This window comes from Hevea brasiliensis, chromosome 13, assembly GCF_030052815.1.
Source record: "Hevea brasiliensis isolate MT/VB/25A 57/8 chromosome 13, ASM3005281v1, whole genome shotgun sequence".
Classification (NCBI taxonomy): Eukaryota; Viridiplantae; Streptophyta; class Magnoliopsida; order Malpighiales; family Euphorbiaceae; genus Hevea; species Hevea brasiliensis.
Genome location: NC_079505.1, coordinates 65,663,484 through 65,807,662, shown reverse-complemented (window position 1 = coordinate 65,807,662; position 144,179 = coordinate 65,663,484). Strand labels below are relative to the sequence as shown.

Below are 144,179 nucleotides of genomic sequence, written 5' to 3'. Positions count from 1 at the left end.
ATTTATGTATGTATGTTTTATTTAATTGTTAAATAGTGATATGCATGATGGATGATCATGGACTATAAAAGACCAATGTGATTGAATTTATTTCTTTTATGTTTCTTTGGGTTGTAATTTAAATTAATTTATTTTTGGGCATGTATTATTAAGGTTGTAATAATTTTTGGGTTGTAATTTCATTTATTTAGTTCTTGTAAATTTGCCTTGGTATGCCAAGGATTACTATGTAATTGGATTGCAAGAAGATCAAGGAGGTCAAGAGTATTGGTGGGACCAGTGGGAGGAATTCAAGATCAAGTGTTGATTATGTACTCTTTCAGCAACTCTTGTAATATGAATGAATGAAATGCACCTAGGAATGCCCTGATTCAATTCTTGGTGGCTCAGAATTGAATCCCTTAGAAAGTCCATGATTATACCATATTTATTATCCGTGAATGCATGAGATGTATGGGAATGTATGCTAGTATATGATATATGCATGCTAATTGGATAATGTGCAAAGTGAGACCTTAATAGTAATTAGGATGACCATAAAATCTTCCAAACAAATGATTAAGTTGGAAATGGTATAATTAAAGTAATTATAACATGGGCTCTCCATTGAGGTAATTATTTTAAGAAATTTTAAATACTTGCATAAGATGCAATTAATTTAAGAGATTTTCTTAAGAATAATTGTTAAGCATGAGATGTTGTAAATATGTAAATGGTTTGGTGGCTAATATTGGATGTTCCTGAGGACATTAAAATTATTTGCATAATTACTGGCTCAATGAGATCAACTTAACTAATGCAAGATAAGTCAATAATGGATGTACCTGAGATTTTGAGCATTAGGGGCTAGGTAAAGGATTGAACCTCACATGAGATGTGATGGGCAAGAAGTTGCTCACTTATAGTTTATTGTAATTCCAATAATGGATGTACCTGAGGATGATCAATAGAACTATAAGAATTCAATCACCCACTAGAAATCCATCCAACTAGGATTTACGTTTTCTACTTTGGAAGTGTAGGATTCGCTAAGTCAGTGGGAGGACCAATTTTATTAAAAGACCATAATCATTTTGGTTATTTACATGATACATTTACTAATTAATCTGGTTATTTTCTGCAGTTAATTTTCTGATAATAATGAGCACACAACAACCACCACCATCCAATATCCTTGCAAGCATACTTGATCGCAATAGGTTGACAGGACCTAATCTATCTGATTGGCTAAGAAATTTGAAACTTGTCCTGAACCTTGAACATATAGGATATGTTCTAGACTTAAATGTTCCTGGTCCCTTACCTCCAGAGGCCACACAAGAGGAACATGAAACTTTGGACAAGTGAAAGGAGCATGATATAAGAGCCAAGTGTTACATGCTTGCTTCTATGAGTAATGAGTTACAGAAGCAGCATGAGAACATGCAGAGTGCGAGTGAGATCCTCCTTCACCTACAAGAGTTGTATAGTGAGCACAGCAGGAATGCTAGGTATGAGATATCTAGACAGCTGTTCCGCATGAGGATGTCTAAGGGACAGAATGTTGGGGATCATGTCCACAAGATGATTCGGCTGATTGAGCAGCTGGAACATCTTGGATTTAACATGGATTTTCAACTGCAGACGGATTTGATCCTTCAGTCCCTTCCTGAGTCTTTTGGGAATTTTGTGACAAATTTCCATATGACTAAACGGGAATGCACCTTGGCTGGTTTACTCAACATGCTGGTTATTGCCCAAAAGAATATGCCGGGTAATAAAGGAAAAAAAAAAGAGGTAGCTTTAATTGCATCTTCTTCTGCTGGAAAGTCCAACAAGCTTTCTAGCAGAAGAAGGGCAACAAGAAAAAGAAACCTCAAGTTCCAAGATCTTCCAAGAAGATAGCCAAACAGAAAAACAAAGATCAAAGCTGACAAAGGCAAAGGAAAGTGTTTCCACTGCCAACAGGAAAGTGTTTCCACTGCCAGTAGGAAAGTGTTTCCACTGCCCAGAGTATAGCAATCTAAAAGAATGCAATGCCATGATGAAAATTAACTCAAGTTCAAAATATATTTGGCACTTAAGATTAGGTCATGTTGCAGAAGATAGGATTGCAAAATTGGAGAAAATGGAGATTTTATTCTCATTGGGCTCTGAGCCTACTCCAACTTGTTAATCCTGCCTTCAGGGCAAAATGACTAGATCACTCTTTATTGGACAAGGGCTAAGAGCTGAAAATATTTTTAAGCTAATACATAGTGATGTATGTGGTCTATTTAAAGAAATGGCTAGAGGCAGTTTTTCATTATTTTATTACCTTTACTAATGATAAATCAAGGTTTGGGTATTTGTATTTGATGAAATACAAACATGAATCTTTTGAAAAGTTCAAAGAATTTAAATCTGAAGTAGAAAATCAAACAGGAAAAAGTATTAAAGCTCTTCAATCAGATCGTGGAGGTGAATACTTGAGTATTGAATTTGATGAATACTTGAGAGAGCACGACATTGTTTCTCAACTGACTCCTCCAGGAACACCACAGCTGAATGGTGTATCTGAAAGGAGAAATCGTACCCTACTGGATATGGTACATAGTATGATAAGCTATACTGATATGCCAATCTCCTTTTGGGGATTTGCATTAGAATCAGCTTTGTATATTCTGAATAGGATTTCATCAAAATCAATATCTTCCACACCTTATGAGATATAACATGGAAGAAAACCAAGTCTTAAGCATGTTAAGATTTTGGGTTGTCTAGCTTATATCAAAAAAAGCTGAACACTGATAAATTGGAAACCAGATCAGAAAAGGGTCGATTTGTTGTATATCCAAAAGATAGTTTTAGATATTATTTTATTTGCCTACATCACAAAAGGTTGTGATAAGTAGAAATGCTACATTTCTTGAACAACAGTTTGTTCAAGAAGGAGGCAAAGGAAGGCAAATAGAGTTGGAATTGGAGAATTCTGACCAACCAACAGATCAGATGGATATAGATCCATCTAGTCAACCTACACCTATTGATGAAACATCTACAGATGTTCCTTGTAGAACAACTAAGGTATCTCACCCACCAGTGAGATATGGTTTCCTTTATGAAGAAGAACCAGAGTTGTCTACTCATGAAGAAGTAAATCATGGAGATGATCCACTTACCTATAAAGAAGCTATATCAGATATAGACTCTTCAAAATGGATTGATGCTACGAAATCTGAAATTGATTTCATGTATAAGAATCAAGTTTGGGATCTTGTTGACCCACTGAAGGTATTGTACCTATAGGAAATAAATGGATTTTCAAGAAGAAATTTGGTTCTGATGGAAAGGTAGAGACCTATAAGGCAAGGCTAATAGCAAAAGGGTTTTGCCAAAGGCAAGGAATCGACAATGAGGAGACTTTCTCACATGTTGCCATGCTTAAATCAATTAGGATTCTATTAGCAATAGCTGTATACTATGATTATGAGATTTGACAGATGGATGTCAAAACAGCTTTTCTCAATGGATACATTGAAGAAAACATTTTCATGGAACAACCTAAGGGGTTTTGATTCCCAAGATGGTTTCAAAGTGCGCAAGCTAAAGCGATCTATTTATGGGTTCAAACAAGCTTCGAGGAGTTGGAACATCCGTTTTGATGAAGCCATTAAGTCATTTGGTTTTATCAAAAAATGAGGATGAGCCATGTGTATATAAGAAGGTTAGTGATAGTGTTATCACTTTCCTTGTCTTATATGTGGATAATATTCTGTTGATAGGTAATGACACAGATATGTTGATAACCATATGGTTGTCAAATACATTCTCCATGAAAGACTTAGGGAAGGTAACCTATATTCTTGGGATTCATATCTATAAAGATAGAGCGAAAAGAATAATTGGTTTATCCCAAAGTCTATACTTGGAAAAGGTGTTAAAGAGGTTTAACATGCTTGATTCCAAGAGAGGATTGTTATCAGTAAGACATGGTATCCACCTTTCTAAAGAGATGTCTCCAAAGACACCTGAAGAAAGAGATAAAATGGCCAAGATTCCATATGCTTTGGCTATTGGAAGTTTAATGTATGCAATATTGTGTACTAGGCCGGATATCACATATGCTGTTAGTTTGACTAGCAGGTATCAATCCAATCTAGGTTTGGAATACTGGATAGCTGTCAAGAATATCCTTAAGTACTTGAGAAGAACTAAAATTTATTCTTGATATATGGAGGTGGTGACTTGCAATTGGATGGTTATACTGATTCTGATTTCCAATCAGATATCGATGATAGAAAGTCTACCTCTAGGTTTGTGTTCATTTGTAAAGGAAATGCAGTTAGTTAGAAGAGTTCCAAATAGAGTACGACTGCTAGTTCCACTACAGAGGCCAAGTATATTGCTGCATCAGATGCTGTAAAAGAAGCTATTTGCATATAAGGAACCCCGGTCTCACTAGAAATCCAAACACATAAAATGGCGCTACCACATTATCAGAGAGATAGTTGGGCAAGGCGATACAGCCATGCAGAAAATAGCATCAGCTGAAAAATCCAGCTGATTCATTCACTAAGCCTTTATCACAAGCTCAGTTAGACCGACATCTTGAGAAGATGGGTCTAAGATATTGTAATGAATGGCTCTAGTGCTAGTGGGAGATTGTTAGTAGTATGCCCTAGAGCATATCATTTAGTATGTATCTTGTACATTATTTATTAATAAAAGGCATCTTTACTTTTTCGTTTACATAATATATTTATGTGTAATAGAAAAGGTCCATTGATATTTTGTTAGAAATTCTATTCTTAAGTTGTTAAGAATATGAGTGACAGTATTTCTAGCACAAAGTATCATAAATTGGTTAACAATCGAGGATACTTCACAATAAGGACATGACTTATCCAGAAAGATTGTAATCATGTTTGTTCCCAAGTTATTTGTATGAGATGTAAATAAGATGGAATGGTGAGTCTCATGCCATATAACAAACATGATAGGCACTTATACATGATAAGTAGGCGAAACCAGTGACATTTATGATAAGCACATGGAGTTTACTCTTGTCAATGCATTGTCATAAATCATATCAGTGCATATAATCTTTAGACCTGAGATAGCACAGTTATCTTGTATATAGGTGGTTTGAGTTTGATACTGCTTTCATACTTGTACTGTGTATGGGTATATGGGCATGTGTTGGCTATTACTAGTTATATATAGAGGTAGGTGTTGATCAAGATGGAATCTGTTCCTCTAAGTAAATAGGAATAAAATCCTATGTTCATTTAATTGTTCTTGATGTTTCAAGTTCCTGGCCAGGACAGATAGATTTAATCAAAAAAGAGTTTCTGATGAAAAAATCTTTTTAATCAAGAACTGAAATTAAAAGAGAACATAATATTCATAGCAAATGGGGTTTGACACAAACCATGACTCCAGCTCGGATTGGAATTTTGTAACAGAGAGATTCTAGTGCATGGTAACATATGATTATAGGTTCATTTAAGGTAAATCTTATTACTAATTGGGTGGCCATGGCTGTAACACCTCCGTTTGTATAGCCTGGTAGATCTCACTGTTCCGGTGACCCGTATCGGTCCGGACAATTAAGGGAATTAGAACCACATCTAAGACAACTAGATAACCTATAAAAACAAATAATTAGTAATGTCCAATTAGTTAAGTATAAATAAGAAAAACAGAACATAAGAAGTTAAACGAGCCGAGAGTCACAGCGATGGGTGACCTTCTCGGGAAGGACTGCGAAGTCGTTTTAAACTCAAATTTCGAACCGTAAAATGTGACGCTGCGGTCCTTAGGACCCTTATAAACACAGTGAAAAAAGAAACTCACGAAAAAGAACTGTTAAGCCAGTCAAATAATTAGGTCAGGGAGCCGGAAGAAATATGGAATTAATTGCAAACCGGGATGAACCGGCGAGGGGCAATTTGGTCAATTAACCTCGAGAGCTAACTCCTGACCTAACTGTCAAATAAAATAGGAGCAAAGAAAATTTCGGAGTCGGAAATTAAATTAAAGAACTAATAGAAAAATAAAAAGAAAAAAAAAAGAAAAATGAAAAAGTTAAAAAGGTAATGACATCATGTGGTGACACACGCATGATGCCATAAGTATTTTAATTAAAAATTTATTTAATTTGAATTATGGTCTTCCTAAGACATAAAATAACAAAAAGAAAAGAACAAAAAAATTGGTTTCTTCTCCCATTCCCGTCACCTCTCATCTCTCTCTCAAAATCCACCATTGAAGATTGATTTCAAGCTCCATAAACCCTAAAAATCTCCCATAAATTCCCTAATTTTATTGATTAAACCTTGTTTGGGCAACTAGAAAAGAAGATTGATCAAGAAATTTTGAAAGAAAAGTGAAGGTTTTGGGTGGTTGAATTTCAAAGAGAAAGGTTAGTCAAGAATCCTCTCAATTCTCCTTATATTCATGAATTTGCACTTGAAGTGAACTAGTATTGATGAAAATAAAATAAAAACAACATATTTAGGAATCTAATGAAATTCAGCCAGCTTAGAGGTAACTTGAAATTGATGGATTTTGATACAATTAAAAGGGTAGGCAAGCTTGATTGAAGGTGTAGTTGAGGTTTATATAGTTTAATTGCATGAAATGAGCTAAACATGGAAATTAGGGTTTTGGACATTAGGGTTAGGGACCAAAAATGTGAAGAAGTGCTAAATGATGTCTTTGACATAGTTTAAGGAAAGAAATGGCCATTTGTGACCTAATTAAGTGTGTTAGAAGTGTTTGAACCAAAGCCAAATTCGGATTGGGTATGCAGCATGACCAAAAGTCAACTTTGAGGGACCAAAAATGAAATTTTACAAGTCCAATTGCAATGGGACCAATTGGGAATGAAAATAGGCACTAAATGACACAATTTTCATTTAGGAAGCATGCCCAAAAAGTGACCAAAACCTAGTGAACAAATTGACCAAAGTTGGAAAATTGCAGGCTGCCCTATATAAACTGACTAAATGAACAGTGTTTGTTCATTTGGTCATAACTCGAGCTAGGCAGGTCAAAATGACCTGAAATTTACCAGTGGTTAGATGAGATATAGACCTAAAACTTTCATGAAGAAAACAAACCCAAATTATGCCATTAACCCAATCAAATTATTGAGCAAAGTTAAGTCACTGAATCTGCAGAACTGCAGATTTGCCATATGAACAGTAAAGTTTCAATGGCTATAACTCTCTCTAGAAAACTCCGATTTAGGTGATTCTTGAACCGATGGAAATCTAAGACATAGTAGAACATTTCATATGAAGAAAATTAGACCAAATTATGGACTTAACTTGATCAAATTGCTGAACGAAGTTGGAGCAATAAATCTACAGAACTAAATTCTGCATCATGAACAGTAACTATATTTTGGCTATAACTTGAGATACAAAACTCCAATTGGAGTGATTCAAAAAGGAGAATAAACTTAAGACAATATGGAACATTTTCTATGAAGGAAGTTTTGCTAAATTCCAACAATAAAAGGACTAATGAAATAGTGCAACCTAGGACTCCAAAATTGAAAATTTGGCAATTTTGCCTAAAAGACCTAAGTTTTGAGAAAATGACCAAAACCAACAAGTTTAGTGACCAAAATGTGGTATGTGGGTGAAGTTGAAATTCCCATACCTATTAAGCCTTAGAAAGTCAACAATTTGACTTGAATAGTATAGTGAATAGTAACTCGAAACATAAAATTTCAAGAACGTCGAGTCTAACACGTTAGAGTTAGGTAAAAGTGAAGTTAAATTTATTTTTGGATTTATGCTAAGTTGTAGTGCTGAAAAACTATAAAATTGTGTGTTTCAGTTGAAAAGAATACTGGAAAAGAACCCAAGGAACCGAGTCAAGGCCAAGAGGCGACTCGCTTGAGGTTTGTGCACAACATCACTATGCTTTAAAATTCATTGATAAAGTGAATGAAATATGTATTTTACATTTGCTTTAAACTGTTGAAAATTTATTTGTGACATTATTTATGATGTTTTGACTTAAATTGTTGAAAGTTATTGTGTATATTTGAAATGACAATGTTTAGCAAATTGTTAAGATAAGTTTTGAAACCACAGTGTCATGATCATATATTTGAACACCTCACTAGCACGACTATTGGGGTAATTAGTTTCGAATTTTGATTCCTTCTCTGGAGAAGTGTTGAGGTGCGCCAGTAGAAGAGGATGTGAATAGATATCCATATATTTGAGCTAGCTAGCCTTGTGATGTGACTTCTCTTTAGCCTCTAGCTATTGAGATTCTATTTGTTTTGAATGGCATGATCTAACTGTGGGTTTTATGAAATGTGATTTGATACTTCAAAATGAAATTGTTTGGGATTAAAATCTCATAATGCATGATTTGTATTTAATACTCATGTTCAGTCAAATTTTTGAATAAATGTGATTTAAATTCTGCATAAAGATTCTTTTAGTATGTTGTGCACCACTGAGTCCTAGTACTCAGCGATAGCTTTTATTGCTGTCGCAGATTTAGAGACTAGAGGAGCAGCATACTGAGCTGCTGAGGTGTGAGGATCTATCAGTTTGAAGTTATCGGGTATAATTTATACCCTGCCTGTAAATATTTCTTTTGATGTATGTATTGCACATAAATGTATGGATATGTAATTGGTCTTGAGCAGTCTGTACAAAGTTTGTATTAAGTTGTAATAAAATTTAGTTTGAATTTCCTAATTTAGATTTTTGTATGTTGTATATATAGATTGTTTGTCTTTAATGAAATAATGAATGGAAATGTTTTATTTTAATTTGAATGAAATGGATTGCTAGTATTTTGATGATCATTAAATAATGGATCTGAAATTTGAAAGTTGATAAATGTGTTGAGAAATTGGTTGAGATTGAGTATGATTTTGAAGCAGTGGTTGAAAAATTATTGGAAGTGCTTTTTTTTCAGGTATTTGAAGAACTATTTTCTCAAAATACAGACGGAACTCTGTCAAAATTTTTATAAAATTTGCAGAAAAGATAAAATGGGCCAAAAGTTTTAACTAGTTTTAATTTTAACTAAATGTTTTAAATACTTATTAGAAAATGCTCACCACTTATAAAAAATAAGAAAATCGTTTTAAAATCCCTTGTAGGGTACTTAATGAGTTATCGATAGGTGAAGTTCGATAGTTCATTAGGTATTCTACGGGATCATGTTATGCCTTATAGAGGGGTAAGGTGTGACAATGGCATGCTATGCTAGGTGTTAACCATGGTCTATGAGGTGCATAAAATGATTTAGAGAAATCATTTATAGTAAGAAAGAGTTCCGATGATATTAAGAGTTGATATCATGTCTCATTGCCAATTAGTGATGAGCCTAGTAAGTCACACACATACACAAGTAATCACCAAATTAAATATGATTTAATTAATTAATTAAAGAGTTTAATTAATTAATTAAATAGGTTTGGTTTGCAATTAGATTGTAAAGTCCCTAGCATGGCTTAAAACCAAATCTAAGTTATTAGATGTATAATATAAGTTAAATTTATATTTAAAGTGTTTAAATATGAATTTAATTAATGAGAAATTAATTAATAGAGATTAATTAATTAATTTATATTTGATATAAATTGATTAGAAGAAAAGAAATAATTATTTTGAGTTAAGAACTCAAAATTAAGACACAGGGGTATTTTGGTCATTTCACAGGGTGACATGTGGCACCATGAGATGGTGACACATGGCACTATACATAAGTTTTCCATATGTCTTTTAATCATGTAAGATGATCAAAGTCAAGATTAAATATAGGTTTGACACTTGACACAATGTGATTGGGTCAATTAAACCTAGAGTTAATCAAAAGGTGATATGTGGCAAGGGTTTTAAGTGATGACCTAGCTATATAAGTGTTGTTATGAAAGAGTAAAACGTGTGGGCTACTGTTCTTCTTTGGTGCCGCCACCCAAAGAACATCTCCCCTCTCTTCTTCTTCATCTCTCATCAATTCAAAGAGATTAGCCATCAATCTCTTGAATTAAAAATACTAAAAATTGTTTCTAGTGTCCTGTTTACATCTGTAATCTCTCAAAAGGCAAAACTTGATTTTCTCATAGAAAAAGCTTTAGAAGCTGTTCAAGGGCTGCCATAGGTGATCTTGGTGTAGACAAGCTAGAGGGACAACATCTGGTGTCCTAAAGACGCATCCCAAAGGTGCCAAACACACTGCAATACATCAAGAGGTTAGTGCACTTGATCTTGTTCTAATCTAGGGTTCTTAAAATTAATCTGATTAATTCTAAAATCTTAAATGGCAAATGTAGATCCAAAAACATATTAAAAGAGTTTTAATATGCTATTTATCATTGAAATCAAATAGATAAAAATAAATCTTGCATGATGCATGTGACCTTAGGTGAAAAATTTTTGAATTCAAAGATATAAACTTATGTTTTTCATGCTTCCGCTCCTTCACTGAAACCAAGTGTGACAATTACAAAAACAACATGATAGAATCATTCAATAACTAGATTGGTAAGTTGAGGGGATTGCCAATTATAAACAGCATTGAGTCTATTAGGCAAAAATGCATGGTTAGGCTGCATAAAAGGTTTGTGAAAGCAGGCACTTAGGAAGGATTAGTTACACCTAAAACAAAGAAGGTTTTAAATAAAATCATTGCAAGTAGTAGGTTTATAAAGTTACTTCCTACTAGAAATGGTGAATATGAGATTCATGAGGGTCCATGTCAGTTTGCTATGTCTTTAGAAAAGAGGACTTATAGTTGTGGATGGTGGAATATTAGTGGTCTTCCTTGCAAACATGCTGTTAGAGCCATTAGGTCTATAAGGGACAGTATTGAGGAACATTGTGATGACTATTATAGTATAGCATACCATTTAAGGGTATATGCAGGGACATCACATCCTGTCCCACAAAAAGATATTGAACCTGATGATGAATATCCACCAATGCTTCCACCACCCTTGAGAAGGCAACCAGGCAGGCCTAGGAAAGTTAGAAGGGATGAAAGTGAATCACCAGCCAAATCAATGAGATCAACAACTGTCACATGTGCTAAGTGCAACTAGACAGGCCATAATAGAAGGACTTGTCAGTATGCACCAGTTGGGGTATGTTTATAGACATGTTATCATGATTATATTAAGTTATAGATGTATTATTTTCTAAATTAATTTTTTTTTTCCATTTTAGGGAAGTAGAGCTATTAGGCAGAGGGAGAAGAAACAAGCTCCTACTCAACCTCATCCAAAAAATACCCCCATTCCTAGATAGCTTGTGCAATCAATGTCATTGATGGCAGTCATGTTGGAGATGTTAGAAGCCAAATGGATTCAAGTGGAAGACATATCACTAATGGAGGACAAGAACAAACCTAGTTATTTATATATGTGAACTAAACATTTTGAGGTGCATGGAAATTTTGTGTATATGTTTTTGATGCAGTAGTAATTTGGGCATACACTTTTTGGGAGGATATTGAATTTTGTGTGCATACCACTTTTGGGTAGAAAACTTGGAAACGGGCTATTGATTTTGTTTAATGTCATATGGGTCAAATTTGTAACTTGAACAATTGAATGGTAGGGTTGAACATTTAATGACAATTTATATATGAAAGAAACTTCCTTTATATGATCTTCATATGGTTAATTATCTTTACATTTTCTTATATATAATTGGTTATTTATCATTCACTTGAGTTAAATAACAGTGCATTTCAATCATTTTTAGGCAAGCATCACAGTTTTTGTGAGAATTCCTTTTTACATCTATTTCTAGAAAATAACTCTTTCGTCCTTATATTTTCATTTGCATAACTATTAAGTCCTTATATTTAATTTTTTACCATTTTTATAGTCCCTGACTTTTCATTTTATCAATTATTGAGTCCTTATATTTTATTATTAACGAATTTATTTGTCTCTCGCACTTGTATTTATTAGACAATAAATTTAGGCTACTCAAACATATTTATCTAGAAAACAAACTTCAATTAGTCATAACACATAACACAAAAAGCATTAAGAACAAGCAAGAACATTTTGGATACCTCAACCCATTACATACACCTTGTCTTCATTACATATTTATAATACTTTAATACCATCAAGCACCAAAATCACAATGAGAAGTTTAACAGTGGTCTTCAAATTCCCCAATAGTATCTCAATCTTTTCCAGCTTTGCATGCAACATTTTGTTGTCTTCTTTTAACTTCATAATCTCATCCTTCATCTCATCAAGCACCCTTGCAATGCCTATCATCCATCTGTCATTGTTGTGCCCTTGACAGAAGCATTGAATTGGCACATGTCAGAATGCCCCACCCAATAAAGGTTTCACATTTGTTATCTCTGCAATAATAGTACAACTTGTTTGGATTTCCTTGAGACTCAGAAATTTGAACCCCTGCTCTTTTCCCGCATCTGCAGTTTGCATTCAAGTATGTACCATCCCAGCTTCCCATTGTTCCACTACTAGCAGACATGGCTTCAAGGGGGCAAAGAGTTGAGAAATATTACTGATGGGAGCATGATGGAGTATTTCTTGTTTCTGTCGAATGTGTTGGATGCATTTGGGAGATTTAATGACTTAGGGCTTCTTTTTCTTATGAATCATTAAGGGCAAAATGGGGTTTTAAAAGTCTTCTCTCCCCTCTTAAACGAAAAAGAGAATGGAAAATATACGGAAGGACCATTTAGTTAGTGAAGGCAAAGCATAGGGACTTTTTCATGAGTTTTTAAAAATACAAGGACTGACTTGTAAATAAGGGCATAGTATAGGGATTAAATTATAAATCTCCCCATTTTTTTAATTACGTTAACATAGTTTTGGGTTTTTTTTTTAAAATAATATTTGTGAAATAATCAAAATTAAAATATTTCACAAATTAATTTTGAACTGTTTCGAGAAGAATATGGAATCATTCAGATGTTTAACCATGATCTAAAGCTCAAATCACATGGTACACCATTGTAAGATTTTGTCTGGTAATTAATATTACTATATGGGCCAAAATCAATTCCTTTAATGTGACCCAATATTAATTGATATTTACTTTAATTAATAAAAATCCTAATTATACAAGAATTACTTTAATTTGAAGTAAATCATAATTCTAATTGTATAAGGATACTTGATGGACGTACCAGATTAACTCTTGGATATATATATATATATATATATATATATATATATATATATATATATATATATATATATGAGCTGGTCCTCTCTCTACCCATAAGGTTACACACATTCTCTTTCATAAAGTCAAAGATATTAGGGTCATCTCAAGAAAGTCTTCCATCACTAAAGTCTTGTGTGTAAATCAAGAAGGGTCAAGAGGGAAAAATTAGTTTGTTGAATCAAAGGGTCTCTCTCAATTACTGCCATGACTCAAGTAAAACTCCACATCAGGTACGCTTTCTAGATTTGTAATAATTTATTTGTTCAAGATCCATTATTAAGGTGATAGTTGAATCTTACGTTTATGATTCACATTATGTTTATGATTGTTATGATCTATTAAGATTTATTTTACATGTGGTATCAGAGCCCTAGATTTTGAACAATTAAATTTCTCCATTAAATTTATGGTGATGAACATAATATTAAAGATCTTACTTGTTATTAGATATGGGTAGGATTAAAGTGTAGATCGTGAAAGTTTTATGATTAATGTTAATGATTAAAATAATTAAAATAATATTATTAAAATTTGACCCAATTAAATTTTGAGCATGAAGATTATTAACACGACAAAAAATCATGTTATTAAAGGATTTAAGTTTAAGATCATATTTTCTCAAAAGAAATAAATTAAAAGAAACAAAAAAAAATTATGTTTTCTACCAAATCTAATTAAGATTTATAATTAAACCTAATGAATGAATAAATATTAGGTTTATTAAGATACATAATTTATATGCATGCCTTATGATATTTGTTTTAATTTGTTAGTCACCAAAGTGGCTAAATTAAAATAAAATAAAAATAATAGTTTGTTAGTCACCAAAGTGGCCGAACTATGAATGATGTTTACATGCATATAAAAATTATCAATTATCCATACTAATAGATGCCTATGATGAAAAATGGATTAATGGATACCCATTAGTCATCAAAACTTAAGGATTTTACCCAAAGATAAATCAATTATTCTATGATAGTGAGAATTACGAGGACAATAATATTTTATCAAATATATATTGGATATCCAAAGACAACATGTATATTTAATGTAAGTTAATTATTGTCCAATGAAGTTTAAAGGCATTTAATTTAGGACAGTATATTATAGTATCTACCCAAAGGAAAACTATAATATACTCTAATTATTAAAGTCATCTGAATCTATTTTGAGCATATAAACATAATATTGCAGCTTTTCTCTTCATTCGCAAGCTTAATATGTTATTGTTTGGATGGGTTAAACTTCTTTGAATAGTGTGAGCAAGTCAAGTTCCATTTAGGTGTCTTGGACCTTGACTTCACATTATTGGAAAGTTAACTCGCTACTATTATGGATACAAGTAGTGAGGAAGAAAAGTTATAACATAAGCAATAGGAATTGGTAAACAAATTGAGCCTTATGTTTTTGCGAATAACTATTGCCAATGACATTAAGACTACAATTTCACAAACTGAAAATGCAAAAGAATACCTTAAACTTATGAAAGATATGTTCTATTCTGAAGCTAAGTCACTCACTGGTACTCTAATGGCATAACATATGACCATAAAGTATGATGGATCAAAGAGTATGCAAGAGCACATTATTGAAATGAGTGAGATTGCAGTAAGGCTAAAGACTTTAAGGATGACGGTTGATGATTCCCTCTTGGTGTAGTTCATTATAAATTCATTATCTCTTGAATATGGGCCATTTCAAATTAACTATAACATTATTGAAGATAAGTAGAATGGTAATGAATTGGCCAATAAGCTAGTTTAGGAGGAAATAAGGTTGAAAAATCAAGGGACTCATTCTGTCAACATTATGGATCAAGAAGCTAATAAGGGACTTAAGTTAAAGCTTACAAGTTTAAGAAGAAAAAAAAAGGATCTTCAAATGTTACTTAAGCTAAGGAAAGGAATAAATTGTAGTATGACACTATCAAAAAGATTGCCTAAAAAATAAAGCTTGATTTGAAAATAAAGGTAATCTTTATGCTTATGTATATTTCAAATCAAACTTATTTGAAGTTCCTAATAATACTTTATGGCTTGATTTTGATGCTACTATTTATGTCTCCAATGTGATGAAAGAATTCCTTATGGTCCAAACAGAAAATCTAACTAAGACTTCCTATTTATGGAGAACCATATGAAGGCTCTAATTGAAGGCATAGAGACTTACCATTTAGTCTAAGATAATGGTTATCAACTAGACCTATTAAAAACCTTTTATGTACTTTTAATTTCTAGGAATGTCATTTTTGTTTTAAAACTTGATGAATTTGGGTTCAACGTTAAGTTTGGGCATGGATGTTTCAATTTATTTAATAATAATGATAATTCCATTATTGTTTTTGGAATTCTTACTGACGATCTATATATACTGAAACTTGGTGATAATTTTGTTGAATCCTTGCTTGTCACTTTTAGCAATATTGGAATTAAGCCTAGCAGATTGAATGAGAATTCTATTTTCTTGTGGCATAAGCGTTTGGGTCACATATCCAAAGAAAGATTAGAAAGGTCAATAAAGAATGAGATTCTACCGAGTTTAGATATTATTGATCTTGATGTGTGTGGATTGCATTAAGAGAAAGCAAATCAAACACAATAAGAAAGAAGCCACAAGAAGCAGTAAGCTTCTTGAAATTATACATACTGATATATGTAGGCCTTTTGATACTCCATCTTTTGGTAGAGAAAAATATTTTATTATCTTTATTGATGATTTTTTATGTTATGAACATATTTATTTGCTTAATGAAAAATCTCAATCAATAAATGCACTTGAAGTGTACATAAAAGAGGTTGAGAGGCAATTAGATAGAAAAATGAAAATAGTAAGGTCAGATAGAGGTAGTGAATACTATGGAAAACACACTGAAATGGGACAATGTCATGATCTATTTGTAAAGTTCTTAGAAAGTTATGGCATATGTGCACAATATACTATGCCAAGTACTCCTTAATAAATGAGGTGGCGGAAAGGCAAAATCGGACTTTAATGAATATGGTTAGGAGTTTGATGAGTAACTCTTCTTTAACTATATCTTTGTGGATATATACACTTAAAACCGCTATATACTTGTTAAATAGGATTGCTAGTAAGGAAGTCTCAAAAATACCTTATAAATTATGGACTGAAAGGAAACCTAGTTTAAGGTACCTGCATGTTTGGGGTTGTCAAGCGGAAGCAAGAATTTATAATCCACATGAAAGAAATTAAATTCTCGAACGATAAGTGGATACTTTATTGGTTATCCAGAGAAATCTAAAGGATAAAGGTTTTATGTTCCAAACCATAGTCCAAGAATTGTGGAAACTGGTAATGCAAAATTCCTTGAGAATGGTGAAGTTAGTGGGAGTGTTGAGAGACAGGATGTGGATATACAAGAAAATAAAGTTGATTTTCATGTGCCTATTAAAGTTCCAATATCTATTCCTGCTCCACACATTATTCCAGCAGTTGTTGAAGGACTTAACAATGCTACACAACATAATGATGAAACACATCCTGAAGAAGCTAACCCACAAAGAGCTAATAAAGGTGAACCACAAGAAATGCCATTAAGAAGATCTCAAAGAGAAAGGAGATCGGCAATTGCTAATGATTACGTAGTTTACTTTTAAAAGTTAGATTTTGACATAGGAATTAATAAAAATTCCTTTTCACAAGCTATAGAAAGTAATGAGTCTGATAAGTGGTTAGATGCCATCAAAGATGAGTTAAAATCTAGGGAAGAAAACAAAGTATGGGATCTTGTCGAATTGCCTAGAGGATCTAAACGAGTTGGGTGTAAATGGGTCTTTAAGACCAAGTGCGACTCGAATGGCAAAATCAAACGATATAAAGCAAGACTTATTACCAAGGGTTATACTCAGAAGGATGGTGTTGACTATAAAGAAATATTTTCACCAGTCTCAAAGAAAGACTCATTAAGAATTATTATAGCATTGGTGGCTCATTATGACTTAGAGTTGCACCAAATAGATGTGAAAACAGCCTTTCTAAATGAAGAACTTGAAGAGGAAGTTTATATGGACCAACCTAAAGGTTTCTCAGTTGAAGGAAAATGCCATTTGTTGTGTAAACTTAAGAAATCAATATACATACTTAAGTAAGCTTCCCACCAGTGGTATATTAAGTTTAATGATACCATAAGTCTTTTGATTTTTTTAAAAAAAGTCATTAATCAATGTATATATATCTTAAGATCAGTGGAGTATGTTTATTTTCTTAATTCTGTATGTTGATGATATTTTGTTTACTGCAAATGATTTGGGCATATTACATAAGACTAAAGATTTTCTCTCAATGAATTTTGAAATGAAAGATATAGGAGAGGCATCATTTGTGATTAGAATAGAAATATTCCGTAATAGATCACAAGGACTGTTGGAATTGTCTCAGAAAGCCTATATTGATAGAATTCTAGAGAGATTTAATATGCATAAATATTTAGCAGGAATTGTTCCCATACAAAAAGGGGACAAATTCAGTCTCAATCAATGTCTAAAGAATGATGTGGAACGTAAAGAAATAGAATTAATTCCTTATGCTTTAATTGTGGACAATTTGATGTATGTTTAAACCTATACAATTCTTTATCCTGGAATTGATAACTAGAAAACTACAAAGAAAGTTTTATGATATCTGCAATGAACTAAAGATTTCATGCTCACTTACAGGATATTTATTCATTTAGAAGTGATTGGATATTCAGATTCAGATTTAGCTGGATGTATGGACAATAAAAGTTTATTTTGGCTACTTGTTCTTATTAACTGAATGAACAATATTATGAAAAAATGCCGAAAAATAGTCTGTCATTATTTCATCCATTATGAAAGCAAAATTTATGGCAGGTTTTTTAGTTATAATTCATGCATATGGATGCAAATTTATCTCAAGACTTGAGGTAGTTAACACCATTAGCAAGCCACTGAGAATTCATTCTGATAATTCCATAATAGTATTTTCTCCATAAATGACAACTTTGCCAAAGGTACCAAGCATATGGAATTTAAGTATTTTGTTGTTAAGGAGAAAGTTCAGAAATAAAGAGTGTCTATTGAGCATAATAGTATTGATCTTCTGATAGCAGATCCGTTAATTAAGGGTTCACAAACTAAGATATTTAAAAAATATTTTCTTATAATGGGTCTTGATTGTATTAATGTATAATGTATTGGCTTTGACACTCTGAGCTCATTGATGTATTTCTGATACACATTGAAGTATTTTTTGTTTCTCATAATTGTGTACACATAATATTTTGAGTGAATGATAACAGAAAAAGTCTTTTGAGACATTATTGTGGACCATGATGTGATAAACATATATCCATTATGTACCTACTATGGTAAGTTGCTAGTATTGTGGTATATGGAAGCAAGTATGTGATTAAACAATGTACAACCGCCATAACCCATACTTAGTAATTTATTATAAGAAGGTAATTATGAAGTACATTATGGAAAGGATTTGTTTATTTTATGTGCGCCTAATGTTTATGTTATTAAAGTTTATATCATCTAATTATTGTGCCAAGTGGGAGAATGTAAGATTTTGTCCGATAATTAATATTATTATATGGGCCAAAATCAATTTCTTTAATGGTTTTCTTTAATTTCTCTCAAAATTAAAGTAGCGACTCCTCACTCTTTCCCACTTCGGTGAGGGTTCGTTCAGGCGACCGCAAAACACCTTGCGACACCCAATATTAATTGGTATTTACTTTAATTAATACAAATCCTAATTATACAAGGATTACTTTAATTTGAAGTAAATCCTAATTCTAATTGTATAAAGATACTTGATGAACGTACCAGATTAAATCTTGGATAAATATATATATATGAGCTGGTCCTCTCTCTACCCATAAAGTTACACACATTCTCTTTCATAAAGTCAGAGATATTAGGGTCATCTCAAGAAAGTCTTTCATCGCTAAAGTCTTATGTGTAAATCAAGAAGGGTCAAGAGGGAGAAATCAGTTTGTTGAATCAAATATTCTCTCTCAATTACTACCATGACTCAAGTAAAACTCCGCATCAGGTACACTTTCTAAATCTGTGAGAATTTATTTATTCAAGATCCATTATTAGAGTGATAGTTGAATCTTACATTTATGATTCACATTATGTTTATGATTGTTATGATCTATTAAGATTTATTTTACAACCATCACCCAAAATGTGCGTCTCATCACAACTAAATTATGTAAATTCTACTTCGACTTAAAAAATTTTTTCTATTTTGGAAATTATAAGATCAAATCTTTGAAATTTGTTTGGTTATGGGTAAATGGGTTAGGAAACTTCAATTTCCCAATAAATATAAAAATTAATTTATTTAGTTAAGGGTCAGTGTTTATTTTTTTAAAAGTAAAAGATCATTCTTTCTTCATTTTGCCTAAGTTACTTACCTTAAATAAGGTAACTTAATTTTTAAAAAATAGAGTTTTCACAAAGTGATTTATTTAAATCAAACAAGGCCTGAATATTTTATATATAAATAATTTCTTAATTTAAATAGACTTTGTATTAATTACTAACTATATGTAGAATATTATTTAGGAATGTAAAATAAAATATTTTCTTATTCTTGAATATTTTATTTTCTTAATTTTAAGGATATATTTAGTAGAAGGTTAAAAAATAAGGATTAAATGTTACTTTCTTAAGTTTTAATTTTTAAATAGGGCAATTATTAATTTACGCCTCTAAAATTAATATTTAACTCTTAAAAGATATAAATATTAACGAGTTGAAAAAGTTAACCCAATCTCTTTAAATATCCAAACAAAAGTTATAAGAGTAATAATAATCCCTTACTAATTTCGTAATAAACATAACCTGAAAATTATTTTATTATATATACACTCGATTAATAATGAAATTTTAAATAAATTAAATTTTTATAATTTATTTATTTATAATAAATTTATTGTTATTATATCACTACCATATTAATTAAACATATACGATTTAAGGAAGTTTTTCTATAATATTTTAGATTTTACGAAATAAATTGTTTTTATATCAGGAAAATAAATCTTTTTTACTTTTCTATTGTTTCTAATAACAAAGTTTCTATGCAATTTAGGTTTTTCCATGCAAGAAATAAATTATTTCTATCCCATAAAAGCATATAAAATTCTTTCTATTTATTATATTATAAAATTTTAATACATTAAATTTTATTTTTATTCATCTAATTAAATTTATTATTATAAAAAAATTATTTTTAAATACTTTCTATTATATAATATTATTATTATTTCAAATTTAAAATTTCTAAGAAAAAATTTAAATTGTTTCTTAATAATTATTCATATATTAATATTATAATTATTTATAATATTAGGTAATTTAACGTGATATAATAATTAGAATATTTAATTAAAATAAAGTTTAACTAAAAATAATTATAAATTAATTGATTTAATATATTTATAATTAGAAATTAAAAAAATTAAGGAAAATAACAAATGTTATAGAGACTAAATAGATTTATCATAAATTATACATGAATTATTTTTATAATTGAATAATTAATTTATTTTTTTTATTTAAAAAATTAAATATGAGTTAAATAATAAATTCATATTTAAAATTTTATTCCAAGTATTAATTTTATGACAATTTAATGACAATCTTCAAAAAAAATATATTTAAAAAATACCTTTTTTTAATTTAAATAAAAATCTAATCAAATGTGGCCGTATTTTTTAATGCTGAGATGCAATCTCAAATGGGTCTTTTCTGTTTTTATAACCAATAATAATAAGCTTTCAATCTATATAAACTCATTTTGTGAAATAGTTCTATGTTTTCCTATGTATCTTGCAATTTTTTTAGTTTTTAACTGTTCTAGTAGCCATTTGTTATTTTATTAGTTAATAGCGGTCAGATATTAGTTATTAGTGATTAGCTATTTATATAGTAATTTAAAATATAAATATTCCAATAAAATAGTCGTTGAATTAGATGTTAAATGTAAAAATAGTTGTTGACTCTGATCAAAATGTTCCCTCAATCTCTAAAAACTGAAAAGGGTAACCTTCCATGAATCACTCCTTAAATCTCTAAATATTAATATAAATATTATGCTATTAAATAATATAATTAAGAGAGATAGTGTTTTGACTATAATCAAAATAATATATATTATTGTTGGTGAAATTATAATAAATTAAAATATACAAAATATTTTAAATAATAATTAAAATATAAAGAATAAAATGACAAGATTGATCAAAGTGATGCACGAATAACTTGCTCTCTTTAAGGAGATTCAAGACTTCTATGGTAAGTAATACCTATAAACCAATATAGCAGATATTATATATTGACTTGTTCCCTCCAGAATACAACAGCCCAATAATTTTGTTACGTGATTCAAACTAATTTTGCACTGATGGTTGAATCCAAAGTTTTAGACTCTTTTTAAACTTATTTTTGTTTTAGTATTTTATATTGTTATGTTATGAGAAAGAAAAAAATACACTCTTATTTATAAAAAAAATTTTAGTTCATAACTTAAGTTTAATAAATAACTTGAGTTAAATTTAATTTATAACTTAAAGTTACTCTAATTAATAATTAAATTTAATAAACTTAAGTTATCTTAATTAATTATATTTTATTAATTATAGGAATTAACAGAATTTATTTTCTTGAATTTATTAGTGTTGACATGAATAACACAGTATAGTATGAAAATTTTACTTATAATAAATTATTTCTCAACATTCAAAATGTTATTTGGATCCATAGATTTTATTTTAATGATATTAATATTATTTTTAAAATAATAAATTTTTTTTGACACAATTGAAAATGATATTTTAATTTTTTTTAATTCTGAAAGATAAGAATATAATAATATTATTATTATTATTTTATATTAATAGAATACATTTTAAAATTATAATAAATTATTATTTTTTGTGTAACCCAATTATTGTGTTGAAGTGATATTAAATTATGATTAGTTTTGAAAGTTTGATCTGAACGAGGAAAGATTCCCTGTTTGAATGAGTTCGAGCAGTGTGCCTTTCTCTTGTTGTAACCCATTCATCTAATTATTACTATTTCTGATTCTATTTTTTTAATTTCAATGATTTAACGCCAATAATACCTTATTGTAATATTAAAGCTTATTGAAATTCAGCCTCCTAAATTAAATTTATGTCTCTCTTGTAATATTTGTACTACTCTCTCCATTACATTAAAATATATTTACTTTTTGTGTTAATTAAAAAAATATAATTAATATATTAATAAATTTTAATTTAATGAAATTATAGTAATTTTTAGGACCATGAGGTCTTAATTTAAATCTCAGTTAGAATTAATTATAAAAAAAATAACTAATATATTTTTCTAAAAGCATATGATTAATAGAGTTAAATGAATAAATTTTGTTTAGTTTTCTTTTAATACACCGTTTACTCATATTGTTTCATTAAAAATTAAGTAATTTATGTCATTAAATTATTCTTAAAAACTAATTAATAGATTTTGTTTTTTCAATTCATATTAATTAGGGACACATTAATATGTTAACAAATAAATTATTATTTCAAAAAGAAACGTGGCCTAAAATTTGAGATAGATGAAATTAAGTAAACCTATTTTTATGAGACTGAGGCAATACATTATTTGTTTTTCGTGTGTTTATTTAATTATGTATTGTATAATAACTACTAATTTGCAGATTGAAATTATTAAAAAATAAGTTTTAAGTATTATATAATTATTTTTTATTAATTGAAATATTTTTTCTTATATATATTTATTTATTTTTAATTTACTGAATTAGCATTAAAATTGAAATTTTAAGAATTTTACTATTTTCAGTTTTATAATTTTTTAATAATTATATAAATTTTAATGAATATTTATCAAGAAGTCTTTTATAAGGAAACAAATCAAATAAACAAAACATAATATTTATATGGTTCACCCTTAGAGATGGCAATAAGTCGAGTTTTTGTTGATACCCAATATGACCGAACCCTAATATGATGAATTTGAGTAGTATATAATCAGATTTTGGGTTTAAAAAATAATACTTGTGATGGGTTCGGATCGAATTCGAATTTCAAATGTTGAGTATCCATTACCTAAATTCGTTTATATAAATACTTAATTAAATATAAAATATAGATTTCTATAATTATATTTATAAATTTTATATTTTTATTTTAAATAAAATAGAATTTAAATATCTATGAAATTATTAAATTTTTAAAATATAAATGATTAATAAAAAAATAAATTTTTATGTAAATTATTAATTAAAATATATAAAATTAAAACAGATTCAGCATTATTTAGATAATGATAATTGAATTTGGAATGGGTTTAAATTTTAAAAATATTAATCAGATTTAAGTTTGAATATTTGCAAGTATCCTACCCATTGCTATTTTTGACTATCAACGGCTAAAAAGTTTATTTAGATCTTTAAAATTATGTTAAATAGTCACAAAAATTTTTAAAGTATTTCGAAATCTAATTTAACCCTTTAAGTTTTAAAAAAGATTGAATAAATCCTTCAAATTCTAAAAATAGATCAAATAAGTCTTTTTACTATTTTAGGGATACATAAATCATTTAACTTTTAAAAATAAATTAAAAAGAGGCAGAACTATAATTTGCTTCTAATATAAATCTAACTAAAGCCGTGTATGAATATCTCTAGTCCAGGGATTCTCATTAATAATTTTGTGTATCTAATTTATAATATTTCGGTAAATACCTATTGTATTCTGGAGCAAATTGATAAGTAATTTTCTCATTGAATGATTTAAAAAACTTCTATATGGGTTCATCATCTTTGTCATAATTTCTGTAGATAAAGTTTTTGAACCATTTTATAAATAACAACTTATTAATCTGCTCTAAGATGCAGTAAATTTTCACTAAAATATTACAAATCATATATGCAGGATTACTGATAAAGACCTGTGCACTAAAAGATTTTCGTGCATGGCTTTGACTAGATTTATATTAAAAGCAAATTATAATTTAGTTTTTTTAATCTATTTTTAAAAGTTAAAGGGTTTATTTGTCTACAAAATAGTAAAAAGACTTTTTTGATCTATTTATAAATTTTAAAAGACTTATTTGATATTTTTTAAAACTTACAAGATTTATTTAGATCACGAAAATACTTTAAGAACTTATATGACTATTAGTCCATACTTCAAGGGTCAAAATAAGCCTTTTACCCTACTATTCTCTTTTAGACATGACTAAACTAAATACTATAATAACTTCAAATAATAAGCAATAGCCCTCTCTCTTCATAAGTTGTAATGGGTAATAGGTAATAAAGTTACTTTTGTTCTTAAAGTGTTAATAAAGTTCATATCCTCAATTGCAATAAAATAGTTGTTTGAAAATAGTGGTTTTATTATTTTGATGTTCTTATAATTAAATTATACTAAATTTAATTATAAATAAATTTTCAAGACTTCAGTTAATATATTTAAGAAAATATTTTTCTTAATAATAGCTCTAACAATAATGCTAATTAAATTCTATATATAAAAGTGTATTTAAAAAGTATAAAAAAAAATTCAATTAATTGAATTTTTTTTTATTAATATTCATATATGGAAAGTTTAAAATTACTAGAATTTAATTCTTTTATTTAAAAAAATTAAAGAAATAAATTCATATCAAAGTGATATGATTTTATAAGAATTTAAATTATTTAACAAAATTTTATTTTAAACACTCAAAACTTCCCTACTTAAATTATGTTTTTTTTTATATAAATAAAAGCAAATATGAAAATGAATTCATTCACGAAATTCAAATGAATTTTATTATTTTAAAAAAATATACACATAAATTTTCTTATAAATTCATTTGAATTAAATTATTTTAATAGAATTGAACTAAATTGTATATCATAAGAAATATTTGAAAGGGGAAGTAAAAGAAAACAAGAAAAAAGGTGTAGGTTTTCACTTTTATATAATGAAAAGGGCTTGAGCGATTCTTATGAAACAAGAAAACTACTCCACTTGTGTAATTCTTATTATCCACCGTTGATTTGTCCTCCACAAAAATAAAAAAAAAATAAAAAAAAAAAGGGAAAAGGGCTTGAGGGACAAGGGAACGCGTGATGATTTCAACGATAGAAGTGTTGATATGTAAGATATATATATATATATATATATATATATATATATATATATATATATATATATATATATATATATATTTTACACTTAAACAGAAAACATGAGAAGAGAAACGGTAAGAGTGCAACCACTAGCTTTGATGCTTATATTTCTGGTCATCTAATCTGCAGATATCCCAAGGTAAGGAATAACCAGTTACACCAAAAGATGCGGTCAATACAGCAAGAACCACGCCCGTAACTCAAGTCAATTCACGAGGTTTTTTAAAGCCATCAGTGAGATATACATGAAATACGTGCAGAATCATCATTAAAACCATCATACTTGCCGACCATTGATACACTGAGCGGATTAACTAACCAAAGTTAGCCTCAGTCATTATGTATTGAACAGAAGCAAAAGTCTCAGTAACAGTCGAACGATAGTAAAAAGTCATAGCAAACCCCATCTCGCCCCGTCAAACTCTAATAAAATAAATTTAAGTAATGTATAATTAAATTTAAAATAAATTTATATTTAAAAATAATAGTCATAATTAGTTTAAATTTTATATTTAAATTTATTTATATAAATATTTAATTAAATAAAATATATATATTTTTTTATAATAATATTTATAAATTTTTATATATTATATTTAGATAAATAAAATTTAAATATTTTTTTTATAATATTATTTTTTTAAAATATAAATTATTAATGAAAAATATTTAAATAATTAAAGATAAATTTTAATTAAATTTAAATAAATTTAAATATTAAAAATATTAATTAAAATTAAATTAAGATATAATAATTTTTGATAATACTCTACTTATTGTCATTTTTAATTATAACATTCATCACAAGTTATGATGATTCACAATCACTCCATCACTCCTATTCATCACTATGACTGCATAGACATTGTAGTACGTAGACTTATTCAACAGAGTTAGCCCAATTGATATGGGACTTCTCCATCATTATTAATCATGATTTGACACTGCTAGAAAGTACTTAAGATTATTTACCTAAATTAAAGAAAATACAGCCTTAAAATTGTCTAGAAGCCTTAATTCTGATGTGCTAAGGCTAGCCGAAAAGTACCCTTAAACCAAAAATACCGCTAACCATAAGCATCCAACAGAACAAAAAAAAAAAAGTAGAAAGACTCGAATGTCAAACTTTGAGTGACTTGTAATCCATTTTAATTCTATAAAATTTAAGATGATTAGAAAAATTAAGATTAATTTAATAATTCATGTGATTCTATTCAAAACCCACATATTTGAATTCATCAGATAAATTCAAATTTTTTTGCTTAACAAATTAAATAAATATAACTATTTAAAAAAATTAACATTTTAACTCGAATTAATGCATGATTTATTAAGTAATATAAAATCTCTTCTGTACGGTAATTCAATGAGTGATCTACATGCAACTACTTATCTATAATAATAATAATAATGATAATAATAAATCTATGCCAGCAATTATTCTTCCATAATCTTTATCCCAAAATCTCTAACTCCTGATCTCCCTCATATTTCATTCCTCCCCTTCCAATAAATTGAATAAAAAATTACAAAACTTGTTAACAACATAGCAAGAGTTGCTACCTACAATTTTGACAGCATGTCGACAAATCATGTTGCTTCACATTGACACCAACGACTTCATATCCTGAATGGGTTGTTTCCAGAGCTAGATTGGTCCTTCTTCGCCTTCTTAAATTGTGTTTTTTTGCTGACAATTTCTTGGAAAGGATTTGGCCCACCAAAGTTTTGCTTATTTTGCCTCAACTTCTTTCTCTTACCTCGATCATATTCTTCATCGCTGCAGATGATTATAGCAGCAATGCAGATTAAAACAATGTCAATTCCATCAGAAGGGCAAACTGTTCAAAGTTCCATTATTTTTTCAAGGGGATAGAGATCATGAATCATAGTAATTTGTTCCATACTTGCATTTAACAGGCTTCCACACTTAAATCTTTAGGAAGAAAAGTGATTAATAAATGGTGTCTCATAAACCCTCATTAATGTAGAATATCAAAAGCAGGAAGTAAGACGATCGTTCGAAATTAGGATAAGAGTTTGTGTTGGATTCACAAAATTATGGCTAAAACAATATTGCAGGTTTGATTTACACTGTATTTTGCAGAGTAAGAAATGGAGGTTAAATATAAATATTATCCTTATACTAGTTCTCATTCTTATTAAGAAAGCCTCTTAATATTATTGTTGCCTCACACAACTCCAAAAGCAGCACCGCTTCATTGAATAATTGATCCACTGATTCTATGGCTTAAATGCAATATCCTACATTTTTCTAAACAAAAGGATCCCACCTTCCCCAGACGAGAATTCTAAATAATTACACAAGAACAAAATCTACATAATCTTTTTATTATTTGCATCACTAATATGACTATCCAGTCATTACTAAAAACTCGAGTATATTCATCTACAGTTGCTAAATCCCATTAATGTCGCTAAAATTCAATTTATCACTTAAAAATTACTAAACCTTGATTTATGTAACAAAACCATAGTAATCAAAAGCCAGCCAAATTCAAAATATAACGTGACAACCATATGTAACCTTTTTAGTATATTTTGCATGCTTAATAGAACACTCGAGGCATTTCTCTCCCTCCTCTTTTTCTTCCCCTTTTCCTACAGGACAAACAGACATTCACAAATTGCACGCAACACACATGCTGACACAGAGAGAGAGAGAGAGAGAGAGAGAGAGAGAGAGAGAGAGAGAGTCAGAGAGATAAATTCTAACTCACCACTCATCTGGCACATAACCAATGCAGAGATTTGATTCCACAATCTGGGACTCAGGCAACTCTATCCCATCCCAAGATGCAACTGCAACAAATAAGATATGGCACAAAAACAATATTCAGCACGCTAAGCTGATAATAAGAAGCACAACATTCTATTTTTTATTGTCTTGCTATTTCTCCAGTTTCGTAGAAAAAGGTTGCATAGGGACTGCATTTGCAAAATAGCTCCGTCTAATGATTTTCTGACCTCTGAAAGAAGACGCTACCCAGGACCACGGGGAAATAAACAAGCACCTTGCGTTTCAATTGCATGAAAACATGCCAGGGACATATGTTATAAACATCTGAAATAATATTTCTTTTTAAGTTGTTCCAAACAATAAATTTTCCTTCAGTCCCTCCCCGAAGAGTAGGCTCACACCCCACCATCACCAAGACCAAAACCAAAACCTGAGTAGGTCATTTGGTGCATGAGGCCACAAGATCCAAGAATTCATTGGCCTAGGGTAAAAATTTGCGCCTAAAGTGGAAAAGGCAGCCAATCTATTTATCTGGAATTAGTTCCACCATGATACACGAGAGGGGGAGGAAACATACACACACTAGCACTAGACAAGCATGAAATGAAACCAACAGATAAGAAGCATTACATTTATAACTTCTGAGAGCATAAATATGAATAGTGGGAAAATATTTGGATGACTATTCAAGATAAGTACTCACCAGTTGTCTCTCGCAGACCTCGAGTAAGCGCACACATCATCCCATTCTCTGATGCATCTTTTCTGCTACCTTCTGTGCAATCAAGAACACTTGCATCCTGTTGGTTCGCTTTAGACATTGATAATGAGCCCTTCTTTAACTGTGTATGCAATGTAGTTCCATTCTGGTTATCACTCTTCTCAAATGCTTCATCCACAGTATCCATCAGGGAATCGCCTCTACAGTTTGAATGAGATTTAGCCCTCTTCCTTTGAGAATTTGTTGAACCCAATGAAACTGACATGGATATCTTTGATGTAGATGGCCCAACATCTGACAAAAAACAATTACTCTCCAACTGTACTTTAATGAGATTATGGGTCTCTGAAGAGCGGTGCTTGCTCTTTTTATGTTTCTTCTTTTTCTGAAGGTCTAACGATGCTCTGATTCTGAATAATTTTGGGCCAAGATACATATTTGGCATCCTACACTTCAAAAGCTTCCTTCTTAACTTTTTTGGAGATGAACAATCAGGAGCTTTGCTCTGTAGACATTCACTTGTCATAACTGATGGGATTGATGATACAACCAACTCATTTGCAATTCGTTGACTACTATCCCCATTGTCATCACCAAGAGAATTGAAAGCAGCACCTTCATCAGTAAAACCTCCAACCTAAGAAAGAAAGATAAGCTAGTCAAAACTTGACCTAACGGTTAAAAAAAAGAAAGAAAAAGGAAAAAAGGATAAGAGGTCACCTTACTGCTTTTACAGCTAGGTTCATTTGGTGATTTTCCACTATCTATTTTGTTCAATGCTTTCTCACTAGAATCCACAGATTGAGAAAGTCTTGGAATCTTCTTCTCTGTGTCAACTCCCGCATTAAAGACATGATTAATCTGGATGGACCAAGGAATTCACAAGTTAGAGCAAGGGTGGAAACAAGAACAAAGTTCATGCTGGGTGTGAAACATACAGTTACCTTTTCTGAGGTCTCATTTGTGCCAAGCTTTGCAATAGGTGAGTTTTGGGGCTCATTGCTATTAGAAAATGTCTCATTACAATCACTTTTGACCCCAATAGTGACGGTTGCATTTTCAACTTTAGCAGTGTCGCTTTTGCTATTAATGGATGAGGCTGCAGATAGAAAACAATGTTCCAGATCAGGGTTTGGATAAACTTCTTTTGACAGGTTCTTAGGTAAGGGTGAACCTGAAGGTTCTGCACTAGGATCTGATTTTGTAACTAAGCATTCTGAAATCACTGGGCGATTCAATCCTTCTTTCTGAAGGATATCTTTTAATGCACCAAAATTTAGTGGATCTTTTCTATTAACAGTAGCAGCAGAGCCTGCAGCCAGTGATCTATTCCCAACTGAACCATTATCTGCCGGTTCCTTTGACGACTGCTTAAAAACCAAATTTGCAATGTCACTTCCAGCAGTTGCTTTCATATTTTCTTTCTGAACTACATCAACAGGCTTTCTTGAAGCCATATTTTTTCTATCACGGACATAAAAAAGCATATATGCCTTCTGGTCTAGAACAGTCTTCTCACTAACTGGGCGAACCTGTTACATTAAAGAAATTTAAACTCATTGAATTTGTTAACAAAGAAGGAAGAGAAAGCAGTGGGAGCTGCTTTTAGAAGCCCTTACCTCATTGTCATTCAGGAGATACCATATACCACTCGATGTGCGTACAAAACAGACATAATGACCAGAATGGGTACTATGACCAAAGTGTACCAGAACACCATAGAGACTGTACATCAAATCTCCTTCCTGCCAACCACAACAAACTCGATAAATAACACAAGCACATTTGAAAAAGATACATCATATCTAGGAAAATATGAAAGGATAAACATAAAAAATAAATATCAGAGTCAAAAACTCCATTTGAGGCCTAGGGAAATATGAACGGATAAGCCTGATAACTTGGTTATAAGATCTTTCAAAACCAAGAAAATCATTCGACTCAACTGTTGACAACACAGGGTGGCAGACTGTCACAAAATACCATCAGAATACTCGAGCCACATATCAGGCATTTGAAACAATATGAAACCCTTTTTTTTTCAATTTTATTGCAAGAGTGGAATTTCCTTCCATATTTAGAATCATTTATGGCGCATCAACTTCGAGTAAATTTGTAATTTAAGTTAATGACCTTTTGTATCAACCAGGGATATTAACACACAAAAGATAATACGAGGAAAATAAAAGATAGTAATGCACATAAGACTTTCCAGAAATGTCCAAGGTTGATATTTTGGTGTCAACTAGAAACACAGGAGAAGAAATAGGAATACACTTTAACTGCGTCCCTTGGCTTTTTCTAATTGAGTACTTACTGAATAAGTTTTTCCAAGTTTCAAGCAATCATTATGCATAACATCCTTCAAGCAATAATTTTGTTAAGAGATTAAATGCCATTCTTAGGCCATTGCACACTATAAATAAACAAATTAATTTATTGAAAAAAAAAATGTGTTCAGTGGTAATATTATCAAACATATAAATAAATAATAAACCAACAAAAAAGAAAGATGACTTGAAATTTTTTGCACATGCCATGGCATCTTACAATCTCATTAAGTTCAACACTGACTTAGATATAAATGAACGTAAGAATCCAGGAAAATTTAAGAATAATGGATTAAACAATAACAAGTTTACTCACATAGGAACCACTGACAAATGGTTTCATGTCCAATGAGCGATCAAATAAGACTTTCTTGTCAACTTTCCGTCCAGGATCATATGAATGAAAGCGCTTTAGATGGATGGTAAGTACATTTGGAGCCTTGTGGACTGTAAGCCGTTTCTTAGCTCTAACTTTCTGCTTGCACTGCTGGCATTGATAATGCTTCTCTCCTCCATCTAACAGCTCTGCGGCAGTAAAGTTTCGAAGTGCAACAGGCAAAGAATCTGCCTTAACTATTTCCAGGCTTACATCTAAAAATGGATCAAACTTGTTGGAGCAGTACAAGCACCGTTGGCATTCAACCTGAAGGCGTATCAAAATGAACATTAGGCTCAAGAACTTAACATATAATTTAGCAATCTTCCAAGTTTAACATCTCAAGAACCCCAAAAATCACTTTTCCGAAAAGGAAATATCTAAAGAAAAGTAAAATTAGTATGAGTATATACTTCGGAACAGTTGTACATAAACCGATCATTAGCATGTGTAATTTACTCTCAATTGCCAATGTTTTCTCTGGATGAAATTCAACATCTTAAACAAATGTGGCACATTCATGCATACACACATAAACTCAACAAGAGGAAGAAATATTTTACGTAATACCATCCCCCTCCCTCCCGGACGACAAAGCAGATGTCCTTTAGTATTAATTGCCAACCAAAACTTTGGATTCTGGTCAACATCTTAAAAAACACATGGCATATAAAAGCATCTATTCATGAACTCAACAAATTGTTGCCCATGAAACTGTGACAGCAAATTCACCAAGAAGCAAGAAACATTACCTGACTACGGAGGCGACCACCAAAGATTTTGTGCACCAAACTCCTTTCGTAAGCAGCAGGTGATTCACTTGGAACTCCTAAAGGCAAGCAGCACTTGTGCATTGATTCCAGCAAGTTTACCATGTACTCGTGAGCATCCTCCTGTCTAGCATTTCTGAAGTTCTGTGATATGCCTAAATATGTGGTCAGGAATTACAAATATGAAGGCAAGTTAACTAGAAGAGAAAGCTTTATCAGGTAATTAAGTACTTGTACTTCTCCAACAAAACAGCGCTGAAGGCACAAATGTACTTGAGCAGTCCAACTACTGAATTTCACATTGTAACCAGGAACTCTGATAGCTAAAATGTTTGTACATTTAGACATAGAATCAAATAATGAAGGAAAATTGCTTAGCAACAGCTCTAGAAATCAACCAGAAAAGAAATAAGAAAGAAGAAAGGAAGGGGTGTAATAAAAGTAGTAGTAATAGTAGCATAGAATTTGTTTCTACACTAAATGCCAAATGGCTACTAGAAATTTAGATGAACAAGAAAACAGCCATACACAAGATATCAAGTAAAGCATAGAAAATGCCACAAGGATACATCGCAAGTTTGATACAAGATCCTTGGGTACTAGTGACCTCCCAGTTGATTGTAGAGCACGACTAACATGCTTCTGGATGGCACACAAGGCACAAAAACCAGCAATATGGCCTTCATAAATCAATCAAACAAAAAGATTAGGAACAAAACCAACCACATTTAGAGGCGAGAGCAGATATATAACAGATGCACAATCACGCTTGTATAGGCATATGCACTAAGAAAAATAGGAGCATGGATGTAAACAAAATCATTCTAGGTTACAAAATGATACAAACAGAATCAGTGGAATAAGCATAATTTCCCACCTTCAAAATGTTAAAATTTGTCGCAAATAAAAGATGACCCATATGGTAATCACAATCTGTAAATTCCCCCTTCCTTAAGACACATCCTATATATATTGTGATATGCACTAGAAAGGATCTAATAGATAAAAATTGTTCATTTTATCTCTGAGATCACTTGTTCCTAAAAGAACATTTTTGCAAGGAATAAGATAGGTCATGAGTATTTTTGAGATAGGAGCAACAACAGTGTACAGCAACTACAGCATCCCAACACAAGTCAGACACGAATAAAACAACACAAATTACATATAAGCCCAAAAATAAACAACACAAATTAATTAGCAAATGTGCCCAAAAATAAGCCCACATTGCACCAAATCATAAAAACATGAACCTTGAACAACCATGTGCAGAGTTAATGGAAGGAGGTTGAAATGGGCAAAAACTTAATAAATACAACAAGGCTATTCAGAGTGAAACTGAAACTAAAATAGGAAAAGTTTCATTGACCTCTCATTTTTTCAATCAAAGGTGAAGGTATGTATGTTCAAGTATTCTCAAACAAGCAATTAATTTCTTTCCAAACCAGAAGAAAGTTTCCCGCCCTTAAAGAACAAAAAGAATGACAGAAGATATTGAGGACCAGAGAAACTAATCAAATATTATTGCCTTAAGTGGACCCTTGATGAGCCATATACAAATATCAATAACGTGTAAAACAATGAAATTCATTCACAGCAGTCGTTAGGTAATACTGTTCCAAGATAGATTTCTAAAATTGAAGCAATCATGATCCACCTCATGCCGAGTGCTGACATTGTTATCCAATTGAATTAGCGGATGTACAACTACCTTAAGCCAAAAATGTTGCCTCTCTACTCAACTACACATATTAATACAAAAATGTCGGTGTAAAGAAAAATTTCATACAAGTACAAAATGCCTTGGCTTGTGACAAAAAAGTCTGGCAACGCTTCATTCCACTATTAACCAACTACTAGCTTGTATTAAGTGACCTACAAAGAAATTCACAGAAAACTGCACAAAAAAATCTCTCCCTAAGTAAAATGGTTATGGCCGTAGTTCAGGGCATCATCACCCTAATTTCACAGCAAAATTGTGCTTCATGCTTTCTGAAAATAAGGCAACAAGTAGTGTAGGCATCATAGCGAGCCAAGGGCTGATAGGAGATAAAAGCACTGGCTTTCTGAGATGCCATTTTGTTATTCGATCCTCCATCTGAAGAGACAAACCAAGGTTCCCACTAATGATGTAAAAACTCAGCAATTTTGTCTCTAGAGGACCATATTACCCAATCTTGCATGCCACAAAAAATTTTATAATGTTTGGACTTGGACAGGGGGAAAAAAATAGTGATTGGTTCCAGGCCATTTGACATTTCCATTTTGCATCACAACCCCAAACTCTAACCTTTCTATAACCAATAGATGTCCCATGAATAATATTCCAACCTTCTGCATCAGAACTTTTGCCTCAAAAGAAGCTAAAAAAGTATTATCAGTGCCCCTACAAGAATGCTAATTAGCATATACAGCTGTCAACTTGCAATCTAGCCATAGAAAGCAATACAAATATGTAAAATGAACCCATTGAAAATCAACAAAAATTAGTACCACTAAAAACCAAGGAAAAAAATAAACCATGAAAAACATTGCATCAAGATCCAGACTTCAAACCAAAACTAAAAATCATTGGCACCAAGATTTATGTCAAAATGTCTATACCTACGCTACAGATCAAGTCTCAAAAATAAAACTGCACCACAAAAAAACTCGAGACCTTATCACCATGACGATCCAGAGTTCCACACATTGGTCAAGTGAAGGAATAACCATAAACAAGTTGGTAGACTCAACGTCTTTAATAAGCAAGAGTTAGAGAAGAACCTGGTTGAACTGCCAAGTTAAATCGAGTCAAGTCCAAAATAAACCACTAAAAAATCCAAAATTCTAATCACTAAAGAAATTCACCTAACCAGGTGTTCAAGCACAACATAAAAGAAAATGCGGTGGCATTTTGTGACATCCATGTACTTGCCTAAGTTGTGAAGCAGGCCCATTACATTATCAAACATGAAAACTGCATATAAATATTTGGATGGAAGTGCTGAAATGCTAAATTGATGAAAGTGGTGCAAGTGCAAGTAGTTTTTTCATTGCTGTATTTACTCTAACTCAAAAGGGAAACATATAGAAATATCAGTTATAATTCTAATCAAATTCAAATAAATTTCAGAACAAGGATAATTGCCAAACACCCCAGTATCCCACACTGTGAAAATTGCTTCTAACAGGAAAATAATAGCCTTATCTTCAAATTCTCATTATGGGAGGCAAAGTTGGCCTAATAATCAAGCAAAACATGTACATATCTGCACATCCAAAAAATGCTAGCATAAATAAATGGGAGTGTGTCATGCATGCATATGCGAAATTAAAGATAAGCAGTTGGTAACAGGACAAATGAGCCACTCACATGAATTTTGATGCTTGCCGCTTTGCAAGTATGCTGCCAAAGGCTCAGTGTATGTTAGACACTGCAACACCGAATTGAGAAAACAAGTGTTTCCAAGATTTTCCAAACCAGCGCCCTGAAGATTATTCATGTGAACCTCAAAGGTAAGCAACTGGCTAAGTTCAACTGCTAACCAAAGTTCATGGAAATTATAACCAAAAGCATTAATTTAGTGCTAAAATAATAGAAACTAGCCAATTGGATTATGAATAATTGAATTGATTTTAAGAAACACAAATCAACAGATAAACCAAAAATAAAAAATGTTGAAAATTTTGAGAGAGTGCACGGGTAAATTAGTCTCAACTTTAAGGATATGTTTAATTTTTTTTTAAAAAAAAGGGAAAGAAAAAGTATGCAAGCTTTGGAAACATTTGAACCAACAACAATTTTTACAATCATAAGCACAATTAAAAGACATAAAATCCAAAATAATTAAAAATAATAAACAGACAAGTTTACACTCAGCTTTATTTTTTGTAGGCCAAAAAAAGAAGAAAGGCGATTGAAGCATCCAAAACATTGAAAACAACTACAATTTTGATAAAAGAAACTTAAAATTTGTGACCTGATCTGAAACTTCGTAAAAAGATCTCATATACTTCAACCAAACTCGAGAAAAAGCCCAGAGAAGGGAGAACCAAAGGAAAATTTTCTACCAACATTCCAAATGACAGACAGCCTATGAAAAGAAAGTAAATATATGTCAAAATGAAACTAGTTAAATTTTAGAGTGAGGCTATGTTTGGTTCAGATGAATTCCACAAAATTTTGTGGAATTCAATTGCATTCCATGTTTTATATGTTTGGTATGAAAAAAATTTAGATTTCAATTCCTGGAATTCAATTCCATGGAATTGGTTATAACTAAAACCAATTCCCATCAAATTTGATGGAATTTAAATGAATTCTACAAAATTTACCCAATAATTTTTAGACTAAAATTCTTATGTATTCCTCCCAAACACATACCCTCTTCTTCCTCTCTTTTCTCCCCCCTCTCTCTCACCTTTCTTTCCCACTCTTCCCCTCTCTTTCTCCTACCTTTCTCTATCATTATGCACTTGGTGGCACTATTTATGCTGTTAAATAGACCTCCCATATATACATGTATATTAACATATCATTAACTGTTTTATAAGGTTGTTAATTGTTATAAATTTATTAGATATAAGATTTTTTTGTGGAAAGGAGTAAATTATCTTTTTTATTTTATTTTAGCGAGGGTAGTTTAGAAGTGGGGATAAATAAATTTCAATTATGAAATTATACCAAACATAAATCACAAGGAATTCAGTTGAATTATGCATTTTAAGTTATGTCACACCAAACAATGGAATTCATTTTTAAATGAATCCTAGCTAGAATTCATTATTTATAATGATCTGAAACAAACACTTTGTCAAGCTCCATATTTCTTTATCAAATGAAACTGGAATCCATATTTCTTTATCAAATGAAACACTTTGTCAAGCTCCATATTTCTTTATCAAATGAAACTGGAATCCATATTTCTTTATCAAATGAAACTGGAATCCATATTTCTTTATCAAATGAAACACTTTGTCAAGCTCCATATTTCTTTATCAAATGAAACTGGAATCCATATTTCTTTATCAAATGAAACACTTTGTCAAGCTCCATATTTCTTTATCAAATGAAACTGGAATCCATATTTCTTTATCAAATGAAACACTTTGTCAAGCTCCATATTTCTTTATCAAATGAAAATGGAATCCATATTTCTTTATCAAATGAAACACTTTGTCAAGCTTCATATTTCTTTATCAAATGAAACTGGAATCCATATTCAAAATAACAAATTTAGCTCAAAACAAACCAAAATGCTAGAGAACTTCTGAAACAAGCACAAAAACTGGGAAAAAAATGATAAGAGTGAGATGAAATTCAAGAAAATTTAAAGAGATGAAAGAATTATTAGAAATCAAAATACCAAAAAATGCACATGAGCAATTAAAAGAAAAACTCCGCCTAAGTAGTTTGCGCTTAGCCGGTCCCAAGCCCGGATAAAGGAGGAGGGTTGCGGTAGGTGATAACCAGCGTAAAAATTTCGTCACATCCTATGATATGGATTCAAATGATATAAACGTTGGAGCTTCCTCTACTAACGACGCGCTACATCGGAGCCCGGGTGTAGTGAGAAATATGCAAGGGTGTAGGGCGTTCACTGAAAGCGACGCGCCATGCCGACGCCCGGATGTGGTGTTAAGTGAGCAAGGGTTCCCACATCATGGACGGGTGTGGGTAAAGAAGTTAGTCCATAGGACAGATAGTAGAATAAATAGTGGAACAGAACACAAGATAGACATAGAAAACAATAGAAGATATCATAGAAGGAGACTAATTAGGAAGGAGCAAGATAGGAGGAGGATCAGGGTTGGTACTTGGAATGTTGGATCACTTACAGGAAAATTAATGGAGCTTGTGGATACCTTGGAAAGGAGAAGGGTGAATATTGCTTGCATTCAGGAGACTAAATGGGTAGGAGAGAAAAGTAAGGAAGTGGGTAATTCAGGGTACAAACTGTGGTTTACCGGAAAGGAGAGAAACAAGAACGGAGTGGGCATAATCATAAACAGGACATTTAAAGACGCAGTAATAGCTGTGAAAAGAGTAGGAGATAGAATTATACTAGTAAAGCTAGTACTAGAAGGAGAAACAATAAATATAGTTAGTACTTATGCCCCACAAATAGGACTAGACAGTGAGAGTAAACAAAGGTTTTGGGAAGATATGGATGATTTAATGCAAAGCATACCGAATGAAGAGAATGTTTTCATTGGTGGAGATTTGAATAGGCATGTAGGAAGAGATAGACAAGGTTATGAGAATGTTCATGGAGGTTTTGGTTTTGACAGTCGAAATGAGGAGGGAAAAAGCATCCTGGATTTTGCTATAGCATACGACCTAATACTAGCAAATACCTACTTTATAAAAAGAGAGTCACATTTAGTGACTTTCAAAAGTGGACAACATAGAAGTCAAATCGACTTCCTCTTAACTAGGAAAAAAAGTAGAGCTCTATGCAAGGATTGCAAGGTCATTCCAGGAGAGGCTTTAACAAGTCAACATCGGTTGGTAGTCTTGGATGTCAAGTTTAGGAACAATTCAAGTAGGGTCAGAAGAAATAGTGTAGCTCGAACAAAGTGGTGGGAGTTCAAAGGAGTAAAGCAAGTGAAGTTCAAAAATGAGCTTCTCGAGTCCGAAGTATGGAAGCTGGATATGGAGGCCAATGATATGTGGATAAAGATGGCATCAAAAATTAGAGAAGTAGCTAGAAAAGTACTTGGAGAGTCTAAAGGACATAGACCACCCTCAAAAGAGAGATGGTGGTGAAATAAGGAAGTACAAAAGGCAGTGAAGAGAAAAAGGGAATGGTATAAGAAATTACCTAAATGTGATAATAATAAGGCATATGAACAGTACAAGATAGCAAAGAAAGAGGCAAAAAAGGCAGTTAGTCAAGCAAGAGCACAGGCCTTTGAAAAGTTATATGAGAAACTTGGAACTAAAGAAGGGGAGAAAGATATTTATAGATTAGCAAGGAGCAGAGAAAGGAAATGTCAAGATCTCAATCAAGTTAGGTGCATTAAGGATAAAGAAGGAAAAGTGTTGGTGAAAAATGAGGACATTAAAGAAAGATGGAGAAATTATTTTAATGATCTCTTTAATAATAGTTAAAATGGTAATAGCGTGAATATAGATTATAGAACAATAGAAAAGAATGTGAATTATACTAGAAGGATTAGATCTTTAGAAGTAAAGGAAGCACTTAAGAGAATGAAAGCGGGTAAAGCCTGTGGACCCGATGAAATACCAATTGAAGTGTGGAAGTCTTTGGGAGATATGGGAGTGGCATGGTTAACTAAATTATTTAATAAGATTCTAAACTCAAAGAAAATGCCTGATGAATAGAGGAAGAGTATTTTAGTACCTATTTTTAAAAATAAGGGAGACATACAGAGTTGCTCAAACTATAGGGGAATTAAACTCATGAGCCATACTATGAAGTTGTGGGAGAGAGTTGTGGAGCATCGACTACGTCATGATACTTCTATCTCTCTCAATCATTTTGATTTCATGCCCGGTCGTTCAACTATGAAAGCGATCTTTCTCATTAGAAGCTTGATGGAGAAATATAGAGATGCGAAGAAAGATCTACATATGGTTTTTATTGATTTGGAGAAGGCTTATGATAGTGTTCCAAGAGAGGTCTTATGGAATGTGTTAGAACAAAAGAGGGTATCTATTAGGTACATATAAGTATTGAAAGATATGTATGAATGAGCAACTACTATTGTGCGTACGGTGGGAGGGGACACAAGAGATTTTCCGATCTCAATTGGATTACACCAAGGATCAGCCATAAGCCCTTACCTTTTTACATTAGTTTTAAATGAACTGACGAAACATATACAAGAGAGTATTCCTTGGTGCATGATGTTTGCGGATGATATTGTTCTGATAGATGAGACACGAGAAGGAGTCAATAGAAAGCTAGAACTTTGGAGAAGTACTCTAGAGTCAAAGGGTTTTAAGTTAAGCAAAACAAAGACAGAATACATGCATTGCAAGTTCAGTGAAGGCCAAACTGGTGATAGGGAAGGAGTTAGTTTGAATGGAGTGATACTGCCCCAAAGTAATCACTTTAAATATCTAGACTCAGTTCTTCAAGTAGATGGAGGATGTGAGGAGGATGTTAGTCATAGGATTAAAGCCGGATGATTGAAGTGGAGACGTGCCACGGGAGTTTTATGTGATCGTAAGATTCCCAATAAATTGAAAGGAAAATTTTACTGTACAGCCATACGACCAGCTATGTTATATGGTAGTGAGTGTTGGGCACTGAAAGAGTCATATGCATCTAAGATAAGAGTTGTAGAGATGAGAATGTTAAGGTGGATGAGTGGCCATACTAGACTAGATAAAGTCCGTAATGAGAGTATTAGAAAAAAGGTAGGAGTGGTGCCAATTGAAGATAAGTTGAGAGAAGGGAGATTGAGATGGTTTGGTCATGTGAAGCGTAGACATACGAAGACTCCAGTTAGACAAGTAGAGCACATTAGGTTAGAGTATAGAAAGAAAAAAAGGGGTAGACCTAAACTGACTTGGAGGAGAGTAGTACAACATGACCTAGAAGCATTACACATTTCTGAGGATTTAACCCAAAATCGTTCAGAGTGGAGAAAGCAAATCCATATAGCCGACCCCAAATTTTTTGGATAAAGACTTAGTTGAGTTGAGTTGAGCAATTAAAAGAAACAAGGGTTAAAGACACTAGCAAAAGTTAACTAAAAGACCAATGAGAATGGGGAAGGAAAACATTGAAAGCAAAACTAAAAGATTGGAGATAACCCAGTACTGCCCTTGGAAAAGAATTTACCATAACTGTTGAAATTGAACCAAAAAAAACAAATAATAAACAGCATCTACGCTGTAAGATGTGACAAAGCACAGTTCTTGAAAAGGTAAATAGAAATCATTAAAATTCACCAAAAAGCAGTCTTCACAACCTAATTCAAAGTTGGAATTACGAAATTTAACCAGGAAAACAGAGAGCTAAAAGGAAATAAACAAACTAAAAGAAAGCTTTAAAAACAAGAATAAAACTTCACCACATGACCGCCAACACACATTATAACAACAGTGTGGGAAAAATCAAACACGAACATAGTGAAGCTATTGAGTTCAAATTTAAAGCAAATAACTGAGAAAATTCAATAGCATCCTTAACCATTTTCTTTTTCTTTTTTTGTGAAATCGCTTACTTAAACCAACCAATATGTGAAGCCTCAGAAACAGTAGTAGCATCAAAAAGCCTCCCAATCGAAAGCAACAATGAGCCTAAACAATCTAAATTTAATTTTATCACAATAACATCAAATTGAATTTTTATTTTTTAAAGAAAAGACATAAACCCATTATAGCACTCACAATTTTCCTGAAAGTAATCCCAAAACTGAGCTCGGGATCAAGCCAATTTTCCATGAAATCCAACCCGTCTATTTTCTTCCCAGTCTGAAAATCGCCACTAGCACCGCTACTTCCCAACCCAGTAAACGATTTTCTAGCGGGATGGAACTCGATCTTTCTCTGAAAGCCAGAATAAGAAACACTGAGAATCCATTAATAACAACTAATAAACCATCTTTCTTTGATTGGATCTCACCTCTGTACCGGTTATAACTATGTTTTCCATTGCTCCAAGGAAAAGCCCGATTCTCGTTTATCCTTCGTCTTTGTACTATGTACAGAGAGACGGGAGAGAGCTAGGTTTGTGCAAGCAGAAGCAGAAAGCAGAGACACTACCAACACTATTAAACCCTACGTGAAAGTGGACTACTTTTTTTTTCTTTATATATATATATATATATATATATATATTGGTGGGTGTCTACTGTCTACGGTAGAGTGACATACAGCTGATTTGGTTTCCTCCCTCATTTAAGAATGTAAAACACGTTGCCGTGTGGGGCCTAGTTTGAGACTTTGATTACCAAGAGGCGCGTGCACACAAATCTCCGCTCAAATTTTTTTTTTTAATTTTTATAATTTTGATTAATTTAAGAACAGAGTGAAACATTTCAAAATCTAAAAAAAAAATTAACTCATCAATTTGATTTAATGAATTGAAAATTAAAAATCTTTAGAATTGTTTATTAATTTTTCAAAATCTTATTTCAAAAAATTATAAATTCTCTTAATTATAAATTCAAAATTGTAGAACTTCAAAAATTATTCTATTATTTTTTAAAATTTCCTTACAAATGAAAGATAAATAAAATATCCATTCAAAATAAGAATTAAATAAAATATTTTTAATTATTATTTTATTTAGTATTTACAATAAAAATATTTTTAATTTGCCAGATAAGATAACATGGGTCTTTTCTCCCTTAACCAATAGTTTTAAGTTTGAGTTTTAAGTATAGACCATCTTTAAAATTTGAGAGAGAGAGTGATTTGCTCACTTTTATAAGCCTGCCCTTCACTAATCGAAATTAATCGGGTCAGTGAGCTTCGGATACTAGGTAGTTTTTAAAAAAAATGTTTTTAATTTAATATTTGTACATCTAAATTAAGTGATGCCATTGATTTAATATATTTAAAATAAATAATCCTTAAATATTATTAAATAAAATTAAATTTTGTCTCATAAAAATTGATAAAAGTAAAAAAAAAAAAAATTGTGATTTTATGCTTTGATATATGAAGAATCATAATTTAATTTTTATCGATTTATTACCCTATATTTTTCTCTATCAATAAATATAGTATAAATCATAATTACGATTAAATAACATTGACTTCTGCATCAATAAATATAATATAAATCATAATTATGATTAAATAACATTGACATAACAAATATGTGACGCTAAAGTGGTAACACATGATAAATATAATGACGTTTGACCACGTGAACTTGAAATGTTGCTATATCAGTACATATCATTATCAAATAATTGTAGCTTAGTTATAATAAATTTAGTTATTATAACCTTAACATCTAAATTTGTTATAGTAAATTTTAATTTAATAATGTTTAAATCATCTTTTGAATCTTTAAATAGGCAATGGCATTCATGCATGTAGTGATTGATGCTAAAATAAATCTTAGCTAATAACTTCTTGAATTGTAGAAAGAGAGACAAGAAGCCTGGCCATCTAATTTTGGGTGCTTGGGTATGACAAGATCAAATGGATGGCAGCATTGTCAACATTAGATTTAGACAGGCTAACCTCTATTGAATGTATGACAAAACACCATAGAGATAGAGGTTAGTTTATGCTTGTCCACAAATAAAAAAAGTAAATAATTATAAAATATATTTAAAATTTTATTTTATTTTAAAATTTTTTAATATGTATTATATATTTAATTTGTAAAACATAATTAATTTTTTATTATTGTAAATAGTTATTATAAGTTTTACTTAGTCATGGTACCCGAATCGTTTTAAAGCCAATCTTTTAAACCTGATTAAAGGAGTAAGGGTTTGAATTGGGAAATTATAAGATGTGGGTTTAGAAAATGAGTTAGGGCCTGTTGGCATTACTGTTAAAATTACTATTAAAAAAATTACTTTTTTAAATATACTAGTTAGAGAGTGTTAAAAAATAATTAAAAATTAAATTTGATCAGTTTTAGTCATGAGAATACTAAAATAAAAAAACAGTTTTTTTCAAACTGTTTTTCTCAACAGCATCTAAAATGGTGCTTTTATTCAAAAAAGCAGTTTCAAACTCTGAAACTCATGCCAAACAAGGCTTTAATTTATTTAACATGTCTCCGCTTACAGAGAATTGGTGAATCGATTATGGATAGTCCGTTCTTGTAACTCTTTAGGGGTCCACTATAGCTCGGTTGTAGGTCTCTCCTATAAAAGAATTCAACTCAGCTCAACTCAACTCAACTAAGCCTTTATCCCAAAAATTTGGGGTCAACTATATGGATTCGCTTTCTCCACTCTGAACTATTTTGGGTTAAATCTTCAGAAATATGTAATGCTTCTAGGTCATGTTGTACTACTCTCCTCCAAGTTAATTTAGGTCTACCCCTTTTTTCTTTCTATCATCTAACCTAATGTGCTCTAGTTGTCTAACTGGAGCCTCCGTATGTCTACGCTTCACATGACCAAACCACCTCAATCTCCCTTCTCTCAACTTATCTTCAATTGGCACCACTCTTACCTTTTCTCTAATACTCTCATTACGGACTTTATCTAGTCTAGTATGGCCACTCATCCACCTTAACATTCTCATCTCTGTAACTCTTATATTAGATGCATACGACTCTTTCAGTGCCCAACACTCACTACCATATAACATTGCCGGTCGTATGGCTGTACGGTAAAATTTTCCTTTCAATTTATTGGGAATCTTACAATCACATAAAACTCTCGTGGCACGTCTCCACTTTAACCATCCGGCTTTAATCCTATGACTAACATCCTCCTCACATCCCCCATCTACTTGAAGGACTGAGCCTAGATATTTAAAGTGATTACTTTGGGACAGTACCACTCCATTCAAACTAACTCCTTCCCTATCACCAATTTAGCCTTCATTGAACTTGCAATGCATGTATTCTGTCTTCATTCTACTTAACTTAAAACCCTTTGACTCTATAGTACTTCTCCAAAGTTTTAGTTTTCTATTAACTCCTTCTCGTGTCTCATCTATCAGAACAATATCATCTGCAAATATTATGCACCAAGGAATACTCTTTTGTATATGTTTCGTCAGTTCATCTAAAACTAATGTAAAAAGGTAAGGGCTTATGGCTGATCCTTGGTGTAATCTAATTGAGATCGGAAAATCTCTTGTGTCCCCTCCCACTGTGCGCACAATAGTAGTTGCTCCTTCATACATATCTTTCAATACTTGTATATACCTAATAGATACTCTCTTTTGTTCTAACACATTCTATAAGACATCTCTTGGAATACTATCATAAGCCTTCTCCAAATCAATAAAAACCATGTGTAGATCTTTCTTCACATCTCTATATTTCTCCGTCAAGCTTCTAATGAGAAAGATCGCTTCCATAGTTGAACGACCGGGCATGAAACCAAATTGATTGAGAGAGATAAAAGTATCATGACGTAGTCGATGCTCCACAACTTTCTCCCACAACTTCATAGTATGGCTCATGAGTTTAATTCCTCTATAGTTTGAGCAACTCTGTATGTCTCCCTTATTTTTAAAATAGATACTAAAATACTCTTCCTTCATTTATCAGACATTTTCTTTGAGTTTAGAATCTTATTAAATAATTTAGTTAACCATGTTATTCCCATATCTCCCAAATACTTCCACACTTCAATTGGTATTTCATCGAGTCCACAGGTTTTACCCACTTTCATTCTCTTAAGTGCTTCCTTTACTTCTAAAGATCTAATTATTCTAGTATAATTTACATTCTTTTCTATTGTTCTTTAATCTATATTTACGCTATTACTATTTTGACTATTATTAAAGAGATCATTAAAATAATTTCTCCATCTTTTTTTAATGTCCTCATCTTTCACCAACATTTTTCCTTCTTTATCCTTAATGCACCTAACTTGATTGAGATCTTGACGTTTCCTTTATCTCCTCCTTGCTAATCTATAAATATCTTTATCCCCTTCTTTAGTTCCAAGTTTCTCATATAACTTTTCAAAGGCTGTGCTCTTGCTTGACTAACTACCTTTTTTGCCTATTTCTTTGCTATCTTGTACTGTTCATATGCCTCATTATTATCACATTTAGGTAATTTCTTATACCATTCCCTTTTTCTCTTCATTGCCTTTTGTACTTCCTCATTCCACCACCATCTCTCTTTTAAGGGTGGTCCATGTCCTTTAGACTCTCAAAGTACTTTTCTAGCTACTTCTCTAATATTTGATGCCATTTGTATCCACATATCATTGGCCTCCATATCCAGCTTCCATACTTCGGACTCGAGAAGCTCATTTTTGAACTTCACTTGCTTTACTCCTTTGAACTCCCACCACTTTTTTCGAGCTACACTATTTCTTTTCTAACCTTACTTGAATTATTCCTAAACTTGACATCTAAGACCACCAGCCGATGTTGACTTGTTAAAGCCTCTCCTGGAATGACCTTGCAATCCTTGCATAGAGCTCTATTTGGCTTCCTGGTTAAAAGGAAGTCGATTTGGCTTCTATGTTGCCCACTTTTGAAAGTCACTAAATGTGACTCTCTTTTTATATAGTAGGTATTTGCTAGTATTAGGTCGTATACCATAGCAAAATCCAGGATGCTTTCCCCTCCTCATTTCGACTGCCAAAACCAAAACCTCCATGAACATTCTCATAACCTTGTCTATCACTTCCTACATGTCCATTCAAATCTCCACCAATGAAAACATTCTCTTCATTCGGTATGCTTTGCATTAAATCATCCATATCTTCCCAAAACCTTTGTTTACTCTCACTGTCTAGTCCTATTTGTGGGGCATAAGCACTAACTATATTTATTGTTTCTCCTTCTAGTGCTAGCTTTACTAGTATAATTCTATCTCCTACTCTTTTTACAGCTATTACTGCGTCTTTCAATGTCCTATCTATGATTATGCCCACTTCGTTCTTGTTTCTCTCCTTTCCGATAAACCATAGTTTGTACCCTGAATTACCTACTTCCTTAATTTTCTCTCCTACCTATTTAGTCTCCTGAATGCAAGCAATATTCATCCTTCTCCTTTCCAAGGTATCCACAAGCTCCATTAATTTTCCTGTAAGTGATCCAACATTCCAAGTACCAACCTTGATCCTCCTCTTATCTTGCTCCTTCCTAATTGGTCTCCTTCTATGATATCTTTTATTGTTTTCTATGTCTATCTTGTGTTCTGTTCCACTATTTATTCTACTATCTATCCTATGGACTAACTTCTTTACCCACACCCGTCCATGATGTGGGAACCCTTGCTCACTTAACACAACACCCGGGCGCCGGCATAGCGCGTCGCTTTCGGTGAACGCCCTACACCCTTGCATATTTCTCACTACACCCGGGCTCCAATGTAGCGCGTCGTTAGTAGAGGACGCCCCAACGTTTATATCATTTGAATCCATATAATAGGGTGTGACGAAATTTTTACGCTGGTTGTCACCTACCGCAACCCTCCTCCTTTATTCAGGCTTGGGACCGACTAAGCGCAAACTACTTAGGCGGAGTTCTCTCCTATAAAAGGACTAATTAGAAATTAATAAAATCATTTAACCATGGACCCTGACTTATGAGATGATAACCATTACACTGAAAGAGCTCATTTTTTATGCAATTAAAAAAAAATGGTGTGGCTTGAATCATCTAATTTTTGGACTTGGCTTTGGTGGATGGACGGTCAGGATTTGAAAGTGGGCCTGGCTTGTTAATAACCTTTTTGATGATAGGTGGGTTTTACATCTTTTGTATTTTGAAACATCTGGAACAGGCCCATTGCTATCGTGCCACTTGCCATGTCTTTAGTATTAACTGTTATCCATGCCATTTTAACTTGTTCATTGCTTTGTTGATTCTTAAATTTTTAAAACATCATATAATATATTTTAATTTTTATAAAATAAAATTAAAATATTTTTAAAATCTTAAAATTAAAAAAACTTTAATCACATTAATATAACGATATATTGACTAGAATTTAAAGGTTATCTTAATTTAATTTTAATAAAAATTTAGATTTATTGTGGGATATTTATAAGAATTGAGGTGTGACAGAAAATGTTTTAAGAGTTTAGAGTACCACGAAATTTTTTTAATAAAATTCAAGTATGAAATGGTGTATTCGGTCATTTATTAAATTTGAGCCAACTTGAAAAATTAGAAGAAAAGAATTACGGGAAGTTAACATTCAAAAATTTCAAAATTAAATAATATCTATTCAATTTATCTATAATATAATTTACATAAAATTATGAATTGAGGAACAATTTATGAATTAATAAAATATATGATTAAATTTAATATTCATAAATTATAAATTTTTATTTATAAAATTTTTGAGATAAGTATATTTTTTTATAAAAATTTTATTTATAAATGTCAATATTAGATAGCTGAAATTTTAACTTTGCTATGAATTTATATGATAGAATGACTCATCAATATGTGCAAGTATTTCGTATTTTTTAATAAGATTTTTATATCTGCTCTATTATTATTATTATTATTATTATTATTATTATTATTATATGGATAAGCAAATAAGTTGGTTTGGCTCTAAATGAATTGAAATAATAAAAAAATCAAACTAATAAATAATAAAAATTAAATTGAATTGAATTAAATCAAAAAAAATTTTATTTCATTTGGTTTGATTTATCAGTTTGAGCTTATTTTATTGAATTTTTTAATTTTTATAATTTTTAATTCTTTGATCCTTCCATAAATTATACATTACATTATATAAAAGTCCATAAAATTAAAAAAAAATCGTAAATTAGAAAATTAATCAATTCAGCTTTTTTTATTTTTTTTTTATGAAAATTAGCAAACCGATTTAAAAAACCAAATTTTTATATAAAAAAATAATAATAACTAAACCAAGTTGAATTAACGGAAAAACGAAATAAAACATTTCAATTTAATTTTTCAAGTTTTTTACTCACCCCAAAAATTGAATGAAAAATGATATTTCCACCGTTGTTGAAATTATTGTTAAATTTTTTTAAATATATTAATTGAAAAATATTAAAAAACATTTAAAATTAAATTTAATAAATTTTAATTATTAAAATATTAAAATAATAAAAAAACTTTTAATATTATCAAAAATTATATTTTCTCTCTGGAAAGCAGTTTTAGGCTTGAAATGTGAATGTAACTTTGAGTTGAAGATACTTCTAATTGTATCATCATATGAACCAGAACAGAAGCAATCACAATTTCATTACTTTTGGACACTAACCCACAACTTCCCTTTACTTATTATCAATCATAACCCTCTTTCTAAGCCTTTTCCAGTCATAATTTAAAATATAAATATATTAGACTAATAAATTTAATAAGTAATCTCATATATTGAATTTATAGTAGGCTAAATTTAAAAAAATATATATTATAAAATTATATCATTATAATATTAAAAAGATTATAATAAATACTATATTAATAATATTGTAGGACATGCATTTATGATTGGTTCAATAATTTATTGCATGGGATTTATCGCATTTATTATTTCAAAAGTGATAGAATATTGTATTAATATTATAGAGTAATCACCATTAGGAGATTTATTTAAATATTAATAAATAAATAAATAAACTATTTTATCAATTATATTATATAAATAAAAAGATATTATACCTTACTTATAGGAGTAAATAAAGAAAAAGTTTTATTTGTTAATTATAAATGAACATCTTTTAGTATACATATATTATCTCTTATAATCATATGAAATTTATTTTTCATATTATAAAGATGATATGTTTCAGTACGAGAGAGGGAGGAAGTATTATTTTTATGTAAATCAAGAATATTTTATAACTTTAAATTTCAATGAAAATTATAGTGATTTAAACTATTTAATATTTAGTAGGATATTTTTAGAAATAAATTATGAAATAATATTATAAAAATTAAATAAAACGTATTTTATTTTATAAATTATTTAAAAATTTTATAAATATTTAAAATTATTAAGATTGAATAATATAAAAATAATCCCTTAACCTTATTTATTATAAAATTAAAATAAAATAAAAATATTTTTGATACATATTATTATAATTTAATTAATATAAAATAAATTTATAGTAAAATTTAATAGTAAGATAATTATTATGAAATATATATTTTAAAATAAAAAAATATAATTATCAATTTTATTTAATTGGTTATAACTTTAAAAGTCTCTCATAAGGTCTTCGCTTCAAGTTTTCTTATCAACAATTAAAAAAAAATTAATTTTATTAATTGATCGGATCAAATGAATCGTACGGAATTATTGATGTATTCAATTATCTTGTTATTTTTTTTATAGGAAATTTACTATTTAATTTTAAAATTTTAACCGATATTATAATTTAATTTTTATATTTTATAAATTAAATAATTTAACGCATTACTTACATTTCTATTAAAGTTAGAGTTTTTTTTGTTTAATATTATATTAGTTTAAGTAAAAAATAAATACATCTTTTATTATTTAAGGAAAATATATTATTTAATTCTTAGAGTTTGATCAATATTATAATTTAATCTCTATATTTTAAAAATTAAACGATTTAATCACTCCTCATATTTACCTTTATTTAAAAATAATTATTATTAAATAAATTAATTCTTTCATAAATCAAGAAAATTTTTTTAATAAGAATAAATTTAATAAAAAATAAATTCTAATAATTTTAGTAATTATCTAGTACATGGATTAAATTATTTAATTTTTAAAATATAGAAATTAAATTATAATATTGATAAAAACTTAAAGATCAAATTATAATTTATTTTTAATTGAATAAATGTTATATTTATTTTTTCTTTTAACTACAACATCAAATTGAAGGATATTTAATATTGATAGAAATATAAATAAAAACTAAATCTTTTGATTCCTAAAACATAAAAATCAAATCATAATATTGTTGAAAATCGAGGGACTATATAATAAATTATCATTCTTTGTTGCATAGATTATAAAGTTGAATCAATTTAAAATTTGATTCCCATTTGAAGTTTTCAACAATTCAACCTAGAAATTCTTTATTACAGGCCATTAATCCACGATCACATGCCCACCGTTGGATCATTTATGAGCCCACCTTCTTTTTTATAATATTTATATAAAGCTCCTCCACTCCACGTATGGTTGGTCCATAGATTAAGCCGCAGGGAGGCAATAATGGGACAGACGTGGAAAATGGGAGACATGGAGAAGTTATAGAAACAGAAATTTATCAAAACGAGTCTTAACTGTTTTTGAGTTCGATTAGCTAAAATTGTTTGATTTCTCTTTGATAAATCCTAGAAAATTCAAAGCCCATCTCTAAAAACCTTCGATCTTGAAAACCCAGATCTCAATGTTCCACAATTTGATAAAATTTTTGCCTTTTATTTTGATCAATCTCATATCCCCTGTTTCTAAGCTTTGTTTTTGTCTGTCTCTAGCAACAGAACACCATATTGTTACTTGTTAGCCTCTGAGTTGCTCCTGAGTCAGGCCTTCTCCTTTGCCTTCTTGGAGGTTTTCTGTTGTTTTATCTCATAAATTTCTCTTGTGATGTTTCTTAGTGGTTAGATTTTCCTATTTTTGGATTTTGTTTCCAATCAAAGTATATCTAAGCAAATCACAATCCCTCAATTCCCTCCAAATTTCTAGGAATTTCTTCTGATTCTGTTCTTCTTTTGAAATTCTACCTACTCAGTCTCCCAATTCCATTTCTTTCTTTTTTTACCTTCTTCGGTCATCATCTCTGATTCTTAATCCCACTTTCTTTGTTCTCTCTGCTCCAAAAACCCTTCAAATTCTCCGTAAAATTCCACCATGAAGATCGCCAAAGACAGAGTCCGATTCAACGTCGGAGGCAGAATCTTCGAGACAACCTCCACGACCTTGGCAAATGCCAGTAGAAACTCCTTTTTCGGAGCATTTTTTGACGATAATTGGGCTTTAAAACAACCCATCAATGACCTCAATCCCAACAGTGAATTCTACATCGATCGAAACCCGGATTGTTTCGGTATCCTCCTCGATCTTCTCCGCACCGGCGATCTCCACATCCCTCCCCACGTCCCGGAAAGACTCCTCCACCGAGAGGCGTCATTTTACGGCCTCTTGGACCATGTAAGATCGGCCAAATGGGGTCCATTTGATGCAAACAGACTTCGGTATTCCCGGTCTGTCACTGGCCGGGCACCAGGGGATGGCACGGCAATTCGTGCAGGACCGGATGGTGGGTGCTGTGTGGCTCATGGAAGTATGGTGCGTGTCTATGATTGGATGATGGAAGAGCATCCACCAATCAATCTTGATTACCAGAGAGTGAATGATATTGCTTGGGTTGATTCTGAGAATGTGATTCTCAGTGCCTGTGAGAGATTAGGCCGCGGAGATGGAGGAATGGGGCTGTTCAGTAAGAGTACAGGGGAGCTGAGGTATAAGTTTCAGGTCTGCCATGAGAATCGAGTGAAGAGCTATACTGCTGGGGCTTTGAGCACTAGCTCTGATTATAGAATTTTTAGTAGCTGTAAAGGGAGAAGCAATGAGTATGGAATTGGAGTATGGGATCAAATTACTGGTAAACAAATTGATTTCTTTTATGAGAGTCCAGGTTGGTCATTAGGTGATGCTGATAAATTGCAGTGGTTAAATGGGAGAAATTGCTTGTTGGTGGCTACTTTGTTTCCTAGAAAGGACAACTGTTACATTAGTTTGGTGGATTTTAGAGAGAAGAGGATGGTGTGGTTTTGGTCTGATATTGGTGCTTCTATGACTGTGGATGAGAAAAGGGTTCGTGATGCTATTGCTATGGAGGATTGTAATGCTATTTGTGTGGTGAATGAGTATGAGGAGTTAGGGTTTATGGATTTGAGAATGAGTGGAGGAAGCGTGAGATGGAGTTCGAGGAGTCGATTGATGAAGGGAAAGATGCCTGATGAGCCTTGTTATCCAAAACTGGCATTACATGAAGGGCAGTTGTTTTCATCAATGGATGATAGCATTTCTGTGTTTTGTGGTCCTGACTGGGTTTTGACATCTAGGCTTAGACAGAGTTATGGAGGTTCAATTTGTGATTTTTCAATCGGTGGGGATAGACTCTTTGCACTTCACAGTGAGGAAAATGTCTTTGATATATGGGAGACTCCACCTCCACCAATTTTATGATTCAGATTACAAGGTGTGCTGGGTTTTTCAGTTAATGTTTCTTACATTCTGATGTAAATAGGTATTTGAAAAGATTTGCGTGTACATATTTTGCCTTTTAACTACTATATAATTTAGAGCAATGAATCTGCTTGGGGTTTGCCCATCTTCATACAAATGAGACTGATTGCATCAAACTAATGTAAAGGGAAATCTTGAATTTATAAGCAGAGAATGCACATGATTTTTAATTGGTATTGCAGAAATGGAACTTTGCTTAATTACCCTAGTTGCCTTCTTCATGGAAGATGATATAATTATTGAGTATTGACAGTGTCTACTTTCAGACACTCTGGTTCTTTCCCCATTTTATGAACTGGCTGGGGAGGATGGTTTTTTAATGTTTTTCTTTGTGAACTCTGCTTTTTCAAAGTTGATTTCTCAATATCTGGCAGTGTCTCTGTGATATGTGTCTATGGAGAGAGATAAAGAGAGAGACAGATGGATGCTGTTTTAGTGTTTGGTGTTTGCTTATGCACAACAACTGCTATTATTTGAGGCAGTTTCACTTTTTGTGCAAGTTACGTCATTTGCTTTATTTCAGGTGAAAGCTCTTTTTATGCTGTATAAATATATCATGTTGAACTTGGAATGTAATGTGCTTTTTGCTGGTACACCAAATCTGTTAATGATCATACCCACATCAAGCAAATCCAATCCTCGAGCCATTTTATTTCTTTTTCCATTTGGGAGTCTGAGCTGCCCAACAACTCTTATAAACTAATTCAAGAAGCCCTTCTCTCTTCCCTTTTGCATTATTGAACATATAAATCATACATCTGGAGCAAATCACTACTAAAGAGGCCCTACGAGGGGAATTATAATAATCTGTGTGTTTTATCTGAGAGAGATAGAGATGGATAGAGGGATGTTTTATGCTTGTAAGAGCAAACAGATGAATTCAGTACTTAATTTTGCATTTCCATGAGCATTTATCATTGCCCACATTAACAAAATCCGGAACCAGCACATGCCTTTATTGGCTTCTGCTACCCTTAATTTGCAGCACAATGCCAAATAAACAAGTCACTAGTGCCAACCAATACTAGCCTAATCCTGATGCTTGTTTTCACTAATTCATATTCATATTCATGAGCTGAATCTGGTCAATCTTTAAAAACATCTATAATATGATAGCTAATACAGAAAATGATCGTATGAAAAAAAAAAAGCTGGTTTTGATCATTCAAGCAAAATCCCATTTTCTACTACAACCTTTTTCAAATACGTAGAACTGTATTTCACCTCACAGGGAATCTAATCCTGAGATGTAATCATTATTCATATAAGCTTTTTATCTAACAACCAAAAACTTTAGTGAACTTCCAGGAAGCTTCATTCAGATTGTTGTCCTCCGCCATAATAAAAGTTTTGTGAAAAGAATGGTTCAACATCAGCAAGAAATTGTAAAGAATTGCAATTGCATACCTAATTTGACCCAAAGAGAGAAAAAGATAAGAGATAAATAAGGAACCAAAAAGAAGTGGACCCAATCAGTTACAAAGCTTCAAGCATAGTCAGGAATCACTCTTTTCAGGAATGTAACTGGTTGAGAATCTTCAGGGGCAAGCTCATCAAAAGCAATGTAATTTTGCTCCTTGTCGTAAACACGACACATTGTCATTGTCGTCTTCATTAAATGCCAATTCCATGTAGCTTCATTCAGATACTGTTAACAGAATAGATGGAGTTTGAACATATCAATCACTTTCAAAAAGTAAATTGATTGTACCTTTCCCCAATTCTCTTGAATAGATTTATGAGCTACCAGTAGATTATAGCTTGGTATCCTTGAAGAAATATGGTGGGGGATGTGGATATTAATGTCATGACAGAGGACCTCAATCCTGCAAAGTGAAAAATCAGCAATTTTCCACTCAATTTTACTGCTTGCAAGTATTTTATAATGCGAACCAGCGATCAAGGACAATTTCAGATCATGTCTGGCTGCATCATTGTCAAACAATTCTAGACTTCAAGAGCATGGAAAATATCTCACAGATACAGCTCTCAGCTTCCCTTATTTGTGATCATTATGCAGCAGAGAAGTAGTTATTTTTGTAAAAATAAGATCTGACTTCCCACAATTTAAGGATTTCTAGGACCCCCAAGCAGGAGTTTTAGCTCTTTTTTCCAGTGGAAAAAAAAATTGAAAAATGAAAAAGAAAAACAGCCTTCAACATCATGAAAGGTGAAATCAAATCAAACCCACCATCTATAAATATATTAGAGAAACAAAGAAAAAGACTACTGAGAATAGACATGATCAGAACAGAAAAGACTAATTACCAACGAGGGTAATCACAATGAACTGTTCCATTAAGCTGTGCCTGAGCTGCATTCCAGTCCTCCGAAGATTTAAAAGCAATGTGAGGAGCCGTATGATGCACAATTTTGAATGATACCTATGTGCAAGGATTGATAAAACACAATTCAATTAGGTCATCTTGTGCAAGAAAAACCAGATATTTCCAAGTCAAAACATTCAAAGCTCTGTAGTTATTCCAGAACTCTTTATAAATTTAATTATCATGAAATACACCTGCAAACTTACAGTTCTAACAAACTTAATCTTGAAAGAGAAATGTAAAGCCTTGAATTTCAGTGGAAGATGGCAATTTCATGAGTAGGAAAACAGAATCTGCAACCCACATAGCAGAAAGGGGAAAGGCTTTGTTTCCAAGGACAAAAAAGAAGCTCAAGAGTGGACTAGTGTTACATATATAATATAGATGCTAAAATGCCTAAGAGAGGGAGCTATAGCAGCCTTTTGTTCCAGATGGTTAGTAGCTATGTGCATGGATGATAGGCTCTAAAGGTATGAATTGCTCTTTCTTTCTATCACCATAGGCCTGTGTTGTTATTGTTGCCTTTCCATCTGTTCTCTTGTCTTGTTCTGTTATCTTGTTCGACATGTAATCTTCTTTTCTCTCTTCTGCTTTCCTGCACTCTATTAGGCTAGGCACCCATCAAACACTCTGCATAATCTTAACTAACTAATATCTACTATATCAACTAATATAATAAAATTAAAATTAATGAAATGATTAAGCAATGCATATGAATTCCTTGAGCAGAGGTTTTTGAAAGTTCTTGTCAAGCTTATTTTCAATTGCAGCCAAACTGTATGCTATCAGATTACCACTACCACAAATGCTGGTTTGGAGGATTTCTCTATTCTCACCCCACATCACAACATTTCAGTACAAACCAAATTTGCAAATACTAGAACACTTGGATAGGAGATTCCCCAAGTTGTTAAAACAAACTCATGCATGGATATCCTCTCATCATTACTTCATTAATAAGCATCATCAGTGGGATTTTTCTTTTGCATTCTAGTACTTGGTACTAGCAGATATGAATTCAACAACTATATGAGAATTGATATTAATTAAAATAATAGTTGAAAATTTTTTAATAACTAAAATCTCATTCGATTGATTAAAAAGTTAAATTACATATTCTCTACTACTCACTAATATTACTAATAATAAATTTTATGAAATAATCAATGAATGCATTGAAGTTTTTGGAAGATGTCGCGAATGAGCCATCGTGCCATGAAAAAATAGGCTTTGTCTGTGGAATGTACTCCATCCCAACTGATATGCTCTCCAGGTTTAGGACAAACCGGCACGTTGATCTCCACACATTCTAGCAAGACTAAAGTCATAATCACCTCCACCCCCACAACAAGCTTTTTGCAATGATTTGGGATCAAATCCTGCTTACATCAATAAAGTGAACAATCTCAGTTTCAGTTGTCTGATATGTCTGTTGAACCCACCATTTAAAGATTTTGAAAACTCACCTGGCAATGCAGCTCTCCGCAAAATCCACTTGTAGGCATTGTAGTAATCTCCATATACTATAGTCACATTTGTATGCTCTTCTTGCAATTCTTCAATTGCCTGTTGGAGTTGTTTATTGTGATACATTGAAAAGTAGCACCAAATCCAATAACTCTCTAAAAAGATAATATAAGTAAAAATTAAGGATAAGAATTAAAAAAAAAAAAAAGAAATCCATTATTATATGTTTCATGAGAATTAACTAACGCGATAGCATCTTTAATGGCTTAAACAACATTGGGTACCATGTACTTCTAGTCATCAACACTCTTGCCTTGAAAGAAAGCATAATTATAATCATTACCTCCAATCTCCCCACCATGAAGAGAGATCTCCTATGTTTCTCAACACAATCTGTAAAATATGATAAGGATAACTCAATAATGATAAGGGTTATAAGTATGTTAAATTTATGTTATTAAAGAGTATAAAGTAACAAATAGTGACTTTTGGAGCTATGGCAGGTTGTATTGAAATGGGTATGCATCTAGTTGAGTTTTTGTCAAGAGAAGAATTAGAAACAGGGGCAATGACTCCCTTATCTGCTAGAAATTCCACAGGCAATACAGTGGAGCCAGCTACTGCAAAATTCACCCATGTGTTTTGGAGGAACATGCATTCAAATAAGCATTGAGGAGGGAACACCCGCCGATTTTGCTGTAAAATACAAATACAATTTAGCTAAAACACGTAGCATCAACAAATCATGGATCGTGAAGAGATAATAATAATACTTGTTTCTTACCAATGAAGTCAGTAATGAGCAACCCGTTGGATAGCTATACAAGTTTTGGCCATAGGGAAACCTAGAAAAAACAGAATCAGGGTCCTCTTGGATCAAATTGCCAGTGTCAGATATTGAATCCCAAGGTTATATATTGCCTCAAACTGACAAGCCTTGAGAATATGTGCATTAGATGCAGATGGAAGAACGAAAAACAAGAACGAGCAGAGAAGCAAAGAGAAAAGAAGTTTGGAATTGGAGGAAGCCATGCTTGTAGAGAGTTTAAATAAGTTGGCTTTTTTATTAGGCTGAAAAATTAACGTTGGCTTTGATGAACTTCCTTTTAATGAAAGGCTTTGACGAACTAGAATAAAAGCAATTGCCTCTATTTATAGCTATAAAAAATAATTTTAATGACCAGTCCATGTAGAATTAGGAATCTGACATCAAATAAAACTTGGTCCTGTCCTATTGAATCCTACTTGGAATTGAAATCCGAACATATCTGGATTAAAAATATACGATGCATGCAGTGCTTTAATTTTTATTCTCATAAATTATGTATAGTTATAGTGGGAGTAGGATTTCTTGGACTCGATGTATAAATTATTAGTAGCATTCTATTAGTGACTGATAAAAGACTTGGGCCTGCCCTTATGAACTGAGGCACCTTATGAGTTGCTACTTGTTCTTGCATCTCTGTTATCGATGTTGTGTTATTGATGCTTTACTATTTTGCATAAAAACTTGGCTTGTATTTAACAGGTTGTGCAAGGAGCAGTATATGTTGGATGTCGTGATGGAAGAATACTGCAATCTCTTGGTTGATATGATCCATCTCATTGATCAGGAGAGCGAAGTGTATTCTGAGCAACTAGGCAGTGTCAAGTTTGCTTTACACTTAAGAAGATAAATTCGGAGATCTTGCACTTCTGTTATTAGTGTTCTGTTATATTGTACAGGTTGATTGACTTGGGCCTCCCCTTCTGTTAGATTTATGGATTAGACTAGTAATTGCTCCGCTAATTTTTTTTTCTTTTAAAACTGCTCAATATATTTTTGGAAGACGAAAAATTAAGCAGACGATATCTTGTGATTGAAATGTGTTTTCCACGTAGATACAACTGAAATGTTTGTCAGAGAAAATGCAAGCCATAAGCATAGGATTTTGGAATAATTATCATTGCCAATGCATGTAGAGCTTAATTTGAAATGCAAAGAATAATTGGAGTTGGCAATTTTGGAATGAACTTCCATTGGTAACAAGCTTTATTTGAAAATTCATGCATATATAGCTGTGCATATCATATAATTATCATTTCCAATGCATGAGTGTATTATCTTGATCTGCAGATTAAGATGGATAATGATGTGGCTGCCATATATAATTTCACTTTTATGAGATCAAGTAGTGAATCTGAACTGATAAAGAATTGACCTACTGATACCATCATATGCTTTGTTGGATTTCTAATGTACTAAGCTTGAATATGAAATTAATGTAAAAGAAGGAGAATCAGCGGTTTTCAAAATAATTCAGCTGAATAGAAAATGACATGCATCCAATAATGAGAGCATGAAGGCTCTCAGTACAATTTTGGATAATAGTGAGAATACTGAGCGCATTTGTCAAGTTTTAATCTTGAACTTCTTTGTGTACCCTTGTGTGGGGTTGCAACATAATGCATACAGGTGTTTGCATATTCATGTATAGTTCCTTCGTTCTTCTGAAGCTGAAATGAGGTCTTTGGCATGTCTGTGCTGTGGAGTGGTAGATTTTGTTTTTCCTGTTCATGCATGGGAGAGAATCTGATCAAAAGAGAGAATTCTAACTAAATCCTTTGTCTGTTTATTTCAGAAATCTTTCTAGTTATATCATATTATTCCAATTACATCACTGTTTCTCTTTCTGTGTTCTACCGAATCAATTTATTGATGATAATGCATCATGCTATATTGCAACATTTGTCTCCATTCGATAGTCTATAAAGAGAGAGAGAGAGAGAGAGAGAGAGAGAGAGAGAGAGAGAACAAGCAATCCCCATGAGATATTATTTATAAAAATGAGGTTTTCTTACATTCAAGCCTAGATAGACTAAACGCAAGTGATATTATGCTCTGAATTTTTTTTTTTTATTCAAATTCAATCTTTCATAATTTTAAAAATGATTTATTATTATATTAAAATTTATTAATATACTAAAATATAATATAGTGGAGGATAAGACATGAAAATTGAGAAGCATAGTTCAACTGTCGTAGCTGCCCATCTGCCCCACGTGTAATAAATAATAATAGATGGGTTCAACAAATTTAGAGTGTGAGTATTGATGGATTTAGCTTGATTTAAAAAAAAATAAATTAATTAAAATTTATAATAATTTAATATTTTATTTATTTCGTAAAAAAATAAGTTTTATTTATTTCATATATATATGTATAAATATTTTTATATTTTAATAAAATTAAAAAATTTTAGAAAATGACTTCTACTTTTAAAAATATGAAGTAATTTTCTTCAAAAATAGAGTAATTTTCCCTTTGAATAATAAAATATTTTTCATTGATTTATTTTTTGAGTATTCTAAATACTAAAAAAGAGAAAAATATTTTCTAGAATAATATTTTTTGGAATACAAATAGAGCTTAAATTAAATCAAATTAAATTGGAGATAAAGTTAAATCGAACTGAAGCATCAATTTAATTCAGTTTGATTTGATTTAATTTTTTTTTAAAAATGTCACGACCCAAATTCTGAGCCAGACCGGCACTAGAACTTGGGTTGGCATAAGGCCTCCAAATCCCATAGTAAGCCTAACTATTTTCTAGTCCAATCTCAAAGCCCATCCATTTTGAAGAAAACAATCGGACATAATCCGACCATAAACTGGACTATCAAACGGAGAGTTTTTTGCTCACCCGATCCGTGATCACAAAATAAAATAATTTGGGGAGCTCAGCTCACCCTTGTAATCATCAACAACTCAATATGATCACTGGGAGCTCAACTCCCTCATCCACATAACTCATTCAATCCACAAATCTACATATACAGAATCAATAAGTTACAGATTTCAAATAATAATCTATTATAGTCCCAAGTCAAATAAAATATCTTCTAACATATGTAGAGTTCTAGAACTTCCAAAAGTTACAACACAAAACATAGATAGAGCAACTAAGAAACCTGCAAGGTAGGAAGTAGGTTAAACACAAATAAAAGTCCTCCTGCAGCCTAGGAAAAAATGGGTGAACGTGAGTGAGCGTTCAACTCATAGAGTAAGATATTGATTTTTACAAATAATTTCTATAACTATCTAAGTGTAGTGTATCCCTAAGAATGAATGCAACACCTTCACACAGTTCAGACAAGTCAAGCCATAATCACATCAAAGACAATCTGGAGCACTCACACACTCGTATGTCAATCCATACTCGCACATGTATATATGAGAGATGATCCCCTATGCAGCTCTCTTAGTTCCAACCTCTACCAACGAGATCAACTCAAAGTTAGACTTTCTCTTAATATCCAAATACGAGGGCTAGCGAGATCAACTCAAAGTTGTGCCCACCCCAACTTTTCCATAATAAGGATCGAGTCCCAGTGAGTCAAGCTCCAGCCCTGTCTACTGTCCTATCCATATCCATATACACAACTCATACACACTAACTCACACACATAGCTCTAGATTGCTATAAAGCAACAATCACAATAACATCATCAAATACAAATGCAATACAAGGCATGTGTAGCAAATAACTATGTACATATATCTATAAATGATGCATGAACATGCTTTGAATAAATAATAATATTGAAATTATAAGTAAAATTAATATCTACTCACAGTACTTTACAAATCACTGCGACGGCTGGACGGAGGAAGAAGGCTGACTCGGCTCACCTAAATAATTATATTACAAACTGATTAACATTTATTTAAAACAAAACTTTAAAGAATCAAAGGACATCCTAAGTTTTGCTAAAAAACTGGCAGAGTTTCCCCTATACCTAGGACCTATTCAACCTGCAAAATGACTCAAATAACACTTCTAAAATACATTTTCTATGTCCACATCTCATCAACATCATATGGGCCTCCAAAATAGTTAATACTCATAAACTTGAAAAATTACATTTTAGTCCATGAAACTAACGTTCTATAATAATCATTCAAATGAGCTCTAAAAATTCTAAAATTTCGCTCACGGTCCTTAACAATATTATAAATCTAATACAAAAGGAATTATAATTTTTTAGCTACCCATGAATATTTTATGGATTTTTATTCTAAACTCGGTACTATAAAATTGAAGAAACTTGGAGTTCAGATTTACCTATACCAATTCTGATGCTTGGAATGCTTCCGGGGCATTTGTGAATGGTAGAGAGGACTGCAATTCTAATCCGATTCTGAAATAGTTTCGGTTGCTTGACTGCACAGCCCAAAATTGCAGATCCAGGAGACGGTTAAATTTCCATGAAACGAAGGTACCTACGTGAAGCTTACAACACTAGGGGTTAGAATAAAATTACTACAAAATTAAATAAGCTCATTTGAAGCTCAGAAAAATACTGCAAAATTCATGGGACTAACTAAATTTCTTGTGTCGGAAAATTTTAAAATTTATATTGTCGCGAAGCTCTCGTCGTGTGGAGCACGCCGGTACTCTCAGAATTTTCATGGGATTTCTAATTTGGGGAAAATTTAGTCTAAAAATTAAAATGGGCTAAAACTTTTCGGGCTAAAATTGGATAATTCATTCGATTGAAAATTTGTGATCTTTGTGTCTATTGAAAACTCTCGAGGTGTAGATGAAGTTTAGGACAAGACTCGGTTCAATTAGTGGCCAGATCGGCCAAATTTTGGCAGGGAAGTTGAATGATCACGCGTGCATATATGGGACGTCTAGCACATTTTTCTGGCATTCCAGGAGGTAGCTGGTGGTGAGGGACGGCTTAGGCTAGTCGCCGGTGAGTGGGGGAGGGTAGGGAGGAGGTGGCCTGCAATGGGGAGAGGAGAGGAGAGAGAAATCGAAAGGAAAAGGGAGGAGGTTTGCGCGGGGGAGAAAGAGGAGGGGAGAAAAAGAACGCCTATCCAATTCAACTGGTCCGATTCAATCCGATTCGATTTGGTCAGTTCGATTCAGGATACCCAAAATTAAAATTTTTTTCTCTGCCCTAGGACAAAAAATGAGGCCAAAAAATTCCAAAAAAATTACAAAAAACTCAAAAAAATTTATAAAGTTTAAATATATTTTTAGCATTGCCATGTGGTCTTTAAATAAATTTTTTAAAAATCAATGAAATTTATTATCTTAAGAAAACTAAACCCGATTTTTAAAATTCAGAAAAATTGCAAATACATTTCCATAATATTTAATATAATAAAATAATAATAATTACATATAAAATAATTGTTTAAAAATTAGGGGTGTTACATTCTTCTTTTCTTACAGAAAATTCATTCTCGAATTTTACACAAGGCAGAATAAAATTACAGGACTATGTATTGAATAGATACGGGTACTTGTTACACATATCCCGTTCCGACTCCCAAGTATACTCTTTCACTGATTGGCTCCTTCATAAAACCTTAATTATAGGGATTTGTTTTGACCTTAACTGTCTCATCTGATAGTCCACTATGGCTACTGGTTGTTCCTCGAAAGTCAAGTCTTCATCCAACTCCACAGTATTAGGTTGCAACACATGGGAATCAGGTATGTACTTCCTAAGCATGAAAATGTGAAACACTGGGTAGACATGAGAAATGCTTGATGGTAACTCCAACCAATAGGCCACTGCTCTAACTCAATCAGTAATTTCAAAAGGCCCTATGTATCGGGATGTGAGCTTGCCTTTCTTCTCGAATCTCATAACTCCCTTCATTGGAGAGACCTTCAGGAATACATAATCGCCCACTATAAACTCTATATCCTTCTGCCTAGGATCTACATAGCTCTTCTGTCTGCTAAATGCAGTTTTCCAATGTTCCTTGATCCTAGGAATCATCTCTGAAGTATATTGCACTAGGTCTATATCATGCACTTTTGCTTCTCCCACTTCTGTCCAACATAGGGGGGATCTACATTTCTTGTAATACAATGCCTCATAGGGTGCCATCCCAATGCTGGAGTGATAGTTGCTATTGTAGGCAAACTCTACTAAGGGTAGCTGATCATCCCATTGTCCCCTAAAGTCCAGAACACACATACAAAGCATATCTTCTAGCGTTTGAATTGTCATTTCAGATTGTCCATCTGTTTGAGGGTGGAAGGCTGTACCAAAGTTTAACTATGTACCAAATGCCTCTTGCAGCTTTCTCCAAAACTGAGAAGTAAACTGGGGCCCCCTATCAAATATTATGGAAGTAGGAACTCCATGTAATCTCATTATTTCACGAATGTAGAGCCTAGCCTATTGAGCAACATAATAGGTAGTTCGCACAGGCAAGAAATGAGTTGACTTAGTCAAACGATCCACAATCACCCATATTGAGTCATATCCATGTGTGGTACGAGGCAACCCAGCCACAAAATTCATAGTAATAATTTTCCACTTCCACTCTGAAACAGGAATCTCCTGTAGCTTCCCTGATGGCCTCTGATGTTCAAACTTCACCTTCTGACAAGTTCAGTACTTGGACACAAAATCTGCTATATCTCTCTTCATGCCATTCCACCAGTACCCATCCTTCACATCATGGTACATCTTGGTAAAGCCTGGATAGACATTATAGGGTGTGTAGTGCGCCTCTTACATAATCTCAGCTCTAAGGTTATCCACATCTGGCACACATATCTTGAAGCCTTGCATAAGAGCACCATCTACACCAAACCCAAATTCATAATCTACTCCCTGATATACCCTTTCTACAATTCTCATTAATTGTAGGTCTCTGTGTTAAGAAACTCTAATTTTATCCCATAGGTCTAGCCTTACTCTAAAATGTGCTAACAGAGCACCTTCATCTCACCTATCCCAGACTAGTTCATTATCCATTAATTCATGCAGCTTCTGGATCAATGGCCTCCTTTCTATTAATATATGTGCAAAACTGCCTGACGATTTTCTACTTAAAGCATCTATCACTACATTTGCCTTTTCAGAATGGTATTTAATGGTGCAGTCATAATCCTTCAGAAGTTCCATCCACCTCCTCTACCTCAAATTCAAGTCCTTCTGCTGAAAAATGTACTTTAGGCTTTTGCAGTCAGTGTATACCTCACATATTTCACCATAGAGATATTGCCTCCAAATCTTTAATGCAAACACTACAGCTGCCATTTCTAGATCATGAGTGGGGTAGTTCTGCTTGTGTCTCTTTAGCTATCTAGAAGCATAGGCCACTACCTTGTCGTGCTGCATTAAAACACACCACAACCCAACTCTGGAAGCATCACAGTATATTATATATCCTTTTCCACTTACAGGCAACATCAACACAAGGGTTGTAGTTAAACATTCTTTAAGCTTCTGGAAGCTTTCCTCACACTCATCTGATCAGAAGAATGGGACATTCTTTCGAGTTAACTTAGTTGGGGGAGCTACTATCGTGGAGAAATTCTGCACAAAGTGTCGATAATAGCCTGCCAGGGTTAGAAAACTCCTTACTTCAATGACTATTATAGGCCTAAGCCAGTTAGTTATTGCCTCAATTGTCTTGGGATCCACTTGAATACCTTCATTAGAAACTACGTGTCCCAAGAATGAGATTAATTCCAGCCAAAACTCACATTTTGAAAATTTGACATATAACTGGTGCTCCCTTATTGTCTGCAACACCATCCTTAAATGCCAAACATGCTCTTCTTCGGTGTGGGAATACACCAAAATGTCATCTATAAATATAACGATAAAACGATTAAGGAACGGCCTAAACACCCTGTTCATTAAGTCCATGAAGGCCGCCGGTGCATTACTGAGTCCAAAAAACATCGCCAGGAACTCATAATGATCATACCTAGTCCTAAACGTGGTCTTTGGCACAGCCTCACTTTGAATTCTCAACTGGTGATAATCCGACCACAGGTCTATTTTAGAAAAGTACCTTGCTCGCTGTAGTTGGTTAAACAAGTCATCAATCCGAGGAAGTGGATACTTATTCTTAATTGTCACCTTATTTAATTGCCTGTAGTCTATGCATAATCTCAAAGATCCATCCTTTTTCCTCAGAAACAGAACAAAAGCACCCCAGGGTGAAGTACTTGGATGGATGAAACCCTTGTCTAGAAGCTCTTGTAGTTGCTCCTTCAATTCCTTCAACTCTGTGCTAGTAGTATGCCCTAGAGCATATCATTTTGTATGTATCTTGTACATATTTTATTAATAAAAAGGCAATTTCACTTTTCCGTTTACATAATATATTTATGTGTAATAGAAAAGGTCCATTGATATTTTGTTAGAAATTCTATTCTTAAGTTATTAAGAATATGAGTGACAGTATTTCTAGCACAAAGTATCATAAACCGGTTCACAATCGATGATACTTCATAAAGGATATGACTTATCCAGAAATATTGTAATCATGTTTATTTCCAAGGTATTTATATGAGATATAAATAAGATGGAGTGGTGAGTCTCATACTACATAACAAACAAGATAGGCACTTATACACGATAAGTAGGCTGAACCAATGACGCTTATGACAAGCACATGAAGTTTACTCTTGTCAATGCATTGTCATATATCATATTAGTGCGTATAATCTTTAGACCTGAGATAACACAATTATCTTGTATATAGGTGATTTGAGTTTGATACTGCTTTCATACTTGTACTGTGTATGGGTATATGGGCATGTGTTAGCTCCTACTAGTTATATATGAAGATAAGTGTTGATCAAGATGGAATCCATTACCCTAAGTAAATAGAGATAAAATCCTATGTTCATTTAATTGTTCTTGATGTTTCAAGTTCATGGCCAGGACAGACAGATTTAGTCAGAAAAGAGTTTCTGATAAGAAAATCTAATTAATCAAGAACTGGAATTAAAAAAGAACATAATATTCATAGCAAATGGGGTTTGACATTAACCATGACTCCAGCTCGAATTAGGATTTTGTAACAGAGAGATTCTAGTGCATGGTAACATATGATTAAAAGTTCATTTAAGGTATTCCTTATTACTAATTGGGTGGCCATGACATACTATGTTAGGTGTCAACCATGGTCTATGAGATGTCTAAAATAATTTAGAAAAATTATTTATGGTAAGAAAGAGTTCTAATGATATTAAGAGTTAATATCATTTTTCATTGCCAATAAGTAATGGGCCTAGTAAGTCACACATCTACACAAGCTAATCACCATTTAAAATGTGATTTAATTGATTAATTAAAGAGTTTAATTAATTAATTAAAGAGGTTTGGTTTGCAATAAGATTGCAAAGCCCCTAGCATGACTTGAAACCAAATATAGGTTATTGGATGTATAGTATAAATTAAATTTATATTTAATTTGATTAAATATGAATTTAATTATGAAAAATTAATTAATAGAGATTAATTAATCAATTAATTTATATTTGATATAAATTGATTTAAAGAGAAGAAATTATAATTTTGGGTTGAGAACTCAAATTAAAAAAGTAAGGGCAAATTGGTCTTTTCACATGGTGACATGTGGCACTATGATATGGTGACACATGATACCATATGATCTTGCTACTTGTCTTCCTATGATGGAAGACTACACATCATGATTTAAATAAAGCTTGACACTTGGCTTCATAGGATTAAATTAAATAATAACATGACGGGATCTTATGATGACATGTAGCAAGAGAGTTAAGGTTTGACCTAAGTATATAAAGAAAAGTTATAAAGAAAAAATCAGCTACCTCTCTCTTTTCTCTCATGTTGGACGGCAACATGCTCTCTTCCTCTTCTCTTCAATTTCTCAATTGATTGAAGGGAAAAACTTTGATTTCCTCTTGAATTGAAATTATTAGAAAGTGTTTCTAACTCTCAATACATTCATACAACCTTCACAAAGCATAAACCCCATCTCAAAATTTGTTGACAAGGCTTGAGAAGCCAATCTAGGGGTTGCCATTGCAACTTTGGTGTGTGCTTGTGGTGGACAAACTAGAGGGACAACATTTGGGGTCCTAAGAACATCTTGGATTTGCTTCAATTGTACATCAAGAGGTTAGTACCTAAAAATCCCTCTTTTAGTTAGGGTTTAATTGAATCAAATGTTAATTCACAATCTTTAATAGCAAATGAAATTCTAATGCATGTTAAAATGTGTTTTGGTATGCAATTGGACATTGAAAATTGATTAGGATCATCAGACACTTGGTATGGTGCATTTAACCTTAGAAATAATTTTTTAAAGTTCAAGGTTCTAATACCCTTTAATCCACGCTTTCACTCCTTCAATTGGTATCAGAGCCACAAGGGTGTGTTTGGTTTTTAGGCTTAATTGTGTGATTGGATCAAATTTGGATTGATTTGAAGCTGTTTGGGTGCTCAAGAGGGGCGGCTTTGGCAAGATACACGCCCCAAGGGTGTGTTTGGTTTTTAGGCTTCGTTTTTGGGCCCTTTATGCAATTGTTGTATATCTTAAGGCCCATAATTAAGCCCATACCTAATTAAATTGTTTAATTAGGAATTTTAATCACACAATTATTTTTTTGAAAATTGTTTTCAAGGTATTAAATTTGGAAAAATGTTTCTAAATTTAAAATTATTTGAATGAGATTCAAATTTAATTTTGGTTGAATATGTAATATTCAATTTAATTTTTTAGTATGTATATTTTATTTAATTATTAAATTTTAATATGCATGATGGATGATCATAGACAATAAAAGACCAATGTGATTGGATTTATTTCTTTTATTTTTCTTTGGGGTGTAAAATAATTAATTTTATTTTAGTGGCATGTATTATAAATGTTGTAATAATTTAGGTTGTAATTTCATTTATTTGAGGACTTTAAAGTCCATATTCTTGTAAACTCGCCTTGGTATTCCAAGGATTATAATGTAATTGGATTGTAAGAAGAACAAGGAGGTCAAGAGTATTGGTGAGACCGGTGGGAGGAAATTAAGATCAAGGGTTGATTATGTACTCCTTCAGCAATTCTAGTAAAATGAATGAATGAAATACACTTAGGAATGCCCTGATTCAATTCTTGGTGGCTCAGAATTGAATCCCTTAGAAAGCTCATGATCATACCATATTATTTGTTTATCCATGTATGCATGAGATGTGTATGAATGTATGCAAGTATATGATATATGCATGTCAATTGGATAATGTGCAAAGTGAGAACATAATAGTAATTAAGTCGACCACAAAATCTTCCAAGCAAATAATTAAGTTAGTAATGGTATAATTATGGTAATCATATTATGGCCCTTCATTGAGGCAATTATTTTAAGAAATTTTAAATACTTGCATTATTAGCTATATAAGCTTGGGAATAATGCATTAATTTAAGAGATTTTCTTAAGAATAATTGTTAAGCATAAGATGTTGTAAATATGCAAATAGTTGGTGGCCAATAATGGATGCACCTGAGGACATTAAAACTATTTGCATGTTTACTGACTCAATGGGATCAACTTAACTAATGCAAGATAAATCAATAATGGATGTGCCTGAGATTTTGAGCATTAGGGGCTAAATAAATTATTGAACCTCATATGAGATATGATGGGTAAGGAGTTGCTCACTTATAGTTTATTGTAATTCCAATAATGGATGTGCCTGAGGATTATTAATAAGACTATAAGAATTCAATCACCCACTAGAAATCCATCCAACTAGGATTTCTATTTCCTACTTTGGAAGTGTAGGATTCGCCAAGTTAGTGGGAGGACCAATTTGATTAAAAGATCATAATCATTTTGGTTAATTACTTGATACATTTATTAATTAATCTAGTTATTTTCCGTAGTTAATTTTTTCTGATAATAATGAGCACACAACAACCACCACCATCCAATATCCTTGCGAGAATACTTGATCACAATAGGTTGACAGGACCTAATCTTTCTGATTGGCTCAAAAATTTAAAACTTGTCCTTAACCTAGAACGTATTGGATATATTTTAGACTCAAAGGTTCTTGGTCCCTTATCTCTAGAGGCCACTCAAGAGGAACTAGATACTTTGGATAAGTGGAAGGAGCATGATATAAGAGCCAAATGTTACATGCTTGCTTCCATGACTAATGAGTTACAAAAGCAGCATGAAAATATGCAGAATGCAAGTGAGATCCTCCTTCACCTGTAAGAGTTATATGGTGAGCACAGCAGGAATGCTAGGTATGAGATATCTAGATAGCTATTCCGCATGAGGATGTCTGAGGGACAGAATGTAGGAGATCATGTTGACAAGATGATTCGGCTTATTGAGCAGCTGAAACATCTTGATTTTCATATGGATTTCCAATTATAGATGGATTTGATCCTTCAGTCCCTGCCTAAGTCATTTGGAAATTTTGTGATAAATTTCCATATGACAAAGCAAAAGTGTACTTTGGCTGGGTTGCTTAACATGCTGGTTATTGTCCAAAAGAATATGCAGGGCAATAAAAAAAAAGAGGTGGCTTTAATTGCATCATCTTTTTCTTCTGCTGGAAAGTCCAAAAAGAAGAAGGGCAATAAGAATAAGAAACCTCAAATTCCTGGACCTTCCAAGAAGATAGTCAAACAGAAGGGCAAGACCGAAGCTGACAAAGGCAAGGGAAAGTGTTTCCATTGCCAGAAGGATGGACACTGGAAAAGGAACTGCCCAGAGTATCTTGCTTCTCTGAAGGACAAAAAGGATAAACCTTCAGAAGGTATGTCTGTGTCTTGTTATTTAGATTCTGATGATACTCATAGTTCATCTATAGCTTGGGTTTTAGATACTGGTGCTAGTTCTCACATTACTTTTGATATGCAGGAACTAGCAAGTAGTAGTAGCTTGCAGTCACGAGATATTAGACTCCGGGTTGGTAATGGCTCAACTGTTGAAGCTTTAGCCATATGATCTAAATCTTTATACATGTATGAACATGTTTTATATTTAAATAATATTTTGTATATACCTGATACTTTTAAGAACATCATTTCTATATCTAGTTTGACTAGAAATGGCTATGAATTTCAGTTCACAAATGATGTTTGCAATATTTATTTTGAAAGTAATAATGTTGGCTCAGGTTATATGCATGATGGACTTTATTATTTAGATAATAATGATAAATACAAATCTAATGCAAGCAATCTAAATGAATGTAATGCCATGATGAAAATCAACTCAAGTTCAAAATATATTTGACACTTAAGATTAGGTCATGTTGCAGAAGATAGGATTGCAAAACTGGAGAAAATGGGGATTTTATCCTCATTGGGTTTTGAACCCACTCCAACTTGTGAATCCTGCCTTCAAGGCAAAATGACTAGATCACCTGTTATTGGACAAGGGTTAAGAGCTGAAAATATTTTGGAATTGATACATAGAAATGTATGTGGTCCATTTAAGGAAATGGCTAGAGCCTGTTTTCATTACTTTATTACCCTTACTGATGATAAATCAAGATTTGGGTATTTGTATTTGATGAAATACAAATATGAATCCTTTGAAAAGTTCAAAGAATTTAAATGTAAAGTAGAAAATCAAACAGGAAAAAGTATTAAAACTCTTCGATCAGATCGTGAAGGTGAATACTTAAGTACTGAATTTGATGAATACTTGAAAGAGCATGGTATTATCTCCCAGCTGACTCCTCTAGGAAAGCCACAATTAAATGGGGTGTCTGAAAGGAGAAATCATACCCTATTAGATATGATACGCAGTATGATAAGCTATACTGATATGCCAGTCTCCTTTTAGGGATTTGCATTAGAATCAACTTTACACATCCTGAATAGGATTCCACCAAAGTTAGTCTCTTCCACACCTTATGAGATATGGCATGGAAGAAAACTAAGTCTTAAACATGTTAAGATTTGGTGTTATCTAGCTTATATTAAAAAGCTAAACACTGATAAATTGGAAACTAGATCAGAAAAAGGTCGATTTGTTGGATATCCAAAAGAAAGTTTTGGATATTATTTTTATTTGCCTACATCACAAAAGGTTGTGGTAAGCAGAGATACCATATTTCTTGAACAATAGTTTATTCAAGAAGGTGGCAAAGGAAGGCAAATAGAGTTAGAATTGGAGAATTCTGACCAACCAACAGATCAAATAGATATAGATCTGTCTAGTCAACCTACACCTATTGATGAAACATCTAAAGTAATTCCTCGCAGATCGACTAGGATATCTCACCCACCAGAGAGATATGATTTTCTTCATGAAGATGAACAAGAGTTGTTTACTCATGAAGAAATAGATAATGGAGATGATCCTCTTACCTATGAAGAAGCTATATCAAATATAGACTCTTCAAAATGGATTGAAGCTATGAAATCCGAAATTGATTCCATGCATAAGAACCAAGTTTAGGACCTTGTTGACCCACCTAAAGGTATTATACCTATGGGGAATAAATGGATTTTCAAGAAGAAAATTGGTTCTAATGGAAAGGTAGAGACCTATAAAGCAAGGCTAGTTGCGAAAGGGTTTCGCCAAAGGTAAGGAATCGACTAAGAGGAGACTTTCTCACCTGTTGCCATGCTTAAATCAATTAGGATTTTATTAGAAATAGCTGCATACTATGATTATGAGATTGGGCAAATGGATGTCAAAACAACTTTTCTCAATAGAAACATTGATGAAAACATTTTCATGGAACAACCTAGGGGTTTTGAATCCCAAGATGGTTCCAAAGTATGCTAGCTAAAATGATCCATTTATGGGTTGAAACAAGCTTCAAGGAGTTGGAACATCCATTTTGATGAAGTCATTAAATCATTTGGTTTTATCAAAAATATGGATGAGCCATGTGTATATAAGAAGGTTAGTGAGAGTGCTGTCACTTTCCTTATTTTATATGTAGATGACATTTTATTGATAGGCAATGACATAGGTATGTTGACAACTGTCAAGGTATGGTTGTCAAATACATTCTCCATGAAAGACTTAGGGAAGGCAACCTATATTCTTAGAATTCGCATATATAGAGGTAGAGCAAAAAGAATAATTGGTTTATCCCAAAGTCTATACTTAGAAAAGGTGTTAAAGAGGTTTAACATGCTTGATTCCAAGAGAGGATTGTTACTAGTAAGATATGGTATCCACGTTTCTAAAGAGATGTCTCCAAAGACACCAGAAGAAAAAGATAAAATGGCTAGGATTCCATATGCTTCGGCTATTAAAAGTTTAATGTATACAATGTTGTGTACTAGGCCAGATATCGCATATGTTGTTAGTTTGACTAGCAGGTTCAATCCAATCCAGTTTTGGAACACTGGATAACTATCAAGAATATCCTTAAGTACTTGAGAAGAATTAAGGATTTATTCTTAACTTATGGAGGTGGTGACTTGCAATTGGATGGTTATACTAATTCTGATTTTCAATCAGATATCGATGATAGAAAGTCTACCTCTGGGTTTGTGTTCATTTGTAATGGAGGTGCAGTCAGTTGGAAGAGTTCCAAACAGAGTACGACTGCTGATTCCTCTACAGAGGCTGAATACATTGCTACATCAAGAGGCTGTTTGGATAAAGAAGTTCGTGAAAAAACTTACAGTAGTTCCTTCCATTGAGTCAGCAGTTCCTCTCTACTGTGACAATAATGGAGCAGTTATACAGGCTAAGGAACCCCGGTCTCACCAGAAATCCAAATACATAGAAAGGCGCTACCACATTATCAGAGAGATAGTTGGGCGAGGCGATGTAACGATGCAAAAAATAGCATCAGCCGAAAATCCAGCTGATCCATTCATAAAGCCTATGTCACAAACTCAGTTAGACCGACATCTTGAGAAGATGGGTCTAAGATATTGTAATGAATGACTCTAGTGCAAGTGGGAGATTGTTAGTAGTATGCCCTAGAGCATATCATTTTGTATGTATCTTATACATATTTTATTAATAAAAAGGCAATTTCACTTTTCCGTTTACATAATATATTTATGTGTAATAGAAAATGTCCATTGATATTTTATTAAAAATTCTATTATTAAGTTATTAAGAATATAAGTGATAGTATTTCTAGCACAAAGTATCATAAACTGGTTCACAATCGAGAATACTTCACAAAGGATATGACTTATCCATAAAGATTATAATCATGTTTGTTTCCAAGGTATTTATATGAGATATAAATAAGATGAAGTAGTGAGTCTCATGCCACATAACAAACATGATAGACATACACGATAAGTAGGTCGAACCAGTGACGCTTATAACAAGCACATGGAGTTTACTCTTGTCAATGCATTGTCATATATCATATCAGTGCATATAATCTTTAGACCTGAGATAACACAGTTATCTTGTATATAGGTGGTTTGAGTTTTATACTGCTTTCATACTTGTACTTTGTATGGGTATATGGGCATGTGTTAGCTCCTACTAATTATATATGGAGATAGGTGTTGATCAAAATGGAATCTGTTACCCTAAGTAAATAGGGACAAAATCCTATGTTCATTTAGTTATTCTTGATATTTCAAGTTCCTGGCCAAGACAGATAGATTTAGTCAGAAAAGAGTTTTTGATAAGAAAATCTAATTAATCAAGAACTGGAATTAAAAGAGAACATAATGTTCATAGCAAATGGGGTTTGACATTAACCATGACTCCAACTCAAATTGAGATTTTGTAACGGAGAGATTCTAGTGCATGGTAACATATAATTAAAAGTTCATTTAAGGTATTCCTTATTACTGATTGGGTGGCCATGGCATACAATGCTAGGTGTCATTGTGGTCTATGAGATGTCTGAAATGATTTAGAGAAATTATTTATGGTAAGAAAGAGTTCTAATGATATTAAGAGTTAATATCATTTCTCATTGCCAATAAGTAATGGGCCTAGTAAGTCACACATCTACACAAGCTAATCACCATTTAAAATGTGATTTAATTGATTAATTAAAGAGTTTAATTAATTAATTAAAGAGGTTTAGTTTGCAATAAGATTGTAAAGTCCCTAGCATGACTGGAAACCAAATCTAGGTTATTGGATATATAGTATAAATTAAATTTATATTTAATTTGATTAAATATGAATTTAATTATGAGAAATTAATTAATAGAGATTAATTAATCAATTAATTTATATTTGATATAAATTGATTTAAAGATGGGAAATTATAATTTTGGGTTGAGAACTCAAATTAAAAAAGTAAGGGCAAATTGGTCTTTTCACATGGTGACATGTGGCACCATGAGATGGTGACACATGGCACCATATGATCTTGCCACTTGTCTTCCTATGATGGAAGACCACATATCATGATTTAAATGGAGCTTAACACTTGGCTTCATAGGATTAAATCAAATAATAACAAGATGGGATCTTGTGATGACATGTGGCAAAGGAGTTAGGGTTTGACCTAAGTATATAAAGAAAAGTTATAAAGAAAAAATCAGCCACTTCTCTCTTTTCTCTCATGTTGGACGGCAACATGCTCTGTTCCTCTCCTCTTCAATTTCTCAATTGATTCAAGAGAAAAACTTTGATTTCCTCTTGAATTAAAATTATTAGAAAGTGTTTCAACTCTCAATACATTCATACAACTTTTACAAAGGATAAACCCCATCTCAAAATTGATTAACAATGCTTGAAAAGCCAATCTAAGGGCTGCCATTGCAGTGTGTGCTTATGGTGGACAAACTAGGGGGATAATATTTGGGGTCCTAAGAACATCTTGGATTTGCTTCAATTGTGCATCAAGAGGTTAGTACCTGAAAATCCCTCTTTTAGTTAGGGTTTAATTGAATTAAATGTTAATTTACAATCTTTAATGGCAAATGAAATTCTAATGCATGTTAAAATGTGTTTTGGTGTGCAATTGGGCATTGGAAATTAATGAGGATCATAAGACACTTGGTATAGTGCATGTAATCTTAGAAATAATTTTTTGAAATTCAAGGTTCTAATGCCCTTTAATCCACGCTTCCACTCCTTCACTCTGCTAGTGCCATCCTGTAAGGTGGTATAGAGATGGTGTTGGTACCTGGCACAGTGTCTATACATAACTCTGTTTCCCTCTCCAGTGGCAACCTTGGAAGCTCCTTTAGAAATACATCCACAAATTCCCTAACCACAGGAACATCCTCTACATTGACACCTTCAATAGATGTGTCCCTTATTAATGCCGAATATCCCTAACAACCACGCCTTAATATCTTCCTGGCGCTAATAGTTGACACTAGGTTGTATGGAGCCACGCTTCTATCACCATTAAAACTAAACTCTTCTATTCCAGGTATATGAAAATATGCTTTTTTATTTCTGCAATCTAGGGTGGCATAATGAGTTGACAGCCAATGCATTCCCAAGATTACATCAAAGTCCATCACTGGCAAAGGAACTAAGTCTGCCGGAAGGATCTTTCCATCTACTACCACTGGGCTACCCATGAAAACCATATCTATATCTATGTTGTCACTAAGTGGGGTAGCTACAGACAAAGGACACTCTAGAGCAGTAGGATTCCTACCTAACCTCAGGGAGAAAATAGGAGAAATAAATGAGTGCGTAACACCTGGATCTATCAAAACACGTGCCTCAAAGGAACAGACTAGAAGAATACCTTCCACAACTGCATTTGAAGCCTGAGCATCCTAGTGGGTCAAGGTGAAAACCCAAGATCCACCCCCGCCTTAAGCTGCAAAACCTTAAAGTTGACTCCTGCCTCCAGATCTACCTCCAAATCTGCATCCTCCCTGTCCACGGCCCTTTTGGCCACTGTACTGACTACCCGCCATGCTGGATGTGTCAGGATGCATCTAATGGGATATATTACCAATAGAACCTTGTGACCCCATCAAGTGCTCACTGAACATGGGACATTCCCTGGAAAAGTGGCCCTGTTGGTCACATCTAAAGCATCCACTAAAGCCCATTAAATAAGGCTTCGGGTATGATCTGCCACATTGTGTGCATGGCATTAAGAAGGACCCTGAACCAGATACAGAACTGCAGTACCCTAAACTTTAACCACTGCTTGAATCCTTTGGTTCTATGTTTGTGGCCTGCTTTCTTATTCCCTCTAATCCTTCCGCTGTGGTGGCTCTGGCTGCCACCCATGGTGTGCATCTGTGGAAAACTGGATGACCTTTCAGCCCTATTCTTCTTTGCTCTGTTCTCATTATCTCCCATGTAGCTAATTTCAATTTGCCTGGCCCTATCCACTACTATATCAAAGGGTTGATCTGACAACATAACCAGATTTGCATACTTTCTGTCCAGCCCCTTCAAAAACCTCTTCACTTTTATGCTTTCTGTAGCCACTGCTGTCGGGGCATACCTGCTCAGCTCTAGGAATTCAGAAGCATACTCATCTACAGACTTACCATTCTATCTTAAAGCCTCAAAGGCCCACTACTTCTGATCTCTGAAACTCTCTAGTACAAATCTGTTGATGAACAACTCAATAAACTATGTCCATGATAGCCCCTTAATGCGAGGAAGCACATAATCTAACATCCACTATCTAGGCATGGGCCCCAATACATGTTGCATACATTCTATTAATCTCTTATTAGTTAATTGTAGCTCCATCCCTGGCTGTCTGCAGAAGTCTAGAAATTGGTAGGCATAATCCGTAATGTCATAAGTACCCAGCACCAATTTCTTAAAATTTACAATCTAATTATATGGTTCCATTCTTTGTACTGTGGGCTGCTGCTGTTATTGTGGAAGGCGAACCATATACTATGTCATCATATCAATGGTTCTCTGTAGACCAGCTAAAGTAGCTGTCATTGGATCCATAGGACCTTAGGCCATGAAAGACTATTCCTGAACTGGTAACTGCTACTCTTCTACTTGAGTAGCTCTAGGTCTCCTGCCCCGTCTCCTTAGGGTAGGCACCTCATCTTGTGTCGATACTTCATCCAGTACTTCCCATTCTAGTGTTATGGTAGCTCTTATACTATTACACATTTCCCTAAAATTCAACAGTATTAGCCCACAAAATCTAAAATAGCATGCTAAGCATCTCTACAAACTCATAAGCACACATAGGTGCATGAAGGAGAAACTAAATGCAAGGATGACAGTGCAAGGACGAATATGGATCCTATACTCTGCATGTGACTCCTAACTAGACTCTTCTTAAGGCTTTAGATATGTATTTCCCATGAATCTAGAGCCTAAGCTCTGATACTAACTTTATCACGACTCAAATTCTGGGTCAGACCAGCACTAGGACTTGGGTCGGCATAAGACCCCTAAAGCCTGTAGTAAGTCTAACTATTCTCTAGCCCAACCTTAAAGCCTATATTCAAGCCCATTTTCAAGAAATCAACTGGACAGAGTCCGGCCATAAATTGGACTACCCAATGGGGAGTTTTTAGCTCATCTGACCTATGATCACAAAATAAAATTATTTGGGGAGCTCAGCTCACCCTTATAATCATTAACAACTCAATATGATCATTGGGAGCTCAGCTTCCTCATCCACATAACCCATTCAATCCACAAATCCATATATGCAGAATCAATAAGTTATAGATTTCAAATAATAATCTATTACAGTCCCAAATCAAATAAAATATCTTCCAACACATGTGGAGTTCTAGAACTTCCAAAAGTTACAACACAAAACATAGATAGAGCAATTAAGAGACCTGCGAGGAGGAAGCAGGTTAAACACAAGTAACAGTCCTCTTGTAGCCTGGGAAAAAATGGGTGAATAGGAGTGAGCGTTTGACTCATAGAGTAAGATATTGATTTTTACAAATAATTTCTATAACTACCTAAGTCTAGTACATCCCTAAGAATGAATGCAACACCTTCACACAGTTTAGACAGGTCAAGCCATAATCACATCAAAGGCAATCTAGAGCACTCACACACCAGTATGTCAATCCATACTCACACATATATATATATATGAGAGCTGATCCCCTATACAGCTCTCTTAGTTCCAACCTCTGCCAGCAAGTTCAACTCAAAGTCGGACTTTCTCTTAATATCCAAATGCGGCGGCCAGCGAGATCAACTCAAAGCCATGCATACCCTGACTTTTCCATAATAAGGATGGAGTCCCAGCAAGTCAAGCTCCAACCGCATCTACCCGTCCTATCCATATCCATATACACAACTCATACACACTAACTCACTCACACAGCTCCAGATTGCTATATGTAGACCCTTATTTTGTGATGAGTATGTGCATTGAGGCTGTGGGAAACCCGATGATGAAAAATTATATGACTGTAAGATGTAATTGGAGGCATAGAGCTGAATTATTAATTCTGTGGCATGATCTTGAAAAAATAATAATAATAATAATATGTTTTTTTGAGAAATTATTTTAATCAAATTTAAATAAAATTTTATTTTGTTTGAATTTAATATAGGTAATTCTTAAATGGATCTAATTAAGTTTAATTAAGCCCCATGGGCCTAAGAAAGCCTAGATAGGAATTTAAAATATGACTCATTTAATTTATTTTCTAAAAATTAAAATAAGAAAATATATTTTCCTCCTTTCCTCTCCCATACAAACTCTCTTTCCCACTCGACCCCACTCTCTTCCTCACTCCTTATTGGTGTCGCCTTCTTTTCCTCTCTTTTTATTGGTTTAAATACCTCACTCATATCCCAGTCTCACCTAAATTCTGCAATCCCAGTTGTTTAAGTTATCTGAATCTTATTACCCTAGGACTCCAAACCCTATCATACCTCTCTCCCAAAATCTTATAAATACACTATTTGGGTAGAGGAAAGGAGGAGAAGAAAAAAAAAGGCGAAGAAAAAAAAAAGAGAAAAAAAGAAGGAGGAAAAAAAGAAAAGGGAAGAAAAAAGGAGAAAAAAAAGAAGGGGAGAAATATTCAAAAAATTCAGAGCTATTTAGAGATATTTTGGAGCCATAGGAAATTTAGAGATATTCAAAACTCTTTTAGCTCTTTTTATTTCTTTTCTTTTCTTCTAGAAGATTTTTATACAAGATTTCTTGAATGTCGATTTTTGTTATTTTCTTTTCAAGATCTATGCCATGTAATATTTAATTCTATGTTCTTTGTCTTTTAATTTATCTTGCATGTTCATGTGGATTATGTAATCATATTTAATTTGAGGGGATACACAACTTTGTACATATTCAGTTTTCTATCTCTCAGGTTTTTATTACTTTTTGTTATCTTATGGATCTGCAAAAATTTTGAAAAAATTATACTCATGTTGTACACGAAATTTTATTAATTTTAGGCTTAAGAATCACTGAAAAAACTTTTGTATTTTATAAGTTATAGCTGTTTGAAATTAGAGTTCCTAAAAAATCTGATTTGCAGCATACCCAATTTGTGAAGCCCATATCTCCATTGTTTATTAATATTTTTGTATGAATCTAGTGTCTAAAATTAATTTCAGAATCTTATGAATCTTTTCTAATTGGTTCACATTCATATCTATTGAGTTTGATGAGTTATGAATTTTAACAAAAAGTAGTGCGATTCTGTTACTTAGAAAAATTACGATTTGTGTAAACCATTTGGCTAGGGTGTTATTTGGTCTATAAATTTTATGATCTTGTATGATGTTTTGGCTGTCTTCTTGTAATTTTTTCATGATTTTTAGGCATGTCTAACTATTTTTCAAAAATCAGATTTTTTGCTATTGTCAATCTGCCAAAATTTGGAAATTGTATGTTTATGCATGTTCTTATATTTTCTTGAGTTTCAATTGATATTTGACCTACTTTTCTGTGTTTTTTTAATTCAAGAAGTGTTATGAAGTATTTTGAATATGTTAGAAGACCTGGACCCTTAGGTAGTTATAACTAATTAGGAATCTTAACACTTTAGGAGACTAGAGTTAAAATCTAATAGGAATTGTCATTAATATTTTCTTTACTTCCTTTATTTTCTTTAATTTTTCTTAATTTTTTTATTACAAATAAAATTGATAAGTAACCCTAAGGTAAGTACTAAAGAGGGTATTTACGTGGAGCTAAACGGAAGTAAGCTAGGGATATCATTGCTATACTAGAAGAGAATGCCATTTTTTAAGGGTAGCTTGCCCCAATGACAACTGCAATTATCAATAAGTAAATAGCCCTAAATTCCTAAAATAATTGTTGGCATGAAAATATAGTAATAATAGGAATTTTATTTGGTAAATTAAAATTAACTTTGTTTTTAATTTAACTGATTTTTGCATGTAATTAATTTAAATAAATACTTGATAAATTAAAATTAATCTTATTTGTAAATTAAACTAACCTTGCATGTAAAATAAATTTTATTTAATACTTGGTAATTATAAAATAAATTTACATGTTTGAAATCTTTATTAGGTTATGATTGTTTGGGCCTTATGTGATATTAGAATAAATTACACATGTACATAATTAATTTAGTTTAATTATCCTTAGGGTAACTTGGTGAAAAATTAATTAATTAGGTTAAATAGAAACTTTAAGACTATTTAAAATTAAATTTGTTTGTAAATTAAATTCTCAATAATAAATTAATTTTAGTTATCTGATAAATATCATTTAAATAATTACCAACCCCACAGATAGGAATTACTTGTGAATGAAAACTATTTGTAAATAATAGCCCTTTTGTGAATTACTTGTGTGTAGGACTAGAATTGCATTTTTAGGATAAAGTTTAATAGAGGAATAATAAACAAGACTTCTAAAAATATTAGTAGAGGACTGGCACTCGAATTAACGAGGTTAGACCAGACGTAAGGGGTGCCTAACACCTTTCCCTTACATACCCACTATCCTAAACCTAGACATTGGGCTATGGTAATGATGATTGTGGAAACTCTGAAATGAGTAAGTTGCCATTCATGACCCTCGAAAGAAATACTGAATATGTCCTGGTTATTACCTGGGTGGCGACTTCTGTCTATCTATGCCTTCATGGCATAAATCCTTAGTACCGTGGTAGTATTATGGGAAGACGGTACTTACCAGTGGTTTAATACTACTAGGATTATATGAAGCGCATGTCTAGGAAATACTGTCTAAGGAGGTGGTACTTAAGTGAAACTATTGTGACTCCATCATTTTTCCTGAACATTACCTGGTGCATTTTATATAATTCTAGTGGATGATATTTCGCCTAATGCCTTACTATGACCCCCCATCTATACCATAAAGCAACAATCACAATCTTCGCAAATCACTGCAACGGTTGAGCAAAGGAAGAAGGCTGATCCGGCTCACCTAAATAATTACATTACAAACTAATCAATATTTACTTAAAACAAATCTTTGAAGAATTAAAGGACATCCTAAGTTTTGCTGAAAATCCGACAGAGTTTTTCATATACCTAGGACCTACCTAACCTGCAAAATGATTCAAATAACACTTCTAAAACACATCTCCCATATCCACATCTCATCAACATCATAAGGCCCCTGCTGGACCCTCCAAAAAAGTCAATACTCATAAACTTGAAAATTTATATTTTAGTCTCTGAAACTAACATTCTATAACAATCTTTCAAACGATCTCTAAAAATTCTAAAATTTTGCCCCACAGTTCTTAACAATATTATAAAGCTAATGCAAAATGAATTATAATTTTCTAGCTACCCATGAATGTTTTATGGATTTTTATTATAAACCTGGCACAATGAAATTGAAGAAACTTGGATCTCAGGTTTACCTATGCCAATTCTGACACTTGAAATATGTCCGGGGCATCTGCAAATGATGGGGAGGATCGTAATTCTAATCCGATTCTGTAACAATTCTAGCAACCTGTCTGTCGGGTCTGAAATTGCAGATTCGGGCGACGGTCAAATTTTTGTAAAACAAAGGTACCTACGCGAAGCTCACAACATCAGGGGTTAGAATAAAATTATTACAAAATTAAATAAGCTCATTTGAAACTCAAAAAAACACTGCAAAATTCATGGGACCCATCAAATTTTTTGTATCAGAAAATTTTGAAATTTATATTACCGTGAAGCTCTCATCGTGTGAAGCACACCAGTACTTTTGGAATTTTCGTGGACTTTCCAGTTTGGGAGAAATTTTGCCCAAAAGTCAAAATGGGCTAAAACTTCCCAGGTTAAAATTTGACAATCCGCTTAATGAAAATTTATGATCATAGTGTCTATGGAAAGCTCTCAAAGTGTAGATGAGATTTGGGACAAGGCCCGATCCAATTGGTGGTCAGATAGATCAAATTTTGGTCTTAAAGTTAAACGGTCATGCGCGCTTGTAAGGGACTTCTAGCGCATTTTTCCAGCGTTCCAGGAGGTGGCCGGTGGCGTGGGAGGGCTCAGGTTGGTCACCAGTGAGTGGGGGAGGTGGTGGCTGGCGATGGGGAGGGGAGAGGAGAGAGAAATGAAAAGGGAAAGGGGAGGACGTCTGCGTGCTGGAGAAAGAGGAGGGGAGAAAAAGAAGGTTGATTCGATTTGATCTGTTCGATCCGATTCAATTCAATTCGGCCGGTTTGATTCAGGATACCCGAAATTAAATTTTTATTCTGCCCTATGACCAAAGACGAGGCTTAAAAATTTCGAAAAAATTACGAAAAACTCAAAAAAATTCGTGGAGTCCAAATATATTTTTAGCATTGTGATGTGGTCTTTAAATAAAATTTTTAAAAATTAATGAAATTTATTCTTTTAAGAAAATCAAACCCGATTTTAAAATTTAGAAAAATTCTAAATAAATTTTCATAATATTTAATATAATAAAATAATAGTATTTACATATAAAATAATTATTTAAAAATTAGGGGTGTTGTAAAAAATATTTTAGATTTATATTAAACATAATTTAATTTATATTATTAACTATTAAGTCTAATTTAAAATTTAATTATAAAGACGAAAGAGTAAAAAAAATTAGATTGATTCAATTTTATTATTTTTTAAATAAATTAAAATGAAAAATCTAAATTTATAAAATTAAAAATTAAATTGAATTAATTTATTAAAAAAATTGAATTAATTTTTTAAATTAAGCCGATTTAATGAATTTTTTTTATTTAAATTCTCACCCCCCTAATCAATTTGAAAGGGATTTATCAAGAATATTGGAGTTTGTAAACAATTGCTATTGGCATTTTATTATATAAAAGTTGTTTTGAAGGGATTTAGTGTGCACTTTTCATACTAATATTTGACATTAGAAAGAGTAAAAAATTGTGAGCAAATCTGTTGAAATCAAAAGACAAACGGAAAGTGAAGAGAGAGAGAGAATATTGGATGGTGGCTTGGAAGATTTTCTTGATATGCTCAACGTCTCCACATAATTACATATCACGTGCCCTACACGCTACAAAATTCCCATGATTATTTTTTTCTATTTTTCTTAAAAAATGAGAATAATAACAAAGTTTTAATTTCATTAAAAAAAAAAAAAAGGTTTCCTCTTTTGTAGAGCATTACATCCGTCAGACTATCATGAAGCCAGATTGATATTAAGGCCTTATTTTGTTCGATCCCTCTATTTCTTGACAAGTAAATTTTTCATGAAATAATTTACCTCTATTGGGTAAACAAATTATTTCCCTTGAATCTAAAAAACCTGCTTTATTTATTTTTTGGGAAGTTAATGGCAACAAAATAAGTTAAATTTGTTAACTTTAAGGAAAATTGAAATCTCTTATTGAATTTACTCCCAATTAAATAAGATCTAAAACTTATCTTCTGATGATTTATGCCACATACTATAGTGATTGATATGAATGATATGAAGAATAAGCTTTAACTATTCAAGAAAGTTTCATATTATCTTTTTTTATTGTTCTTGTCATTTAAGAAATAGTACATAAAAATTATGAAATATATTTATAATTATTAAAACCCTAATAAGTTTTATAATTCTCAAAACTCATGACTAGATCCAAATATAATTTGCAGAGTCCAACTCGATTTAGTAATATTGTGTATAATTATAATTAGACAATATAATACTTTGTGAGGAAAAAAAATGTAAATAAGACCATGAAATGAAAGTGTTCAGCTTATGTTTGGAGAAAAATATTAAACAAGAATAAACGTTGGATTAGATGAATTTATATATTAAATTTATAATAAATTAAATTTAAATTTATTATTTTTTTTCAATTTATAAAAGAAAGAATAAGTAAAATTTTCCCATCCTAATGATGGCTATTGAGGTTTATTAGGCATTAAGATTTTCTTTTTAATTTGTTGTACAATCATTAGGGAAACAAAACAGTATAGTGATAAGTGGAATTAACTTTTCTCAACTCAACTATGATTGGATAGCTACATTACTATTTTTTTTCTTTTTTTTATTATTATTTTTTAAAGAGACATCGTTATTTCCTTGTGTTGGGATTAAAGGATCTATGAAAAAGTTAAAAATATTCCATATTTTAAAAGGAAAAGGACAAGCACTCTTTTTATTAGTGAGTGATTATTGTATTTTTAATTTCTTTTATATTTTTTATCATTAAATTATATCTTATCAGAATGTTAAGGTGGATGAGAGAAGAGTAGTTGAGGTGGTTTTGTCAAGCATACATTTTTCGGATTTAATCCAAAATCGAAATTTTTGGGATAAAAGCTTAGTTGAGTTGAGTTGAGTTGTAAATTATATCTTATCAATTATCAATAAACTTAATGAGATTAAGAAAATAGTGAGTTATGTCATGCTTGTAGTCATCACAACTATAATTTAAGTTATTAAACAAATTCGCAGTTCATTTTCCAGGAGAAAAAAATTTGCTAACACATAATTAAAATATATCATGAACATATATATATATATATATATATATATATATATATATATATATATATATATATATATATATATATATATATATATGTTCATGATATATTTTATATGTCTCAGTATGATAATCTATAGTTAAATAATCATGAAACTTATAGTATTCTAATTTAATTGAATAATTATAATCACATGTTTTATAAATTTTAGTTATAACCATGATATTAAATTAAATTAAATTATTTTTTTTAAATAATAGCAATAATTATTATAATTAAATGATAATCAACAAAAACATTTATTTTCTTTTATTAATTAATTACATAGATTACAATATATATTAATTAATCTTGTGAAGATGAGGTCTTATGTGAAGCATGTCTAATGGACTGGTCTTTTGGGATTCTACATCGATCGTGGAGTATGCATGAATTATATAGAAACAAAGACTCTATTAAAATCATCATGATATTAATAGTAGCCCATTTCCATTACTGATTTGTGTGTATTTCTCTGGTAAAAAAAATATTTTAGACCAAAAAGTAATTTTACAAGAAAAAAAAAGTAATAGCTTTTATTTAATTTCTATATTTTGATATAATTTTTTAATGTTAATCTAATGTATCAGATGAATTTGAATTTTTAAAACATTATAACTTTGATTGTCTCTAATTAATAAAAAAAAGGCATAATTGAAAAATTATCATAATAAGATAGTATCATAATTTTAGGATTAAGTCAAATTGCAATTATTAATAGCATGAGAAAATAATTTTATTATAATATTTTACATTGAAGAAATAAATTTTATTATATATATCCTAATATATTAAAAAAAAAAGCTATTTATAAACCAATTTCACTATTAGGTCAAAAATTTGTTTGTGATCCATAAGCATACCACGGTTACAACTTGAATTATACGATTACATAAATATTTAATTAATAATTTTAATATAAAATATAGAGATGGCAATGGGTAAAGTATACGTGAAAATTACCATACTTTAACTCAAACCCGATTAATATTTTCAAAATCCAAACTCGTCTCAAATCTAATTAAAATTTGTTGTCGACTATTCAAATTTATTTCAAACTCGATTGTTATTATCCGAAAAATATATAAATTAGTTTAATTTTATATATTTTAATTAATAATTTATATAAAAATTTAATTTTATAATTAATTTACATTTTAAAATTTAATAATTTTCATAAAATATTTTAATTTTATTTTATAAAATAAAATATATAAAAGTTTATAAATATTATTATAAAAAATATATATATTTTATATTTAATTAAATATTTATATAAATGAGTTCAAGTAACAGAAATCAAACATTTAAAACCTGAATCATACTAAATTTTAAATCTAAACTCATTTTAAATCTAATTATATATTACTAAAACCTGTTTTATTAGAGTTTGGTTGAATCGAAGCTTAAACTATTGTCATCCCTAATAAAATATGTATTTAATCATTAAAGTATTAAATAAATAATTCCACATAAATATTAAATAATTATATATTTTTTTATTATACATGAAACAATTGTAATTAAATTTAATTTAATTTCATCAACTTGAATTTTAATCAGAAAATTATGTTAATAAAATTAAATTTTCAAAAAAATTAAAATTTGTAATGAATTCAAATTTGATTCAATTTTTTTTTTTGAACCGACCACATGAACAAATGATTTATATTGGGTAATTCGAAATTGACTCATTTAAGTTAATATGATGGACCTGAATTTTAATTTAACAATTAAATGAATAGAACTATTTTTTAAAAATATATATATATATATATATATATATATATATATATATATATATATATATATTTAAAAAATGACATGCAACTCACAAATTAAATTAAATTTAATTATAATTTTTTATGCAAAACTAATAATTAACTCAAATCAATTTTTTTTATCTAAAATGATTCAATTTAAACTCATCCAATAAAAATAAAAACTCAAAATAATTCACAATTTAAAATAAAACTCCAAATTCCCAAATCCATCTACCCATCCATTTGCCACCATTATTAAAATATAAACATTGGATAGAAAGTTTGAACATTTTCCACAATCATATTAATTTTATTTATCTTTAGCAAGTGGAGACTATATCAAAACACTATAATAAAATATAGGCTTTATATGCTCTTGAAAATTTAAAATATGTTATTATTAAAAATTATTAATAATATTTAGTGATGTATTATCTATAATTTAAAGATTTTAATATTATTTGCACACTAATTTATCACATTATCACATATGATATTATATATATTATTTATTATTTTATATGTTACCTTAATATTTAATTATATTAATTTAATATTATTTATTACTTTAATATTGTATATAAAATACATTAAAAAAGTGTTATTAAAACTTACATTTTTAGTAGTAAAATGTTAATAATAATAATAATAATACTAACAATAATAATAATAATAATAGTTTGAATTGTAGATTTCAGTTTATTTTGAATTAAATTTTATTTTTTAAAAATATAACAACATTAGAAAAATGCTATATAAATCAAATTATTTTTTGAATTATAATCTAAATCGTTAAAAATTAATTGAAATTAAAATAAAATCGAAGCAAAATTAAATCTGAATTAACTAGAAATTAAAATAGACAAAAATCGTGGTTAACCAATTCAATTTCAATTTATTATTTGATAAGTCTTGAATTATCGGTTCCGTCTAAAATTGGTCCGAATTGGATCGGTGGACAGGCATGGGGCTTGTATTGCGTATGTGCATGGTTTGGCTGGCACAAGTCCTGGTTCTGCAACGCAAAAATTGCAGTTTTTAACACCATGTGTCCATTGGCTTTGGCTTCAGAGAAAATAATAATAATAATAATAATAAAAAACTCAAAATTCAGGCAGCTTCTTCACTTGCATTGCATGTGACGCTAATGACTTCGAGGACGGCCTCGGTTACAGTGATTACACAGATCCTTTGACAAAAAGGTTAAGTAATAAATACTCTAGAACAAGAAAAAAAATTATACATATATCACCCTCCCAACCCCACCAGATTTACTTGTGAAAATTTAATGCAGAGCAGAGAAACATCTAACGAACCTCTCTCTCTCTCTCTCTCTCTCTCTCTCTCTCTCTCTCTCTCTCTGTTACTTTGCAAAGCAAAAGAGAGCGTCTTTCCCATCATCACCAACAGCCATTTCTTGAGCTTAAAGACTGTTATCCATTATTATTAACAACCATGTCCCAGTAGTACTCAATTACCAGAAAGAAAGAAAGTGGAGAGAGAGAGAGAGAGAGAGACAGAGACAGTACATAGAGTAAAATGGAAACAATGGATGTCAGTCGGAGAAGAGCTGGGGCTAAAAGTGTGGTTGCAGGCTCTGTCTGGGAGACCAGAATGAAGCTTGATGAAGTCAAATGTGGTAATGGTAACAAGGTGGTCAATGGAGATGGAAATCCTGAAGAGACTGGCACTGCTGATGCTTCAAGAAGGTATCTCAAGAGAGGCCAATCTGGTACTACATTGGCCAGTACTGCCAAGAGAAAGAGTTGGAAGTCTGACAGTACTGATGGCCCAATTCAGGCAGCTAAAGGGAAAACTGAACCACCACTACTCAAGAATTGTGAGGAACAGTGTAAAGAGTTGAGTGTTTCCGCTGATGGAATCAGGAAAAGCTCAATTCCAGCTAGAAGAGGAAGATCTGAAGGAATTAAAGATCTAAGTGTGTCAGTCAATGGAATTGATAAAAGCCCAATTCAAAGCAAGAAAGGAAGATCTGAGGTAAATAGGGAGATTGGTGTTTCTGCCGATGGAAATGAGAGAAGCCCAGTTCAGATAAGAAAAACAAGATCTGATATAAAAGAAGTTGGTGAATCTGGTGCCCAATTGAGGAAATCGAAGTCAGATTCAGTTAATGCTGCAAATCGTTCTGGTAAAGATATTGTAGTTGATAGTGGGATTGAGAGGGATTCAATTCAGTCAAGGAAAGTAAAATCAGAGCCTGAGAAAGCGGTGGATGAACCACAGATTAAAGGTAGTGAAGATTCTGTGAGTAGAATTGAGAAGAGTCCACCTGAAATTGAGGAGGCTGGATCTGAGGAATCTTGCAAAGATTTTGGTGTGTGCCAAGACAAGGTCATTTCCAGCAGTGAAGCCAATGGGGCACTCATCAAATCACCTCCTCAACTCTTGGTGGATAATGAAGATGATCATCATGATGTGGTTATTGATGGGGATGAAAAATTAGATGGAGACGAGGATGAGGAAGAAATGGATGAGAAAATGGAGAATGAGATTGAGAAGAAGAACCTTGAGGTTAAGGAGATTAACATACCAGAAGAGAAGACCAAGGAACTGGAAACAAAAGCATCACCAGAGCATGAGCCCAAGAAAATAGCGAATGAAGAACAGAAGCCCAAGAAAATGGCGACTGAAGATAAAAGGGTTTACCAATTTAGGAATAGAACAGCGCCCACTTCTTCAACACTGAATAAACAGCCTCCTCCTTTAAGGAGAGCAACAATTTACCAAAATCTTTCAAAACCCACAACAAGTAAGGATTCCTTTTCTCCTCATTTTGATGGGATTTATTGTTCATTGAGTTATTTTCTTTGTTTGGAATGTTGAGTCTTACTGTTTCATCACAAATTTTTTGTCTGCAGTTCCAGTTGCAAATGAGCACTCCCAGAGTTTCCCAGAAACTCATGACAAACTGCAAAATCTGGGTGAGATTTTATTTCTTGGAACAAGTTGAATCCCCTCTTTTCTTTTGCGTCAGTTTCTTTAGTGAAATTCTCTCAAATTCTTTGGCACATTTTTTTCCCCAGTGGATTTAGTAATGTGGAGAGACATATCGAGATCTGCATTTGTCTTTGGAATTGGAACATTCATCATAATCTCTTCCTCCTATACCAAAGATATCAATATTAGGTCAGATTCAGAAATCCTAAACACTGAATTCAATTCTGATTTGTCTATTCTTCTTTTGTTTACTGTTCCTCTATTCAAAACTGTACTCTGATTGATCATTTCTTGCACAGCTTTATTTCTGTGATTTCCTATCTGGGTCTTGTATATCTTGCTGCCATTTTCTTGTCTAGATCACTCATTTACAGGTAATCAATATCAATGATGAAGCATTTAAGATTAGAAAAAAGACTATTAAATTAGTGCCATAATTTTCTTTTCGTGAACATTATAAATGCAGGGGAGCCATGTGTATAGAAGATACAAGGCATGTGCTGGGTGAAGAAGAGGCAATTTGGTTACTAAAATTGATTTTGCCATATTTGAATGAGTGCCTGTTGAAAATCAGAGCCCTGTTTTCTGGGGATCCTGCTACTACAATGAAGGTATTTTGCCTGATTTTATTTAATTTTATTTTGAGACACGCACAAACAGTTTGATGATCTGTAACAATGGCAGTTGGCAGTGCTGCTGTTTGTTTTCGCCAGGTGTGGCAGCTCCATAACAATCTGGAAGATGGCCAAATTGGGTATGTGTCTCGAGCTTAAGTTGAAGTTCCACTCTAAATAAAATGAAAAAAAAAAGAAGAAAATAATCTGAAACTTGGAATGATCAGAAACTGCTAAATTCCCTGCAACACCACCTTTTTATTTCACTTCTTATCTGAAACTTGCTTGGTTGTGCTTGTTGCTCAGGCTTTTTTGGGGCTTTCACTGTACCAAAAGTCTGCTCTTCCTACTCCACACAGTTAACTGGTTACGGTAAATTCTTCAATTTATTGCAATTTTGTCTTCTTGCATTGTTTGTCGCTGTCTTGATTAAGTTATTATAATATACCGTTAGACCATAGTAATTAATGTACACTTTCACTCGCTGATCTAAATCTAACGCCAACAAACATGGACCCCATCATGGTGATGGAACATGGCATTGGGTGGGCCTACCACATCAGGTTAATTTCATTTCTTACCTACCCTATAGACATGGTAGTGGGAGGCAGGTTCTGTATCTGGTATTTTAAGTTGCAACGGTCGTGTTCACCTACCATAGTGTAGATGTAGATATAGATGTGTTGGGTCCTACATGAGTCCAAATCCATCATCCATCATGATCTCAATTATCCCTAATCTCGGATGCTAATTTAGGACCCATCACAGCATCTCTTTTGTGTTCTCTTTTGCGGATTCTCATCACCTTGGTTTTTAATTTTATTTTATTGTCAAGATAATATTAGAAATTGAGACACTAACCAATGCTCTGCTTTCTGAAAAGTTAATTTGATAATCCAAGTCAAATAATAAATTTTTCTGTGTTTCACAGAAAATTTTATTTTTTTAATTTATTTACTCCAATTAAAGAAGGTCCTAATTTAATTTCTAATACAATATTGAAGCTTTTCAAATTAAAATATCCAAAGTTAAAATTTAAAATTTAAATTTATTAATTAAATATTTCATATGTCACGCTCTTAAATTCAACTTAGGCTTTAGATGCTTTCATGATTATTGAGTTTTAGTTTATATTTTAATAAGTGACAAACAACGTAGTAGTGGAGTAAATATGAAGCGTTAACGTTTGTGTAATGAAATGGACGTGAAGCTAAATTTTGGATTCGACGGTTTCGAGATGCATGGGAGTCATGCTCGCACAAGAAAGCCGTTGCTTTGGCCATCTTTACCCTCATATGGAATCTCTCTTCAATGGTTGCTCGTGTTTGGGCAGGTGAGGACACCCTCGTCATTTCAACTAATATTACCCAATAAAATAATTAATTTAATTATTGGATTTCATTGTCTATCATTTATTATGCAGTGTTTATGATGTTTGTGGCCGTTCGATATTATCAACAGTCTATGAAGTCATATGATTGGATAGAGGATGACGATGATGCAGTAATGGAAGATGAAGATGATAAAAACACACAAGCTCCAGTGGAGAAAGTAAATAAAAATAAAAAAGAATTTTAACAAATAAAAATTTTTACTCAGTACATATATATGATTGATAGAAAATAATATGAAGTTTTATTTTATTATTTTATTTTTCTGTTTATTGCTGTGAATATGTTGTTTGGGACAATATATATACACGCTATCAAGCTCAATAGAGCAGCTTATGATTAAAAAATTAATAATTGATTTCCTCATTTTGTGTTGGGCATTTTGTTAATGTTGGGAATGTGAATGAAAATTATTTATTTTAATTTTTGTTATTGAAATAATTAATTTAAATTTAATTTTTTTTTTAATTATATTTAACTCTTTCTTGAATTGAAAGAAGGATATATTTTCTATAATCTAAGCACTCAAAATTTAGGGGTTTTTTTTTTTTTTTTTAATTTTATATATCCAAGATAAAGTTTCATTAAAAGAGCCCAATGAGCAATTGCAGTGGCGAAGTCGGCCCATAGACCTGACACAAGAGATCCGAACCCAACTAAGTGGCCCAACAGGCAAAGCTCAAACTCATACAAGCTAAACCCTTGTAGATTGAACGCCGCTGCATGCTAATCTTCTTCCTTACCACGCTGCCTGTGGAGCCAAAAGTTAAGGAGAAACCTGCCATGAATTCATGCAAGGCAAGAAGATAGAAGAGTAGAAACTCCATTACCCAAATCAACACACAAGCTCTTGAAGATTAAGTAAGGCTCTAACTCTGGTCACCAGAGGCTTTGAAGGAGGGATGGCAAAACTTCCACCTTTCTCAAAAATTTAGGCTAATCTATTTACAGGGGGAAATTGTAAAAAAGTATCATGTGGTGGTTTCGCCGCATTTTTCAAGTAGGATTATGAAGTTGAGTTTGTGACAAAATTGTATCTCTAGGTTATGGGTTATAAATTTTGCAGTGCCAGCTAATTCTCATAGAAATGAAAATTTTTAAAAAAATTTGCCATCTAGGTTTGGATTACGTATACATGTAAATAAAGTGTTGAGCACCCCACAATCGTCCCAAAAAAGTAGGTAGATTTATTAATGTGCTCTAATAAATTAACCTCAATAATTTTAAAATTGAATTTAAATTATAATATTAATTCATTGTGTTTGTTCAAAAAATAAATAAAATACATCAATCCATGAATATATAAATGTTTTAAGTCAAATACAAAAGTAAAATGACCCTAAAATGAATTTTAACTTTATTTATTTTTTTATTAATTCTCAAAAAGTTGCCATTTTTTTATATTGATTTAAAAAAAAGCATATGAAAAAATAATTAAAATAACATGGTTTTGAAAAAATAAAAGAGACTTTTAAATTTGACAATTTGTAAATTTTGTAAATTTTGAATTTTTATAAGAGAGAACTGTAATTCTAATTTTTTTTTTTAAAAAAAATTAAGAGGTAATTTGACAGAAAAATAAAGTTGGGTCAGAAATTCCTTAGTTAAAAATTAACTTTAATTAAATTTAAAAAATTGAGTGTGAAAACAATAAAAATAGACATTGAGTTATTTGCAAAAGTAAATTATAGAAATTAAAATGGATAAATTTTTGAAGGTTTAGCCATATTGTGAAAAATGAAATGTGTCAATTAATGGTTTAAAAAAGGTTGACCCATTAGCAACTACTCAACTTAAGAAAATCAAAATTTCATCAATTAAACTTATATATATATATATATATACATTTTATTATCAATAAGTTAAACATAATTATAGGAAAAAAAAAATAATACAAGTAAAAACTTTTTTTTTTAATCAGTAACCTTGTTAGAAAAAATGCATCAATTGATGCCTAAATAATTTGACCTATTAATAGGTACCCTACTTAATAAAATTAAAGTCTCATCACGTAATAATTAACCACAATCTTAGTATAAATAAATTCAAATAAGCTAATATATATACATATGTTAAACATAATTGAATAATTATGTAAAAATTGAATTAATACAAGCCAATATTTTTAATTTTTTTTATCTAGTACCTCTTTTAAAAAGAATATATCAATTAATGCCTAAAAAATTTGACTCATTAGTGGATACCCCAATTACTAAAATCAAAACCTCATCATCGGCATTAATTAACTATAATTTTAACCCTTATTAATTCAATTAGACTAAAAAGTATATATACACATTTTATTATTCATAAATCAAACATCATACAAAAAGAGACTTAATACAGACCAAATCAAATATATATATATATATATATATAAATTATAAAAAATTCGACAGAAATTCCCTAAAGAGTAGACATTTTCCAATTTTCAGAACATGCAATCTGCACAAAATATTATTATTCTAACTTACACATTTATTCATACATTTTCTCTCTCAACACCAACATCATATACAATAAATGAAATGGGTTGTCTAAAGGTTGTCCTATGTTACAAGTAAGGTCTTAATTTAACAAGATTGAATTTAAATACATTGTATTACTATTCCATTTAACAAATTATCTTTATATATTTTACTTTACTGAAATTAGATTTTAAAAGAAAAAGTTATAGGGGATCCATATTTAGAAGATAAGGTTTTGAAACGTAAATTTAACAACTTAAGGAGGCTTCACAAATTAATTTTATTGAAAAATTCTATTTTAGGCAACTCAAAGAAACCCCCTACAAAACAATTAAAATAAAAATGAGTTTTTGTAAAATGACTTCACTAAATTTTATAAAATATTTTTATTTCATTAATCTTTAATAATTTAGATAATTGAAAGGATGTTTCCCTATTTAAGTGGTTCAAGGAGTTTTTAACTACAAAAAAAGATTTTCATTTTTCATAAAATAAAATTAATTAATTAATTAATTTTATTAAATTAGATAATCCAAGTGGTACCCTATTTAAGTAAAATAGTTTAAGGGTAGCTCTTAACCACTAAAAAGTTATATATATAAAATTATCTTTATTAAATTTAATTAATTTTAATAATGTAGTAAAAATATGAGGGTAATGAGCCAAACATAAAGTATATCATTACTCTTAAACGGGTGAATATCCTTCTTATTATACATACCCATCAAGCACAAAACAAGATAAAATAACAAACAGATCCTACATTTCCAGAAGATGATTCAAAAGATGCCCATAATAAAGTTCATTCTCAAGACAAGAATCAAAGGAGTGGAAAATGCAATATAGCCAAAAAGAGATTTATCATGAAACAAAATGGAAGCTCTTAAAACACATCACTATATACCCAATAGCAAAACTAAATCATATTCATTACATTCTCAACGTTAGAGCACAACTCTCGCAACCATGGAATGACACTCAAATCAATACCCAAATCGAGATTTTTTACCCATAAAAATATTCTGAGATGCTTTTAGCTTCTGGGAAAAAACAAAGGCATAAATGACTTGAGCAAATTAACGTAACAAGTTTATACTCACAATCTCATTGAAAGGCATAAATGACTTGAGCAAATTAACGCAACAAGTTTATACTCACAATCTCATTGAATCAATTACAGCCTAATTTTCTCTACAGTACCAATTCAACAAGCAAAATGCCACCCTTAACATTAGCAAAAACTCAATGATAATCTTTAAAAATATAACAATAATGTTTTCTTTATTGAAAAATGCTATTCAAAACACAGGAGCCTCTACCCAAAGAAAGATCAAGAAGGGCAGATTTTTGGACACTCGAAACAGAACCAACGAGATATAGATCATTACTCCAAATATTCAAGCCCAGTAATTAATAAATTGAACAATATATGCCGAACCCACGAATAATAGAGCTATGCCTCCAATTTCAAGAACCAGCAATACCCATTTAATCATAAACTAGCAAATTCTATTTTTTAAAACAACAAATCAACTCATTAGATGTATTTTGTCTAAAGGAAACAACAGAGCTAAAATTTTTACCCACGATATAGCTGGATCTCCAAATGAGAGCAAAGGGTATACGAAGGTGTATAAGCACTCTGCTGTTAGCTGGGCGTCGAAGGGGATGAGCAAGCCTCAGGCATGAGCTGGTGGAGATATTTTCCATATGTGATTGAGAATGGAATCTTTGTGGGTATGGCGTCTGTGTTAAGCGTTGGTATAATTGAAGTGGGTCTGCGTTAGTTCCCACATCGCTAAGGAACGTGAGAAGTTAATAAACTCTTTGGTGAGAGGTTAATAAACCCGCATCCTTTGCGAGCCGGTTTTTAAGAGTGAATTTTACCTAGGTAGCTTATCCTCGCGCGGTGCAACCTTAGCGACTCTTAACAGTCTATGGCTATCTGAACAGGTGCATAAGAGAGCTATCGGTGAACATGAACCCTTGCGGGTATTACCACTGAAGCAGATACCATGGGTCAGGATGAGATCCTGATTTGCATTCATTAGAGGTAAACCACGCAAATGGTGATGGTTTTGAGGGAGTGAGGAGCTAAAATGGGTGAGCTGTGGTTCTACTATGGGTTAGAAGAAGGTGGGCGAGATATAGCAGTGGTAAGAGGCACTCTTTTGGAAAAAAATGGAGGTAATACTAGAGTGGGCTTTGTAGATGTGTGAAGTGAAAGTGAAAATGGAGAAGGGAAGCTGTTGTGAGTGAGTTGTATCAAGGAAAGGAGAAACTAGGTCTGACGTTAGGGAGCTGTTTGGGTTTTGAGGGTTGAAATGTTGGTATTGTTTTTTAGCTGTGCTGGGAGAGTTGTGTTGTTTAAGAAGAAGAAGTGATGCTGTTTTGGCTGAAGTGCTATTGTTGAAAGGCTTTTTTTTTTTTTTATCCTTTCTCAAAATTGCCTTCCCTTGTGAACAATAGAAGGGATGAATTTATAGGAGTTTAAACCCTACAATGAAGGGTGGAGATTTGAGATAAAAAAAAATTGAATGGTTGAGATTGTGTTGGACAATTTTGTTTTTACCACTTTTAATCTAAGGGTAAAAAAATAAAAGAGATAGTTAAAGAAATAGAAACAAAACTTAGTACTCCTAAAATTGATTTGAGACATTTTTATTTTATTATTTTTTAATAATCTAGATTTATTCTTACAAAATGAAGACATTAGATTAAAAGGTACAAATTACTTTAACTAACTTTAATCCAAAGATTGAAAATTGACCTAAAAAAATGATGGATAATATTAAAAGGTGTTAATTAATGGCATAAAGTTAAAATATAAAGATTGATGGTGAAGATTAAAATTTTTTCATATTTTATCTTTTTCAAATTTTAACTAAAATTAAATTAAAATTAAAGTTGAAATGAGAGGGAAAATAAAATCAAAATTAAAATCCCACCTCAAAATCAAAACTAAGCACAATTGAAAAATTAAAGTTAAAATCAATATTTTTTTTTTTTGAATTTGTTTAAAAAATCCAAACAAAATATGACGTCTACACGAGCCGTTAGCAAAAGATTGTATTTTTCTAAATGTTTTTATATTTGTGAAAATAAAAATTTGATTAAATAGTTATTTTAACTATAAAATTGGGTCCCACTAAAAAAATTTGTCAAATAAAATTGTATTGTGAAAATGGTTTAATGCAGCTTATTGGGCTATTTGCTTGGAGTATATCACAATCCTAAATTTGGGACATAAACCAAAGATATGGGGCCTTCAAAACATGGGCTAATGTCAATAGATTGGGCTAAAATACAAGAAGAAAATTAGGTCATTTTTGCTAATTCTCCGAATGGGTTTGGGTTCAATAGATTGGACTTGCAAGTTCTCCGAATGGGTTTGGGTTTCAATGGATAATTGATGGCAACCCATATTGCCTTCGTGGTCTCTCTCTCTCTCTCTCTCTCTCTCTCTCTCTCTCTCTCTCTCTCGCTCAATGCACAATTGATTGCATCCTATGTTGCCTTCGTGGACTCTCTCTCTCTCTCTCTCTCTCTCTCTCAAAATGGAGACTTCAGAATTGAAGGGCCAAACAAATCCTTCAAAATTATTAAAAGACAAAATGTTGGCGGGCGATGGTTTGATAGGTCAATTACTAATCAAAAGAAAATGACATAATTTTAATATGAAAATGAATATTGACTTGTCCTAGTTGCGTAAGGGACTCCCTCATCAAATTAATTATTTACCATCTGATGAATCTGCCAAGTGCACGTACCCTGGCCATATTTATTAATTTTTTATTTTTACTTTTACTTTAATAAAAACTTGATGGGGTTTGTCTCAATTTATAAATTGATTCTAAATATAAATTAATCTTTTTATTTATAGTAATTTTTAAATTTAGAAGTTGAATTTATAAATTAAAAAAATAAACTAGAAATTTAACTTATGATAGAGTGGCTAAAATGATAACCTATCTTGAAGAAACAAGATAAGGTCTATTACAGTCTCTCTTGCAAAATTTTCATAAAGCAAATTTCAGAATTGTCAATTTTCATTCACATGCACTTTTCAATTAATTAATTATAATATATTTGGACTACCTTTTTACACGTGCCATCTTGTCATGTCCCTAATCTTTTCATTAACACTAGTGGTGAGAAACACGCAAAGTCAAATAGATATGATTGGCGTTATATATTTCATATTTTTATGTGATTATAAATTAATTTAGATTATTTATTAATAATTTTTATATAAATTTATAATTATAGATTATTTTAAATTAAAATATTAATATTTAAAAATAATTATATTTATTTTTAATTAAAAATTAACTTTAAAATTGAATTATTTTAAATTTTTTATAAAAATAAAAAATATTTTATTAATTAAAAATAGAGTAAAAAAATTATAAATCAGAATATTATATTTTTATATAAATAAAATTAATTCATTTCATATTAAATTGTAGTTTTAATTCACACAATTATTTTTTAATTCATTATTATTTCACAAATAAAGAGATTTAATCTAATATTCTCTATTTTAACCTTCAAAAATAATTTTTAAAATTTTCACTACAATTAAAAAAAAAACTATGAGCTTTTTTAAAAAAATATATAATTAAGATACAACTATGGCAATACAAAATCCAGCAAAATGAGTTGAAACTCAGAGAAAAAAGATCAATTATTAAGCTAAATATTCATTGACTTTAACCAATTGAAATCATTAATGAATTTTAATTTAATAATACTAAAATCATCTTTAAAATATAAAATTTTAAATTTAAATCTAATACAAAGAACAATAATTGAAATCTATTAACAAGTATAATATAAGAGGGTAGGAGAAAATTCAAAAGTTAGGTATATGTATTAATTGATGTTGTTTTCTTACAATATGATCAGAGGCTGATTGTTATTGGTGCTGCTATTTTGTGGCAAAGAAAGGAATTGGATAAGTGCAACACAATGATGGGAGCACTGAAGTTTTAGTGCTCCTTTAGACATAAAATTTTATTTTTTTCATGTTAATAAAAAGTGGGGTCCATAATTTATACAAAGAGAGTATGTACTATAAAAGTACACAATAATTCATTGCAAGAATGTGAAACCTAATCCATTCAATCAAACAATAACTTAATTACATACTAGGATCATAACATTAATTTGTATTTTAATTTTTCTTTTAATTTTTTTTATAATTAATTTTAACGGGAAACTCAAATTAAAAACTTTTCAGTTCTGAATACGATTTCAATAATATCACTGAATTAAATCTCATTAGTAAGGAATTTTTTTTAATTTATAATGAAAAAGAAAACATAATATTAAAATAAATTATAAAATAAGTATTTGATTATTAAGTTATTTAATGACCCATTAAAAAGTTTGTGTTTGAACTCTTGACATCTCCTACCATCACATTATTGCCTGAAGCGGATTAAATATATACTCTTAATACAAAGTGATGAAATCAAGCAAGCTATATGTGTAGGCTTTTGATTGAATTTGGGTTGATTAATATTTAAATACATCATTAAATTATTCTATTAATTAGTGACCCTAAATAGTAATCAGTTTATTTTGTTGCATTAATTATGCATTAGCACTCCTTAATTAAAGAATCAATGCATAGTTTAACCATTAAAGTGAGAGAGAGAGAGAGAGAATTTATCCTTCTATTCTCAAATTTGTGGCTCCTATCGCGCACGCTTCTTTCAACTTGCCTTTATGACCCGACCCATATTAATATTAAGAAGGTGTTTAATTTATTTTATGAAAATTAACTTACAGTGTTTGACTTATTTTATGAAAAATTAACTTATAATTATTTAGTAATTATAAGTTTATAAGCATTTAAAATTTTAAACAGTTACGTATTTGATTAATATACTTATAAGTGACTGATAAATAATTGATTTGTTTAGTAAAAAATAGTTTATATGTATATTTTTTATTAAAATAACTAAAAGGATATTAAATGAGATTTGTAGTAAGATTTTAAAAATTAAATGATGATAATATAATAAAATATTTAATTAAATTTACTTATAAACACCAAAATGAAAAATTAGTCTCTCCGGCTTACATTTTTCTTTTATAACTTATAAGTTTAAAAATTATTATGAAGAAATAGATGAGTTTATTTTTAAAATTTATAAGTTAATTTGACCAAATTATAAGTTAAAATAAACACTTTCAAAATAATTTTATTTTTTTATAATAACAATTTATTTATTTTATAAAATAGGAAAGCATTAATTAGAGATAGAGTATAAAAATAAGTAAAAATCAACAAATAAAAATAACTATTTATATTAAAAGATACAAAAAAAGATCTACGAGCTTTATTTTTTGACTTTATTATCTTTTTATGAATCCTATTAAATAACTTTTAAATTTAAATTTTCTATTAAAGAAATGATCTGTATAGTACTCTTTTTTAAAAGAATAAAATAACTTACTAATAAAAATATATAATAACTCAAAGAAAAAAAAAACCATACACAAAATTTAGATAGATTTGATAATGATTTGTTTTACATCTATTCCAAACGGATATAAATCTGAAAATTATTTAAAAAATTAAAAAAAATAAAGTTCAACGATTTTAAAATTAGAAATTCAGATCTTATACTTGTTTGAAAAAATTATTCTTGATAATTGTATCATATTTTTACTTTTTATTTAAACAAATTTAACCCTATAAATAATCATTTATGTATGATTGAGACAACCCTAATTTTAAATAAATTAAAATATGCATGATTGGTTTACCTGATTTATTAATTCATCTGAATGTATCGTTATCAGAATTTATCACTCATAATTTTTTTAAATTTATATTTAATTTATAATAATTTGAATTAATGGTAAATTTAATATATAGCTTATATAATTCGACTAGAAAATGATCAGTTTAGATTTAATTTGATTAATTTAAATTTTAATAATAACAAAATTAAATGAATAAAATCAATATTTTCATATAAAATAATTCCTAATACGTAAATTAACTTAATTTTTTTATATATAAAAGTTTGATAAATAATCTAAATTAAATTACAATTCAAAGCGACATAATATAAACTCATCTAAAAAAAATAATTTAAACTTATATAATCTAATTTAATTTATTTACCACCTATAATTAGGTTGATTTTTAATAGAGGGATTTTTTTTCTCCTTCTATTTGTTTTGGCTATTTCCCAAAATAAAATTTTCTTTGATTTTTAATTAGCGAATCATCACTTACATGTTTTTTTCTTTAATCTTCTTTACACATACTATAAATAAAATTAATTTTAAAGCAAATCAATAGTTTTTTAGAATTACAATAAAATTAATATTTTGATTTATACTAATCGCAACTAATTGATAATTAAATTGATTTTGAACAAATTTGAAATAATTTCTAATTAGTGGCATGATGAATAATCCAACTAAAATTTGAAACTATTCGAGTTAAATTTATAAAAATATATAATAAAATTTACTCATAATTTAAATCCATCCAATCGGATTCGTTTATAACCTCTACAACTATATTGGGTAAAGTATAATTTAGTAATCTGTATTTTTGCTCTTTTCAATTCAAAAATTGAAGAAAATTTTATGACAAATCAAATATTAAACTATCGTAGCGTTAGCACTTTATGGATTCAGTGGCTAATATGATTAACTGCATTGACGTGACAATGCTAATATCAGCACAGTGTCTAAAATGAGATACTAATATTAACACACTGTCTGACGTGACATGCTGATAGTAGTACCACATTATTAGGATATGCTGACAGTCATATGCTACATCAAACATGACGCTAATAGTAGCAAAATACATCAATGCCATGTAATTGCACTTAACGGCGTTAATTACTTTTCTCTTAATTTATTAATGGCACAATAATTCATTTCTCATTTATTATGAAACTTTTTTCAATCCTTAAATTAAAAAGATCGAAAATATAAAATACTAAATTATATTTTCCCCAACTATATATATCATTTGTTGAGCTAATCGCATGCATGGCTTTAACTTTTTTCTATTATTATTATTATTATTATTATTATTATTATTATTATTATTATTATTATTATTATTATTTTTATAATCTAATTGTGTAAGTTATTTGTGTGTAGCAATTGTATAGAGACATTCTTTGTATAAAGCAAATATAAGACGCACTAATATGAATGAATTAATTAATTAAAATTATTGTATTAAGTTATATAATTTTGATCAAACAAATATCTGAGTGCACTAATAATTTTTAAAGTGAATAATATAAAGTAATCTGAGCCAGCAGTTGTTATATGTATTTGCTTATTAAAATCAAATGAGACTAACTTATAATTTATTCACAGATTTTACACCATATTAGGAAGTTGGAATCTTATGGCATCAACGGAGCTTCACAAAATGTCAAACTTTAAAAAAAAAAATAAATTGTCGCTAAAAATTATTTTTAAAATTTTGAAACTCACAATTTAAATTTCAATCAAAATTAATTATATAAAAATAAATAAAATTGAATAAAACTAACTTCATCCTAAAAGTTAGCTTCATAGGAGGAGGTTTTTTCAAGTATTATATGTAGCATAAAACCCTTATCCCAAATTTATATGGGATAATACATCCCTCTCGTGTTCAGATGTGAACATCAACAACATGAAATTTACAGGCAAATACAATTATGGTTGGCTTAACATTGAAGTAGTGTATGCTCTCATATCATGTTGAGAAAATGGACCAAATTTCACTCCACCAAAAAATTATTTTCAGAAGAGGAAGTTTATCCGAATCTTATATATATCTCAAATAATTCATCCCAAATCAATTTAAGATGATATTATATTAAAAAAAAAAATAATAATAATAATGATTAAATATTTATTTTATATAAAAATAATTTTAACTACAATAGTTTCTGTTGCAATATATAGAAAAAATTATTTGTTTTAATTTTTTTTATAAACAAATTATTTTATTAATAATTAATTCAGGAAAAATTTAACATTGTTTGTTTATATGGGAAACATTTTTATTTCATGTGAGATGTAAATTAATAAACAATATTTAATGAATTAAAATTAAATAGGCTGGTGATGTTATATAAATATAATCTAAAAAGAAAGAGCAATATTTCATATATATATATATATATATATTCTATAAGGTGATAATTAAACTTTATAAAGTGGAATTTGGGTTGGAAAAAGACATTAATTAAACAATAATGAAAATGATGCACTGAGCACAATAAGGATAGAATTGTTAGGTAAGGCCCCATTTTGTCTAACTATATTAATGCCTATTTTCAAATTAAGGTTGTTGATATATATACGTGGAGCCTACACCAAGGAATGAATGAATAAATTCATATCCAAATATTGAATTTAAGGATCTTCTCACATGGTTGCATATGAATTTGCATGTTCTCTATTTTCCTACAAAAATCATATATATATATATATATATATATATATATATATATATATGATTGTTTGATTTAATTAAATTTTATTTAGATAAATTCAATTAATATATAATATAGTGTAAAATAGGTTGACATTTAAAAAATAACGTAATTTTATATATTAAGTATTTATTACTCGAATTTATTTATAAATATTTAATAAAGTACAAAATATTTATTTTTATAATAATATTTATAAATTTTATATAATATATTTAAATAAATAGAATTTAAATATTTTTTAGAATTATTAAAATTTAATATATAAATTATTAATAAAAATATATTTTATGTATATTATTAATTAAAATATATAAAATTAAATAAACTTTAGTATTATTCAAATAATAATAACTAATTTTATAATGATTCAAATAGTTTATGATAAATTTTAATTAAATTTAAGACGAATTCAGATATCAAAAATATTCATTGTGTTTAACTTCAGATAACATATTTTTGTGAGTACCTCCTCATCTATTGTCATTCTAATAATTTTTAATGTAAAATAATTGTAATACCATTAAAGATATTTTTCTCATTTTTATTAAATACATAAACTACGAAATATTTATTTATCATAAAAATAAAATTACAATCTTCTTCTTTCTACTTTACATAGTATCTTTTATTTGTAATGGTTGAAATAGAGAGAGTGAGTTTTGATCATCGAGTTAAATATATCATTTTGTTTTTTAGAAAATAAATTGATCTAAATTCATTTTAAAGGAGAAAATTTACTTAAATTTTATATTTAGTTAAAAAATCTTATCTCAAACTAACATGGGATAATAGATCTTTCATGTTTAGCTAGACATAAATATTTAGAGCATGAAATTTACAGATAAATACATCTATTAAATATATCAATATTGAAATAAGATAGACTCTAATATCATGCAAAAAAAAAAAAAAGACCGAATCTAACTCCAATCTAAATATTAATTTAAGGGGAAAGAGATTTATCTAAATATATTTAATTCAAATATTTTATCGAACAAATTTGAGAGTATGAAAAAATGGAGATTTTGACATACAACCGACCTGTTTGCCGCTTGTCTCTTGGTAGATTTGAGGAACCACATGCACACCAGTTTTTTAGGGTTTTGATTGATTATAAAAAATGAGAGAAAGAAAGTTTTTTTTTTTTTTTCTTTTTTAGTAATGGTAGACCTGTCATGTTGGGATGAAAATGAATAACATATTTTCAAGTATCTGATTCAATAAAGTTTTATTAAGACGAAAATAAGTAGTATATAATTAAATTTCAAATAAATTTATGTTTGAGAAATAATATTTTTGATTCAAATTAAGTTCGAGTTTTATATATTGGGTATCCATTACTTGATCCTATTTATATAAATAATCGAATAAATAATCGATTAAATATAAAATATGTATTTTTGATAATACTTTTTATATATTATATTTTAAATAAATAGGATTTAAATATTTTATAAAATTATTAATTTTTTAAAGTAGAAATTATTAATAAAAATATATTTTATATATATGCTAATTAAATAGATAAAATTAAACAGATTTAATATTATTAGGATAATACTAATCAGGTTTGGAATGAGCTCGAATATTTAGAATAATAATCGTGTTCAAGTAGAATATTAATGGACATCTTATCTATTGCTATCTCTGGTTTGAAATTGAGTACAATAAAAATTAGATCCATCTAAATTGAGATTAAAATCATCGATTGATCTATGGTTTTAAATCAAATCAAAATTAAGATCTCTAGAAGCCAATTTTGATCCCCTTTCTTAAATTTTCACTCAGTAATTTGGTTTTTTTTCCCTTAATTTTAACTATTAAATTGTTTCGATTTAGATCAAATGAAATCAAATTCAAACCAAACCAAATCAAATCAAAACTAAAACTATTACGAATTGAAATTAAAATCTTTGAAATTAGAATCATCTCAAACATGTTCTGTACAAATCTGATTTAAAAATTAGAGAATCACAGCTCAAAACCATCAATTTTAAATAGAAATCAACCCAAAACTTGTAGGTGGGCTAAATAATTGGGATGTAAGTAGTAGTGACCATTGGGACAAATAGACAGGCAACAGATTTGAAATTATATTTTAACTTATCTAATATTAAAAATTATGTAGAAATCATATCTGGGGATCCAACACTTGCCTTTTCTGCTACCAATAATTTCATCTGCATTACATTGCTTAAGAAATAAATTGAAAATAACAAGACAACAGCTAAAGCTAGCTCTATATATTTTCTTCTGAAAGGAAAAAAGAAATTGCTATTTAAATATAAATAATTTCACCTACATATTTAATATAAAATCTAATTTATTATAATAAAGTCATATTAGCTTTATATCATCAGAAATGATTGAGAAAGTGTTTTCTTTAGTTATTTATTTTTTACTTAAAATATTTTTTTAATTTATAATTTAATTTAAAAATAAATAATTAATTACTTAATAAAATTGTTTAAAAATAACTTTTGATTCAAAGGTATTTAAAAATAGTTTAATTTACTAAACTTACTAAATGAGATATGTAAGTTATAGTTGTTAAAATAGAAACAATGTTGGCATTTTTAAAATTAAAAAAAAAAATTATTTAGTCCCTACATTTTAACAAAACTAACTATTTAGTCTTTTTATTTTAAAAAACATTATTTAGTCCCCATATTTTTAAAAAATTAACTAAGTAATTAATTTTATTAAAATATAAGAACTAAATAATAATTTTTTCTTTAATATTATTAAAATAATATAATATTTTACTTGATCAAAAATAACTTTAAAATAAGTAAATAAGTCATAGGTAAGAGTATCTACTCATGATGAATTTCGACTTATTTTAAATAATTTTTTTAACTTACAATTAAATCAAATAAATAATCTATTCTAATAATTTTTTACTTATAAATAAATTTAATTAATTTATAAATCAAACCAAACACTCTTTAAATTACACTGACGTTAAACTTATGGGCTTATGGGATTCCTCCACCTTTTTCCGAACTTGTAATCGACTATTTTTGCTAAGTTAAGCAAAGTTATAAGTGATATCATAAATTAGTTTTAATTATGTATCACATTAAATTTATTTATTTAAACTGAGAAATTGAGTTACTTCTTAAAATTATTTTTATTTTTTTATAAGACATATATAAAAGGAAAATATAAATGGTGGGTGAGTATGCACATGATGATAGGTTGAGCCAACGGTTGAGGTGGATGGGAGAATGGTGTGGCCATTAGCAGTAGATAAAATGAAAGAGCCTTTCATTTTCTAATTTGTAAGAGGCAGAAATTGTTGGCACCCATGTGAATTCCATGTGAAATTATACGTGCTTCTCCCAACTTCCCTTGTCACCTCTTCTATATTTGGAGGACTTAGCTATCCAACTTCTCTTATCCAAGGATTAAATGCCTTTTTCTTACGAATATTATGTTTAGGCATAATCGCAATAAACAACTATTTAAAATCAATTGAAATTATTTGATAAGGAAAGAAAGAATTTTTTTTTTTTGTGGTTTCACATTTTGACACGTAATGGATTACGTTTTAGTTTTTGTCGATTTGGTATCCTATATTATACTCCATTAACAAATGTGATTCAAACAATCATTTATTATTAAGTGATGCTAACGCGACGCTGACATGGTGGATGTGATGCACGTTGGTAACTTTGATGTCATTATTTATTTTTCTACCTAAGTGCAATAGGATGAAAGCTAAAGCCTTAAATTATATATATATATATATATAAAAATCAAAGTGCAAAAGATGAAAGTATAAGAGACTTAAGTGCACCTTTTCTTTTGATTTACAAATAAGTATTTAAATATTATAATTTTTTCTAATCTATTTTTACCTCTCTCTCTCTCTCTCTCTCTCTCTCTCTCTTCCCCCCCCTCCCCCCTCCTCCCTCACAAATAAGTCTTTAAATATTATAATTTTTTCTAATCTATTCTATTTGTACCTCTCTCTCTCTCTCTCTCCCCCCAAATAAGTTTTTAAATATTATAATTTTTTCTAATCTATTTGTACCTCTCTCTCTCTCTCTCTCCCCCCCCCCTCTTCTCTCTCTTTTTCTATCCATCTCTATTTCCCTTTCTCTCTCTTTTGTCCCATTGCTTTCATCTCTCTTACTTGTGTTTCTCTCATTATCTTTCTTCTGACTATCTCTCTCCATATTTCTCAAAAATATTCCCAAACTTCAAAACAAGTTGCAAGATTCACAAAATCTAAAACAAATTGCAAAATATGAGAAAAGCATTTCTCTGTGTGTTGTTAGAACTAAGAATCATTAACTTGGTCGTAGATGTGGCTGTATATGTAACATCCTGGAACTGTTAAGTAATGGCGGAGTCAAAGTTTGTAGTCAATGGGGAAAAAATTTTATATTATTTTATTTATTGTTTGTAAAAAAATATATTTTCTTTTATTTACAAAATATTGACTCATTAGTCAATGAATAAATAAATATACTTTTTAACAAAATTTAATTATGTTAAAATTTTAATTTATTAAACTTTATTTTGAGATAAAATATACAACACACAATTATATCATTCATAGTATAGTCTCATGAAAAATTTATAAAAAAAATAGTTATATATTTATTTTTATATATTGTCTTCAATTATATATATTAAATACAAATATTAATAATTACCAATCAATTAAATTATATAAATAATGTATTCACATTAAATATAATTTTTTTTACTTGAACTGATACAATATAATTAAGCAATTGCTAATTAGAAGATTTTCAAGTTATTTCTTCAATAAATAATCATAAGACTTTTAATATATTTTAGATCAAATTTTAGTAGGCTCATATAATGAATTTTATATAAACTAAGGAAAAGTAGTCTCATATAACGAATTTTATATAAATTAAGGAAAAAAATTTTAATGGGGACATTAAATAAAATTCAATGAGGCATCAAGAAAAAATATATATTTACAAAAAAAATTTAATAATAACTAAGAAAATTTAAGAAACTTCAGTGGGCCAATTGCCCCCATTGATGAATCCTTAGCTTCATCCTTATTGACAAGCGTGGGTGTAAGAGTAAGACCCTACTAGCAGGCTTCTAGACAAAGGGGAATGATGGCGAAGCCTAGTTGTTGAGTATTACAAGTAGGGGCATTGCGGTGTGGATCTGTTGAAGAAGAAAATGGGGAAAGGAAAGGAGAAAATTTTCAAAAAGGAAAAGGATGATAATAATTTGAAATGATCATGTAAAATTTTTCAAGGAAAAATACACTTAAGTGTCTTATATTTTCGTGCCGTTAGCATTTAGTACCTGAATTTTTTTTTTTAAATTCAGGACTTGAAATTTTCTTTTTTAATTTAGGACCTGAATTTTTCTTTTTAATTCAGGATGTGTGCTTTTACCCTATTGCACTTAGATAATAAATTAAATAGTTGCATTAAAATAATTGTTGTGGCATTGACATGTCACTAATGTTGCGCCATGTTAGTAGTAAATGACGGTTTGTCACACATTTGTTAACGAAGCATAACATAGTATATTAAATTGACAAATTAAAGCACAATCCTTAATGTGTCAAAGTGTGAAACTACATAGTTTTTTTTTTTTGTTTGGTACTTTTCTCATAAAACTTGTTTATTTGAAGTGGTTCAAGACACATCGTTAAGCCATATTGCAAGGGCCAAATATGGCGAGAGTGAATGATATGATAAAATTGTATTGAAAGTAGTCTATCAATTGTAGAAGTGATAAATGAGTTAGGTTAGACATATTTGAGGACTTAAATATCAACTTAAATGAGCTAGGTATTTTTATGTTATGCATCTTAAGTTCAAGTGCATTGGTGTAATTTACCCACTTATCATACATACAAAATGTCTCAAAGTTTAATAGGCTATGTAAGCATTTGATCTGAGAATTGGTATTTAACTTGGGAATAGTCATTTAACTCAAAAATCGGCTATTAAAGGTTGTAGGTACTTTCATGTTACTTTAATTGAAGTTAGGTTATTTTTCTTGTCACAAATTAAAGTTGAGGTAAGACGAAGAAGGAGGAGGAGAAGAAGAACAACAATTAAAAGTGAAGAAACTATCATGTAAGAATCTAACCTAGGAAGCGGCAATTAGAGGTAATATAGTTTAATTGAATTTGGGGTACTTTTCTATTGCAAATTAAAGTTCATTTGTTCATTTAGATAGCGGAGTCTCCTGTACAAATTGAACACTAAACCACCAATAAATAATAATAAATCATATAATTTCAACATTCACCATTCTCATTTAAAAGATCAAACTTTCCAATGTGCTACAAATATAATTAAATATACACAACAATCAATTTCATAGTTAATAACAACTCTATCCAATCATCCAACACATGTACTTTAATAGTAATAATAATAATAATAACCCTTTATCCCCCCTCCGCCAAGAAGAAGGAGAAGAAGAAAAAAGAGTTTACATGCCAATGAGAAATATAAAGACTTGGGACTCGTATATGGTCCAAGATAAGTTCATAAATAGCAATACAAAATACTTTAAAAAAGTATAAGCACTATGTAATATACCTATCTCATGTGCATGACCTAAGTCTATACCAAAATAAAATTATATTTCTATTCTTCTCTTTCTAAGCTCCCCAAAAACATTTTAAAGCTAAGGGTTTTTTCTTTTTCCTTTTTATTACACCTCTCAGCTTCATGTGCACCTGTGAGTAGTTAAACAACTACTCTCATTAAGTGAGTATATAAGTTATTGAAAATGGTATCCAATTCATTTCCCTAGTTCCTCTTTCTCTAATTTAAATATAAGCAAAAATAATGACAAACAAATAAATGAACAAGTAAATAAATAAAAAGATGAGCAAATAATGCACAATTTACACGAGCAGTAAATTTAATAACAGGCATATAGGATTTAAATCACTAAATATTCACCTTTATTTTCAATTATATCATTTAAGAATTAACACTATTGTATGGGTAGACTATCTAACACTTTATCTCTCTTATTCATTTGGCTCTTTCACATGGCAACATCACTAATTAGAAACCTATATGCATAGACACAAAATTAAAGGGGGACACTCGTGGAGATGAATCTCAATCCCTATCACTTCAGAAGCAAGCTTCTGTTAATCACTAGTATTAGAGCTACTTTTAATACACTAGTAGATGGGACTACTTTTTAATCACTAGCAATGATGTTACTTTCAAAGGTCACTAGTAGCAATGCTACTTTGATTCACCAGCAACAGAGTTATTTTCATAATATCTATTCGCCACAACTTTCCATTTGTTATTTTCTCCAAGAATCCCTTATTCTTATATTTAAAGACTTAAACAAAGTTACTTTGATTCACTAATTGAATGGCATATAGGAAACTTTCACAATAAATCCTTCATTGTCTTTAAGTTTTTCACACTAACCTTATCTCCCAATCTCTATAAAATGTAACCCCTTCATGTCCCATTACAGTTTTTGGTACGATTACTATAAGCTCTAGCTCATACGAGATTGAGTTCAGTAACTTTTAGTGAAGATTTTAGGGATAGGTTTAGGCTTAAGTTTATTCACTTATTCCATCCATGATGGGTTTAAGCCCAAGTTAAGTGCACATAATGCATGCATGTATATGGCATGCAGAAATCTCTTGTTTGAATGCCAAAGAATCTACTCAAATTCAAGTAATGTTTATGGCATATTATAAGACTCATAATATAGAAATAATGAGTAATTGACTGAGGCATAATGTGGGGGATTTAACTTATGAGAAAATGGAAAGAAGGTGGCTTTTTTTCTTGACTGTGGGCATTATGAGTAAAAAAATAACTTTTTCTTTTAAGTGTGCTCTTTCTCTCAAAACTCTCTTTTTTTGTGGATTCACTGCTACCTAAGGTACTTTTTAGATTGTTAACGTTGTATATGGTTCATTTATTTTAAATGTGATCATATGTTAGGCTATGTGATGCAAGTTTAGGTTTAGTTTATGCATGATTATGCAATTAAATCCTTGGTTTTATATTCCAACATTGGTATCAGAGCAATAAAGGGTGCCCTATCTAGGTAGAAGAAGATCCCTAATGTCTTTCCTAGTCTTGCTTAATTAAAGGGGTGGGTGGGTGGGTGGGTGGTCTGGTGTGTGTGTGTGTGTGTGAAAGCAACATATCAGGGCTAATTATTAGCTACATCGGGAGCACTAAAAAATAGTGCTTCCTCTCTCACAGAAAAGTGGACCCTCCTTATAATATAGAGAGTGGGTCTTACATGATTGTGAGAGATGGTGTATGTGCACCTAATAATTTCTCCCATATTAGAGCATCTGTTTGTAGAAACTAACCATCCCATAATTCTCAGACCCCATTAGAATTTTTTCCACAGTCATTAGTGGTCGTTTTACTGCCATTTGCACCACACACTATGTCCGACATGTGCACCATACGTGTTACATTCGATGTGTGAAGCATGTATGTGTCAGGCACATGCATGCCTGTTGCCAGCCATTGGGGTTTGTTGGAGTTGGGCTTGGCTGTGTAATGCATACTAGCGTCAAGCACCAAGCTGTGCACACACTAGGCCTAGCCCACCTCACTGTGTCTGGCCCAAGTAGTACCCCCCCTCTTCTGTTCACACTAAACTACAGGTAGTTTTGGGTAAAATACACGTCATTTAGCCCAAATGAAGGTCATTTTAGACCATTATAGGTAGCTTTTAATTTTTTTTTTTGCTTAAAAGGTTTTTGAAATAAAAAAAATACATAGTAGTGATAAAAAATATATTATTTAATATTTTTTGAAAATTTATTCATTTATTTAAAAATAATTAAAAATTTATTATTAAATAAATAAATAATTTTTTTGACTCCATTCTTTTTATCACTAATAATAATAATAATAATAAAATTTTTTAATTATTATGTGCATCATTTTTATTTAAAATGATATTGTTTTTGTGTAATTTTTTTTATTGTCATCTTTTTTGGTAAAATGATATCTTTTAGAACTTATTTTTGCTATCTATATTTTTTACAAGTAATAATGCGTATCATATGAACATTTAGGAGAATTTTTACTGTCCAACAGAGGGATAAGGTCAATGAGATGATTAACAACTTGGTTAAATGGGTCCTAAGGGCTATGATAATGAAATGATTCATTTGGTAAATCACATTATTAAAGCTAATGGGATAATATAGAGTATTTTTTAGGAAGGAGGTTTGTTACATGAACATGAGAGATATATGGATTTCAGGGAAACCTTAATTACTTTAAATTAGAAGGGAATTCTTGATGCACTGTGGTGCAAATTGAATGAAGATGATAATAGTTGCTATAAATTCTTTGTGCTGGAATTTATTAAGGAGTATGCTAGTTAGGTGGCTAGGAAGACTGTAAGTTCTACTCTTAGGTTGTCTATCCATCATAGCAAGAAGAAAAACTAGATGGCGAAATTACTACCTAAAGTTGATTATAAGCTTGAGCTTGAACTCAAGAAAGCTTTAATAGAATCAATACCTGCTTTAATGTTCTACAATTATCATCTCTTTGAATAGGCATTCCTCTATAAGCTTGATGTTAATGCTTTCATTAATGAATATATATAAGCATGTTGGATGTTTTACTTTGGATATTCAATAATAATATAATAATAATAATAATAATTGTTAGAGTCCAAGTCCAATTGGAATTAGGAAGTATAATTAGTTTATGAAATTTAATAGAATTTAAATTGTGAAATTTAATAATTAGGGTCCTAAAAGGACTAGTTTTTAGTCGCCTATATATATGTGTAGTTGGTTGGCTATTATATTGTCTTGTATCACGAAGTGGAGAGGTGTTTTGAATTCCGTGAGTTTTTATTTGAATGATTTTGAGGGTGAGAAAAATAATTAGTGGTTGTAATTATTTTTTTCTTGATAGTGAATTTGTTTGGTAGAGTAAGTTTATGTCGAACCGTGTTAAATTTTATATTCTTTATTTTGTGTGGGCATGGCTTTTCTCACCAAGTGGTATTAGAGCTGTGGATCAAGTTGTCAAAGTGGTGAGCACAAAATTTGAGGTGAAGTCATTCGATGGGAAAAATAATTTCAGTTTGTGGCAAAGCACCGTAAAGGATGTCCTTGTCCAACAAGGATTAATTAAAGCATTGAACAAGAAGTAACCCACGACCATGACAGATGATGATTGGGAGGAGCTTCAATAAAGGGTTGTGAGTATGATTAGATTGACGTTAGCCCTAAATGTGAAGTACAATATCTTGGAGGAGACTTCACTAGTTATTCTATGGAAGAAATTGGAGAGATTATACATGTTAAAGTCACTCATAAATCGCTTGTACTTGAAGAGGGAGTTGTACCAACTCAGAATGGATAAAGATACTGATGTGAGAGATCACCTCAATATTTTTAATAAATTAATTACTCAATTCCCAAAATCTTATAAAAACTTGATGACAGCTTTAACAGTTGGGAAGAAGACTTTGAAGGTGGAGGAGGTTATTGAAATTATCTTGGATAATGAAAAGTTCAAGAAGATAGGTTGTAGCAATGAAGATAGGGCTTTTGTTGCTAGTTTTAGTTATGGTAAAAGCAATCCATATGGAAATAGTTGGAGAAGAAATAGTAGATCAAGTTTGAGACTAAGAGTAGACCTTAAAAATAGAGAATGCTATCGCTGTCATAAGAAGGGCCACATTCAATACTATTGTATAAAGATGAAGGAATATCTTGAAGAATTCAAACAATTCAAGAAGAGTCACGGAAAATAAAAAGAAAGAACTGTTGTAATTACAATGGATGATAGTGCTGATAGTGAATATTTGAATGTGGATGATGATAAGGAAAAAGTAAAATATCCATTACAAGATGAGTGGTTAATGGACTCTGCTTGCCCATTTCATACTTGCTCGAAAAAGGAGTGGTTTGATGTAATTGAAGAAAAGAAAGGAGAGAAAGTGAAGCTAGCTAATGAGAACCAGATGGGAGTTGAAGGTGTTGGAAGAGTGAAAAACAAACTACATGGTGATCGAGTAAAAGTGTTCAATGAAGTGAGATATGTTCTTAAATTTGAAAGGAACTTAATTTCCATAGGTAAATTGGATTCTTTGGGTTATGATTGCTCAATTCATGGTAAAGTCATGAGAGTTAGTCGAGTTGCTCTTATGATTATGAAGGGTGAGAAGATTGGTGTCGCAAGGTGTTTTGCGGTTGCCTGGACGAACACTCACCGAAGTGGAAAAGAGTGAGAAGTCGCCACTTTAATTTTGAGGGAAATTAAAGAAAACCATTTGTGAAAATAAATTAAAATGAAACCACTTCAAAAACAGAGATTCTAGGTTCGGGGTCCGTAAACGGGTGGGGAAGGTGTTAGGCACCCCACCTCGTCCCTCAATGAGGGTGAGCAGATTTATCCTTACGCTCTTTAGAAATTAAAATCGATAGTTAGGGGGTTTCGAATGGAGATGTTAATCCCTTTGAATAAAGGGAATATTTGATTTTTCACTAATTCGGGTTACCCAGATACACAAATAAATGAGACGACCCTTAGTGAGTTGGTGTTGCGTATCAGTTTTATTTAGGAGGTTACTTTGCGTATTGTGCTGTCTTCGTTTAAATTTGACAAAATCTGGGCCCCTCTCCCGATCTCTCTCATTCCAAAGTCTTCTCCTTTGTCCAGGTCAGTTCAGTCAAGGCATTTATTCTTTCAATTTCCGAGGCGTCCGCTTCGTTTTCTGCTAACAATAAATGCTCATACCTTCTCTATATATACCTCCGACAGGAAATCCTCCCACATTTCATCTTCTCCTCTTTCTTTCTCACTTTTCCTGTTCTAACTGCTCCGCTAACAATCCCGGCCATGATAGCTGCTTTTGATCTTTTTCCGGCTATTCACCTTGTTCACCGACTGAAAATTTTCGACCCCGGTGATTAGAAAATTACTATGGCCATATTTGATGACAGTGAGAGGACCGGACTAATTTACCGATCCAGATCGAGAATATCGATCGTGTCAATCTTGAGTCGGTCGACCGATATGATCAGCGAACTGATTTAGGGCGAGAAGACTGCTAATTTCCCTCCTATTATTGGTGACTGCCCTTCGAAGTACATTCGGCCCCTTACCACATTAGATGTCCCGACAGCGGCTCGGTTCCGAGCGGTAATATTGATGATGACCTCTCTCATCCTCATGAGAGTCATAATCCCCCCATCTGAACTGTACATCTGTCCGATGTAGATGGCTGGTCTCCTGATCCAACACATCTTTTGATTCAGCCACGAGACTAGGCTTTGACATAGGTCTTTGTTAGATGGGATGTACTGCCGATCTCTAGAGATCACCCAAATGATGTAATCTGACCTTTAATGTAATCCGATCTCTTGAGATCGCCCAAATGTTATAACCTGACCTTTAATGTAATCCGATCTCTTGAGATCGCCCAAATGATGTAATCCGACCTTTTGGAAATGAAATTTTATTTTGACAATTATTATTTTATTATTATTGCATTTATTATTTTCCGATCTCTGATGTGTTTATCTGATCCGACTCCTAATTGAATAGTCCTTAACCGATCTGTAGTTCTAAACAACCACCTTAGTCTACCGGTCTTTAACCAGCCGATCTCTCCTTATTTAATTATGGAATTTTCGGAATATTCATGAGACGTGTCAGAAAAAGCTGGCGAATCTCGCTAACCGATGCGCCGCCTGGGACACCGTGAGCATTAAATGCTCAGACGGGTATAAATAAGGGATGGGTCAGCCAGTTGCTCCCTAATGTCATTTTCAGCCTCTCACGAGTAATTCCAAAATCCTCTCGTTTTTTCAAGTTCTTCTGACACCGATCACACTCCGGTAAGGGTTTTGATCTTTTTTTTAGTTTAAATTTTCTCTTTTCTTTGAAAATGAGCAGCGCCGAGGGTCAGAGAGTGGCGAGCCCCCCTTCCGTTCATGTCTCATGGTCGTCAGATGAAGTTGAGGTGGTCGAACCGAGCAGGCGATCTGAACCTCCTACATCCTCCGTTCCAACCCGTGGTCAAGCGGCACCCTCAAGGCGAACGCATTCATCAGGGAGAGAAAACCTTCCCGTGGACGAGTTGCCGTCAATCCTTCAAGAAACCGATCTACAAACGTTTAGCCAAGAATATAACCTTCGGGCTGACTCATACGAACTCATCAGATGCCATGGCGATCTCCGAGCTGATCACTTATTCGAAGAAAATGATATGATCATGGTATACGAAGAGCAATTAAAAGCCGGACTACGGTTTCCTCTTGATGACTTCTTCAAGGAAGTCCTAAAATTTCACCAAGTGTGCATAGCCCAAGTACATCCGAACTCATGGCGGATCCTAGTAGCCTTCAGAGGCCTCTGCTGAGCTAAGGGGCTTAGACCAACGGCGAAGGTATTTGCCGAGCTACATAGGCTAACTCGCCGAAAGGACGATGAGTATTGGTTCTTTCAGGCGAAGCCACATTGTGGGCTTTTTACTGACTGCCCTCCTCCCTGAAGAATTGGAAGAATCGCTTTTTCATTCTGAGGAGCATAGTTCCGAGCGGTTTTGAGGGTTTCCCGAGTAGCTGGCTGTATCAGGGCCCATTACTTCCGAAGCGCATCACCCTGAATAGGGAAGAGGGCATAATGGTGATGGAATTGAAAGATCAGGCGGCCACACAGAAGTTCTCTTGTTTAAATGCAGTGACGGCCAAACTGCATTATTGGACAATGCAGCTGATTATCGGCGAAGAACGCGGGCTTCAGCTCTCTAACCTTGGCTTCGGTACTTTCTATATCTCTGATATTTGGGCCTTAGTGAACTCACTGACCTTTTCTTTGTGCAGGCATGGTGGGCAGCAAGGCTTCCAAGGAGAGCCGAAAGCGGAAGAGAGAAGTCTCCAAGAAGGTGCGAGAGATGAAGTATGCCGAGGCCTCTCAGACACCAAGGCAAGATCCGAGGGAGACACAGGGAGGCTCGTCCCGACCCTCAGGACTGCCGATCCCTGACATAGTAGTGGTTCGGTCTCCTCCTCATCAAGAAGAGCCACCACCACCCCCTCCAGTTGCTTCGAGTGCGGAAGGGGGTCCTTCCCAACCTCCTGCGAGGACCCTTTCCCACGGCGCTCAAGTCCTGATCCATTCACTGGAGAAGAACCACACGGTTCGGGAGAATCCAAGCTTGGCTAAGGTCTTGGGGGCCTCGATCTACCTACAGGAGGATCGGGATAGGCTGTCCTCGAACAGTCTCGATGATATCCTGACCCGGACTATGAGCCTGAACGTGGAGAGTTTGCTGAACCAACACATTGTCCGGGAGAAGGCTCACCGTATGAGGCAGGAGATCGAGAAGGTGGGTTAGGAAGCCGTTTCCCTCCGATCCCAACTTTCATCCGCCCAAAACTACATAGCTGAAATTGAGGGCGGATGAAATTCTATGAGGATAAACTGGCCGAGCAAGCTCATGTTCTTGAAGAGGTTCGGGCACTCCGAGCCGCTGATGTCGCTCGCCTCACTGAGGAACTCAAAGAAAAAGAGGAAGAGGCAGTGACAAGAGAGGCCGGCGCCTATGTGAATGCCCATGGGGATCTCTTAGCCGAGCTCAAGAAACGTTATCTAGAGGAGGACTTTTCCTGGATGGTGGACCTGTCTCCCTAAGAAGAAGAGGATAGCGAGGAGGAGGCTGAGGGTGATAGAGAGGGTGAACGAGATGTAGAACAGGCTGGGGGTGATCCTCCAGCCGAATGACTTGTATTTTTATTTTGAAATGAAATGAAGTTCTTTTTTATGTTCAATGACCGGATGAGATCGGAAAGTATCTAAGTTGCATAAGCGCCTGATTGCCTGAACATATTAGAATAACTTGAAAGCAATTATTAATCTATGTATGAGAGATCGATAAAACATTGTAAATATGAGATCGGCCTAAACCGAGAACAAACACTGAACGGAACTTTAGATTATTAAAATTGGAAACCTAATCTGAACACTTAAGATCGGAAGCACCATTAAGCCGGATTAAAACTTTAACTTTATTGAACAACTATCTATAATATTTATGAAAGGGGGATCAGATGGCATGAAGATCTAATGTTAGTTCAATTTTGTTTGACAAGAGATCGGATGTGTGACTGACTGGCCAGGAAACTTGGTAATTGATTTAAGAGATCGGTAAGGAAGGAGATTTGGTACTAGTTTTGATTTCTTATAAGGAGTGATCGGAAATGTGATTAGTTGGCAAAGAGACTTGACTTTGGTTTGATCCCAAGGAAGAGAGATCGGAAATGAATTGAATGGCGAGGAGGCTCGATGCTAGGGGTCGATTTCAAAGTCTATTGATTTCGGGGATCGGCCAAAATATGGTGTCGACAGCTACCCCTCTTTACATAATTTCTATTGAAGGAAAAAATTTTCCCGTGTAGGAATTATGTAAAGATTCAGACCCATATTTTGGGCGATTGGGTATTGAAATGTTGAGACTCAAAATCAAGGTTAGGACACTAAAACGAACTTAGGTCAACGACCCCAGGGCTGGTAACAGGAATTCAAATGCTAAAAAACTAAAATCAACCCAGATCAAAGAACCAGAAATTGAAAAAATAAAATCAACTTGGATCAGGGAACCAGAGGTTGATAACAGAAAATTAAATGCTGGAAATTAAAAATCAACTTAGATCAAGGAACCAGAGGTTGATAACAGAAATTTAAATGCTTGAAAAATTAAAAATCAACTTAGATCAAGGAACCAGAGGTTGATAACAGAAATTTAAATGCTGGAAATTAAAAATCAACTTAGATCAAGGAACCAGAGGTTGATAACAGAAATTTAAATGCGAGAAATTAAAAATCAACTTAGATCAAGGAACCAGAGGTTGATAACGGAAATTTAAATGCGAGAAATTAAAAATCAACTTAGATCAAGGAACCAGAGGTTGATAACAGAAATTTAAATGCTTGAAAAATTAAAATCAACTTAGATCAAGGATCCAGAGGTTGATAACAGAAATTTAAATGATGAAATTAAAAATCAACTTAGATCAAGGAACCAGAGGTTGATAACAGAAATTTAAATGCTTGAAAAATTAAAAATCAACTTAGATCAAGGAACCAGAGGTTGATAACAGAAATTTAAATGCGAAAAATTAAAAATCAACTTAGATCAAAGAACCAGAGGTTGATAACAGAAATTTAAATGCGAGAAATTAAAAATCAACTTAGATCAAGGAACCAGAGGTTGATAACGGAAATTTAAATGCTTGAAAAATTAAAATCAACTTAGATCAAGGAACCAGAGGTTGATAATAAAAATTTAAATGCTGGAAATTAAAAATCAACTTAGATCAAGGAACCAGAGGTTGATAATAGAAATTTAAATGCGAGAAATTAAAAATCAACTTAGATCAAGGAACCAGAGGTTAATAATAGAAATTTAAATGCTGGAAATTAAAAATCATACAAAGCAAGTCTAACCTGACACAAGAAGTTCTTCCGCGACGAAGTGTACTTAACAGGGTCCTAAAGGTCAACGATTAATGGATGACGAGTTACAAGATTTGACCTAAAACTTCCCCGGATGACTCTTTTTCTGTTCTCGACTTTCTTCTTGTTTTGCGAAAAGCGCCCTTACGGGTTTTCACTTTCCCTTTCTCCCATTCAGCTAGAAGCGCCCTTCCGGGTTTTTACCCCAAGTTTTTTTTTTTTTATCTCACCCATTCCCTGCAAGTTTCTTAGCAAAGTACATGAGGTTATCAATATCCAAATCCTAATCTTATAATAAAATTTTAACAAATTAATAGCGCATAGGAAACAACAATAGAGTGTGAGTGTGTGAGAAAGATAAAGCAAAAAGATAAATTAAAATGTGAAGAAGATAGATTGAAGTGAAAGGATGACTTTATTAGGGCTTTATTATGGCTAAGGAATAAAAGGAACATTTTCAAAGAAAAACAGGATACAAGGGTAGATCTCACAAATTTCTTGTAGTTAACTTTGAAGTCTTTTAACTGTCAATATTTCAAGTATTCTACTGACGGGGATTCATGTTGCGATGATTTATTTTCCTTCCCTGGTCCCATATCTTCTTCCTTATTTGCTCATTTTCTGGTTCTAAGGGCGCCCTTTCGGGTTTTCACCCTTAGATTTTTTTTTTTTTTTTTTTTTTTACTTGCTCTTTCAGGGTGCCCTTTCGGGTTTTCACCCTTCATTCATTTTACAGAAAGCGCCCTTTCGGGTTTTCACCCCTACCCCTTTTTTTTTTTTTTGTTTGCTAGGCATAATATCTTCGGACAGTGTTGGCATTCATGGGTTTTGGGAATTCTTCACCATCCATATGGGTCAGGATCAGGGCCCCACTAGAAAATGCCTTTTTAACCACGTAGGGTCTCTCATATGTTGGTGTCCATTTCCCCCGGGCATCATTTTGATTCAGAAGCACCTTTTTTAGGACTAGATCCCCGGGTTGAAATTCACGCGGGCGAATGCCTTTATTAAATGCCCTGGCCATTCTGCTCTGGTATAACTGCCCATGACATACTGCCGCTAGCCTCTTCTCGTCCAGCAAATTTAATTGGTCCAACCTTGACTGGATCCACTCCGACTCATCAATCCCTGATTCCTTCAGAATCCTTAGGGAAGGAATTTCCACTTCGATAGGCAGTACAGCTTCCATCCCGTAAACCAGCGAGTATGGGGTTGCCCCAGTTGATGTCCTTACGGAAGTCCGGTATGCGTGAAGGGCGTAGGGAAGCATATCATGCCAATCCCTATAGGTGACTGTCATTTTCCGGATTATCTTCTTGAGATTTTTATTTGCAGCTTCCACTGCTCCATTCATCTGGGGACGGTATGGTGAGGAGTTGAGATGTCGGATCTTGTATTGATCACATAACCTCTGGATCTTCGGACCATTCAAAATCTTGGCATTGTCAGTAACGATTTCACTAGGGAGGCCAAGTCGGCAAATGATATTATTTCTGAGGAACTTGAGAAATGTGTTCTGCGTGATGTGGGCATATGATGTCGCTTCGACCCATTTAGAAAAATAGTCAATAGCTACCAAGATAAATCTATATCCATTGGATGCCTTGGGGTTGATGGGACCAATCACGTCGATGCCCCACATTGCGAAAGGCCATGGTGAGACAAGGTTGAATAGTTGGTGAGGTGGGACGTTTATCGGATCTGCGTAGATCTGACATTTGTAACACTTCCGAAATTATTCAATGCAATCCTTCTCCATAGTAGTCCAGAAGTATCCTCGTCGCAAGATTTGCTTAGCCATCATATGCCCATTAGCATGGGTAGCACAGTTCCCCTCATGAGTTTTGAAAAGGATCTTATTTGCTTCTTTTGCATCCACACATCTCAACAATTCGCCGTTTGAGCTCCTTTTGTATAGGATTTCTCCACTGGGGAAATATCCCAAAGCTAATCTTCGGATTATTCTTCTTTCGTTTCTACTTGCCCCTAGAGGGAATTCTCTGGTTTTGATGTAGACCTGGATGTCATGATACCAAGGTTTACCATCTTTTTCTTCTTCGATCATAAAACAGTATGCTGGCTCATTCCTCATTTTAATCTGCAATTCTTGAGTCGTCTGCCCTTCTTTTATCTGAGCCATGATAGCCAAGGTGGCTAAGGCATCCGCGAATTGGTTTTTGTCCCGGCTGAGGTGAGTGAAAGAAATTTCTTCAAATTTCTTGATCAACTCCAGTAGGTATTTTTGATACGGGATTAACTTCGGATCCTTGGTTTGCCATTCACTCTTGACTTGATAAATGATCAAGGCTGAATCTCCATATACCTCCAACTTCCTGACTTTCATTTCAATGGCAGCCTGTAAACCCAAAGACACAAAGTGATTCTCGACATTGTTGGTACATTCAAACCTTAATTTGATGGCTATTGGGAAGTGTTTCCCATCGGGTGATACCAGTACTGCCCCAATTCCATTACCAGATAAATTAACAGCTCCGTCGAAATACATTTCCCACACATCAGTTGGCCCTTTTTCTTCACTGTCGACTTCATTAACATGCTCATCAGGGAATTCAAAATCCAAGGCTTCATAATCCTGGATTGGGTTTTCTGCTAGGAGATCAGCGATTACGCTACCCTTTACTGCCTTTCGGGTCATATAGACAATGTCATATTGAGAGAGTATGACTTGCCACTTGGCTATCCTTCCCGGCACAAATGGGCTTTCGAACACATACTTAATAGGATCCATCCTAGAGATGAGCCATGTCTTATAATTCAACATGTGGTGTTTAAGTCGATTTGCTGTCCAGGCTAATGTGCAACAAGTTTTCTCTAAGAAAGAGTACCTTGACTCACAATCATTGAACTTCTTACTGAAATAGTAGATAGCTCTTTCCTTTCGACCAGTGTCATCATGCTACCCCAAAACACATCCCATTGAATTCTGTTGGACAACCATGTACAGAATCAGCGGCCTTCCCGCCACCGGAGGAACCAATACTGGTGGGTTTGATAGGTACTGCTTAATTTTCTCGAAAGCCTCTTGACAAATGGGATCCCATTGAGTGGTGTTGTTCTTTCGGAGTAGTCTAAAGATAGGCTCAGCTTTAGCAGTGAGGTTGGAAATAAATCTCAAGATGTAGTTCAACTTTCCCAGAAACCAAGCACCTCCTTTACATTTTGGGGATGGCATTTCTTGAATAGCTCGAACTTTGTCTGGATCTACCTCTATTCCCTTCTCACTCACTATGAATCCCAACAACTTCCCAGATCTAGTTCCGAATATGCATTTGGCAGGTTGGTTCGGTGATATTTCCTGAGTCTCTCGAATACTTTCCTCAGCACCTGCACATGGCTTTCTCCTCCCCTGGACTTGATGATCATATCATCCACATACACCTCCACTTCTCTATGCATCATATCGTGGAATAATGTGACCATAGCACACTAGTAGGTGGCTCCAGCATTCTTTAACCCAAAAGGCATGACCTGATAACAGAATAACCCCCACTGAGTGACAAAAGCGGTTTTCTCCTTGTCCTGTTCATCAAAATTAACCGGAGGAATTTCTGAGTCTATTGAGTTATTAGGTGTTAATTGATGAATGGTCCTGAAGAAACGAAAGCGGAATATATGATAAGAATGCATTTCAAAAGGAAAGGAAAAGAGAATTGGATATAAAATGCGCTATTAATTCATTAATATTTATATCATAAGAAAAGGGTTCATTTACAGTATTACACTTGCCACCATGGACAAAATGATCAAGTGTAGATAACCAAAGGTACTTTACTCGAAATTGAGTACAGGGATGTCCTCTGCTGTCCAGTTGTCTAGTTCTTACCCTTCAGCCATTAGCGAGACTAGAGCTTCATACAAGGAATCGAGATGGATGACATCAATGGATGGTTCATCAGGTGATTCTTCGATTTCCGCCGGATTTTCAATAACCGGCTTAGTGAAGACCTCTGTGATTTTCGGGACTACTTTCATTTTCTCGATTTTCTGATCAAACCTTTGATCCCGAAGCATACTCCTCATCCAGAATCGTCCATCCATAAGGGCATCTTCCTCATAACCTAAGCCGCAACGACCAACCTTCTGGATAGATGGTATAGGTTCGACAATTCCTTGCAATGTGGTGCCTAAGCCCTTGCCCTTTTCATAACCGCTCTTGAGCATCACCTTGGCGACCATAGCCATAGCCCCTTCATTTCTTGAGATGGTTTCTTGTAATTCAAAAGCCTGGAAAGAGCTTTCCAACGACTCCTCAGCTGCTTCCATATAAAGAAGTGATTTCGGCTTGGTGACCAGCATGGCTTCCTCCCCTTTCACGGTGATGATTTTGCCGTCCATAATGTATTTGATCTTTTGGTGCAAAGTCGAAGGAACGGCATTCGCTGAATGGATCCAAGGTCTCCCCAGCAACATAGTGTATGCAGGCTCAATGTTCATCACCTAGAACGTGACGTTGAAAGTACATGCACCAATTTGGAGTGGTAAGTCAATATCTCCCAGCACCTCCCTCCTTGTACCGTCAAAAGCTCTTACCACCATAGCACTTTGACGTATGTTTGACCGGTCGACCGGTAGCCTAGCCAAGGTGGCATTAGGCAGTACGTTGAGCGCAGATCCATTATCAATGAGGACCTTGGCAACTATGCAACCTTTACATTTCACTGTCACATGCAGAGCCTTAGTGTGCGTTAAGCCTGCAGGATCTATTTCTTCTTCTGAGGAAGTGACAAAACTGGATGCCTGAATTTGTCCCACTATTTTCTCGAACTGTCCTGGTGTGATGTCGGGGTTCACGAAGGCCTTTCCCAGGATCTTTTGCAAGGCTTGGCGATGTACCTCTGAGCTCAAAATCAACGATAGTAATGAAATTCGAGCAGGCGTCTTTCTTAACTGCTCAACGTCGTACTCACTTTGCTTCATTATTTGAAGCAACAGCTCCTCCTCTTCTCTTGATCCTGTAGGTTCTTCTCCCTCTGTTTTCTCAACCTCCTCTTCTGTATTCTCCTGTGACTCTCCCATTTTTACTTTCCCTCTCTTCTTTTTTTTCTCTTCGCTCTCGTAACATCTCTCACTTCGGGTTATAAACTCAACTTCTGGCTTAAGTGGGGAAGATTTTGTGGCAGTGATGGGCTGAGGGTTAGCTTGGGGAGTAGCACTGCCAGAAGGTCCGGCATAAGTCATCTTGAAGTGCTCATGAGGAGTGAAGCACGGTTTAGGAGGTGCCGGGGGTAAAGCAAGGCTAGGAGCCGGTGTACTGCTTAATGCTCCTTGGGTGAAGACTTGAAAATTATAATTCCAAGGTACGGCATGGGTGTTTGTGAGAGGCGGGGTTCGGATGATTGTTACCGGTGGTAAGGATGCTGGGGCAGAGAAGGTCATTCTGTGATTAGAGGCATTTTGGCCGAATCAGGCTGCATTTACTCCACCCTCCATCTTCGACCTTGTTTGGCATCTTAAGACTTTGAGGGACAGTAAGTTCTGAACCTCTTACTTGAACTCTTCACAATTTTACAGCTCGTGGTTAGCTGCCCTTCCATGATAGGGGCATCCCGCCTTATCTTCAGGTTCTGGTGCTTGAGGGTAGAGGTAACCTTCCCTCACTACCATTCTGAAAATTTCCTCAAAGTGAGGAATCAGCTCATCTACCTCTAGGGTTGACCCTTCTCCTTCCGAATCTATCATATTCACGCCATTGCTCGTACTATGGTTGGGCAATGGTTTTGAGGTAATGTTGGGGAGGGAACCATTCCCTTCGATTTTCAACCACCCATTCCTGATTAGGGCGTGCACCCTCCCCCTGAGTGCCACACAATTATCAGTAGAGTGCCCCTGTGCCCCTCCATGATACTCACACCGGGCATTGGTATCATACCACCTGGGGTATGGCGGCTGAATTGGGTCAAGGGGAATCGGCACTATTTGGTTTATACCAATGAGGTATCGGTATATTTTGCTAAGTGGTAGGGGAAGAGGTGGATCAGGATTTCTTGGTGGTCTGGGGTTATTTTGAGGTGGTCTGGGTTGAGTAGGTTGAGGAGGTGGTCTGGGCTGGTAGTTTGTCGGTGGTGGATACTGTGGGCGTGGATGAGGATAATTTGGGAAAGGGGGCGGAATGTTTGCAATGGTTTGGCCATGAGGGGGAGGATATGGCCGATAGTTATTCTGAGGAAGTGGGGAGTGATTGTTCTGCCAGGCGATGGAATGCACATCACCCTCCTTCTTTTTGCCAAAGCTGGCATTTTTCTTTGCAGGGTTTTTAGTCAACTCCTGCAGTCGTCCCATCCTTAAGTTGGCTTCTATCCTCTCACCAGCTTGGATGATGTCTGAGAAGCTATTGGAGGTGTTCCCGATCATCAGATTGAAGTAAGGACCCTTCAACGTCTTAATGAACAAGGAGCATAGTTCATTGTCAGTCACTGGAGGATATACTTCTGAAGCCTTCTCTCTCCATCTCTAGGCATATTCTTTGAAGCTTTCCCTGTCTCTCTGCACCAGGTTTTGGAGGTCTCTCCTTGTGGGGGCCACGTCGCAGTTGAACTTGTATTGTTTTAGGAAAGCATCAGCTAAATCTTTCCAGGAGCGCAATTTGCTCCTGTCCAACTGAATGCACCATCTCAAGGCTGCCCCGGAGAGGCTCTCATGGAAGAAGTGGACTAGAAGTCTATCATCTTCTGTCAAGACAGACATTTTGGCAATGTAGGTGGCCAGGTGAATGCGGGGGTCTGAGTTCCCAGAGTATTTGTCGAAGTCCGGGACCTTGAACTTAGGCGGCACCACCACATCTGGCACCAATCTCAGTGACGCCACATCAACTGAACCATACATGTTCAGTCCCTCTATTGCTCTTAGTCTCTCTTCTAGAGCAGATAGCTTCTCATTTTCTCTCATCTTATCTCCCCCCCTACTGCAGGAAATACTCCCCCAGCTGAGAAATGAGGGGCGGAATGAACCGGAGGGATCAAGATTGAAGGGTATGGCTCTGCATTTGGGACAGTCGGGTTATGAGAGAAAGGTGAATCATTATTCAGGGGAGCCAGATTGATGGTGATTGTTGGATCTGGGATAGGTGGTTGAAAAGTGAAAGAGGTTGAAGCATGATGAGAATCAACCGTTGTAGGAGGTGGGGGAGGTAGTGGTAAATTAGGCTCTGAAGCAGGCTTATTATGGGACATCTCTCTCATTAGTCTCATGAGCTCTGGGACCTGGTCTTTCAGTTTAGACACTTGTCCCTGTAGGTTCTGGACTTGTTCCTGGTCTTCCATTAGCCTTTTTGTTCGTGACCTTGTTAAGTACACTCGTCTGGGTTGAACTGTGTGTCTGGTCAGGCTTGCTTTGTTTGAAGCTATGTTGATTTTCTGTAGGAAGTAAAAAAAGGAAAATTTTCAGTGAATTTTGATTTAAAAATTAAAAGGATCCCAGTGTGGACAAAAGATACGGTGGCATCTGAGAGCCAAGATGGAATCTGCAAAAGGATAATTGTATCAATTCTATCATGGCATTGTTTGATAGTCCGACGGTGAATGACTGGATTGAATGCGCATTTATGATACCTGTCCATATAGCGCATTCAATTTTTTGCATAACCCTAGCGAGGGGGTTCTTACGGGAGTCATACAATCCATTCACAATTTGCTAAACAATGTTCCAAAGTTGTTCCATTAATTGAATAATTCATACATGGCATTATTTACATCGGTCTAGGCTCAGGGAGGTTCTTTATAATGTAATGGCATTTCCTGAGATATTCATAAAGCCTTTCTTCTTGTCTGGTGGGGTTGAATATCCTCAGGGCATATTCGGATTCAGGTAATAGTTCTTGTTTCCCTTGTGCTACCATTCTCTCCAGGTGGTCAACATTTTCTTTTAGCTCTTAATAGAGAGTGGCTTGTCTTTTTTTTTCTTTCCTTTCTTTAGCACATTATCTCAGGATATCATCGATAAGCTGTGCTTGCCCCTTCAGTTCAAGCTTCTTCTTTTTGGTTTCTTGTTTATACTCATCTATGAGTATCTCCTGGTATTTCATTTCTTCCTGAAGCTTGCCATTCTGTACTTCTGCTTCTTTCATTGTAGCTTGGAGAGAGCTCTTTTCCCTTTCCCATCGTGTTTCTTGTTCTTCAAACCCTATCTTTTCGGTCCTTGCCTCTTTCTTGAGCCTTCTTACTTTTCTTTTGAGGATCCGCTGTTGGTCCTCTAACTGTTTTATTCGTTCTTGTAATTGCGAGTTTTTGGTATTCGCCTTTTGTAGAGAGTCGGCTAAGCGAGCACTAGCCTCTTTTGAAAGGATGTTTTGACAGGGGTCGCTGCCTTCGAATTAGGTTGGAGTTGCAGTTAGGTGTCCTTGTTCCCCGCCAGCCCTCCATTTAAGGTAATCTCTCGTGGCACTCGGACCTTTAGGCGACCTTTCCATTATAGTGATATTTTCCCAGGATCTGCGAGCTATCTTCAATTCTTCCTCATCATTGAGCTCATGGTAGAAATGACCTCGGTGGTATTCTTCAATGTTGATTCTGAACTGGGTTGAGCCGAACGGTCTCATTACTAATGCTGGAGTGCAACTTGTATATCCAATCACTCCGATTAGGGATACTGATTGATTACCCCCTGTGCTGACCAAAATGGGTTGACCCGACGTCCATAATTTCTTCCAACAGTAGTCGTGGCTGTTGAAGCTCAGAATCTATTCTTGCCATTGCAGCTCATCCTTTGGGCTAATTACTAATCTGCTCATCTTCTCAATAAGAGGCTGATCAAGATACCATGTTAACCCCTTCATCTCCATAGGACACATATGACTGATGATCCAGAGGTGCAACAATTGAGAACAGCACTTAATGGATCCCTTGCCTTGTTGCCTGCAGTAAGTAAGGGTTAATAAAGTCTCGGCAAGAATTGTCGGTACTAGATTGACCTTCTATTTTTCTACTGCCCAGAATATCTCTGCAACGCCGCTGGTTATGATTCCTGAAGGTCCAGAGAACAAGATCAGGCCATAGATCCCCAAGGCGAGCGCCAATGAAGCTTGATCCCACTGTTCATTTTGGATGTATTGATCCAACCTCTTCTTGAGATGAGTCCAATACCATCCATGCGTGTTGCCTTTGACAGTTTCCCTTGCCTTTGCTTCTTCCGGAGGAATCCCCATCATATGTGCGAACCGTTTCCAGGTCTGCCTATGCTCAAGGTGTAGGTAGATCCAATTCTGCACCGCATAAGGAATTTCTAGCAATGCCTGATATTCTTCCATAGTGGGAGCAGTATCGATATCGTTGAAAGAGAACACCCCATACTTAGGATTCCAAACTGATAGCATGGCCTTTAATGCCAGGACTTAGACTTTGACTCGTATCAAGGTTGCAATCCTCCCATATTTCTCCTCAAATCATGCCTTGACCTGATCGGGAAATGACCTCCAACCATTAGATAAACCCTCGAGACTGTTCATTCTGACCTCAACTTTGCTCAGGTCCAATGGAGGTAATAAGCTAGTATGTCCCCTGGTGATATCACTTCGTGGGGGCATTGAATTATGAGGCAGTTCGGGCCATGGTTTAGCATTCTATTCTGGTCTAAGAACTTCTTCTACCGACTGACTCGAGGATGCCATATTTAAAAAAAATGCTTATCCTTTTACAGACCTTATTTTGGTGATGCCTGCGGGAAAAACTTGTTAGCAGGGTAAATTCAGGTAATTTTGAATTATACTATTGACAGAGTGACACCTACACATTTATCAAAGTAGGAAAGTGTGTAGGTTTTCCTAACAGTATGATTCAAGATTACCCTAAAAAATAAGAACAAAATAAAACACAAGCAGAATAGGGTAAGAGTAAGTATGCCGCTTTTATCCTAAAATAGGGAGAGTCCAAGTACCAGCTAGGTGCTACCTAATTGGATAGTTCTATCTTATAAGGTAGTTTGCTACGGCTTCCAGCTATCGTGATAGTTTAGCTCAAGGTCTAATTTTCTAAAAGCCACAGGTTCCCAAATTGCCCTCATCAGAACAAGAAACCCCATTCTATCACCATGATACTAACGGGAGAGTTCCACGGGTATCACAGTAAATAGAACGAGTTTCAATCTGAGCAGAAGCCTTCACGGATACTAACGGGGTAAAACCCATGGGTACCGCTACATGACTCCCTCCTATTTTCCTAAAAGGGTAAGAAAGCCCGGGTATAGGACTGGAGTGTGTGAGGACATTGCGTGAGTGTTCAGTGTGTGAAGGGACACCTTTACCTCTTCCCAGTATGGGGGAGTTTTCCTTTTTTTTTTTTTTAGACGAAGAGCACTGTAGGAGATAAGACAATCAAGACAAGCAAAAAAATTAGTAAAAATAACAATAATTAACATATGGAATTTGTAAATTAAGCCCACTTAATTATGGTTTGAGCATAAAATTAAATCTACTTTTGGACCTCTGAACCGGGGTTAAGGTGGAAACAAATGTCCCCAGTGGAGTCGCCAAGCTGTCGCAAGGTGTTTTGCGGTCGCCTGGACGAACACTCACCCAAGTGGAAAAGAGTGAGGAGTCGCCACTTTAATTTTGAGGGAAATTAAAGAAAACCATTTTTGAAAATAAATTAAAATGAAACCACTTCAAAAATAGAGATTCTAGGTTCGGGGTTCGTAAACAGGTGGGGAAGGTGTTAGGCATCCCACCTCGTCCCTCAATGAGGGTGAGCAGATTTATCCTTACGCTCTTTAGAAATTAAAATCGATAGTTAGGGGGGTTTGAATGGAGATGTTAATCCCTTTGAATAAAGGGAATATTTGATTTTTCACTAATTCGGGTTACCCAGATACACAAATAAATGAGACGACCCTTAGTGAGTTGGTGTTGCGTATCAGTTTTATTTAGGAGGTTACTTTGCGTATTGTGTTGTCTTAGTTTAAATTTAAGAAAATCTAGGTAAAAGCTTTTCCGATCTCTGGGGATACTCTATTTAAAGTTTGAATGATGGATCTCGGATAAGAACTCTCCTCCGATCTCCACATATTTATTAAAATTTTGGTTGAGAATCGGATAAGAACTCTCCTCCGATCTCTTTTAATATTCTTTAAAATTTTGATTGAGAATCGGATAAGAACTCCCCTCCGATCTCTTTTAATATTCCTTAAAATTTTGATTGAGAATCGGATAAGAACTCTCCTCCGATCTCTTTTTAATATCCCTTAAAATTTTGATTGAGAATCAGATAAGAACTCTCCTCCGATCTCCTTTTAATATCCCTTAAAATTTTGATTGAGAATCGGATAAGAACTTTCCTCCGATCTCTTTAAATGTTTATTAAAACTTTAATTGAGAATCGGATAAGAACTCTCCTTCGATCTCTTTAAATATGTGATTTTAGAGTTTTGATAAAGGATCTCGGATAAGAACTCTCCTCCGATCTCCTATTTAGTTTGGATGAGGATCAGGTAAGAACTCTCCCCCGACCTCTTGAACTTTAATTATTTTCGTATTGCTCAAGGACCTTAAACTAAGGGTTCTGGCATCCGAAGACACTGAGAACCCGGATTGAGCTTCTTTTAACTCATCGATATCTTGTGACTAGATAGGGGAAACCAGACTGAATTCTTACCGATCTCCTATGTGATTGCCTTACCAGTACCTTTCGGCAAGCAATATTTGCTCTATTTCATTTGCTAGTCTGAATTTCGATTTTACGCCGACTCTCCACCTTACCCGGTCATCTTCTTGAGCTAGTCTAGCGGCTCGTCTTCATAATTTCATCTAATTTATTATCCGAACTTTTATTTAAAGAAAAGTCTTATGTTAAGATACAGCTACCAACATTTTATCAAACTACCTATACGTTACCCGTAACCAGAACACCTACATTGGGAGATAAATAAAGACCAAGAACAAATAAATAACATTAAATGTTGTATCAAAAATAAACTCAAGAGAATAACCACCTACGTGGGACCTTCTGACATAAGACTAACTTTAACGAAAATTACGAGCATAAAAAAAAGGGCAAACACTGGATAGGGCATCGGTTCAGACACTCACCTATAGGAAGTTAAACCTATTGAACTAGTTATGGAGCCACGAATGTTGCAGAGTTGCACACTAATAGTCCGGGGACTAATGTTTGTCTTGGAATGAGGAATACCAAGTTAGAATGTAATCGAGCTGGAATGACAATGAATGAGATTGAGCTTGGAAAATAAAAGTGGATATAAAAGTGATGAAAATAGAACTGAAACAAAGAAAGGGTATCGCAGAGCAATGAACAAATTGAAAATCAAGAGTTCCAGTGTCCAACACTCTTTCAAAGAAAATACTTTAGAAAATTGGTTTCTGAAGTTCTTCTAACTTAAAAATAGCAGAATAGCAAAACTGAATTAAGTTTCAGAGCCTTTCCACTATAGTCACCACCCTTTTTCTTCGTCCCCTCCCTCAACAGTTTTCATGCAGGTATTTATAGGGAACGTGTGCTCCCAATGAAGGGTCAGGATTCTCCTTGAGGGAGATGGAAGGTTTGGATTTTAAAGGACATGATCTAATGTTTGGGAATCAAAGAGAATCAAAATGAACGGCTGAGATCATTTTCAGAATATTTGTCCTTTCTCTCTTCTAATCTGACGGCCCAAAATTTTCTTGTCAAGGGCGATCCGAGGGCTGGGAATGAAAGGCGTCGGTCTTGTCGTCTTCTTCTTTGATCAAAGGGCTTCGGACTTGTGCTTACAAGTAAGATCAATGGTGGAGATTGGGATGTACAGGACTGTCATGACATACTCTAGCACCTGTCAGCAATGTGGGCGATTCTGCGTGCGGAGGAGATTTGATCTCGTCTGCAACACTTTAACTACCTCGGCTTTGATTATGACGACAATCATGGGAAGTTGTCTTATTCTCTTTGCATTCCGATTTCCCCTTCCTTCCGATCTTTCCAATATGCTCTTTTTCCGATCTCTCACGCCGAGCCCCTCTCCCGATCTCTCTCATTCCAAAGTCTTCTCCTTTGTCTGGGTCAGTTCAGTCAAGGCATTTATTCTTTCAATTTCTGAGGCGTCCGCTTCATTTTCTGCTAGCAATAAATGCTCATACCTTCTTTATATATACCTTCGACAGGAAATCCTCCCGCATTTCATCTTCTCCTCTTTCTTTCTCACTTTTCCTGTTCTAACTGCTCCGGTAACAATCCCGGCCATGATAGCTGCTTTTGATCTTTTTCCGGCTATTCACCTTGTTCACCGACTGAAAATTTTCGACCCCGGTGATCAGAAAATTACTATGGCCATATTTGATGACAGTGAGAGGACCGGACTAATTTAACGATCCAGATCGAGAATATCGATCGTGTCAATCTCGAGTCGGTCGACCGATATGATCGGCGAACTGATTTCAGGCGAGAAGACTGCTAATTTCCCTCCTATTATTGGTGACTGCCCTTCGAAGTACATTCGGCCCCTCACCACATTGGGTGTCCCGACAGCGGCTCGGTTCCGAGCGGTAATATTGATGATGACCTCTCTCATCCTCATGAGAGTCATAATCCCCCCATCTGAGCTGTACATCTGTCCGATGTCGATGGCTGGTCTCCTGATCCAACACATCTTTTGATTCAGCCACGAGACTAGGCTTTAACATAGGTCTTTGTTAGATGGGATGTACTGCCGATCTCTAGAGATCGCCCAAATGATGTAATCCGACCTTTAATGTAATCTGATCTCTTGAGATCGCCCAAATGTTGTAACCTAACCTTTAATGTAATCCGATTTCTTGAGATCGCCCAAATGATGTAATCCGACCTTTTGAAAATGAAATTTTATTTTGAAAATTATCATTTTATTATTATTGCATTTATTATTTTTCGATCTCTGATGTGTTTATCCGATCCGACTCCTAATTGAATAGTCCTTAACCGATCTGTAGTTCTAAACAACCACCTTAGTCTGCCAGTCTTTAACCAGTCGATCTCTCCTTATTTAATTATGGAATTTTCGTAATATTCGTGAGACGTGTCAGAAAAAGCTGGCGAATCCCACTAACTGATGCGCCGCTTGGGACACCGTGAGCATTAAATGCTCAGACGGGTATAAATAGGGGATGGGTCAGCCAGTTGCTCCCTTATGTCATTTTCAGCCTCTCACGAGTGATTCCAAAATCCTCTCATTTTTTCAAGTTCTTCGGACACCGATCACACTCCAGTAAAGGTTTTGATCTTTCTTTTAGTTTAAATTTTCTCTTTTCTTTGAAAATGAGCGGCGTCGAGGGTCAGAGAGCAGCGAGCCCCCCTTCCGTTCATGTCTCGTGGTCGTCAGATGAAGTTGAGGTGGTCGGATCAAGCGGGCGATCTAAACCTCCTACATCCTCCGTTCCAGCCTGTGGTCAAGCGGCACCCTCAAGATGAATGCATTCTTCAGGGAGAGAAAACCTTCCCGTGGATGAGCTGCCGTTAATCCTTTAAGAAACCGATCTACAAACGTTTAGCCAAGAATATAACATTCAGGCTGACTCATACGAACTCATCAGATGCCATGGCAATCTTCGAGCTGATCACTTCTTCGAAGAAAATGATATCATCATGGTATACGAAGAGCAATTAAAAGCTGGACTACGGTTTTCTCTTGATGACTTCTTCAAGGAAGTCCTGAAATTTCACCAAGTGTGCATAGCCCAAGTACATCCGAACTCATGGCGGATCCTAGTAGCCTTTAGAGGCCTCTGCCGAGCTAAGGGGCTCAGACCAACGGCGAAGGTATTCGCCGAGCTACATAGGCTAACTCGCCGAAAGGACGACGAGTATTGGTTCTTTCAGGCGAAGCCACATTGTGGGATTTTTACCAACTTGCCCTCCTCCCTAAAGAATTGGAATAATCGCTTTTTCATTCTGGGGAGCAAGGTTTCGAGCGGTTTTGAGGGTTTCCCGCGTAGCTGGCTGCATCAGGGCCCATTACTTCCGAAGCGCATCACCCTGAATAGGGAAAAGGGCATAATGGTGATGGAACTGAAAGATCAGGCGGCCACACAGAAGTTCTCTTGTTTAGATGCAGTGACGGCCGAACTGCATCATTGGACAATGCAGCTGATTACCCGCGAAGAACGCGGGCTTCAGCTCTCTGACCTCGGCTTTGGTACTTTCTATATCTCTGATATTTGGGCCTTAGCGAACTCACTGACCTTTTCTTTGTGCAGGCATGGTGGGCAGCGAGGCTTCCAAGGAGAGCCGAAAGCGAAAGAGAGAGGTCTCCAGGAAAGTGCCGGAGATGAAGTATGCCGAGGCCTCTCAGACACCAAGGCACAATCCGGGGGAGACACAGGGAGGCTCGTTCCGACCCTCAGGACCGCTGATCCCTGACATAGAAGTGGTTCGGTCTCCTCCTCATCAAGAAGAGCCGCCACCACCCCCTCCAGTTGCTTCGAGTGCGGAAGGGGGTCCTTCCCAACCTCCTGCGAGGACCCTTTCCTGCGGCGCTCAAGTCCTGATCCATTCGCTGGAGAAGAACCGCACGGTTCGGGAGAATCCGGGCTTAGCTAAGGTCTTGGGGGCCTCGATCTACCTTCAGGAGGATCGGGATAGGCTATCCCCGAACAGTCTCGATGATATCCTGACCCGGACTATGAGCCTGAACGTGGAGAGTTTGATGAACCAACACATTGTCTGGGAGAAGGCTCACCGTATGAGGCAGGAGATCGAGAAGGTGGGTTAGGAAGTCGTTTCCCTCCGATCCCAACTTTCATTCGCCCAAAACTACATAGCTGAAATTGAGGGGCGGATGAAATTCTACGAGGATAAACTGACCGAGCAAGCTCATGTTCTTGAAGAGGTTCGGGTGCTCCGAGCTGTTGATGTCACTCGCCTCACTGAGGAAGGCAGTGATAAGGGAGGCCGACGCCTATGTGAACGCCCATGGGGATCTCTTAGCCGAGCTCAGGAAACATTATCCCGAGGAGGACTTTTCCTGGATGGTGGACCTGGCTCCCCAAGAAGAAAAGGATAGCGAGGAGGAGGCTGAGGGTGATAGAGAGGGTGAATGAGATGTAGAACAGGCTAGGGGTGATCCTCCAGCCGAATGACTTGTATTTTTATTTTGAAATGAAATGAAGTTCTTTTTTATGTTCAATGACTGGATGAGATCGGAAAGTATCTAAGTTGCATAAGCGCCTGATTGCCTGAACATATTAGAATAACTTGAAAGCAATTATTAATCTATGTATGAGAGATCGGTAAAACATTGTAAACATGAGATCGGCCTAAACCGAGAACAAACACTGAATGGAACTTTAGATTATTAAAATTGGAAACCTAATCTGAACACTTAAGATCGGAAGCACCATTAAGCCGGATTAAAACTTTAACTTTATTGAACAACTATTTGCAATATTTATGAAAGGGGGATCAGATGGCATGAAGATCTAATGTTAGTTCAATTTCGTTTGACAAGAGATCGGATGTGTGATTGACTGGCTAGGAAACTTGGTAATTGATTTGAGAGATCGGTAAGGAAGGAGATCTGGTACTGGTTTTGATTTCTTATAAGGAGTGATCGGAAATGTGATTAGTTGGCAAAGAGACTTGACTTTGGTTTGATCCCAAGGAAGAGAGATCGGAAATGAAGTGAATGGCGAGGAGGCTCGGTGCTAGGGGTCGATTTCAAGGTCTATTGATTTCGGGGATTGGCCAAAATATGGTGTCGACAATTGGTGTAAAAAATCTATACAAATTGAAAAGAAGTACATTGATTGGAAGAATGCAAGTTAAGATAAGAGGCAACATCAACAATTAATAGTATAAGAAAGTACCCAAAAGAAAATTGACTTTTGCAAAAGTTGTGAAGACTAATTCTATTTGATGTGGAGGTGGAGATTGTTAGAGTCCAAGTCCAATTGAAATTAGAAAGTATAATTAGTTTAGGAAGTTTAGTAGAATTTAAGTTATGAAGTTTAATAATTAGAGTCCTAAAAGGACTAGTTTTTAGTAGCCTACATATATGTGTAGTTGGTTGGCTATTTTATTGTATTATAGAGAGTTCACAAAGTGGAAGGTGAATTGAATTCTGTGAGTTTTTGTTTGGGTGATTTTTATGGTGAGAAAAATAATTAGTTGTTTTAATTATTTTTTCCTTGATAGTGAATTTGTTTGGTAGAGTAGGCTTATACTGAATCACATTAAATTTCATGTTTTTTATTTTGTGTGGGTGTGGTTTTTCACAATGATGATGATTATTATTATTATTATTATTATTATTATTATTATTATTATTATTATTATTATTATTATTATTATTATTATTATTATATATGTTCTTGCATATTCTGTTTATTTTAATTACATGGTAATTAAAATATTATATATATATATATATATGTAAGAAATAGTGACTTACATTATTAATTATGTTATTTTTTATCACAGGGAACATAGTGAACTTTTGACTCTAAGCCTAATGTAAGATAATTGATGACATAATTAATTAATGATAAGGTTAGATGTGTACATTTAGGATTCAATTAATGTGTATAAGTTGTCTCTGTACAAAACTTAATGTTCAGGATGGCTTCTGCTGCCAAAAACCTTGTTGCTCAACTTAACAAAGGTAAAAAGCTAAATGGTGATAACTACGAGATCTGGAGTATGAAAATCTAGTATGCACTAGAAGAGCAAGAGGCTCTTGGGACTCTCAATCTCATCATGGAATTTCCTAAAGATGGAGACATAACCCAACATGTGAGGGACTAGGAGGCATATGATGCTTGGAATAAAAAGAATTTTCTAGCTCGCATTATGTTGTTGGGTAGCATGGATGATGACATCATAAGGGAATTTAGGAAGTATGAACTAGTGAAGGACATGTGGTTTGCATTAAAAGATAAGTTTGTAGGCATGTAAAGCTCTCACAATCCAGTTTGACACATACAAAAATACCTTGAATGGTATATGAAAAAGCATTTGAAAGGGATGTCAAACAGGGTGAATAAGCTTAAGGATGCTGGTCATATGCTTACTAATGAGCAACAAGTACAAGCTATGATACGTTCTTTACCTAATAGTTGTGAGCACATGAAAATGCACTTGACTAACAATGTTAACATCAAAACTATAGAGGATGTTGTTTGCCATCTAGAGCTAGAAAAGGAATGCCTTAGTTTTGACAATCCAGGTACTAATGTGTACATGGCGAGTTCTAGTTTGCAAGGTCCAACAAGAAGCCAAAGTATAACCATGCTGGAAAGGGGAAAAGGTCCCTTTAAGAATGGAAAAAAAAAAAAAAAGAAAAAAGGTTGCCAAGGTGAAATGTTACAACTACGGAAATAACGGAAATGTTGCTTAAGACTACACTGAGACTAAAAGGGTGAATGACCTTTTTGTACTTGTAAGTGTTATAAATGTTTCCAGTTTTATTTTTCTAAATTAATCTAATCCTTTGTGGAATATACCATATAATGAAGGACAAGGATGCCTTCATGGAATTCTAACGACTCCCACATTAAGCAAAGGGGGTTTATGTGGGAAACAACTCTAAAGTAAAGGTGAAAGGGATTGACACTTACAATTTGGTCATGCATGGTGGCCAAACTCGTTTCCTATATGACGTGCTATATGCTTCTAAAACACATTAAAATTTAGTTTTAGTGTTAGTTTTACTTAAGCAAGGTTTTAATTTGAACTTTCATAAAAGTGGTTTAACTTGTCTTTGCCAAAAAGTTATTATGGTTTTGGTTTTTTCATGGATGGTTTCATTGTCTTGGATATTGTTTATGACATTAATAATAATGTGTTTTTTTCTTTATTTACATCTACTTTTGATAATTTTAATGATGTATCTACTTGGCATGCTCAACTTGGTCATATTAGCCAACAACATATGCAAATTACTAGATGATGTTCAAAAGGTGGAATTGCCCACTTGTGAATATTGCTTACTAGGAAAAATAGCAAGAAAAGCATTTGAAAAAGGAATTAGAATTGATTATCCATTACAGTTAATTCACTCTGACATTTATGGCCCGTGAATGTGACGGCTAGGTATGGGGCATATTACTTCATCACATTTATAAATGATTATGCTCATTTTGGTTATGTCTATTTGATTTCTCTAAAATTCAAAGCATTAAGTTGCTTCATAAAATACTTGAATCTTATTGAAAATCAATTAGACTGAAAAGTTAATGCTTTAAGAACTGATCGAGGAAGAGAATATCTATCTGATCAGTATAAAGAATTATATGATGAAAAGGAATAGAAAGACAATTAACTATTCCAGGAAAATATATTTTATTTATATTATTAGTTAAAATATATAAAATTAAATAAACTTTAGTATTATTCAAATAATAATAACTAATTTTATAATGGTTCAAATAGTTTATGATAAATTTTAATTAAATTTAAAATAAATTCAGATATTGAAAAAATTCATTGTGTTTAAGTTCACATGATATATTTTTGTGAGTACCTTCTCATCTATTGTCATTCTAATAATTTTTATGTAAAATAATTGTAATACCATTAAAGATATTTTTCTCATTTTTATTAAATACATAAACTACGAAATATTTATTTATAATAAAAATAAAATTACAATCTTCTTCTTTCTATTTTACATAGTATCTTTTATTTGTAGCTTTAAAATTTTGGATATTATTTTTGCATTTTCTCTATCGAGAAACAATACTTGATCAAGTATTACTTGATCTACATTTCCGAGTAATCAATGTGATAATCTAAAAATATTGATTCCCAATAGAGAAAACACAAAAATGATGCTTAGAGAATTGAATGAAATTATACTGGAAAGAATTGAAAAAATGAAAATTCATATTTATTCTCCACACAACAACATTTCTATTTTTTATGTAGGAATATGTTTTTCAAAATGTAAGGACCAATTAATTAGTTTCACTAAAGTAGATGGACTAAATAATAGTATTTTTCAAAATATAAGAACTAACTAATTAGTTTCACTAAAATAAAAGGACTAAATAGTAGTTTGACTAGTATTGACTAATATAACATTTGACGAAGGGACTAAATATTTTAACGAAAATAAAATATATGAACTAAATAATTATATGAACTAAAATATAAGCTCTAGCTCATACAAGATTGAGTTCAGTAACTTTTAGTGAAGATTTTAGGGATAGGTTTAGGCCCAAGTTTATTCACTTATTCCATCCATGATGGGTTTAAGCCCAAGTTAAGTGCACATAATGCATGCATGTCTATGGCATGCAGAAATCTCTTGTTTGAATGCCAAAGAATCTACTCAAATTCAAGTAACGTATATGGCATATTATAAGACTCATAATACAGAAATAATGAGTAATTGACTGAGGCATAATGTGGGGGACTTAACTTATGAGAAAATGGAAAGAAGGTGGCTTTTTTTTTTTTACTGTGGGCATTATGAGCAAAAAAATAACCTTTTCTTTTAAGTGTGCTCTTTCTCTCAAAACTCTCTTTTTTTCTGGATTCACTGCTACCTAAGGTACTTTTTAGATTGTTAACGTTGTATATGGTTCATTTGTTTTAAATGTGATCATATGTTAGGCTATGTGATGCAAGTTTAGGTTTAGTTTATGCATGATTATGCAATTAAATCCTTGGTTTTATATTCCAACATTGGTATCAGAGCAATAAAGGGTGCCCTATATTAGAGGTAGAAGAAGATCCCTAATGTCTTTCCTAGTCTTGCTTAATTAAAGGGGTGGGTGGTGGGTGGGTGTGTGTGTGTGTGAAAGCACCATATCAGGGCTAATTATTAGATACACTGGGATCACTAAAAAATAGTGCTCCCTCTCTCACAGAAAAGTGGACCCTCCCTATAATATAGAGAGTGGGTCTCACATGATTGTGAGAGATGGTGTATATGCACGTAACAATTTCTTCCATATTAGAGCATCTGTTTGTAGAAACTAACCATCCCATAATTCTCAGACCCCCATCAGAATTTTTTCCATAGTCATCAGTGGCTGTTTTACTACCATTTGCACCACACACTATGTCCGACATGTGCACCATACGTGTTACATTCGATGTGTGAAGCATGTATGTGCCAGGCACATGCATGCCTGTTGCCAGCCATTGGGGTTTGTTGGAGTTGGGCTTGGCTGTGTAATGCATACTAATGTCAAGCACCAAGTTGTGTGCACACTGGGCCTAGCCCACCTCACTGTGTATGGCCCAAGTAGTCCCCCCCTTTTCTGTTCACACTAAACTGCATGTAGTTTTGGGTGAAATACATGTCATTTAGCCCAAATGAAGGTCATTTTATACCATTATAGGTAGCTTTAAATTTTTTTTTTTTGCTTAAAAAGTTTCTGAAATAAAAAAAAAATTACATACTAGTGATAAAAAATATATTATTTAATATTTTTTGAAAATTTATTCATTTGTTTAAAAATAATTAAAAATTTATTATTAAATAAATAAATATTTGTTTTGACTCCATTCTTTTTATCACTAATAATAATAATAATAATAAAATTTTTTAATTATTATGTGCATCATTTTTATTTAAAATGATATTGTTTTTGTGTAATTTTTTTTGTTGTCATCTTTTTTGGTAAAATGATATCTTTTAGCACTTATTTTTGCTATCTATATTTTTTACAAGTAATAATGCGTATTATATGAACATTTAGGAGAATTTTTACTGTCCAACAGAGGGATAAGGTCAATGAGACGATTAACAACTTGGTTAAATGGGTCCTAAGGGCTACGATAATGAAATGATTCATTTGGTAAATCACATTATTAAAGCTAATGGTATAATATAGAGTATTATTTAGGAAGGAGGTTTGTTACATGAACATGAGAGATATATGGATTTCAGGGAAACCTTAATTACTCCAAATCAAAAGGGAATTCTTGATGCACGATGGTGCAAATTGAATGAAGATGATAATGGTTGCTATAAATTCTTTGTGCTGGAATTTATTAAGGAGTATGCTAGTTAGGTGGCTAGGAAGACTGTAAGTTCTACTCTTAGGTTGTCTATCCATCATAGCAAGAAGAAAAACTAGATGGTGAAATTACTACCTAAAGTGGATTATAAGCTTGAGCCTGAACTCAAGACAACTTTAATAGAATCAATACCTGTTTTAATGTTCTACAATTATCATCTCTTTGAATAGGCATTCCTCTATAAGCTTGATGTTAATGCTGTCATTAATGAATATATATAAGCATGTTGGATGTTTTACTTTGGATATTCAATAATAATAATAATAATAATAATAATAATAATAATAATAATAATAATAATAATAATAATAATAATAATAATAATAATAATAATTGTTAGAGTCCAAGTCCAATTGGAATTAGGAAGTATAATTAGTTTATGAAGTTTAATAGAATTTAAATTATTAAGTTTAATAATTAGTGTGACACCCCTTACCCGTTTACAGTATAGCCGAGTAAGATATGTCACACAGTGTACCGGAACACCCTATTTTATCTCAATCATTTTTATTCTTCATTAATTTATTTTTATCATAGTTATTTTTATCATAGCTATAATGACCCGGGCCCCTCTTCTGCTGTCTCTCTCTTCTGGTCTGCTCACTTATTCTAACCTTTTCAACTTTTATTGCAGCTTCTACTAACTTGGTGAAGTCTGTGATTCCCAAGGCAGTAATCATGATCTTTATGTTGTCATTTAATCCCTCTTCAAATCTTTTACACCTCTCGGCTTCATTAGGGACTATCTCCCTTCCATAATGACTCAGTCTGACAAATTCCTTTTCATACTCTGCCACTGTCAGCTGTCTTTGCCTCAGATTAATGAACTCTCTTCTTCTCTCTTCCAGGTATACACTACCCACATACTTTTTCTTGAATTCTGAGAGGAAGAAGTCCCAGGTTATTAGTTCTGAATGCACTTCACTAGACACTGTATCCCACCATTGGTGGGCATCATCTTGCAGCAGAGATACAACAGCTTCTAAGTTTTGCTCTGGAGTGTAGTGGAGTTGTTTTAAAACCCTTCCTGTTCTATTCAACTAATTTTCTGCTACAACAGAATTATCTTCTCTCTTGTCAAAGAAATCCACAGCTCCAAATTTTCTTAGTCTTTCTAGATGTGATTTCTGCTGTGGAGGTGGTGGTGGTGGTGGCATCACCCCAGCCATTTGTCTGAAAAACTCGGCCATTTGTTGGAACATGGCCTGTGGAGGGTGAGCAGGCTCTGCTGGAGCTGGCGGAGCAGGTTTTCCCCTACCCCCAGTCTCAGCTGCTGTAGGTGGAGCATGACTCTCTACTTCTTCCTCAACTACCCTCTGAGATGTGGGGTCCATATCCTATTCAAAATAACAAAGACAAACAGATCTGAATTAGTGTCACCTCGACTCTTACAAATGCAATGCATGGTATGGACTCGATCTAGACTTAGAAATGCCTAAACCATGCTCTGATACTACTAAATGTGATACCCCTTACCTGTCTATAGTATAGCCGAGTAAGATATGTCACATAATGTACCGGAACACCCTATTTTATCCCAATCATTTTTATTCTCCCTTAATTTATTTTTATCATAGTTATGAAGTACAATATATT

The 144,179-nt window shown here is 32.8% G+C and overlaps 3 protein-coding genes and 1 pseudogene across 6 annotated transcripts; 2 read left to right on the top strand and 2 right to left on the bottom strand.

Moving 5' to 3' along the window:
* Positions 1–26,743: 26,743 nt before the first annotated feature.
* On the bottom strand, positions 26,744–42,098 carry LOC110639672 (ubiquitin carboxyl-terminal hydrolase 23). Of its 3 annotated transcripts, XM_021790713.2 has the most exons (13): positions 41,910–42,098; positions 41,675–41,833; positions 35,681–35,795; positions 32,895–33,005; positions 32,308–32,480; positions 31,496–31,822; positions 30,469–30,594; positions 30,024–30,381; positions 29,794–29,948; positions 29,570–29,710; positions 28,832–29,486; positions 28,109–28,190; positions 26,744–27,147 (listed from the first exon to the last, which is right to left on the bottom strand). In XM_021790713.2, the coding sequence occupies exons 1-13, from the start codon at positions 41,937–41,939 to the stop codon at positions 26,988–26,990; spliced, it is 2,592 nt and encodes an 863-aa protein (XP_021646405.2). In that variant the 5' UTR covers positions 41,940–42,098; the 3' UTR covers positions 26,744–26,987. The 3 variants fall into 3 exon arrangements, with proteins under 3 accessions (XP_021646405.2, XP_021646404.2, XP_021646407.2); XM_021790712.2 differs by having other exon boundaries at positions 29,794–30,381; XM_021790715.2 differs by lacking the exon at positions 28,109–28,190 and having other exon boundaries at positions 29,794–30,381.
* An 8,988-nt stretch (positions 42,099–51,086) lies between these two features.
* On the top strand, positions 51,087–53,311 carry LOC131171890 (BTB/POZ domain-containing protein At2g24240). Its single transcript, XM_058132071.1, has one exon. The coding sequence runs from the start codon at positions 51,741–51,743 to the stop codon at positions 53,079–53,081; it is 1,341 nt and encodes a 446-aa protein (XP_057988054.1). The 5' UTR covers positions 51,087–51,740; the 3' UTR covers positions 53,082–53,311.
* Positions 53,312–56,631: 3,320 nt separating this feature from the next.
* Positions 56,632–58,031, bottom strand: LOC110639665 (GDSL esterase/lipase At5g03980-like; annotated as a pseudogene).
* A 30,491-nt stretch (positions 58,032–88,522) lies between these two features.
* LOC131169216 (reticulon-like protein B21) lies at positions 88,523–92,589 on the top strand. 2 transcript variants are annotated; one of them, XM_058132070.1, is made up of 9 exons: positions 88,529–90,030; positions 90,140–90,202; positions 90,305–90,407; positions 90,518–90,592; positions 90,685–90,829; positions 90,903–90,972; positions 91,139–91,204; positions 92,043–92,165; positions 92,256–92,589. In XM_058132070.1, exons 1-9 carry the CDS (start codon positions 88,800–88,802, stop codon positions 92,408–92,410), a joined length of 2,031 nt encoding a protein of 676 aa, XP_057988053.1. In that variant the 5' UTR covers positions 88,529–88,799; the 3' UTR covers positions 92,411–92,589. The 2 variants fall into 2 exon arrangements, 1 of the variants encoding a protein (XP_057988053.1); XR_009142552.1 differs by lacking the exon at positions 92,256–92,589 and having other exon boundaries at positions 88,523–90,030; positions 90,910–90,972; positions 92,043–92,121.
* Positions 92,590–144,179: the final 51,590 nt, after the last annotated feature.

Bases quoted from the DNA above. Each gene is read 5' to 3' on its own strand.
- LOC110639672 (XM_021790712.2), bottom strand. From the start codon at position 41,939: ATGGAAAACATAGTTATAACCGGTACAGAG. The intron at 33,006-35,680 runs GTGAGTGGCTCA...TGATTTATGAAG, and splicing joins CGGCAAGCATCAAAATTCAT to GCCATATTGCTGGTTTTTGT. The intron at 30,595-31,495 runs GTGAGTAAACTT...TGTGGTTGGCAG, and splicing joins CATTTGTCAGTGGTTCCTAT to GAAGGAGATTTGATGTACAG.
- LOC131171890 (XM_058132071.1), top strand. From the start codon at position 51,741: ATGAAGATCGCCAAAGACAGAGTCCGATTCAACGTCGGAGGCAGAATC.
- LOC131169216 (XM_058132070.1), top strand. From the start codon at position 88,800: ATGGAAACAATGGATGTCAGTCGGAGAAGAGCTGGGGCTAAAAGTGTG. The intron at 90,973-91,138 runs GTATGTGTCTCG...CTTGTTGCTCAG, and splicing joins CTGGAAGATGGCCAAATTGG to GCTTTTTTGGGGCTTTCACT. The intron at 92,166-92,255 runs GTGAGGACACCC...TTTATTATGCAG, and splicing joins GGTTGCTCGTGTTTGGGCAG to TGTTTATGATGTTTGTGGCC.